General features: G+C 41.4%; 1 protein-coding gene across 1 annotated transcript; it reads left to right on the forward strand.

The window, feature by feature from the left end:
* The first annotated feature begins 11,199 nt into the window (after window positions 1–11,199).
* IL17RD (interleukin 17 receptor D) lies at window positions 11,200–104,896 on the forward strand. Its single transcript, XM_024220997.2, has 13 exons — window positions 11,200–11,337; window positions 69,799–69,856; window positions 74,067–74,192; window positions 77,716–77,834; window positions 78,331–78,451; window positions 80,427–80,471; window positions 80,571–80,722; window positions 87,016–87,081; window positions 89,116–89,170; window positions 90,195–90,305; window positions 91,759–91,943; window positions 96,670–97,606; window positions 101,322–104,896. Exons 1-13 carry the CDS (start codon window positions 11,206–11,208, stop codon window positions 101,435–101,437), a joined length of 2,223 nt encoding a protein of 740 aa, XP_024076765.2. The 5' UTR covers window positions 11,200–11,205; the 3' UTR covers window positions 101,438–104,896.
* The last annotated feature ends 8,057 nt before the right edge of the window (window positions 104,897–112,953 follow it).

Consider the following 112,953-nt stretch of genomic DNA (forward strand, 5'->3'; position numbering starts at 1 on the left):
AATTAATTCTGCTAATACATCTACTAATACAATTCTCCTTTGATAACAAATGTAATGTTGACAGTTCCAATGTTTGTCATACAGGACTCATTGGCGCCAGCCACTTCTTTTATCATTAATAGTTTTATCATATTAATAGCATATACATTACTTTGTGATATTTAAATGTTGCACATTTATCGGCAGATTCTGTCATATATATCAAAATGTCCACTGAGTATAAAATATTTCAAAATGTAAAGCCATGCTCACATTACAGTATCTTTTTTTTTTCAAAGTTCGTTTCCCTATTATAATATTTGCATTTTGTCATTGGCCAAATGTTTGAGTAAGGGACCCATGGCAAAATGCATTTGACTTACTTCAAAGTTGGAACAGTATCTCATTTACAGTTACAGTACAAGGTCACCTGACAACCTAATTGCTAACTGCTTCAGCTCTTTGTAAAAGATAAATAAAAAATGAGCAAGTGGAAACACTCTAATAGGGCATCAGCCTCACCATCAGAATGCAGCTGGCAGTGGCTAGATGCCCTTGTGAAAACATATCCCCGAATGAAGTGGAGTTTTAATAGTGCTCAGGGATTTTCCAGTGATTTTTACTATTATTATCTAACTATTCATTAGTAGTCAATTTCTCTAGGTTTCTAACTTTTTATTTTATTATTATTAACATGCATGAACTTTCAAAGTATTAACAAATTTTATTCATAACTTGTATTTGTTACCTCTGTTTGTGCTTGGTCAACCTCTCATCTTCTGTGAATTTATTTTCTTCAAATTCCAAAAAAATCTATTTATTTTCCTCCCAAATACTATTAACTTAGGGCCTTTCTGAGGAGGGCAGGTTGTGAGTTGTTTGATTGGTTGACAGGGAGGCTGGGTAGAGGAAGAAGTGGGCACGATGGAATGAGAAGTGTTGTTTGGAGCTGGGAAGAGTTTGTGAAATAGCCTAGTTTTCTTTAAGTTTCATAGCTGTGTTCAGGCTACATTTTGGCACTTTGTTTTGCACTTTTAATCAAAGATGAAGAGAGCACACTTAAGTTTAGAAAAAAATTCGTTCTTTTCTTTTTCTTTTTATAAGACGCAGTATTCAAAAATTTTGATGCAAAAATGGCCAAATATTGAAAGACATATAATTGTGAGAACACTGACAGATTTGTGGGGTTATTAGTAACACAACAATTCTGTAACAAAAAGTATTTCCCTCTATGAAATTTATAATTTTCTGTCCATCATAAATCCACTTTTCTCTAAGAAGCCTGAGCCCAGCTACTCACTTACCATTTGCAAACAATGATGAACAATGGCCTGGGCACCTAACTAAACAACAAGGCAGAGCCAGCTCCAAGTGTCCAAAATTGTTTTAGTACAGTTTAAATAGGGAGAAGCAAATGTGCATAAGATTTAGAAGGTGGAATACGCTTTAAGGATTTCCTCATAAATGGTAATAATACTTAATACTTGAGGCAAAAATCTTGTCCTTGTGTAGTGTCATTTATATAAAGTTCCCAAAGTGCTTTACAAACATTAATCACTGTAATTAACCATCACAATATCCTTGTGAGAAAGAGAAGTATTATCTCAGTTTTACAGATGAGAAAACAGAGGCATGAAAAGTAAGGCAAAGGCTTGCAAATGTGGATGCCTTAAGTTATGAGTCCATATTTAGACACCTAAATATAGCTGTCCTGATTTCCAGAGTTGTAGAACACTTGCAACTCCCTTTGACTTCCGTAGAAGCTCTGCTGCTAAATCCTATTTTGAAACTATGGGCATTACTACAATATGTTAGTCAGGCATATAAGTATCATAAATGGTGCTTTGGGGGCATGGTGAAAATTTATATCCACATCTGCTCCTCAAAAATTATCCGTGGATATAAAGCAGATATCCGTGGATTTGCAGGGCTGTATCTGTTTGGCCAATTTGATGGAGGCCTGAGCTTTAAAAAACAAAAGAAATAAGGAAGCGGTGCTCCTATCTCCCTCTTTTCTCTTCGGTTGTTCCTTGCAATCATCTAGCTTAGTTAGTAGGTCTTTTGCAGCCCTACAACATTCCCCTCTCTGCAGCCTGTCACTCATACTACTAATCCAGCATGCAATAGTATCTTCTGTTTATGGGTAGCTCTGTTTGGTTTGTATATGAGTAATTCTGTGGCTCAGATGACTCTTTCTAATGGACAGTACCACTAGGTTCCAGGTCCCAGTAAGTGAGCCGGTTCGTGCTGCACAGTCCCTTCTGCTTTCTTCATGTCACCGTTGTAGCCAGCTGCTGCTGGACGACCCTTTTTTGGTATTCTGCCATCTAGCCAATGTAAGTGTTTATTATAGTCTATTCTTTTATTTCTATCTGAGATCACAACAGAACTTTTCTGACAGCCACTATTCTAGCTGATGTGGTAGGCAATGCATGTTTCCTTTCTCTTCCCACATACAATATCCAGCTTCTCCATGTGCCTCAGATATTTTGTTATAACTCTGAACTGTATAGTGGTTTGATTTCCCAGAGGTCTAAAGCTAGATCAGTTCTCAGGTCACTGGAGAGATGTTCAATAGAATCACTGTTGATCATGAGTGACCATGGGCTGTGGAGTTGTTAGCCTATAAATGAGGTATGAATAAGTCTTCCTTTCACTAGCCCTGCCACTATGTTCCTGAATTCTGTATGTTTTGTAGTGTATTAGACATGAAGTTGTTCTGACTTGATGTAATGGTAGGTAGATGTCTTTCTGTGTTCTTCGGTCACTTCCAAACAATACAATGAGAGGACTAAAACATCTGGCTGGAAGTATAGTGCATATATTGAAGAAAAATATACAAAAACTCACAGTTCTGCGCTGGGATGTAATGGACCCTAGAGAAACACTGTCACATCTTGAGATCAATGAGATTACAGCTAGAGAGAAAAACTTTGTCCTCACTTTCAGGGCCCTGCACAGCTTTGCACCACCCTACTCCCCATCACTGGCCATACATCACTTTCCTGTTGAAACCCTGCATTCTGCTATTTCTCTCTCCCTCTATGTATCTTTAGTTCTATTCTCTCACAAACACCTCTCTGTACCTTCGCCCATACTGCTCCACTTGATATATCTTCTCTGGTACTATATGCCAGACTTGTTCTCCATTTTTAAATCCCTTTTCAAAACTTACTTTCTCCCCACAGTCCTTCAAACATGATGTATCTTGATTTTAGCAACGCTTTTGACACAGTCCCACATGATATGCTCATAAATAAACTGAGGAAATGTGGTCTAAATGAAATTACTGTAAGTGAGGGCACAACTGTTTGAAAAACCTTACTTGTAGAGTTATGAGTAGTTTGCTGTCAAATAGGGAAGACTTATCTTGTGGGGATCTGCAGGGGTCTGTCCTTGTTCAAGTAATATTCAATAGTTTCATTGATGACTTGGATAATGAGGTGGAGAGTATGCTTATAAAATTTGTGGATGACACCAAGCTGGGAGGGGTTGCAAGCACTTTGGAGGATGGGCTTAGAATTCAAAAGGAACTTGATAAAGTGGAGAATTAATATGAAATCAACAAGATGAAATTCAATAAAGACAAGTACACTTCAATAAAGACTGCACTTAGGAAGGAAAAATCAAATGTACACATACAAAATGGGGAATAACTGAATAGGCTGTAGTACTGCAGAAAAGGATCTGGGGGTTATAGTGTACCACAAATTGAATATGAGCATAGGCAGCGGGTATAATAGGCCAGGGAAGGCTCTACCTCTCCCAGCGTGGCCACGACTGCCGGACCCCCGGTTGTGAGGTTTGGCGGCGAAGTTTTTGCTTTATTATGCACCATGCAGGTTCCGGGGTGGCTGAGGAGGCACATAATGCCTCTTCAGATGCCCCGGAACCTGCATGGAGCATATCAAAAGCATCTTCTAACAGATGCTTTTCCCCTGGGCAAGTTGAGTCTGGGGAGGGGAGGCACGGCACAGCACAGCTACAGCTGGCACGGGGCTCTTCCAGGTGCTGGGGAGGGTGCTCGGGGCTTCGGCCAGCCCGGGGCTCCTCTGGGCATGGGGGGAAAGGTCGGGGCTTTGGCCAACCCGGGGCTCCTCTGGCCAAGCAGGTGGGGTGCTCAGGGCTTCGGTCTGCCCGGGGCTCCTGTGCCGAGTGGGGGGTGTGCACTCTGGGGTGGAGGGGCCTTGTGGCACCGGCTGCGAGGGGAGGTCAGTGGGTCTCAGGGCTCCGGGCGTGGGCAGGGCGTGGGCGGAAGGGGCGGAGCCGGAGTCTAGGCTCCCCAAAGGGGGGCTCCACCCGCAGTCCATGAATATGAGCCAACATGAGACAGTAGTGTTATATGTAGTATAGGGGAGGCAACTGTTATACAGTAGGGTTACCATACATCCGTTTTTTCCTGGACATGTCCGGCTTTTTGGTAATCAAACTCCTGTCCGGGGGGAATTTCCAAAAAGCCGAACATGTCCGGGAAAAATACTCCCTGGCTTACCTTAGAGCGGGCACCTGGGGCTGCTGTGCTCCCTGACTCCTGGGCTCTGTAAGAACTGAGCTGCCCGAGCGCTACCGGCTTCGGGCAGCCCCCATGCCTCCGGAGCCTGCGCCGCCAGCCGGGCACTTCCCCTCCCGGGCTCTGGGGGCTCAGGGTCCAGAGGCATGGGGGCTGCCCGAAGCCAGTAGCGCTCGGGCAGCTCGGCGCTTACAGAGCCCAGGAGTTCAGGAAGCACAATAGCCGCCGGAGCCCAGGAGGGGAAGTGCCCGGCCGGGGGCGCAGGGTCCAGAGGCATGGGGGCTGCCCGAAGCCCGAGCGCTACCGGCTTCACGGTTTGCCGGGCAGCCTCCAGACCCTGCGCCACCGGCTGGGTGCTTCTCCTCCCGGGCTCCAGCTGTGCCAGCAGCTTCCTTCCAGGCAGCTTCTTTCCCTGGGTTAGACTGAGTTTGCAAGCTTCTCCCCCTCCTGGCTGGGAGTGTGTTTGAAAACATCACATCCCCCTCCCGGCCGTGTGTGTGTGTGTGTGTGTGTGTGTGTGTGTGTGTGTGTGTGTATGTAAAAACAGCACATCCCCCTGCCAGCCAGAGGGGGGGAGAGTAAAAACAGTGGGTCCCCCTTCCGGCCAGGGGAGGGGGCTGAAAACAGCTCATCCCCCTCCCAGACGGGTTGGGGGTGGTCGGGGGAGAGGGATGAAAGTGGCACAGACCCCAGCACTGCTCCTGCTCTGCTGGTTCTGAATGTCTTGGGCTCTTCACCTACTAGCTGTAAGTGGCTGCCCCGCTGGTGGGCACAGGGGTGGGGACAGGCAGCCAGATGTGCCTACCTTTAAAATACAATACTCTCACAGTACAGTATTGGCCTTTTTATTTTTTTTTGGTCTCTGCTGCTGCCTGATTAGTTATTTATGGTTTCACATGGTGTCTGGTTGACTGGTCAGTCCGTAACTGGTGTTTGTATCTTTGAGTTTCTTCTGTACTATGCTTGGTATTGGTGAAGCCTCAGCTGGAGTATTCAGTCCAGTTTTGGGCTCCACACTTTAAGAAATATAGATAAATTAGACAGAGTCCAGAGGAAAGCAAGGATAAAAGGTTTAGAAAATCTGACCTATGAGGAAAGATTAAAAACGTTGTGTATATTTAGTCTTGAGAGAATAAAGCTGAGTGGGGACCTGCAAACATAGGCGACTGGTAGGAGGGACATAAAGGGGGGCACCAGCTAAAACGGGTATGTGACCCCCCACGTGCCCCTCCCCCAGCCAGGGCCTGCTCTAGGTCTTTTGCCGCCCCAAACAAACAAACAAAAAAACCTCTGAGAGCGCATCTGCCAAAGCAAAAACCTCCCGGAATGGCCCCTGGAATTGTGCCGCCCCAAGCACGTGCTTGGTTTGCTGGTGCCTAGAGCCGATCCTGCTCCCAGCCCAGAACCCCCATGCTTTCCCCGTCCCCTCCTCATCCCACGTTACCTGGGGTGGGCAGGCTCTGTCCTATGGCTGCACTGGCTCCCCCTGGCATGTTTGGCAGCCAGGCCCCAGAGCCACTCCTGGATGCTGCCCAGTGCAGCACAGCAGCTGCCTGGGAGAGTGCCTGGCTGTCCCAGGCAGCTGCTACGCTGCACCGGGCATGGCTGGAAGAGGAGGGGCTCTGGCCCTGCCTTTTCCCTTCTGTCTCTGGCCCCGCCTCTTCCTCTCCCCGCCCAGGCCGGCGGGGGCACTTGACCATGGGGAGGGTCACTTGATCTTTTGTGCCCCCCCATCAGTCGCCTCTGCCTGAAAATATGTGAAGGCAGTGCCATAACTAGGCATTTTAGCACTCAAGGCAAGCAAACAGATTTGCACCCCCACCGATTTTTTTTCTGCCCCATTTTTCCACCTTGCCCTAGTTACAGCCCCTGTTAAGGGCTATTATAAAGAGGATGGTGATCAGTTGTTCTCCATGTCCAGTGACGGTAGGACAAGAAGTAATTGGCTGAATCTGCAGTAGGGGTGATATAGGTTAGATATTAGGAAAAACTTACTAACAACAAGGATAATTAACTACTGGAGTAGGATACCAAGGTAGCTTGTGGAATACCCGTCATTGGAGGTTTTTAAGAACCTGTTAGGGATGGTCAAGGTAAACTTGGTCCTGCATCTTTGTGGAAAGATGGATTAGATGACTTCTTCGGGTTCCTTCCAGCCCTACATTTCTGTGATTTTATGATTCTATAAAACAAGGACCTTCTCATTCCATATTAATAATAATCCCCTCAAATACATGTTCCAGGCTTTCTCCCACTCCTTTGTTTGTATCTCACTGGTTTTTTAAGACTGTAAGCTCTTTGGGGTAGTGACCTATCTTTAAACCTTTGTAAATCATGTAGTTGACTCTTAGATCATATATAAATAAAATAAAAATACAATAATACATTTACGCTGTTGAAAATGCAGGTGTTTGCCATTCACAAAAATTTCAAGACGATAGGTATTCTTGCAGGTTAAATCTCATGGGAGCATTTATTTTTTGCAATATTTTACTGACATAATGTATGTTCCTGATTTATACCCTGCCAGAAAGAGAGGGAGTCTGTACTGTCTCAGTGATTTGATGGCATCATTAAAAGAGGCATCCAAATTTTGTGAAATGGAAAAGGGACACAACACATACTTATATGCTAAAAACTGACAAAGCAAAAGGCAGTGCTAGATTTCCAGTCTGTCTTTCTACAACATTCTAATTTCTGATCTTGTCTTTCCTGCAAATTTACCTTAAAGAGTTGTCCAAAGCTTGCAGAGCATCAAACTTATTGGATGTTGAGCTAGCTAGACCCTTAGTGTAAATCAGGGGTCGGCAACCTTTCAGAAGTGGTGTGCCAAGTCTTCATTTATTCACTCTAATGTAAGGTTTCGCATGCCAGTAATACATTTTAACGTTTTTAGAAGGTCTCTTTCTATAAGTCTATAATATATAACTGAACTATTGTTGTATGTAAAGTAAATAAGGTTTTTAAAATGTTTAAGAAGCTTCATTTAAAATTAATTTAAAATACAGAGCCCCCCGGACTGGTGGCCAGGACCCGGGCAGTGTGAGTGCCATTGAAAATCAGCTTGCGCACTGCCTTCGGCACACGTGCCATAGGTTGCCTACCCCTGGTGTAAATGAACTCCATTAAATACAGTAGAACTATGCAGATTTACACAGGCTGAATCCTCAGCTGGTATAAATCTTCATAGCTCCATTGAAGGCAGTGGATCTATGCCAATTTACACCAGTTAACAGTGTTCATCTATCTGTAGAAATAGTGTGGGGCTAGTCCAGTTATCTATTAAGAGCATAACTTTCTACAATGTTGGGGAACTAAATTTAGCCCCTCACTTATAGAATGATAGCAGTTGAGAGCATTGTAGAGACAGTGCAGAGCCTCTGGAGTAGAAAGCATGCCTCTGCCTCCTTTGGCTGATGGGCTCCAAAGGGAGATGTATCCAACCATATGTGGCCAAAAAGAATGTTGTTATAACAACAGACCTTTACGGTGGACAAAGGTAAGTAAAAAAATGGGTGTATGGGCGGGGGGTGGGGGTGGGGGGTGGAGGTGGGGTCTTGGAAAAAAGGCCAACCTCATCCTGGAGTGGAAAAGAAGAAATGTGAAACAAAGAGGAATACATAATAACAAGAGTGCCCTCATATGGAAAGTACTATAACTGCAAGTCCTTATGGCTTGGAAATGTACTGCTAACAAAGGATGTGTGCTATATACCAGGGGTGGCCAAATTTATTGACGCTCCGAGCCACATATGACAATCTTCAGAAGTTCGAGAGCCAGGGCACACCTGACAGGGCTTCAGCCGTGCAGCAGGCACCTGCCGGGGGTTGGGGCTTCAGCCCCGCTCCTGTTTAAGCACCAAGCCCTGGCAGGCGCACCCTATGGGTCTGAAGTCCCAAGAACCCCTCCCCGCTGGGCAGAAGCTTGGGACAATGGGGGGGGGGCATGTGGGATCATGTACCCACCCCCACCGATTTTTGCCAGGGTTTGCTGGCCCCGCTTAGTCACATGGTGCCACCAGGCTTCCTCCTTGTACGGCAGCTGCTGGAGCCAACAAGCTGGGAGCTGTGGCCTGAGAGGAGAAGCAGTGGGAGCTGCAGGGAGTGCTGCTGTTTTAGCTGCTGCCTCTTCTCCCGGAGCTAAAGCAGCAGCCCCTCCCTGCAGCTCCCATCTGTTTACTACTGCCTCTCCATGTGGAGCTAACACCTGGGAGCTGTGGGAAGGGGTCGCTGAGGGTAAGGGGGGCATGCCTGGGGTATGTGACTCAAGCTGTTGGGGGGGGGTGAACCTTTAAATTGTGCCCCCAACTCTCAGCAGTCACCAGTTGTCTTTGGGAGAAGCCCCGAGCTCCCCGCCCCCCCGCCCCCAGCCTGGTAGGTGGAGAATAGGGGAGTAGGTGGGGGGCTCCGCGAGCCATACTTTAACTGTAAAAGAGCTGCAAGCCACAGTTTGGCCACCTGTCTCATGGAAATTTCTGGGATAAACCAAAATATTGCATAAAGTCTGTGGAATTAAGTCCTCTTACACCAGGTCTGACTTTGTCCCTGTATCTGTGTTAGTCTGCTTAAAGTGATGTCTAGCACTGCAGCATTCAATTAATATTGCATTAAACATAAGAATTCAGACAAGAGTAAGCTGACATGAAATTTTAAAGACATCTGTATTCTCAGCGACAGAATCGATGGCCATGTAGGACTTCACAGGTGTCACTATGCTGTACGCCATGGCTAATTAATTCTACTCCAAAGGCACAGACTCCTATTGCTTGAGCCAAAGAAGAGATTCTGTTTGCTGTTAGCCATATAGGGCCTCTGAAACATACTTGAGCATTTCTGGTTCTGTTGATTAGAGGGCAGTGATACACTTATATTCTAGGCAGCCCATTGTAATATTATTTTATATTGTTGCATATATGTCATGTGGTCATTAAGGGGAGACTCAACTGTAATGCTTCCATGCAAGGTGACAGAGTTAAGTTTGCTATTGGAAGTTGAAGTAGTCCCCTTTTTCTTGGGAGTGTTCAATCACATGCTCTATTCTAGAGAGACATGCTAGATGGAGTTGCACTTTCTTCTACCATGAAGTATTCCATTTACTCCAACCAAATTCCCATAGATAATATGTGGACAAGAATATTTTGAGTATAAAAACTTAAATTAATCGTGTAAGAGGGAAATAAAATAAGAAAGAGGACTGTAAAAAGATTAAGGAAAATGAGAAACTCTCTGCTTGCTAATTATACTTTATTAAAAAAAAACTGTTGTAAATATTACAAGAATATACATCTGCAGAATACTTTCCTTTTGTTTTCAATAACATACCTAAATATAAGTGAGTGGCCTTATCCTATATAATATTAAATGCAGATAAAGCCATATGATAAGGGTAAGTCTATGTTATTTATTTTTGAAATAAGTGATTTCTGTTTCACATATCCTTTCAAACTCATCCAAATCCTGGTCATTTTTGCTGCGACTTGCTCCATTACAGTTTTATTCTGATCAGGTTGAGCCATGTAGTCCTTTATGGATCCTGCTGGTTTCATTCATGCCATCATCAGGATTGTTTTTTTGGGCAGTGTTAACAATAGTAAAATTATCAAAAGTCATTGGAACTAAGTGACTTAGAAGCCTAAGTTCCATTTTATGTTCAATAAAACTTAGGCTCCTATGTCACTTTAGATGCTTTTGAAAATTTTACCCACAGTGCATTTGTCTGTTTTAGGTGAGCTGTTTTAGGAACAACAATCTCCAGTGTGTCCTTAAGGGTGTGTGTTTCTTCTGTTCAAAAAGTTTGTGTTAGTTGTCATGACAAGAATACATCAAAATACAATGCTGTTGTAATTTATATTTATTAGAAACACTATGTTGTTTTTTTTAAATAAATTTAGTTTTGGTCAAAGTTTGCAGTATAGAGGTCAATACAAAAAAAGTAAAATAAACATAAATACAAGTAATTTCTATTGCTTTTTCTACCTTTAAATTTATTGGATAGCATTTACCTTCAGTTTGTCTTTTTTGAAATGTTATGATTTATTATTTCATTGCAAAATTCTCAGTGTTTTGCAAACGATAGCCCCAGTCCTATGTGTAGATGTGAGTAACTTTACTCATGACATCACCGGGACTGCTCCCCTGAGTAAAGTTACACATGTGCGTACATGTTTGCAAGAGTGGGGACAAAATCCGTATATTGAAATATACCCACCTCTGGACAAAGTGTAGCAGATAGGTGAACAACAGATGGGGTGAAGATAGGGAAAAATGGTTAGCCACCGGAGCAAACCTCCTATTCTCAAAAAAATACTATATGATCTTTAATGTCCGTGCAGAGGGGACAGGACACGGACAGTTAAAGGCCCATGGGAAAGACGTGCACACAGACACTTGCATGCAAGTCTTGCTAACTTTCCTTTTTGGAGCTGTGGTGTTCCTGAGTAATCTCGCCTTCCTTAGAGGCAAAGACTTTGAAGAAGCATCTCTTTTCATTGCCAAAAAATAGTACATGACTAGGGGCTGGGGAGGAGGGACAACGATTGCATTCTGCGCCAGACACAGTTATTGTAGTTCTCTTCGCAAGGAACAGCCCCCCTGCCACCAGCGGGGGGGGGGGGGGGGCAGCAGCTGCCCATTCTCTCGCGCATGCACGCAGCTAACCCCCCCTCCTGCTGTTGCTTCTGCTCAGACTCCGGTCTCCGTGCACTGCCGCTGCAGACCATGGCACCTTGGCTCCAGTTCAGCTCCTTTTTCTTCACTCTGATCGCCTGCTTCAAGGGTCACCAGCTGGCTGGGCCTGCGGGAGGACCCAGCAGCAGGCGGGAGCCTGCGGCCGACACGTGTGGATGGAGGGTGAGTGGACTGAAGCTTTGTTTCTCTTTTCTCCGCACAGTCGGGCAGATTCATGCGCTGAGTTGGGTTTTCCAAACTTGCAGGATTTGGCGGAGTGGCGTGGGGAGATGCCAGAGTTTCCCAGCTAAGCCTCGCAAGCGCTGTCCCGTGGGCAGCGGACTCTTTGCAGCCCAGCCCATCTGAGCAATGCAGGTGTGGTGCCTACCTGCCTGGCCGACTTGCTGCTTCTCCCGAACATGCAAGGAGAGCTCGCTGGGCAGTGTGCGGGGGGGAGTGGGGAGCCTCTTCTGCAACTCCTTTGCTGCTGCTCCAAGGCTCTGCAGCTGGTAATTTGCGGCCAGGAGGAAAGGTGGCATTTCCAGAGAAGGGATAGTTACTGGTTTCTCGCCCTGGGGGTGCGAGGCATCGTTTAACCAGCGAGTGTGAAGAAGTCACTCAACAGGTCCTTTATCCGCAGCTCTCTCCTTCCTTAACTCGACCTGCCCTGCCAGCAGGATAAAAAGGCGATCATTTGGGCTTTGTTATTTTAATGATTCGAGGCCGGCTTGGGGTCTTAGCTTCAGGCCTGATCATCAGACAGAGGATGTAGGAAAAGTAAATTGGCGGGGGGCGGGGAGGTGGCGAGCTGGAAGGTGAAACATTCCGTTATTGGTCTTTACCTTTTGTTCCGGCTCCTGGTGCGTTAGCTTCAGACTTTTCTTGCTGCGTTTTCCTGTTTGTTTTTCAAAAATCACCTTTCAGTGTTTTCTCCCCACAAAGGCTAGCGAGAATTCTAGTTAAATTGTGGAGTTCCAAGGACCATAGGAAGGAAAAGACTGACTTTCATTGCCTTTCTTTTTTGTTAGATTCTCACTAATGATTTCATTAGTTTCAGATCATAACATTTGAAAAAGTTCCTGCAAGGCACAAATCAGGGGTATGGAGGGAATAGTGTAATTCACTGGAAGTTAGAAAACACTGGAAACTATGTAAGAGAGAGAAAAAATTCACATATTGCATCTTAAGTCATGGTTTACTAGCAAAATACATTTTACTATAATATTCATGTTTCACAAGATGTAAGCTGTGTGCGCCACATATTTCAAACTACCAGCATACATATTTCTGTCAGGTTCAGCAGCAGCTATTAAATATACTGTCATTACCTATTAGGAGTTATAATGCTTGATTAATTTTGCTTATCTTGACATCTAGAGGAATGTGCAATATATATTTAATTGATTTTTCCTTACATAATGAATTATATTGTATATATTAAACTGATTATATCTGGGTCTGTTTAATGTAAAGGTTTTAAAATGCTCCCCTCTAATAAATCTGCTAAAAACACAACCTTTCAAGTTACTGTGAAGAAAACCTTTATTTTTGTATCACATACAACAAATTTAAGGTTTTAATTTCCTAAACAAACATTCCAATCAGTTAGACTGTGTTACCAATATATTTTTTATTTCCAGTTAGCAAATTTGCCTGACCAGTTTTTTAGATAATGAATTTTATTCTGTAGTACAATTCTTAATTGAGAAAACTCGTATTGACTTAAGTGGGAGTTTTGCCAGAGGAATGACTGCAGGAAGGGACCCATTGTCTTGGTTGTGTGGTATTTATCTTGGACTGCATGTAAGTTTTGAATAGACATGACATACTATTAAATGACTGATGGCCCCTGTAACACATTGTCTGCTCTGGGGCAGGCCTGCCTTTGAAGTGCTACCCTGTAGGAAGTAAAGAGACTATTTGCTCTATTAAAATTCCTTGGTATTTCCTCTGTTTAACCACAGGCCACTTCCCCTCTGCCACTCTAAACACTGCAGGGACACTGACTGATTGAAAAGACATAAGCCCTGAAGTAATTGTACCTTATTCAAAGAGATATTCTTATTGTAGCTTATTTATAAATGGTTTCTAATCTGTAGGTTAAGGGCAGGAACAAATCTAAAAACTTTATAGAGAGAGATGAATAGCAAGCATGTCTAATGTGTTTTGAGTAAAACAATGCTTGTTAAGCTAATTTTCACTAGTATAGTATTGAAAAAAATATTGCTTAACTGTTGATATTTGAGTAATTAAACAAGAGATAGAATGTGACTTATCTATGTGTGTGTTATTTTTCTTACCACTGGTAGAATTGTGTGGATATGTCACACTTTTCTCACAACTGCATTGGGGGGAAACCTGCCCCCCCCAATTTGAGCACTTTTATTTATTTTCCCCAAATTCATGCTCATTTTCCTCATATGTGAAATTTTCATGTCACATTCTGCTTAGGTTTGCTTAATTTATTAGAACAAAAAAATCTGAGCTTGTCTAAGAAATACTATAATCTTTTTGCTTTTAATCTAATGTAAATATTTGAAATTTGTCTTTGTTTTATTGCAGTAAAAACTTCATTTGGTAAAGGAATAGTGTAGATTTGTGTTGGTAAGAATTTATATTTGCAAGTATTTGCTGTTTCAATTCAGAGACCCTCAGCTTATTCTTAAAGATCATTTGAATTTGCAAAATCTAAAGGTTATGGAACAGGTCCTGACAACTTTAGTTGCAAAATATGTAAATTCTTGCAGTGCATTCTTTTGTAGTAGTTTGATCCCAGTCCTGCAAGACCAACATGGCTCTGAACAAGCAAAACAGTTAAGCATATGTGTAACTTACGAGCACATGAGTAGTCTCACTGAGTGAAATCCTCCTGGCCTCACTAATGTCAGTGGCAGAACTTCCTTTGATTTCAGTGGGGTCAGGGTTTCACGCATTTACTTCAATTTTAAGGCTTATCTACATTTGCAAGTTGTACAAGTTTGAGTTAGGATGGAAATTTAAAGCACAATAGCTATTCTGGAATAGCTCCCTGTGTGGACACTTATTCTGAAATAGCTATTTCCGTTAATTTCCCCATGTAGGTATTGTAAGGAATGAAGGACTGAGCTTTAAAATTTAGTGGTACATATTTGGGGCCCAGTCCTGCAAAGAGTTAAGCACATGGGTAGCTTTACTCACATAACTAATTTTGTTGACTCCAATGGGACTACTCATGTGAGTAAAGTTTTCCACATTCTTAACTGTGCAGGATCAGGCCCTTGACTGTGTTCAGACTAAAACATAAGATTAATGAGTCTATTGACTGAGAGAGAATATAGCATTTGGCATATTTTAAAGCAAAAAAACAAAAAGAGTATTGTACGTTGCCCACAAGGGGCTCCTTGCATTCCTCCATTCTCCCCCAGAAGCTTCCTATGTGCCATCCTCCCATCCGCTTCTATTTCAGGGATTTTCTGCAGTCTTCATCATCGCGTCCCTCATGCCATGAGCTCCTGCGTGTCCCCCTGCTCTCCCATGCTAGGGTTCCTGATTCCCTTCCCCATGCCAGGTGCTATGTGTGCAATCCATTCTACCCATGCCTCCCCCCCAAACTTTCTGATCTTCAGAAAGTTTGATTTTCGAGCTGATTTTCAGTGGCACTCACACTGCCCGGGTCCTGGCCACTGGTCCGGGGGGCTCTGCATTTTAATTTAATTTTAAATGAAACTTCTTAAGCATTTTAAAAACCTTATTTACTTTTCATACAACAATAGTTTAGTTATATATTATAGACTTATAGAAAGAGACTTTCTAAAAATGTTAAAATGTATTACTGGCACGCGAAACCTTAAATTAGAGTGAATAAATGAAGACTCGGCACACCACTTCTGAAAGGTTGCCTACCCCTGTTCTACACCAACAGAAGAAGTTTGCGTCCAGACATGGGGGCTGTGGTGGCGTAGCTATGCCAACATAACTATTCTGGGTTAGGATCTGTATTGTAGACATAGCCTAGATCACTTAACTAAATTTCCATAAAAAACATGCTAACTACAGCATGCCTATTGCTTTATGTTTATTTAAAAACCAACAACACAATTTAAGTATATACACTACTCGAACAGGAAGATGTCTCTTCATTACAATTGTTTTATATTGAGTCTGAGCCTTTCTTCCATAAAAAGCATTTAGTCTAAATAGTGCAAGTAATGTATTTTCAGAGTTGGCTTTCAAATGCACAAAACATTCAGAGAAGAAAAAGGATGAAAACTTATTCCAGTTTACTTATAATAAACTTGTTCTGAATATTGACAATAAAAATGCATCTTTAATCTTTTACATGCATTTTATTGTGTAATTGTGTACTTTGACTATTCAGGCCATTCAAAAGGCTCATGACCTAACAAGCATTTCTGTAGTTGAAGGCCCCCCAGCAATATTATGGACTGGATTTGTTTCCTCTTTATAATGCATGCCATGGTTTAGATTTCAACAAACAAAAGTTGCCTCTTAACAACTTGAAACAAATGTATCAGTCAGACTAATTTCAAAATCTAGGTAATTTATTTGAGGGGCAAAACAAATACTTAATTCATTTAATAGATTTAAATATTTTCTTGTCCACTGGTGGAAAAAAGTCAAGCCATCATTAGATGACTCTAGCTTTTCTTTCTCTAGGTAATTACTTGATAATGTTAGTGTAATGTGGATGTTAGTTCATTAAAGCTGCAACATTTTAAATGGGTGTTTAATAAGGACCAGCTGTCTTTTTCAACAGATCCGTCCAAAGATGATGAAACAAAGCTTTGATGTGAATTTGCTCATTTAATTCTGCTCAAAGGCTGAAGTTTGCCAATTAATTTGGCATTTTATTAGGGTACTATAAAAATGACAGGAGTGCAGAGTTTTATTGGTGAACAATAAGACTAAAATTGGTCTTCAATTTTTAAATGTGAAAATAATTTCTCTTGACTTTACTTGTGCTTGTAAAATATGAAGTGTAATGCTCCCAATAATGTTCAATGGTGCTTGAAGGAGGAAGCTCCAAAAGTTTTATTTTTATTTTTCTGAAAGTTAACAATTTACCTTGAAGTTTTATGCTGTATTTATGCTTTGTTTATCTGTTTAACATAAAACTGAACATTATGTGTAAAAACTGATACATAAAGCATAGCACAATTTGAAAAAATACATACAATTTATATCTCAGGTTATATATCTCCATTAATTTTGTGATGTTCCCTTGTTCTTCCCTCCCCATAAAACTATATTAATTTTGACAAACAATTTTGTGAAAGAAGGGCAAGTCATAGGAGCTATTCTAATTAAGCTACTTTTTATTACTTTCAAATGGACATTCAGCTTGATTTATTTTAAATGCATATATTTTTGAAACCCTGTTTCGAGATTAGATATAAACCGTTAAACTGGAAAAAAAGATTTTATCCTATCACATGTTTTTTGCAATTGTAAATTCATCCAGCTATTTACCTTTCCAAGCTTTGACAATTATAGTCACCATTGTTTACACTTGTACTTGTGCCTCTGTATGAGTTTCCACAAGAGTTTAAAATCAGAGAATAATGATTACTTTACAGCATATAGCAGTTTGCTACAGTAATGGATGGTTTCCTGCAGCTGTTCTGATGTGCAATATTTATTTAACAAAAATATATGGTTTTGAACCCCTTTGTCACTTTAGTGACTATCCTAAATCCTGTTAGCTGAGACATATATTTAAACATCTTCTGTATGCTTCCTTTTCCAGCATGTTAGGCCTTATGCTACTTTAACAATATGTTGTGCATTCAATAGCATACTGAAAACATCTCTTCCTGGGTTTCACAATAATTGTCATCAGACTGTAGAATGAGTGACCCCAGAATTCCACAGTGGTGTGAAAAGTGTAATATTGACCCATATAATCTAAGGGGTCTCTTTTTAAAAAAAATGATAAATAGTCTTGGAAGGATTAGTTTTTTATCAGTCAATTCGGTAAAGTCAGTTTCACGATACACACCCAAAAATATCTGAAAAAATATATCCGTGGATAATTGAAATTTACAGATAGACAAAGTAAGAAAAATGCTGCTGGAGCACTTAGACTTTGATTTAGGGATAGTTACTTTGAATATTTTCACATTTGATATTGGCAATTTGTGTTTTAACAGTTGTATAGCTTTAACTTTTTGAATGTCAATGTCTACTGTTATTAAATAATTATTGTCTGACCCCTCCCATAATTTCCCAGAAAAGTGAACATTTAAATGGATAAAAATAGAAAAAATATTAAAAATAAACCAGTACTATCAGTTGAAATTATAAAATAATCTATTTAATGTTGTTTATTTCTGCAATTGAATGCGGCACCTGTATCAAGTGTATATAACGATACAAAATGTACTTCCAAAAGTTAATTCTTGGAAGTATGCCATGAACATGCATGAATGTGGACAGCGGATATTGAGCAATGTAGGGAAGTCAAGTGCATATTGTTTAACATTAGCTATAACAAGTTTCCATGTTACAGATGTTTCTTAGTAAATCTGACTGATCTTTAAACTCCACTGGACCCATTTCTAATAACCAGTTTTCAAATTGTAGGTATTGCTTTGTAAAACGCTTAGAAATAAATGGTCTGACAAACACTCTGATAGAAGGAGTTGATAGTACCACTATAATGGCTTACTATTTAACAGATGATTTTTAAAAAGTTCTCTAAAATCCACATGCTTATTTGGGTTGTCTTGAAAATTGCTCTGCCTGCCGGGACCTAGGGTAAAATTAGTGATCAAAATTTGTGGTTGTTTGAGCAAGGGGTTTCCAAGATGCAGCCCATTCCTCTCCCCCTCAAAATGGAATCAAAATGTTACAGTTCTTGTAACTTTATTTTGCCTATTGTGGCTCTGATCCTCCCCAAATTAATATCATCCACTCAAGATTGATCTGGGCTAGTGTCTGGTACCCACTCCTACTTTGAGAAAGCAAGATTAAAAAAATTATTCAAGGTAAAAATTGGATCTACAATATGGCTTGAACCAAGTTGACATGTCAGAGGAAGAAATTTGCCCATGTGCATCAGGACTAGAGTTTAGTTGCAATCCAGAATGGTTGCAGACAGCCTGACATCAGATTAATTGGAAGGTGGTAAGGTGATAGGGAACAGCCAGCATGGATTTGTAAAGAACAAATCATGTCAAACCAATCTGATAGCTTTCTTCGATAGGATAACGAGTCTTGTGGATAAGGGAGAAGCTGTGGATGTGGTATACCTAGACTTTAGTAAGGCATTTGATACGGTCTCGCATGATATTCTTATCGACAAACTAGGCAAATACAATTTAGATGGGGCTACTATAAGGTGGGTGCATAACTGGCTGGATAACCGTACTCAGAGAGTTGTTATTAATGGTTCCCAATCCTGCTGGAAAGGCATAACGAGTGGGGTTCCGCAGGGGTCTGTTTTGGGACCGGCTCTGTTCAATATCTTCATTAACGACTTAGATATTGGTATAGAAAGTACGATTATTAAGTTTGCGGATGATACCAAACTGGGAGGGATTGCAACTGCTTTGGAGGACAGGGTCATAATTCAAAATGATCTGGACAAATTGGAGAAATGGTCTGAGTTAAACAGGATGAAGTTTAACAAAGACAAATGCAAAGTGCTCCACTTAGGAAGAAAAAATCAGTTTCACACATACAGAATGGGAAGAGACTGTCTAGGAAGGAGTATGGCAGAAAGGGATCTAGGGTTATAGTGGACCACAAGCTAAATATGAGTCAACAGTGTGATGCTGTTGCAAAAAAAGCAAACATGATTCTGGCATGTATTAACAGGTGTGTTGTGAGCAAGACACGAGAAGTCATTCTTCCGCTCTACTCTGCTCTGGTTAGGCCTCAGCTGGAGTATTGTGTCCAGTTCTGGGCACCGCATTTCAAGAAAGATGTGGAGAAATTGGAAAGGGTCCAGAGAAGAGCAACAAGAATGATTAAAGGTCTTGAGAACATGACCTATGAAGCAAGGCTGAAAGAATTGGGTTTGTTTAGTTTGGAAAGGAGAAGACTGAGAGGGGACATGATAGCAGTTTTCAGGTATCTAAAAGGGTGTCATAAGGAGGAGGGAGAAAACTTGTTCACCTTAGCCTCTGAGGATAGAACAAGAAGCAATGGGCTTAAACTGCAGCAAGGGAGGTCTAGGTTGGACATTAGGAAAAAGTTCCTAACTGTCAGGGTGGTTAAACACTGGAATAAATTGCCTAGGGAGGTTGTGGAATCTCCATCTCTGGAGATATTTAAGAGTAGGTTAGATAAATGTCTATCAGGGATGGTCTAGACAGTATTTGGTCCTGCCATGCGGGCAGGGGACTGGACTCGATGACCTCTCGAGGTCCCTTCCAGTCCTAGAATCTATGAATCTATGAATCTATGAATAATTGAGGGCTAAAAGATGACATACTGTGGCTTTTGAACCTGAGCACCACCCATGTACTGTGAATTAGCTCAAGTCCTACCTACACTTGGGAGTTTTCTGAGGCTGTCTTGTGCACATTAGTTGCATTGTGCAGGGTCGTCTTCTGGAAGTTTTGCCTGCAATCGTTATGCATACTCAGATTTTACTTTAGAGGAGTTGTCAAGAATAATAGCATTAATTAAATAGAGGGAAGATTAAAGATTCTAGTAAGCAGCAGCATTAGGATAATGTAACCATGCCACATGCTCCTGACTCATTTTCTGAACAGTGGGTCTGAGTGTGAGGTATGTATAGCAAAGAAAGTAGCTGTGACTCTCATCAATGTCAGTATGATCAAAGTGATTATTAAGTATCAGGAAACTACCCATAGTAGAGAGCTCTGTTCTAAAAACTTATGTGATGTCAACATTGACTAATGCACTGTCAGAATATTGTATAAATCAAATCAGTAACCCATATTTTTCATTAAAAATAAACACATTTAAACTCTCTACAATAATTAATCCATCTACACAAACTAAGGGTTCAGACCTCTTGATTTTCCCCTTCAAAATGTTGAGGTTCCTTAGAAAAATTGTAGTTCTTTTAAAAAAAAAAAGGCAGAACAAACCTCAAATGACATTCTCCCTTCACAAAGGGTTATAAAAAAATCAAGCAATCCACAAATAGCAATAAATATTGTAAATGATAGTCTAACCTAAAAGCCAGAATTTTTGTAGAACCTTTCTCATCCCGTTAAAATGAAAATCTGGTGCAATTTTAACTGTGGTGGCACTGCTGCTCTGCCACATTAGAGCCAGAGGTAGATATAGTGGTGCAAGTGGGATCATTTGCTCAAGGGTTTCTCAGATACAGTCCCCAAATAAGGAGCCGATTTTAATAATCAAAGTGTTCTAAAGTACACACACATAGGGGGATTGTCTTGAAAATAGGTATGCTGTAACAGAGGTTGGGATAGCGTTTGCAGTGCAAATTTGGGGTCATTTGAACAAGGGATTCTCAATATAAGGCCCCTCCCGTACTATGAGCTTCTTTTAATTTTCACTAATATCTGTGTGAACAGTATGATTATCTTGAATATTGCATAGCACAACAGAAACAGGGGTATGCTTCTGCATACAAATTTGAAGTCATTTGGTCAATGCGTTCTTCAGATTCAGCCCCCAATAAAGAGATGATATTAATATTAAAGTTGCTCTAAAACCTACATGCACGGTGAGATTGTCCTGAAAACTGATAGTTCATAACAGGGGATGGGGTAGACTTGGGGAGGTGGTGAGGAGATCACCCATTGAGATGAACAGGCCACTTCAAACCTCAGCAATCCTCCTAGACTTCAGAGTGTTGTGCAGGGCACTTTGCCCCTACATTAGCCCTGAATGGAGTATGGTATCTGAGGCCTGGTCCACACTACCCCCCCACTTCGGACTAAGGTACGCAAATTCAGCTACGTTAATAACGTAGCTGAATTCGAAGTACCTTAGTCCGAACTTACCGCGAGTCCAGACGCAACAGGAAGGCTCCCCCGTCGATGCCGCGTACTCCTCTCACTGAGCTGGAGTACCGGCGTCGACGGCGAGCACTTCCGGGATCGACCCGGGATCGATTTATCGCGTCTAGACAAGACGCGATAAATCGATCCCAGAACATCGATTGCCTGCCGTCGGACCCGGAGGTAAGTGTAGACGTACCCTGAGTCTTTCATCCATGCCTCTTTGCTGCCTCCAGCTGGTAGATGTGCTTCTCACAGCCCATTGGTTTACCACCTACCTTCCTCCTCATTGCCCTTCCACTCATACTGGGGACATGCAGAGTCCAGGAGGAGGCCAGAGATGGTAACAGACTTCCAGTAATGTGTTCCCAGGAAACTTTCTTGTGCCTCTGCATAGGTACTCCCTAGTCATACCCCCATCATTACCACCACTTACTGAAAAAACAAGGGTCATTCACTGCCCAAAAACTTTATTAATACAGAGTTAAGGTTGACTGGCAGTGCCACATACCCTTCAGAATGTCAAGTGCACTTATACTTTAAATCTCTGAAACCAGGAAAAGATGAGTTACGGTGCATACCAGCCCCTCTCTGTAACCTTAACTCTGCCCTCCTTGAATGATGCTCCAACCTGCTCTGACAGACATCATAGCACTCTTTTTCCATATGATATGGGATACTGTGGGGATGCCTATGGTAGGAGAAACTGTCACACTATGTCCTGAGTAAGGCAAAAGTTGCATTTGGGGCACACTTCATGAATACCAGCTGGGTAGGTCTGGCCTATACTTGACTATTTCACCTACTCTGTATAAACCACCTGTGAAGGGGCTCCCTCTTCACCTCCTGGAAACACTGACTAGTGAACACTCTCTGTGAATTAAGCACCAAACACGGTCCAGCAGGGTTCCAAGTGTCTTTATTGTGGTTTATGCTCCAAATATATCACAACATAGCAGCAGTTATCTGGAACCCCCTTCCTGCTCCCTGGCTCATACTACTTGCTTTCTTCTCAGAGCTACCCAGCTGGCAAGCTAATTACCTCATTAGTTCATCAGGCTCCCTACAGGTGCAAATGATCCCTTCTACTCTTCCAAGCCCAAACTACCTCAGCCTCTCCTACTCTAACTACACCCAGTGCTCTGGGTGTTCTAAGTGACCAGGGTGCTGGCTTCCAAAGGCTCAATTTATAGCTGCTAACAGCACCTTGTCACACCAAATGTTAGCACCCCTTGACTCTTGTCCTCAGGATTCCCCTTACAACACCACCTGCATCTCTGCCCTGTAGTACACTGTCATGTTTACCGCCAGACTGTTACAAATCCCTCAACAAGAATATTGTGCTCCTCTATTTGCATAACCCGCATAATTCAGCACAGAAATGAGGGGTCCCAGATCCATTGGGTACAGATGCATCACTCTTTGTATCACAGTGTGAGCTGCAGCTACTTATTGCAATTAATCCCAGCATTAGTCAATATACCTGTCCCTAACACAGTGAAGGACAGTTGGAGGGCATGCAGATAAATGAGAGAATACAATTCTGTGGGTCACACCACACCACATAAAATGGTACACTCCTCATGTCCGTTTATTATAGGGCAGCCCTGGCCAAAACATACTATCCCCAGTTTATCGTATTAGTTCTGGGGGCAGAGTTAAGGTTGTGAGGAGTACTGTTGTGTGTAACAACTGGATTCAAGAGATGTAAGAGTAGGTGCACTCGATGTTCTGGGAGGATACCTGGCACAACTAGTCAGCTTTAATCCATGTGTTAATAAAGTTTTTGGGTAGTGAATATTCTATAAGGGCTTCCAAACTGGCAGTACTCAGCACCAGCTCTTCCAAGGTGTTGAATCCTTTCAACCCGCATGGAGTTCAATGGGTGTAAGCACCTGACAGGCTCAAACTCATAATATTCCAGTCTAGCATATAGTTTTAAATACTTTGCTAAAACCAAGTTCCTTAGGAAGAAGTCATTTGAGTACATTTAATTTATGAATTGCACTGCATTTTAAAAATGTACTCTTTACTGGATATGCATCTTTTTTATGACATTTTTGAAGAACAATTTCTAAAAATTGTCTATATCAATGTTTCTAATTCATTTAATTTATTTGTATCTGATTTTTCCTAAGTGATTTAAACTTATGCTTCATATTTTACTTTCACTGGGATTTTAAATGGCTATGTGAACTAGTCAATTTTGATCATTCTTGGTGAGCAGACTTGGATTTTCATTTCTGAACACCCCCCCCCCCCCACTCCAGTGGGAGGAACTAAATATTTCTGATCTTACTTCTGACCATATTCAAATCCAACCAAGCAATCAGTGACTTCCCTGACTTTTTTTGTATAAGGCTGTGGGAAAATTCCTGGTTGGCTGGCTATGAATTAATGAAAATCCTTAGAATGCTTCACTAATGATAGCTCCTGTGGCTTTAAAAAAATGCTATTCCCTTTTTTAATTTGAAAGAGGTCATGGGGGTTTACACAAACTAAGAAAAGAAAGCGTAACATCTGGTTGTGCTCTGCTGATGACTGCTTTTGTGTAAAGAAAAGTTATGGAGTCTCCTCAGCATCAAACGCATTCAAGGTGATCCTTCATAAGAATTTCTTGCAAGAATACATTTCACTCAATCTGTGTTTTCTAATTGCTTTTACTCTGTATTTTGAAATACTGTTTTTTTCTGTTAACCAGGACACTTTTGAAATCCTAAATTTGTAATATTTTCACCTAAATATATACCTTGATTTTATTTTCTTCTCTATCAAATATTCTTTTGCTTAACTCAGTTATGTTCCTATTACTTTTCCTAAAGGTTTTGAGTCCAACGTTAAAAAAACATTAAAAAAAGATCTTAGGTGACCCTAATGAAATTGATGGAAGTTTTGCTTTTAGAGTTTATATCCATATAGATAGCTATTTTCGACTATTTGATTATAAAGTAGTTTGAGTTTTTGAAATAACTTTTTTATAATTTATATATACATATTAATATATAATATGCATTAATATATATTAATATAGTTAATATATAATAACAATTTTGGATAATACTTTTATCTGGGGGTTCTTTGTTACCTTTCACTTAACCATGTTTGAAATGTTGAAAAGCCTGTCCTGTAAATGTTTTGATCCAAACAGCCAATATTATAAATGATTAGGCTAGAAACTGCTGGCTGTTCATTTACAATTACAAGTGGGTATTCTGTGCATGGTTTATATGGCTATCAGAAAATATAATAGGAAATATGTACAGTTTTTAACAGTAACATACACCTCTACCCCGATATAACGCGACCCGATATAACACGAATTCGGATATAACACGGTAAAGCAGCGCTCCGGGGTGGCGGGGCTGCGCACTTCGGTGGATCAAAGCAAGTTCGATATAACACGGTTTTACCTATAACGCGGTAAGATTTTTTGGCTCCTGAAGACAGCGTTATATTGGGGTAGAGGTGTATTTACAATATCTTATCTGTTTTTGAAAAATATGTTTTGGTTTTATAAAGTGATTCAAATTAACAGTCAGGGCCTGTGCTTATCACTTATAAGTGGCCTGGTCTGCACCTAATACTGGCATAGCTATATTGGTAAGGGGTGTGAAAAAAACATATCCTCTAGCAACATAGCTATGGTCACAAAACTCCAAGTGTAGATGCACTTATGCCAACAGAAGAAGACTTCTGTTGAGCTAATGTTGTTTGGGGAGGTGGGGTTCCTGTACCAGTAGAGAAAGCTTTTCCTTCTGTCGGTGCATGCTGCATCTACAGTAGGAGGCAAAGCTATGCTGGCATAGGCTCTGTAGTGTAGACATAGCCCATGAGTTAGAAGCAAGGGTCAAGATTTTTAAAACGGGGGTCAAAAGCCTGTCTCCCTGAAGTCAGTGGTAAAATTCATTTACTTAATTGAATTTCTCTTTGTGTGCCTAGAGTTTGGCTTCTACGTCCATATGTAGGTTCCTAAATAAGAGGCCTGATTTTCAGAAGTGCCTAGCATGTAGCAGCTCATCTTGGCTTTAGTGGGAGCACTGGTTTCTCAGCATTTTTGGAAATCAGGCCACTTATTTAGGCCTGCATCTAAATAAGGACTTAGTGATGGGATTTTCAAAAGCACCTAAATGACTTCAGAGTACAGGATGGGACTTTCAAAGTGCCTAACAAGTTAGGCATTTAGCTCCCACTAATTTTCAATGGGGCTTGCGCTCATAAGTCACTTAGCTCTTCTGAAAATTCCACCCAAAGAATGTAATTTTAGGCACCTGTTTTTTTACAATCTGGCCAAAAAAGGCAGAGGTAAATTTCCATTTGTGCCTGTGAAAATCTCTCACTAGATTATGAAATGCACCACGTATAAAACAGCACCATTCTAAAAGATTTACAATATTTAATGTTTTGATTGTGCTTTTCATCTGAGGATTTCAAAATGGTGAGTACTTCACAAGCATTAACTAAGATTTACAATCTTGTGAAGAAGACAAAGGATATATAGGAACCATTTCAGCCTCCACTGAAAAGCAACTGCCTCTGTGGTGGAACGCAGCAATTATTTAACAGTGCATTGTAATGCTGTACATTTTCTGACAGGAAATGAAGAATAGTGTATCCAGTTGTAACTCTAAGGGGAATTTAGACAGACAGACACTATAATTTCAAAAATCATACTAAAATTACAAAACAGAACCATAGGGTCTTTTATGACTATAAGTGGTCAAGGATCTCTGTTTCACATCTCATCCTAAAGACAACAACTCCGTCAGCACATAACAAATGTGCTGGAGTGCTGGTACCCTACTGATTTGGATTTAAGGGGCCTTCTGAATTGCTAAGATCTTTGATTTTGTTTACAGCATCAAATCTTTTTCTGAAGCCTCTCTGTGTCATTACACAGGACGTGTATTAACAGCTCCAGACAACATGGGGGGAAGATCCTCAGCTGTGTAAATTAATGTAGCTCCACTGAAGTCAATGAAACTACATTGATTTATGCCAGTTGAGAGTCTGGCCCTTATCCTTGATGTTTTTGTCATGAATTAGTTTTCAGTGTCAGATCTTTTTTTTGTTTAATAATAGAAAAATGTTTAATAAGTGAAATAAATGTTGAAGACTATCAGGATTGTATAAGCCATCATAGTTAAAGCTCTATTATTACAATTCTGTCAGTTAGTATATCCCTAGATTAAAGGCTGAGTTGTTAATATTCTGTAATTAATTTTGTGGTTTATCTTTCTTTTGACTGAAATTAAATGTTAATCAATCTCTCTCTCTCTTTCTGTCTCTCTCACACACACACACACACGTAAGTTAAAATATCAACAAAACTTGACCCTTAACAGGTGTCAAGTTATTATTCTATGCTGTTCCAGAACAGCAATGGAAACAAAACCTGTATCTTTTATTCATAAGTTAGGGATAATACAAGTCGGTATAGCTTAGGTTTTTCCATATAGTTGCATTTGTAAGAGTAATTCACTAATCATGCCATTCACTTTTGGGGTTCTTTTCGAGTAAGGACCGCTAGCCGTGAAATGTCATGCAGAGATTTTAAAATGGGACATTCAGCTCACTAAAGAATGAGCTGCAAAGACAGAATTTTCTTTTTATTACTCTTTTGGCAGTAAATGCAAGAATAGAAGCCACAAAATAAATGAGGCTAAAACCCAGTATAATCCAACAATGCTGATAGGTATGAATAATTATTTTTCAGGTTAGCTGTATTATATTTGATATGAACATTTTGGTTGGTGGTTATTGTGTTCCACTCACATGCAGAACTTCACTTTTGCAAATTCAGTGTGATAGTTTAGTAGTTTGCTTTTCTTTTGGCTTGATGAGTTTTGGTTACAACAGAGAAAATAATTGTTTCAATATTTATGTTTCATATTTATTCCAAGTAGCTTTGTTGTTGTTGTGAGTTATTATTTACAGTGGAAGTGGAAGCTTACAGCAGTTTTAGGACCCACTTCTCAAGTTAGTACAATAACAGGACATTTTCTGTGTAGTAGATGAAGGCTTTAACTGGAAGTGTTTTATATACCATATTTATCTTCCTGTTAAGTGTTCAAAGATTAGCTTTTTAGACATTCATGTTAGCTCTGACAAAAGGAAGCCTGGTAAAGATTGTAAGAACTACTGCCTTGATTTAACTCGCTAATCTTTACAGTTAAATGTTTAAACTCTTAAATCTTATGCTGCAATTCTGACTTCCTGTGTGTTGTTTAACTAAAATGGCTGGCAGGAGAAAACCTGTGCATAGCATTAACTTTTTGTCCAAAGTCTTGTTTGTTAGGAGTAATTGTTTCATATAGTAAAATGCTCAGTGTACTATTTGGGGCTCATATTAAAAAAAAAGTTTGTAAATCTTTTTAACATATTGTCAAAATCAAAAGGCTTTTTTTTTCTTCAAAATTTGATCAAAGTAGCATAACCTGTGCCTCTGTTTTTGTTACACACACTGAAGGTCTGTGGATAACATTACATTTTTTCAGCATGAAACTGAACACTTCAAATCCCTAAAGCAGTCTCAAATTTATGGTTAATAAAAGAATTTATTGTACTCAATGTCATCTGTTATATCACTCTGGGAGCAGAAACTGGCAGTGAGTGGACAGGAAATATTTCCAGTTCAGATCGCTTCAATCGTATGGTCTAGGGCAAAAGTTTCTGATTTCAGCAAAGTCACTGTAAATAGCAACGTAATTAAGCACTTTTAGTTGATTAAATGTGTATTATATCTTTTCAAACAATATTAGTTTCTTTTTTATTATGGTATTTATCATAAATGTATTATTTAAATGATTACATGTCTTATATTTGCTGTATTTCAGTATTGATTATTTAAAACCTTTTTTATTGGCAGAAGGAATAGTAATTGTGTGTTTCCATGTAAATGTCTGTATATGCCAAGAGAACAGCAGTAAGATGAGTTAGTGTACCATGGCCAAGCTACTTCAAAGTTTCAGCCCTTTCTATTTGTAATCAGCTACTTTCTGAATAAAGAAAAAGCTCCTGTCTGGTGATTAGGTCCTTCTAGCTTAATGGATTTCTTACACTTGAAAAAGTTAAACAGTTTATGTTGAAGTGTGATATCTATAGGGTGTGACTTTTATTAATGGAAACTGCCTGCTGTCAGATTTGAGTTTCTATACATATTCACACATTAAATAGTTTTTAAAATGTTTTCAATAGTTTAAAACATAAAGCTGTGCAAATAATAAAACGGAAATGTATATTTTGAGAAAGATGGTGACCAGGGGAAAGGACACTTTTGTTCTCTTACTTTAAAAAGTTAACAAATAAATTATCCTCCTAAAACATCTTTTCATTGTTGCCTGTGAATATGTACGTTGCAAAATGTGGTTGCAAAAATGTAGTGCCTGCTAGTCTGATTAATTTTGTATTTAATTCTTATAACAAAGACAAAAATGCACAACAAGCTTCTTGCAGATTCCATACTGACTTTATTATCATCTTATTGGGAAAAGTAAAATAAAACAAAACAAAACAAAAAAAACCAGAAGTGTTTTGAAGTAAGGGTGACAGTTTAACTCTCTACTTTTCATTGCAGACCAGGTTGCTTCCCATTATATTAAGGAAAATGTAGGGGGAGGCGGGGCAGGGAGAGGGTACAGAAGAAAGGACTCCCATCAGATGGTGTCCATGTGGATAATGTTTGTCACTTCAGACCTCACTTCCTCCTCAGTTGAAGGTGAGAGAGCCTTTTCAGAAAAGGGAATTCATGATAATATACAAAATAAAAGCTAGAAGGGGTTGCTATCCTTTGGAAGAAGTCTGCATGTTAGTGCCCTTTTGTCACACTGCCATATAGAATACAGGGAAATCAGTTATCACTAGCAAAACAGGAGTTTGAAAAAGTAGACGAGTCCTACTTGTGTTGTTAAGAACTGTTTTATGCAGGGTTTTGTGTAGGACACTTAGCAATAAGCACTAAATAAAAACCTAACACAGATAGGTAAGACCTAATTTAATAAGCTAGTTCTAAGGAATACATTCCTAAACAGGGAAATAAAATGTTTTGTTTAAGAACAACCTGCTCCTTTGAAAAAATAATGGCTGTGAAATAATACAGTATACAGATTCCACTATAGGTTTGTTACAAATTACTTGTATTAGAGTATCACCTGAAGACCCCAGCTGAGAGTGTGTCCCATTGTGCTAGGAGCTGTACATGCACAAGATAAGTAGTAGTCCCTGTTTTGAAGAGTTTACAGTCTAATTAGATCTGACAGACAAAGGTTTGGAGAAAGGAAATATTATTATCTGAATTTACAGATGGATAGCTGTGGTACCTAGAGACTAAGTGATTTGCCCAAAGTCACACAGGGACTCTCTGACCAAGTCAGGAAATGAACCCACAAAGCTCTACTTCTCACCCTGAATCTGACTGTTTTCTTTGCAGCACACCCAGTCCTTGTCAGCCCAGGAAATGAGCAAGTGGACCTACGTATGAAATCCTGTCCTCATTTGGGAAGTTTGGTCAGACTTTTGTTGTTCTTTTAAGGGATTATTTCACATTATAGATTAATGGTAAATGATTATTTATATGAAAGCTGTTTTTAATTCAGAATAAAGAAAATCTGAATCTCATTTGTAACTTTTTTTTTTCACCACTTCAGTTTTTAAACTGGCCAATCCAGTTTTAAACAAATGTGGAATATAAGAAAAAGTTACTCCCCAGCTGAGACTTTTATGTACCAAGATTTAGGTCAGAGCAAGTCTTTGTCAAAAAGGGGCTTACAATGGAAATACTGCCAGATCTGAACTGTAGCAGCGCAAATGGCAACACTATAGTAACGTAAGGTCCTGGCAAGTTGTTACAGCCTGTGTGAGATGGTGAATTTGACTGCAAATATCACATTTCATGTCAGGTAATATAACGATACGAAAATAACAATTAGTAACTAACATCTTACTTTATGGATAGAACATGTAACCTTTGCTTTGGCCTGCTTTCAAATGTACTTAACATTACATTTGTAGGAAAAATGGAACTCTTAAACTGTTTCACTTATTCAAGTGTATTATAAAGTGTGATATCCATAGGGTGTAACTTTTATTAGTGGAAACTGAATGCAGTCAGACTAGAGTTTAAATAATATTTAAAACATTAAAATAAATTTTTGTATTTAGATTTCCGTTTGTAATAGTTAAAAAATCACAGGAATTGATAGCATATAACAGCTCTAAAGGAGTAGAAGTCAGCGTTTGGTACTGCAGGCACAGCATGTTGAAGAATCAGAGGGGGCAGTGCAGAACGGGGAAGAAAATTGGCAGCATATGACCTCCAGAAGAAGAAAGAGGAGAACTCATGTACCCCCAATGCAGATAGAGGTAAGAAACTGTTTTCAGGCTCTCTGCACAGGTACTACAGCTGAGAATGGTTTGGAAGAGTCATCTGAGGGAAGGGATCAGAAGGAGACCCCATCGACCGGAAGGCATGGGATGCATTGTCCTAGGGATGGGGGTTCCACGACCACCACTCCCAAGAGGAGACGGGTAGTGGAGGTCGGGGACTCCCTTCTAAGGGGGACGGAGTCATCCATCTGCCGTCCAGACCGGGAGACTCGAGAAGCATGCTGCTTGCCTGGAGCTAGAATTCAGGATGTAACAGAGTGTCTGCCAAGACTGATTGAGCCCTTGGATCACTACCCCTTCCTACTTCTCCATGTGGGCACCAATGATACTGCCAAGAATGACCTTGAGCGGGTCACTGCAGACGACGTGGCTCTGGGAGGAAGGATAAATGAGTTTGAGACGCAAGTTGTGGTCTTGTCCATCCTCCCTGTTGAAGGAAAAGGCCCAGGTAGGGACCATCGAATTGTGGAGGTAAATGCGTGATTACGCAGATGGTGTCGGAGAGAGGGCTTTGGATTCTCTGACCATGGGATGTTGTTCCAGGAAGAATGATTGCTAGGAAGAGATGGGATCCAACTAACTAGGAGAGAGAAGAGCATCTTCGCAGGCAGGCTTGCTAACCTAGTGAGGAGGGCTTTAAACTAGGTTCACCGGGGGATGGTGACCTAAGCCCAGAGGTAAGTGGGGAAGTGGGATACCGGGAGGAAACACAAGGAGGAGGGTGCAACAGGGGAGGCCTCCTGATTCATACTGAAAAAGTAGAGCAATCGGCTAGTTATCTTAAGTGCCTGTACACGAACCCAAGAAGCCTGGGAAACAAGCAGGAAGAATTGGAAGTCCTGGCACAGTCAAGGAACTATGATATGATTGAAATAACAGAGACTTGGTGGGGTAACTCACAAGACTGAAGCAATGTCATGGATGGGTATAAACTGGTCAGGAAGAACAGGCGAGGGAGAAAATGTGGAGGAGTTGCACTGTATGTAAGAGAGCAGTATGATTGCTCAGAGCTTCAGTATGAAACTGGAGAAAAACCTGTTGAGAGTCTTTGGGTTAAGATTAGATGCGAGAGCAACAAGGGTGATGTCATGGTGGGCGTCTGCTATAGACCACCAGACCAGGAGGATGAAGTAAATGAAGCTTTCTTTGGACAACTAACAACAGTTTCCAGATCACAGGCCCTGTTTTTTATGGGGGACTTCAATCACCCTGACATCTCCTGGGAGAGCAGTGTAGCTGTATACAGACAATCCAGGAAGTTTTTGGAGAGTGTTTGGGACAACTTCCTGGTGCAAGTGCTGGAGGAACCAACAAGGGGCCATGCTCCTCTTGACCTGCTGCTCACAAACAGGGAAGAATTGGTAGGGGAAGTAGAAGTGGGTGGCAATCTGGGCAGCAGTGACCATGAGATGGTTGAGTTCAGGATCCCAACAAAAGGAAGAAAGAGCAGCAGAATTCGGCCCCTGGACTTCAGAAAAGCAGACTTTGACTCCCTTAGGGAACTGATGGGCAGAATCCCCTGGGAGGCTAATATGAGGGGGGAAAGGAGTCCAGGAGAGCTGGCTGTATTTTAAAGAAGCCTTATTGACAGGGCTTTGGAGCAGAGCCCGGAGCTGGAGCCCGGACCAGTAGGTTTTTGTCCCGAGCTGGAGCGGAGCCAGAGTGGAGCAATTCAAAAATTTGATTGCTCCAAATCCCTGCTTATTGAGGGCACAGGAACAAACCATCCTGATTTGCAGAAAGAATAGTAAATATGGCAGGTGACCAGCTTGGCTTAACAGAGAAATCTTCTGTGGGCTTAAACACAAAAAAGGAAGCTTACAAGAAGTGGAAACTTGGACAGATGACATGGGAGGAGTATAAAATATTGCTCAAGCATGCAGTGATGTAATTAGGAAGGTCAAAGCACAATTGGAGTTGCAGCTAGCAAGGGATGTGAAGGGTAACAAGAAGGGTTTCTACAGGATTGTTAGCAACAACAAGAAGGTCAGGAAAAGTGTGGGACCCTTACTGAATGGGTGGGCAACCGAGTGACAGACGATGTGGAAAAAGCTGAAGTACTCAATGCTTTTTTTGCCTTGGTCTTCACAGACAAGGTCAGTTCCCAGACTGCTGCACTGGACAACATATTATGGGGAGGAGGTGAACAGCCCTCAGTGGTGAAAGAACAGGTTAAGAACTATTTAGAAAAGCTGGACATGCACAAGTCCATGGGGCTGGATCTAATGCATCTGACAGTGCTCAGGGAGTTGGCTGATGTGATTGCAGAGCCATTGGCCATTATCTTTGAAAACTCGTGGCGCTCGGGGGAGGTCCCGGACGATTGGAAAAAGGCAAATATAGTGCCCATCTTTAAAAAAGGGAAGAAGGAGAAGCCGGGGAACTACAGACTGGTCGGCCTCACCTCAGTCCCTGGAAAAATCATGGAGCAGGTCCTCAAGGAATCCATTTTGAAGCACTTGGAGGAGAGGAAGGTGATCAGGAACAGTCAACATGGATTCACCAAGGGCAAGTCATGCCTGGCCAACCTGATTGCCTTCTATGATGAGATAACTGTCTTTGTGGATATGAGGAAAGTGGTGGACGTGATATTCCTTTACTTTAGCAAAGCTTTTGATACGGTCTCCCACAATATTCTTGCCAGCAAGTTAAAAAAATATGGATTAGATGAATGGACTATAAGGTGCATAGAAAACTGGCTAGATCGTCAGGGCTCAACGGATAGTGATCAACGGCTCAATGTCTAGTTGGCAGCCGGTATCAAGCGGAGTGCCCCAGGTGTTGGTCCTGGGGCTGGTTTTGTTCAACATCTTCATTAATGATCTGGATGATGGGATGGATTGCACCCTCAGCAAGTTTGCGGATGACACTAAAATAGGGGGAGAGGTAGATATGTTGGAGGGTAGGGATAGGGTCCAGAGTGACCTAGACAAATTGGAGGATTGGGCCAAAAGAAATCTGATGAGGTTCAACAAGGACAAGTGCAGAGTCCTGCACTTAGGACAGAAGAATCCCATGCACTGCTACAGGCTGGGGACCGACTGGCTAAGCAGCAGTTCTGCATAAAAGGACCTGGGGATTACAGTGGACGAGAAGCTGGATATGAGTCAACAGTGTGCACTTGTTGCCAAGAAGGCTAATGGCATATTGGGCTGCATTAGTAGGAGCAGATCGAGGGAAGTGATTATTCCCCTCTATTCGGCACTGGTGAGACCACATCTGGAATATTACGTCCAGTTTTGCCCCCCCCCCCCCTACAGAAAGGATGTGGACAAATTGGAGAGAGTCCAGCGGAGGGCAACAAAAATTATTAGGGGGCTGGGGCACATGACTTACAAGGAGAGGCTGAGGGAACTGGGGTTATTTAGTCTGCAGGAGAGAAGAGTGAGGGGGGATTTGATAGCAGCCTTCAACTACCTGAAGGAGGGGTTCCAAAGAGGATGGAGCTAGGCTGTTCTCAGTGGTGGCAGATGACAGAACAAGAAGCAATGGTCTCAAGTTGCAGTGAGGGAGGTCTAGATTGGATATTAGGAAAAACTATTTCACTAGGAGGGTGGTGAAACACTGGAATGGGTTACCTAGGGAGGTGATGGAATCTCCATCCTTGGAGGTTTTTAAGGCCCGGCTTGACAAAGCCCTGGCTGGGATGATTTAGTTGAGATTAGTCCTGCTTTGAGCAGGGGGTTGGACTAGATGACCTCCTGAGGTCTCTTTCAACCCTAATCTTCTGAGTCTATGAGTTTGTCATTACAGATGTATTTAAAAAACACACATTATTTACTTTATTGTTCTAACTCTGATAGGACTTAGCAATATTTTTTTTTAAATTCAATTGTTTGTGAACTAGATGAGTACATAGCAGTATCTGAATACATTGTTCTTATTTCCTCTTCCCACTATAACCTTTGAAGTCATAATGAAAAGCCACACTCTTGAAGGCAGACACAGCTATGAACATCTAAATAGGTGCTTGGATAACATGGTGATAGACTCAAAATAAAGACTTAGTTAGAATGAAAACAAAACTCCTGAGAGAGACACTCAGCTTTGACAATCAATTCTCTTTGTCTACTCCTCTGTGAGGTGAAGTGTGGATGTTTCTTATTCAATACTGGTAGCTGATCTTGTGAATTGTTCTTCTTTGGTTACTAGATGGCTACATTTTGATTGACATCATGTGACGAAGTGGGAATGTTCTTAATACGTTCTTTGAATGCTGAATGGGGAGTGTTGGCTGGGAAAGGTTGCAGGGGAGTTTTGCTGGGACGGTCTGCATTGGGGGATGGGAGACTGGCCTTGAGGGAGGATACTTGAGCATGTAACATGAGAACCCAGGAAGGGGGTTGGAGGCCAGGTGACATCTTTGCCCAGGAAACTGGCCAAAAGGCTGGGGGAGGAGCCGGAGAGAGGCTGAGTGAGACCTGGAGGGAGTTTTCAGTTTGGAGCTGGCTGGGGAAATGGAGGGGAGCCCAGACATGGCTCAGGCTTCCCAACGGGGCTGTGGTGCTCAGCTCGCCGTTCCGTGGGCCGCTCCAACCGTCCCCGCAAACTGCTCAGTTCCGCAGCTCCCCTCCGCTCGCCGTTCCGTGGGCCGCTCCAACCGTCCCACAAACTGCTCCGCTCTGCCAGCCGCTCCGCCAGCCGTCCCCGCAAACTGCTCCGCCAGCCGCTTAGCAATATAGCTTCAGGCTCCCCCACTAGTTAACACAGCACTCAGTGATCTCAGCTCTTAGTAACTTTAGCTCTTTTGTGATTTCAGCTCTTAGTGATTTCAGCTTGTAGTAGGGGAGCCCCAGTGCTGGTGCACCATTGGCCCAAAGTGAATTCAGCTCAGCAGCCTGTAACTAGACTCCTAATGGAATCAAAGTTAGCTCTGTGGTGTCCCTGGGGCCCCAAGATGGACCTAACTAAGGGGGTCCTGTTGTCTGTACCTGCAAGACCTGTCTTGGACTGTGTTCCTGTCATCTAAATAAACCTCTGCTTTACTGGCTGGTTGAGATTCATGGTGAATCGCAGGAAGCCGGGGATGCAGGGCCTTGTCTCCCCCACACTCTGTGACACATCACAATTCCAGATTCTTATTATTATCACTTGGCATAGCTTTGGGTACTTCAAGAGATTGGAAATGGGAGGGCTGCAGAGCACTGGTAGAGAGGGACCAGTTCCTTCAAGCTGTCCTTTTGGGGGTCTGTGGAGTGTGCATTGCTGACCATTGAAACTGGCAGCAGATTTTGTTTGCCTGCTAACATGAAGGCCAGGGTCACTGGGGGAACTGTAGTAGCTTCTACCAGTACTATACTCCCTGACAATTGCAAGTTCCAAAGCTGCAACCAGAGGGTCATCAGTGGGGCTTATGTCTCTTGAAGTTCAAACCTGTCACCAGCAATCAAAATGACCAAAGTGTGGAACACCTGTATTTTGTTGTTGAATGCACCATAATGGATATATGATTATGGTTATTAACTATAGAATATGTTTTAAAGGATTTTTTTATTTGTTAAATAAACTGTTTTTTTAAAAAACTGGAAAAAACAAATTCTATCACATGCAGCCACTTGAGTTATATAAGTGCAACTATTTGCTGAAGCAAGAATCTTGGATTCTATCCCTTGCTGTGGGATGAGACTGTAACATAGTGCCCAGAGATAAGGGAACTAAAGCTTTTACATTAGCGTAGGCAATCTGAAAGGCAGTATGGCTGAAATTGTTCTATCCCTGATGCTGCCTGAAATCATCTTATACAGTGTCTCCATTAACTTGTTTGTAAAATGAGGAAACAGGAAAATATCTGACTGCCTTCTAGGGGAGAGGTGTGAGGAACTGTTATTTGGTATTTTATCCATCTTTCCACAATGCTAAAGATACTGAGTCTATAGTCACAGACTCTTTCTTCCTTCTGATCCACAGCACCTTTGCATTGCCATGTAGAAGATATCTAGATATCAAATCTAGTTTCTCATTCCATGAGCAATTAAACTCTGAATGCTATGAAGGCAGCACATTTAGCCCTTCAGGAAGGGGGGGTACTTAGTGTCAATATGTATAGAAGTCCTTGCTGACTGTAGTGGATTTGAAAGGAAGCGCTGCCTCTTGATGCTACTAAGGATACATCTAAACTGCAAAAAAGACCCTCTTTGCAGTCATCTTCTTCGTCTTTTGTATGGCTGGTGTAGAACAGCAACTAAAATTTCACTTGAAGTTGATTGAGGCAGATGGCTACCTAAGGAGTGGCAGAATTTATTGCAGTCATGTCTCCTTCATATTTATCAATTGGGCGGTAGGTAGTAATATGTTTGATGGTCTGTTGTGGGGAGCCACACTTGCACACCGAGGGGTCTTTGATTTTCCATTTGTGCATTAGATGTCCACATCTATCATGGTTGGTTCGGATTTGGTTCAGAGTTGATCAAGATGCGTGTGGAAGGTCAAACCCAGGAACCTTCTGCATGGGATCCAGCACAAGATGCTTATTTTTTAAGTTTTGTTTAGCCCAATCTGCTTTCCAAGCCTCCTTCTGCTCATAGTTTGCTTGCATGAGATTAAGCGAATATTCCCAGAAAGACTTGTGGGGCTTGAGATGTGTGTGTGGGGGGGTGAGACATTGTCGAGGTCTTGGTAGAAAGGAAAACATCTGTTTTCCTGGATTCGCTGAGCTTCGCAGAGTGTCACAGCTGTTCGGCGTATTGGCAGGGGAGCGATGTTAGAACAAGTAGCTTTGGTGTTGGAGTCAACTTCAGCTGGGTGTCAACAAGTTGCGTGTGGCTGCATCTGCTCCATACCAATGCACAATATTTAGCTACTGAATATACAAGTGCCATTGCAGATGTTCGCAACACTGATGCCATTGCACCTCAGGTTGTACCTGCTAGTTTCTGAATTATGTTGGCTTTCGTTTTAATCTGTGCAGCTGCCTTCTCAAGGTGAACATGGAAGATGAGGGTGAGGTTGAGTTTCACTCCAAGGTATGTTGGGGTGTAATCATGTCGCACATTTTTACCACAGGATGCTACTTTCAGTGTGGTTTTGGCACGCCTATTATCAAGATGAAATGCACTTACTATTGTTTTTCCAGGGTGTGGTGTGAGCCTCCATTTCCGGAAGTATAGTTTGGAGGTCCTCAGTTAATGCTCTCTCAATGTCATGGAGGTTTGGTGCTTGGAGTGTCATGGCAAGATCACCTGCATATCCACATTTTTATGATTCAGCTGGAGGCATGTCACTTATGTAAATATTAAAAAGGGTTGGCGTGAGTTCAGAGCCTTGTGGTAGCCCATTGTTTATGGTACGGGTGAGCTGATCTTATTACCCAGGTACACGTGTAGGCATCTGTTACTCAGCATGGTCCACAGCAGGCAAAGTATTTGGTAGCAAGGTATAATTTTGTAAGTTTCAGCATCAGGCCCTTAATCCGTACAGTGTCATACGCAGATGACAGGTTTCAAATACTGCACCAGTCTTTAGGTTTTTTTCTGATAGCCAGCCTCAGTGTGAGTTGTGAGTGCCAGAACTTGGTTGCAACAACTATGTTTTGACCGGAAGCCTGCTTGAGGGTATTCTTTTAAGGATGATACATTCAAGAAGTTTATAGGTTGCCCATAGTAGAGAAATTGGCCTGTAGCTTCCCAGCTTCATCAGTGGGTTTCCAGGCTTTCGAATGACAATTACCATTGCCTCACGCCATATTTCAGGGGTCCGTACTGTCCTTAAGGTAGCATAGTACAATGTTGCTAGCCAATGAAGTCCTTTGGGGCTGAGATGATGGAGGAATTCTGGCAGAATACCATCGGGGCCTGCAGACTTCCCTTTTTTTCATTGCGGCAAGTCCTTCTTTTACTTCCTCAAAGCTGACAGTGGAAGGTTTTGCTTGGATTGATGCAAGTGTCCGGTAAAGTTGTTGATACACTTCTCTTTTCATGTGTTTATCGAGTGGTCCTTTTGTGTTCTCCAACAGTTTGGAGGCTATTGAGTTTGGCTGAATTTTTGGTGGCTGATACTTTTGGGGATTAGCAGCCCCAAGGCGTCACAGTAGTGTCCAGGCTCGACAGCTTGTATGTGTAAAATCAAGGTTTTGCCTCTGTGCATGGAATGATACTACCTTGTCTAGTAACTTTCAGTCCAGAAATCATATGTGTGGAGAAGAACAGTTGTGTGTTTCTAAATCCTTTCAAAAAGGGTTGGAAATAATTACATAACTTGAAAGAAACAGTCCTCAAGGTTGAGAAGTTCCAAATCTTGTCTACCTTAAAAATTACATATAAAATTTCATATTGTCGTGATCTATACAATCATGTAATCTCTAATCTACCCTCCTCCCACATCCTCAGAAAAGAAGACCGTGACCATACCAAAACAAAGCTTTGTGCACAATAATGAGCTTAAGTGTGTACATAATGCTTTTCCCATCTGTGCCTGTGTGTTTCATGACTGTGAATGGGGAATATATTGAACTTTACAAGAATCCCTCTTTGTCGTGTTCCAACAGCAGAGCTCTTAACAGCCTCCCTCCAAAGAATGTAGCAGACAGGCTGGGGTTGGGGGAAGAGATCACACACACACATACAAACACACACACACACACACACTCTCTCTCTCTCTCTCTCTCTCTCTCTAAATGGACAGAGTATGTCACATTTTTGACATACCAGCCTTTGCATAACGCTAACCCTTTCACAGCTGCAGTGCAAGCAGCTGTTCCTTCCATTTTCAAAATCTATGGCTTGTAAGATAAACTCTCCTCAGAACGATAAACTCCAGTCAGGAGCTCTTTGCACAACTTCTGTTTGGAGAATTTGGTAGTAGCTCCTCTCAGCTTGTACATAGCTGGTTACAATCAATTCAGATTCCAACTTCATAAAGTACATTTCAGGTTTGAAATGGGTCAGGTAGAACATTTTTTAAAAAAGCAGTTAAATCCCAAGTAATGAAAGATTTACTCTAAAAACTGGTAGTTTATGTTTTGTGCATTCTAGCATTAGTCAGACTATAAACTAGAGAGCAATACAATATATAGGGTAATAGCAAAATGCAAGCATCATTATAATTTCTAATAAAACCTATAAAATAAATGAGAAAACATACAGCTTTTAACTGGCAGACATCTGGTTATTGAATGGTTGTATAACATTCTTATACTGTATACCCATAAAGAACATGTTGGCTTCTGTTTATATGCTCAGAGTTGGCGGACTTTTGCCTCTTCATTTTATTTTAAATAAATATTCTTTTAAAATAAAAGCTTTTGATGTTAGCTGATCAGCACGTATCCACGATTCAAGCTATTAACAATGTATACGTCATGTTACAGCATGCAGAAAGCAGTCCACCAAACCGTAACGATTTAAAAATCAGACTCTGATCTTTTCCCTTGTCTGCCAGGCTTAAGCCTGAGCTTTTAAGAGCTCCACAGGTGGTTATTTGGACATAAAGGGTTATTCTCATATTGAAACATGAGGAAGAATGCCTGTAACTCCCCATGCAAGCATAAGAAAAGTATGTTACAATGAAAGGTTTTTCAACCTTTAATCAGTAGTGTTGAATGTACAGTCTTCTTCTTAAAAAAGTTTATGGGGAAGATTGGCAGATTGCTATTCATTGGGGTCTTTTATTTCAGTTTTTTTCCCTTTGCCTTTTTTGAGCTTGGTTAATTAAAATGGCAAAATCAGGAGGATTCAAACTTAGATATTGCAACTGCTTAATAGTGCAGAGTTTTCCCCAAGGTATAATTTATTGAAGCGAGGCATGCATTCATAGAATTTATCTGGGAGCACAGTTATTCTGATAGATAGGGATCCTGTACTCATCTTACATGCATCAGATTCCAAAGATTCAAACATTTCAATATGTTCTGGATTTTAAGATGATAAAACTTCATTTTATTTGCAAAACAGTATAAACAGTCCATCCAGTATAAACAGAATGATGATCATACTCCGTTATAATCTGTTATTAAATCTCAACATTTAATGTATCTTTGAAAAAAATGTCTTCATATTTGGAAAATGATAGTACTTACAGCGAAGGATTTGATTTTATTAACATCACAAATGTTTAGGTACTAGGATCAATATTAAGCCTTTGAGTTGTTGATTTAAACTTAAATATAAAATGTAATGGTAAGTGGCTGACACTTTCTGGTTATAAATGTTAATGATCTGATCGGATTATGGCATTATTGTCCACCAGAGGCTGAGTTTTCAGCTTATTATGTAGTCGTTTCCCTTAAAAAAAAAAAGAAAAATGGGCTCTGTTTAATCATAGTCTTCAAAGTGTGCCTTTTGCTGCAGAATCAGACGTGCCCTTTATTATTATGATTATTCATTAATTGTATTAATAAAGCACCTGGAGTCCCCAACCCAGATTGAGACCCCATTATATTAGGCACTGTATATATACATAGTAATAGACAATGCTTGCCCTAAAGAGACAAAACAAAGGGTGGTAGAAAAGAAGTATTATGCCCATATTAGACATGGGGAACTGAGGCATGTTGAGATTAAGTGACTTCCCCAGCTTCACGTAGGAAGTCTGTTTTATTTATTTGTGTTGCAAGTTACACCTAAGATTCCCGTAATTGATAAAGATCAGTGAAAACATTTCCCTCTGTTTTTTTTAGTTTGCTTACTTTGTGCATTTGTTTACTTTGTATTTGACAGCATTTTGGATATCATCATCCCCACCTTTCCCCCTGTAAAGTCAGTCAGTTTCCTCAGTTGTTCTTGTGGGTTGCACAGTGCAACAGTGGAAAGAATGTCATTTGAAAAAAATGTGATTGTAAAACAACTAAAATTGGCAGGGGACTAAGTGTCAATACTACACCTGCCCCTGCTTTTTAAATTCATTTTAAAAAAAATGACTAGATATTAATGTGATGACTTGAAAGACTGAGTTAAAGAGTTCTATGTGAAAATGATAGCAAAGACATCTGTATGAAGCTATTAGGGGAGTTTGTATGACAGTGTAGCCCCCCTCCTGTTCACTGACCCAGTGTGAGGTTATTCAAGATAGGGGAAGCCTGCCTTGCAACTTTTTACACAACTTTGGGAAACTGGGCCTGAGGCTCCTTTGTGTGCTCTGCGTTGTGTCAGTGTGTGTTCACCTCAGACCAGACCCACTCAGACAAACCACCAGGAAGAAGGCTTTATTCTGTAAAGAACATAGAATAGGATTACAGTCTAGCAGCCTCCTTTCTGCTTGCCTGCTACTTGCTCCCAGCTCAGTCAGTGCTGAAACCTCCTGCTCGGGGGGCAGGGGATATATTCTGGCAGCAGGGCTAGCTCCAGCTTTTTCGCCGCCCCAAGCCGCGAAGCGAAAAAAAAAAGCCGATCGGCGGCACTTCGGCGGCAGCTCATTCGCTCCTTCTCTTCCTTTTTTGCGGCACTTCGGCGGCAGCTCAATGAGGAGGAGAGGGACTGAGGGACCCGTCGCTGAATTGCCGCTGAAGACCCGGATGTGCCGCCCCCCTTTCCATTGGCCGCCCCAAGCACCTGCTTGGTTCGCTGGTGCCTGGAGCCGGCCCTGTCTGACAGGAACCAGGAAGTTCTCCTAACATGCCTCAGTTTGTAGTCCACAATTTGTAGTTCCCACAGATGCTGTTGAAGCACACTGGACCTTGGGCTACAACTGCATAGGCTCAAGTGGCAGCAATATGTAAATGATGCCCAGCTTTTCATTTTGTTAACGTCAAACACTAGCATTGCCATCTCCTGGCCACCCCAGTGTCTGGAAGCCATAAGCACCTGAATGAAGGTATTTGGCTGACATTGAATCTGGACAAGATGTAGGTTATGCCTGGAGGGTGGGGTGAGAAGGAAGTGCTTTAAAACACTCTCCACATCCAAAAAGCGCACTTCACTCACTGCCTCTGTCCTTCAGTTATTAAAACAATCCACAGCATTGGAGTCTTTGTGAATTCCTAGTTGCCATCCTGGAGACCCCAGATAGCTGTGGATGGACAGGAAATAACGGACATTTCTTTTGTCTATGGAGTGCTCCACAGTTATCCATGCTTTGTCAACTTGAGACGAATTTCAGCTGGTGCAGGCTGTGTTTACTTGCTTATTAAGCAGCGTTTATGTAGGGAGCCTATTACACTTGTACTCTGTACTCTGCACAGCCTTGCAGTTGGTCTCCAGTTGAAGTTTAAGGTTGATCCACAAAGGTCCCCACTTCTCCATACCTGGTTCTAGCCTCTGCTGGGACTACACTGCCCTCCCTCTTTTGAGGGTTAAGGAGCTGGGGAAAGGGTGTTGTCTCCTCACTGTACCAGCCATTTGGAGCCCCAGTTCCCCCTTTCCCAGTGTCCTTAGAAGATACCTTGCCCTTAAGTCCATTTCTAATTCTGGTTTTTTAGGTAACGGGACCCGCTGTGGAACAAGTACCTGCACTGGAGACCTGCCATGAGGAGGTACCAGCAATTAGCTTGGCTGCCTCCCTTTATTGGACATGAGAGAGGGCTCCGGCTGGAGGGGCAGGGTTTATATACTGCCTCCTCGGTGCACAGGAGGCATTTTCAGTGAAGGGATGTTGATTCTGGAAATCACGCCCTGCTCTTCTCCCACTGAACTTGTTGACCTTTATGGCTCACTTTTCCAAATATTCTCTGAGGCAACAGGACTTTTATTTGTGGTGGATGCGGAGGTTTGGCTTGTGGTTCCACATAATTTTTGTATTTGCAATGTAGCTGTGTCTGGAATTTAGTAGACATATCAAGATGGATTTGTGTGCATAGATCCATGAAAATCACCAGATCGTCCATGCTTTCCCCATAATCTTAGAAGGTTGTGAGCCCCCTATGCTTTCTTTCCACTACACATTCTGTATTCTGGAAGCTATCCTGCCTCTTAACATGGTAGACGTATTAGCGAAATGAATGACTGAAGCTGTATGATTTTAGAAATGAGCATAGTTCTCCCACAGTTCCAGGGCATCTATTGAAACCACCTGTTGACTAGTTCCCAAATTTCTCCTAAAATCAGTGGTGAGTGGAGACCCTGCTTCTTATGCCTGTGGCTGTCTACATTTGTACTTTAATGGATGGTCAGCAGAAATACTGATATTTATTTAGATCGTGAATAGCATCTTACAGTGACAATAAGTACTACATTTTGTTTGACTTGCTTGAATAACAGGTTGCTGCCCATTTTGTGAAGTATAATTGGTGCAGTAGAGTCAAAACAAGATGCATTAAATACTTCTATCTTGGGAAATCTTAGGAATGAATTCTCTTTATTTGTTTTTTATAGTTTAAGTGCAGAATTTTGGTTTCTGTCCAAGAATCCTTAGACTACAGCACTTAGGCAACATTAGTGGGAGTCTGAACTGTTTGCTCTTGTCTACTTTTTTTTTTTTAGGTGAAGTGCAGTTAAAAATAATACATTTTGCCATGATTATGATTATCCACACAAAACAATTGAAACAATTAAACGGGGCAGGTCAGACTTTAAAGAACTTGCAAATGATTGAAAGAAATAAGAACGGGAATTCTCCTTTTGCCATGCCTGGCTGCATTGAATTCCTGGGCTTGACTGAAGAGATTTAAGATTTTCACAGTAGAAGGCAAACTGTATAGATTAAACTCTCTCCTATTGTTGGTAAATTGTGGCTTTAAGAACTGTCTCTTCCTTAAGGGAAACCAGTTGGAACACATCCTGCGAACAGCTACATAAAAGATATATTGTGTTCTGAAGATGCAAAGTGCAAGTACTTTATTTGTGGTTTGCAATGATTTTTTACCTTCCACTTGTTTCAGTGATATACTGTAAACTGACAGTACATATTGTATTTTTTAAAGAGATTAAAATAATGAGTGGTGAGGCCTACTAAAAGACTATCTTCTGTCATACTTTGCATAATTTTATAGGAGTAGTTAATTTTTATATAATATCTTTCATTCCAAAGGATCATAAAATACCTCAGAAGCTTAACTGGCAAATAATTTTATATCTGTATCTATCTATATCAAGACTACTTTATCCTCCACTAAAATACAGCTATGTTTGGGGTGAAACTCAGCAGTGGTTTAACAAAGCATTACATAATAGGAGCAGCTGAAGAATACCGTATCCAGTTGAAATGGCAGGAGAATTTAGGCAGCTGGAATGTAATTACCCAAGTGGGAAGTCGACCATAACATCAAAGATAACACCCTACTCGTGTGAAAAGTGCTGTGAGATCTTTAATGATCACAAATGGCCAGTACCTCAATTTTAAATTTATGCAAAAGAGCACTGGATAAGAGATTATCTCCCTGAATCTTGGGTTAGGGAAATACATATGAAATGTTCTTACAGAAGACTGTTTTAGGAGGATGGAATATTTACCAGAATCCTCAATAAAGTAGCATTTTCCAGATTATTGTTAGATAGAATGTGAGGCTTCAGGACAATTGTGTCATCTTTTGGGGCTTGTCTACACTTGAGTGTTTCACTTTGAGTTAAATAATTTCCAGTATTTGTAAAGGCTTATGTGGACACACCACAAACGTTCCAGCACATAAACATTTGTTCTTTATCCTAGAGTAACTTAAGGAAAAAGCTCTGGTGTGGCCAGACCCGAGATACTGAGAGAAACACTTAAAATTGTCCATATTTGAGAACCTGAAACAAAGGGAAGTGTATTGTGACCAGACCAGGTCACCAGGCATATTACTCCCTGAAGGTTGTACTGTGATCAGGAAGTCAAAACATTAACTCTGTTAACATGAAAACAAAGGTTCTTCCAGCTCATAGGAAGAGCCTAATTGATGTCCAGACAATCCAGTGCAGTAGCTGAAAGGGACAATTGTGTAAGAGCAATGTGTTAATATTTGACACTGAACGCTGAGTTTTCCCTAGTAACCAGAGAGAACCAAACAGGATAGTACTACATGGGAAACTATCCTACAGATGATGTACCTTGGGAGAGCCAAAAGGCAGAGTGTAGTGAGAGAGAAAAATGACAGAGTAAGAGAAACGGATCATTAGGGGTAATATCAGGGAAGTTGGCAGAGATGGTATGATTCCAGGCATTATTGGTAAAGTCTTTTAATTTGTATGTTTCTGAGATTAGGCATCAGACTTCATCCAAGTCTAGCAAGTGTTTATCTTAAACTCCTGTTTCCTACAAGTGCTTGTCTTAGATATCTTACACACACACACACACACGTACACACACACACAATCTTAGAGAGGTTCTCTTGTTTGATTTATTGATTTCAAATTAAATGCCTGGCTATAAGCTTTCTCCAGGAAAGGGATTGGAGGCGAGGGGGCAAAAAGTGACCCAGCAGCAGTGGGTTGGAGAGCTTAAAGTTACAGGCACTAGTTTTAAAGCCATATCTATGCTTCTGCCTGATAAGAAGAATGTTTGCAAATCCCAGGCTATGGGAGCTGAGGATTCCAGGATGCTGGATTCTTAAGGTAGATTTGAGGAGCTGGTGTCTTCCTGAAAACGGGGAGGCAGAGAGCTAGATTTGACAATGCGAGGCATTGTTGAAAAAGATGTGAAAACATTAGCAGAAAAGAATAAGGGCCAAATTTAGGCCAGATGTAAGTGGTCAAAAGGACACTGACTTCAGTAGAATTTCATCTGTTTAACACAAGGCTGAATTTGGCACTGAATCTTTGAGGTTTTAATAATACTGAATTTTGTAAGCACTTCTTCATGAGGAGTTGCTTGGTAGATTTATTCATGGAGTCCAATTAGTTTTCATAGAAAACTCCCACATGAAAGCATGTGTTTTCACAATGCATAAATATGTAAAATCCACCTTGAAGCAGACACTGCTTTTAATAAATAAATAAATAAATAAATAAAATTAAAAAAAAAGTAAAAGGATATAACCTGCCTTAGCAGAACAGGTTTCTGAGCCATACTACTTTGTATTTAAAGTAAGTACAGTAACTCCTCACTTAACGTCCCCCTGCTTAATGTTGTTTCAAAGTTACATTGCTGCTCAATTAGGGAACATGCTTGTTTAAAGTTGTGCAATGCTCCCTTATAATGTCATTTGGCTGCCTGCTCTGTCCACTGCTTGTAAAATTCTGTGGAAGAGCAGCGACTTTACAAGGGAGTATTGCACAAGTTCCTTTTCTCCACCTCCTCTCCCTCCCTCCCAGCGCTTCCCCCACTGCCAAACAGCTGTTTGGCGGGTCTTAGGACTTTCTGGGAGGGAGGGGGAGGAGCTCCAGAGAGGAGGTGGAGTGGGGGTGGGAAGAGGTGGGCCTGGAGCATCCCCGGCAAAGTCGGCACCTGTGCTTCTCCGGGGAAGCTGCCGTTGCTGCTGAAAAGGTGCTTCCTAGCGTCCTTGCCTGCAGCGGGCTGTGCCTGTGTGGGGTAAGCCAGGGGCACTTCCCAACCACAGTACAGTACAGTACTGTACAGTATATAATGCCTTTTGTCTGCCCTCCAAAAATTTCCTTGGAACCTAACCCCACGCATTTACATTAAATTTTATGGGAAAATTGGATTCGTTTAACATTGTTTCACTTAAAGTTGCATTTTTCAGGAACATAACTACAACGTTAAGTGAGGAGTTACTGTATAGTTCACCAGGCATCTTTCTGTGTGGTCTTTAAAGCTTTTGGTTAATTTTGTTTTGATCCTGACATTTCCTTGCATCCTGTCCTCATTTAGGGATGTAAACTGTTCTTGGGGAGGGACTGTCTTTTATTATACACCCAGGACAATGGGGCCCTGTTCTTTGAGTGGGTCCCCTAGGTTTTACTGTAATACCAATAATAATAATACTCTAGTATCAGAGGGGTAGCCGTGTTAGTCTGGATCTGTAAAAAGCAACAGAGAGTCCTGTGGCACCTTTAAGACTAACAGATGTATTGGAGCATAAGCTTTCGTGGGGTTATACACACATGAAAGCTTATGCTCCAATACATCTGTTAGTCTTAAAGGTGCCACAGGACTCTCTGTTGAATAATACTCTAGTGATTTCTGCTGTAGTGCTATCTATTTCTCCCCCTTTATCTTATTTTTATAGTTTAAACTCTAATACACTTTTTCATTCCATATTTGTTTCACATTTTATTTGTCAATATGTTCATCTTTTCCTTTCTGTTGCTATCATCTCCTCAGTTGGTCTTGTTTCAGTTGCAGGTTCTTCAATTCAGGGTTTCTATTTTGTTTCTATACAATACAAAGCTTACTTTTATGGATCAGTGTAGATATTCAATTCAAAATAATTCAATTCAATAATTCAATTCAAAAGTAATAGTAATAATTTCTTCAGAGTGTCCAAACTGTGGTAACTACTACAGTAGAACCTCAGAATTATGGACACCAGAGTTATGAACTGACAAGTAAACCACACACTTCATTTGGAACCAGAAGTACGCAAACAGGCAGCGGTAGAGACCAAAAAAAAAAAAAAAGTTTGACAAGGTAAGGAAACTGTTTCTGTGCTTCTTTCATTTAAATGAAGATGATTAAAAGCAGCATTTTTCTTCTGCATAGTAAAGTTTCAAAGCTGTATTCAGTTAATGTTCAGTTGCAAACTTTTGAAAGAACAACCATAATGTTTTGTTCAGAGTTACGAACATTTCCAAGACACAAACAACCTCCATTTCTTCTTCGAGTGCTTGCTCATGCCGATTCCATTCTAGGTGTGCACGCGCCCACGTGAGCAGCTGTCGGAGATTTTTGCCTTAGCGGTACCCATACGGCCGGCTGTGCCACCCTCTGGAGTGCCGTGCTCATACCGACGGCCCTATGCCCTCTCTGTTCCTTCCTACCGCCCGCAGTGGTCAGTCGGAGTGCCTTTCTTGCTTAGCAAGAGCTAGCGGGTTTCTACCATTCTGAACTTCATGCCTTAAGGCCATTGTACATAGTTCGCAGTTGATAGTGTTAAGTAGTTGTTAAATGTTAGTTAGTAGTTAGGGTCCCAGCTGGACTTTGCCCCCAGGCAGGGCATGCCCCGGTTTCCTGGGTTTAAGCCCTACTCTGATTGCAGCAGGCCAATGCCTGTGAGTGACCCCCCACGGCAGCTGCCTTAAGTGCTTGGGGAAGTCTCACGTTAAGGAGCAGTATCAGATCTGCAAAAACTTTCGGCCCCCCTACCCAAAAGAAATGGGATACCTGCCTCAGGGCTCTTCTGGTGGAGTCTGCCTTCCTCCCAGCTTCTGAGCTGTCCAGACAGGTTGCACCGAGCGCCTTGGCCTCCGTGCACAGCGCACTGCCAGCACCCGGCTCCTCCTGGCACCGTTTGCCATTGCCTAAGAAGAAGGCCAAGAAGCGTTCGAGCCTTCTGCCAGCACCGAGCAAGAAGGCCCACGGGTCATGTATCAAGGGACCCAGGCCTGCCCGCCAGGCTACTCTGGAGCCATGCAATTGTGCCTCCCCGGTAGGGATGCCCAGCCCCCTTAAAGGTCCACCACCGATTCCTGGGAGCGGTATGGGAGCCACACTCCTGCCTGCACCTTCATCATCCCAGGCTCCCCTGGCGCAGAGAGAGCACAGGTCTCCACATGCTCCGATGACGACCCTGATGCTTCAGGACATGGCTATGGCTTCCCAAGAGGGCAAGCCCACTGTTAAGACCCCGTAAGGCAGTGGTTCTCAATCTTTTTTTCGTGGGCCCCTTGAAAATTGCTGAGGGCCTCGGCGGACCACTCAATGATCTTTCCAAATGTTGTTTGCACCGTTAGCTACAAAGTGTAAAGCACTTTGGATAAAAGCACTATATAAAAAAAACCTTAATAATAATTAACGTTTTTTTGTTCTACAAATAAAGGCACACAACTCCTATTTTAATATCAGTAGTCTTACCTTTCTATTGCAATAGATGTGCCCTCTCTCTCCCCACCACAGCAGCCCCGGAGCTGGGGCTGGGAAGGAGGGGGGGGTCTCTCCCTGCCACAGCAGCCACAGAGCTGAGGCTGGGAAGGAGGGCCGTCTTTCCCCAGCAGCCGCAGAAAGTCGCCTCTTTCTCTGGCTGCCGCAGCCCTGCACATCCCAAATTCCCTCCTCCCCTTTTTCTCATCCCACTGTCCCCTCCCACCTACTCCTTATTCCCCCCAAGACCACCACCTCACCTTACATGTGCGTCTTCTCCAGGGTCCAGGCACCTAATTAGTGGAGCCACACCTGCACGGTTCCACTAATTAGGTGGGTGGCCTTTCATTCTCTCTTGTGCAGCTGCCCAGGTGTGCACCTTAGAGGGAACTATCCACAGACCACAGTTTGAGAACCTCTGCCTTAGGAGACAGGGGAACAACGCCGGTCACTGGACAGAAAATGTCGATCTCCGCTGCATCGGGAATCCCAGGGCAGATCCCAATCACATCTTCGGTTGCCCAGGCGGACTTCAAGATCCCCTTGGCGCTACTCTCGGGCGGTTCCGGACTTTCTCACTCTAGCTGTCGGTCCCAATCACCAGCGCAGTGGGAATGTTCCCCGTCCCAGTACCAATCTCCCCAGCACTGGTACTGCTCTCCACACTACAGTTACTGGGCAGTTACGCCTGGGCAACGGTCACCAGTAGCCACGACCAGTAAAAAAATGCAGGCATCGACAAGTTCCTCCAGGACGGAAGGCCAGTTCAGCCTATCGCCAAGGTCTCATCAGTGTGATTGAGCACCGGAGCCTGCTCCCTCGTCTGCAGCACCACAATGGCAACATGGCCAGTGGTCTCCTTCGCATCACTCTTCGGTGGCCGAGGCGGCGCATCAGGCGGCGGCCTCACCGGACCTGGTACTGGAAGCCTGTTCCGAGGTTGGGGCAGAGGAACCTGTGCCCACCTCAAAGCCTTTTTTTCCGACAATGGTCAAGACCCCAGCAGACACACCGGCAGTCCAGTCTTCCTCGTCATCCCCGATGAGGCGGTCGCGGGACCTTCCAGAGCTAGCCCGCCGGATGACTTTAGGGAACATCAAGCCCTTCTCCGGCGCGTGGCCGAGAACTTGGGGCCCGAGGTACAGGAGGTGGCGGAGCAGGAGGATACCCACTTCAACGTCCTCTCGGCCTCTTCTCCCGCCCGGGTCAACCTGCTTGTACATGAGGGATTCCTCAAGATAGCCACAGCCTTGTGGCAGACCCCCTCTTCCATCCTGCCCACCTCAAAACGGGCCAAGAAAAAGTATTTTGTGCCAGCCAAAGGTACTGAATACCTTTATATCCACCCGCCCCCCGGGCTGGCTGGTTATATCTGTGGCCAACAAAAAAGGCAAGCAGGTCTCCACCTCCTCAACTCCCAAAAAAAGAAAGAGGCTAAGAAACTCAATTTATTTGGGAGAAAAAATTATTCAACTGCCAGCCTGCAATTTCGGGTGGTGAACCATCAGGCCCTGCTGGGACGGTACAATTTTAATCTCTGGGACGGTCTCAAAAAGTTCCAGGAAACCCTCCCTCAGGGTTTGGCCCAGGAGTTTGGCACTCTTGTGAAGCAGGGTACTGCGGTGGCCAGATGTTCCCTGCAGATGGCATGGGACACGGTGGACTCGGTGGCAAGGGTGGTCGCATCGGTGATGGTCATGCGACGCAGCTCCTGGCTCCAGATGGCGGGCCTCTCCCAGGAGATGCAGGCCTCGATCCGGGACCTCCCCTTTGATGGAGTTGGTCTGTTCTCAGATCAAACGGACGTCAGGCTGCACAGGTTGAAGGACACTAGAGTTACCTTTCGTTCGTTGGGCATGCACACGCCGCAATCAGCCAGAAAGCTTTTCTGGCCACCGCCAAGACCCAGGCAGCCTCGTCAGGGACCTACAAGGAGAAGGGATGCTAGTTTTATTTGTTGTCACCCTTCTTCCTCCCACTCGCCAGCCCAGCCTGGGGCTGCTAAATACCCAAGGGACCAGAAACAATCATTTTGAGGGTGGGCCCGAGAGCGACATCCCAGTCAGTCGACTGGATCCTAGCCGCCTTTTCCTCAACTGCCTCTCTCCCTACCGCTTGGCTGGGTTGTGGGTTACTAAAAATAAATTTCGATGAAGTTAAATTTTGGAATAATTTGTTTAACAAAATATAAAACTTACCAGAAAAAGAAAAAAAATCAACCATTCAGGTTTTTAAGTTTAATTCTGTCATTAAATCCCAATTTTTACAGCTTGTACAGATGCTAGTTATATATTCTGGTAGAAGCACTCCAAAAGGAAGCATGTAGAAAATACCTGGTATTTAACCTTTTTGTTAAAATTGGTGATAACTTTAAATATAGAAAATAGTTCAACTTAGTAGAAAATAGTGATAGAGTTTAAAAATGAAAAGAGCAGCTGTCAGATATAAAACTTTAGTTTACTAACTAATGTGTTTGATAAACACTGATTATTCATCTTGATGTTAGAGTTCAGAAACAATTGTCCCTTCAGCTTGCCTTGCGGGAGCATGAAATTAGGAACATATGTGTATTGATTAACAACATGTGAAAGATGAATCATGATTATTGTTTTGGTCTGGTGCAAAAGTCAATGCTTGGGGAAGGGGGATAGCGATTTCCTAACTCCATTACCAGATATCTGTAATTAGTGCAAACAAAGATCTCTGGTTCCCTAGTACTGATGTTAAAGTCGTTGGCTGAGAGGGCTAATTCACACTGTTGTTTTACCTTTATTGAACAAAAGCTGAATATTGACGTACATTTCAGCATTATTTCTATAAGTAAATTTCTAAATGCTTAAAACTCAGTAAATACATCTTTATTTAGCTGACAAAATTGCTGCCAACATAGCTCTATTATATTTAATCATGTGAGTGAGGCAAACGAGATTTGGCTGCATGTTCTTTAATGTGGACTCTCTCTGCTGAGTGGCCATTGGTTCTGCAGTACCAATATATTGCAGTAGAATCACTTGTAAAGATTGGGGGCCTGCCTCTGATCTCAAATAATTAAAAATTTGGAGTAACTTGGATGATCCCAGTCAAATTATACAGTGCTCAGCTAGTACTAGAGAGATCAGAATTGGGTGCTGGGAGTTTAAATGTCTTGGTGACACAGGAAGAAGGGCCCCTTAGCGGAGGGAGTATAAGTCGATTACCATGATTTGCAGAACTGTTCTGACAACACTAATGTAATTTCTGATGCTGGTAGGAAGTATCAAATAAAAGAGAAGTAGATATGTTACTTTCATTTCCACTGAAAACATAGAACACCATATGTGCCCAATGAAAAAGGACACAATTATCAGAAAAAGGACATTTTTCTTTACAGGCTTCTAAAAGGGTGCTGACATCAGTGGAGAATAGCAACAACAAACAATAAATAGTTTTTATGTTCCTTTCTAATTAACACAGTTGGGACCTGCTCTCATCAAAGGTATTGGTAACAGTACCATTGACTTCATTGGGAGCAGGATTGGAGCTGAAGATTTTATTGTTAGCTCTGTCTCTTGAAATTAAATCCAAGCTTTGCAGTGACTTCCACGAATGTTTTGCATAAATAAGTTTTCACCATTGAAACTTCGTAAGTGGAGCTATTGCAAAGTGCAACTATTGGGACAAATTGTATGTTGTAAATCTGTCCCTCTCAACCAAAGCCATATTCTTCGTATTGAAAGATAGACATTTGAATCAACTGAAATGTCCTAGGGCACCATCCTGCAAAAGGTTGAGCATACTCAACTCTCAATGAGCTGAGTTGAGGTCACTCTGCAGAAGACACTTAGAACCCTGAGATTTGAGACTCATAGTTATTCTGATTTAAGGTGTTTCAAAACCATAATCCTAGTAGCCTGTGATTTGAAGTCTGTTGAATTTCTTAAGATTCTACAATGAGGTATATGTGAGTATTCTTTTCAGTGGCTCTTGAAGTTTTGCAATTTGAGGGAGCAATCTGGCAGAGATCTGACAACTGAATCTTTGTGATGAAAGCCCTGTGACCTGCATGTTTCAAGTTGCCGATATGGTCTTTATCAGATTTTCTGCAAAATTCTGCACTTCCTAACCACATAACGTGAGCGCTGTGTTGTCACTAGGAATAAAAAATTACCTTTTATCAAGTATATAATTATTTATTTTCTGTGTTAAAATTTCAATTTTGGTTATCCTAGAATCCATTTAAAGTTCTTTAGGTTGTATTTCTTTTTAAAAGATGTTTTGACCATTACCTTTCGTTATATGTTGTTTCTCAGTCATTGTTCATAGCAGTGTGTAGACCAAAGGAATTTTATAGAAAAAGCTCCAGGGAATGGAGACTTACTTTTTAGCAAAGGTCAGAACAAATTAAAAGCTGCACATAAGTTCAACAAATGTTAGTGGTTAATTAACTAAGAACATATAACCCTGAGGTCATAACATTAGTATTTATAGTTTTAAGTAAAATACTCTAAACAAGTCTTCTTAATTGTAAGCTAATTAAATAGCACAAGTGCTTAGTGGCTTAAATACAAGGGACTGTTTCCTGGTAAAGCATTTTATTGAACTCATGTGTATAAGTGTTTGGAGGACTGGGGCCTAAATTTACTGTGATCAGTTTATGCCTTTTAATTTATAAAATGTATGGCTTTCAAAATTATATTTTTCTTGTTTAACAATTTAAGTGTCTTTTTTACACTTGAGGCCAAATTCTGCTTATCTTACCCATGCAGTTAGTCCCATTCACTGTTCACATATAGGATCAGTTGGATTTGGCCCATGATCATACTTGGTTTTAGTAGCTATTGTTTTAATTAGTGTCTGCAGTATGTTAACTTATGCTCATTATGTATATTTTAGTATGTTTAGAAAATATTCTAAAATTCCCGGCCAATGGGAGTTGCAGGGGTAGCACTTGGCAGGGCTGGCTCTGGCTTTTTGGCCGCCCCAAGCAAAAAAAAACAACAAAAAAACGGGGCGGCCAGAACGGCAAAGCAAAAAAAACCCCCAGTGATCCGTGTGCCGGAGCACGGGTGCAGGGGGACCGGCTAGCGGGGGGGAGGGAGAGGGAGTGGGTGGGAGAGAGAGAGAAGGGGGGTGGCCAGGGCTACAGCGGGGCGCTGCCATGCAGCCCCTCCCGCCGCGCCACCTGCCGGGAGGGCTCCGCTCCGGTCGGCGGGGAGGGAAGAACGAGGACTGCCCTGCCGGGCTTGCTGCAGGGCGCTCCCGTACTCCGCGCCGCCACCCCCTACAGGGCAGCCGGAGCGGAACAAAAAAAAAAAGCGGCCGTGCTGCCCTAGGATTGGGCGGAATGCCGCCTCGTTCAATCTGCTGCCCCAAGCACCAGCTTGCTCAGCTGGTGCCTGGAGTCGGCCCTGGCGCTTCGGGTGGGTGCAGCGTGCAGAACCCCCTGGCTGCCCCAACGCATAGGAGCTGGAGGAGGGATATGCCGCTGCTTCTGGAAGCCGCGCAGAGCCATGGCACACGCAGAGCGGGGCAAGCCCCAGACTCCGCTCCCCAGGAGCTCAAGGACAGGATTAAAACGTCTGACGGGCTGGATGCGGCCTGCAGGCCGTAGTTTGCCCACCCCTGCATTAGAGAAACAGCGAATGAGTCATAATACAAAAATTGTATAAGTTAAGACTACCAAAAAGATAATTTGCCTTCTTCCTATTTGTGAGTCTTGGTATGTTTATAGCTAAACTAAATCAAAGCTAAACAAATAAAAAGCCATCTAGGAAAGGAGATTACAAGCTGTGCTTCTGACAGCACTAAAAAGATCTGCCTTGCTTTGATCCGTCTGTTAAGTAGCACAGTAGAACCTCAGAGTTATGAACACCTCGGGAATGGAGGTTGTTTGTAACTCTGAAATGTTCGTACCGCTGAACAAAACATTATAGTTGTTCTTTCAAAAGTTTACAACTGAACCTTGACTGAATACAGCTTTGAAACTTTGTCATGCAGAAGAAAAATGTATTTTAACCATCTTAATTTGAATGAAACAAGCGCAGAAATAGTTTTCTTACCTTGTCAAATCTTTTTTTAAAATTTCCCTTTATTTTTTTAGTAGTTTACATTTAACACAGTACTGTACTGTATTTGTCTTTTTTTTTGGCAGCAGGGGCTTTGTTACTGCCCGATTGCCTATTTCTGGTTCTAAATGAGGTGTGTGGTGACTGGTCAGTTCATAACTCTGGTGTTCATAACTCTGTGGTTCTACTGTAGTTACATTTCTTTAAAAGTTAGCTTCACGCATTCATAGTTTTTCCTCCCCTGCACCAGTGTTTGACTATTAAGATTTGGTGAGATATGCTGCATGTTTCCACACGTTTTTGACAATCCCTTTAAAATGTTAAATACTGTTCTCTTTTACAGTCTAGCGGTAGATAAGATCATAAGAATGTCCATACTGGGTCAGACCAATGGTCCCTCTAGCCCAGTAGCCTGTCTTCCAACAGTGGCCAATGTCAGATGCTTCAGGGGGAATGAACAGAAGAGGGCAATTATCGAGTGATCCATCCACTGTCATCCAGTCCCACCTTCTGACAGACAGATGTTTACGGACACCCGGAGCATGGGGTTTCATCCCTGACCGTCTTGGCTAATAGCTATTGATGGACCTATCCTTCATGAACTTATCTAATTCTTTTTTTAATTCTGTTATACGTTTGGCCTTCACAGCATCCCTGGCCATGAGTACCTCAGGTTGACTGTGCGTTGCTTGAAGAAGTACTTTTATATACTTTTTTAAAATCTGCAGCCTATTAATTTGATTGAATGACCGCTGGTTCTTAAGTTGTGTGAAGGAGTAAATAGTACTTCCTTATTCACTTTCTCCACACCGTTCATGATTTTATAGATCTTTATAGATACATCCTTTAAAAATTGGAAGTAAACTCCTACTAAGGAAACTAGAAAGGAGCTTAAACTCTAGCAAGTCAAACATAAAAATATAATTAGGCAAGCCAAAAAAATAATTTGAAGAGCAACTAGCAAAAGACATAAAACTCAGAGCAAAAATTTTTTTTTAATACATCAGAAAGAGGAAGCCTGCCAAACAATCAGTGGTGCCACTGGACAGTTGAGGTGCTAAAGGCGATCTCAAGGAAGACAAGACCATTGTGGATAAGCTAAATGAATTCTTGGTATCGACCTTCACTGCACAGAATATTAGGAAGATTCCCACATTCTTTTCAGGTGACAAATCTGAGGAACTGTCCCAGACTGAGGTTTCAGCAGAGGTGGTTTTGGAACACACTGATAAATTAAACAGTAACACATCAACAAGACCAGATGGTGTTCATTTAAAAGTTCTCAAGGAACTCAAATACGAAATTGCAGAAATACTAACTGTGGTATGTTACCTATTGCTGAAATCAGCCTCTGTGCCAGATGATTGAAAGGTAGCTAATGTAAAGCTGATGTAAAGCTAATGTAAAGCTGAGACAATTCTAGCAATTACAGGACAGGAAGCCTAACTTCAGTACCAGGCAAGTTGGTTGAAACTATAGTAAAGAATAGAATTATCAGACACATAGATGAACATGGTATGTTGAGGTAGAGTCAACACGGCTTTTGTAAACGGAAATCATGCCTCACCAATCTATCAGAATTCTCTGAAGGTGTCAACAAGCATGATATAGATATCCAGCTGATATAGAGCATTTGGCCTTTCAGAAAGCCTTTGACAAGGTCCCACACCAAAAGCTCCTAAGCAAACTAAGCAGTCATGGGATAGGAGGAAGTCCTCTCATTCATCAGTAACTGGTTAAAACAAAAGGTAGGAATAAATGGTCAGTTTTCATAATGAAAAGAGGTAAATTGTGGGGTCCCCCAGGGATCTGTACTGGGACCTGTGCTGTTCAACAAATTCATAAATGATCTGGAAAAGATGGTAAACAGTGACGAGGCAATGTTTGCAGATGATACTAAATCACTCATCATAGTTAAATCCAAAGCTAACTACACAGAGGTACAAAGAGATCTCACAAAAAGGAGTGACTAAACCACAAAATGGCAGATGAAATGCAATGTTGATAAATGTAAAGTAATGCACATTGGAAAAACTAATCCCAACTATATATATACAAATTGATGGGTTCTAAATTAGCTGTGACCACTCAAGAAAGATCTTGGAGTCATTGTGGAAAGCTCTCTGAAAACATCTGCTTAATGTGCTATGGCATTCAAAAGAGTGAACAGATCATTAGGAAAGGGATAGAAATAGAAAATAAGACAGAACATATCATAATACCACTGAATAAATCCGCTATGTCCACCTCGTGAATACTGTGTGAAGTTCTGGTCACCTCATCTCAAAAAAGATATATTAGTATTGGAAAAGATATAGAGAAGGGCAACAAAAATGATTAGGGGTATACAACAGCTTCCATATGAAAAGAGATTTAAAAAACTTTAACTATTCAATTTAGAAAAGAGATGACTTGGGGGGAGGGTATGACACCCCTGCATAGTTTAGCTATAAACATACCAAGACTCACAAACAGGAAGAAGGCAGGGTGAAAGTAACTTAAAGGATTTATCGGTATGCCGGAGTCCTGAGCAGGGGGGTGGGGCCTCAACCGGAGGGGGCGGGGCTTTAAATCCCCAGGCTTTTTAAATCAAGATTTAAAGTGCCCGGGGCTCTGGCCGCTGCTGCCGCGGCAGAGCCCCGGGCCCTTTAAATTGCCGTTGGAGCCCCGGGGCTCCAGCAGTGGGGCTCTGGCAGCAATTTAAAGGGCCAGGGGCTCTGCTGTGGTAGCGGCAGCCGGGAGCCCCTGGCCCTTTAAATCACTGCTGGAACCCCGGGCCCCTTAAATCACCGGCCTGGGGAAGCTGCCCCCGGCCGGTACGGTTGGCTGTGTACCGGCTCTTGCCAGTACACCATACCGTACCGTACTGGCTTACTTTCACCTCTGCCTGTGTCACTGGTACCTATGTGTACCACAATCACCGGCTCCTCCCCAGCACTGTACATAAGTCTATCTGATTCCCCACTCTGGCACTTCAGTGCAGAATGTGGGGGCCCACAAGGATTCTAAAAATTAATATTGGCCACTGCAGGCTTGTATTAAACTCCCAAGGTTACAGTTTCTCTCTGACCTTGGATGGGTAGATGCTGCCACCACCCAAAGACAAAAAAAAACTTTGAAACCAGAAAGGCGCACTTGGGAATTCCTTCCTGTGGGGTACCCTCAAGCCCTCCTCCTCCTCCTTCCCCCCTCCCACAGGGAAGAGCTGAGAAAGAAAAACAAAGGAAATCAGCTGTTGCCACCAGCTAAATAAACAACATATGCACAAACCTCTTAGGACACCAAAAATCCAAACCTGTTCTTAAAAAAGGCAAACTATATTAAAAACAAAAAGAAAGAAAATACATCTGGAACTTAGGCTTTTGCTAGATTTAAAAAACCCACTTACAAAATTTCTAGGTATGATCTGATGATTTATGATCATACCTGGCTTAAAGCTTCTCATAGCATAACTCTCCCTGTTCCCCTCTTTCCCGGAGAACACAACAGACCCAAAGGGGAAGTTTTTTTTTTCCCCATTTAAAAAAGTTCTAGCTTTCCCATTGGCTCTTTTGGTCAGGTGCCCACTCCTTTTCCTTTACCTGGGGGATTTTGTTAACCCTTTACAGGTAAAGCAAGCAGAGAACAGCCACCAAGACGGACTTTATAGCTAACTGGCTGGCTGGGTGTCCATAAAAGGGAGCTACCCCGCCCCCCACCCTTCATTTATCACAAGATGTCTCAAGAGATCTGCAACCTTCGCAAATGGCAGACAATTTGCCATGTAGTTCTCGCAGTCATCATAAACCCAATCTATATTTCTAATGATTAAATCTCCCATTACTATTATCTTACTCTTCCTAGTAACTAGGGTCCCTCCCCTACAGGGGTATCCTCAGTGCAAGAGGGTACTGTGACATCATCTGGAAGGCAGGTCCCAACTATGGGATCATTTCCCTGCACTCCAGCTTGATGTTCTCTTTCCCCAAGATTTTCATCCTCCTCAATAGCACAGGGGCTGTCAGTATAGGGGTGGAACCACTCTACTGTGACCCTGAAAGTCTCCTCTAAGTCCTCTTTGTCTCCCTTAGCCCCTCCAGTTCAGTGACTCTGGTCTCAAGAGCCCGGTCTCTGACGGCCGTGAGTTGCTTGCACCAAATGCACACATATGCCACCTGCCTGCAAGGCAAGTAATGATAGATGCTGCATTCAGTGCAATAAACTGGATAGCCCCCACTCTGCTGCTGGACTTCTGCCTGGATTATTTTTACTTTTGCAGGGTTGTGTGTGTTTGTTTGGGTTTTTTGGAGGGTGGGGGGCAGTTATTGGTCTGAGTTTAGACTATGTTTGGTAGGTGTATCTGCCTCTCACGGTCCTTCACAAAACTCCCCTATTTGCTGCTCCTGTTTGCTAGCTCCTCTGTTTGCTTAGGAGCTGGCTTTTTAAACCCCTGTTCTCCTGAGTTAGCCCTGCCTCCTTGTCAAGGAATCCTAAAGGGGCTAGGGATCAAAGATAGCAGGTTAGAGCCTTGGTAATAAGCTCTCAGCCTACCTAACAGGCCACTTGGCTGAGCACACAGGTGAAAACAAAGATAACATTTAATGAAAGCCCATGCTTCTGTAAATGTCCTTGTGCTTTACTAGACAGTGTTAATTAACATCATACTCACAGATACCATGGGATTTCAATACAAGCACTGAAACCAGCGTCAAAGCTTTCATTGATGACTAGGAACAGGTTAGGGTATATAGTCCATGTTCTCATTTAAAAGTTAGTTTAATGCTATGAAAGGCATTGAATTGATATCTCTGGAGCCCAAAATCCTCTTATTCAGGTTTGCTACAGACCTCAAACTCTGCATCTTGCAAATGTGCTTGAACTCCAAACTACAGGGACAACTTTTAGGAGCAAAATAATATTTTCATGTCTCTGCCCTAGCTGGTTCTTGCCCTCTATGAAAACTTCAACAAGGATGCCAGTTAGTGTCTGTTTCAATGGCATCTTTTGTGGTGTGGATACCTGTTCACTTAAAACTGTCTGTGTACCAAATTCACAGCCATGAAAAACGCATCATAGACTGTGAAATCTGGTCTTTTGTGTGCTTTTACCCTATACTATACAGAGTTCATGGGAACAGCATTTCTCAAATTGGGGGTCCTGACCCAAAATGGAGTTGCAAGGTTATTTTAGGGGAGTTACAGTATTGTCACCCTTACTTCTGCACTGCCTTCAGAACTGGGTGGCCGGAGAGCAGCTGCTGTTGGCTGGGTGCCCAGCTCTGAAGGCAGCACCCCACCAGCAGCAGCGCAGAAGTAAGAGTGGCAATACCATACTATGCCACCCTTACTTCTGCGCTGCTGCTGGTGACGGCGCTGCCTTCGGAGCTGGGCAGCTGGAGAGTGGCGGGTGCTGATTGAGGGCCCAGCTCTGCAGGCATCAACGCAGAAGTAAGGATGGCAATACCATACCATGCCATCCTTACTTCTGCGCTGCTGCTGGTGGCTGCTCTGTCTTCAGAGCTGGGCTCCTGGCCAGCAGCTGCCACTCTCCAGCTGCCCAGTTCTGAAGGCAGTGGTATCGCCAGCAACAGTGCAGAAGTAAGGGTAACAGTACTGTTACCCCCCCTACAATAATCTTGTGACCCCCCCCACAACTCCTTTTTGGGTCAGGACTCCTACAATCACAATACTGGGAAATTTCAGATTGAAATAGCTGAAATCATGAAATTTATGATTTTTAAATTCCTATACCATGAAATTGACCAAAATGGACCGTGAATTTGATAGGGCCCTATGTATGGGAACCGCACATTTCACATGAGCCACTGAACAGATTTTGGTCACTGCTATCCTAGGCTAATTGAAATCTATATCTAGACATGAAAAGTTCTCTAAGCCTTTACTAACCCTCTGAGTCACGCAGCCCCATATGTAGTTAGCAGAAAGTATGTTTGCTAAATGAGGGTTCTATCAAAGCAGTAAGAGAACATAAGAACGGCCATACTGGGTCAGACCAAAGGTCCATTTAGCCCCATTCCCAACTCCTGGCAAACAGAGGCTAGTTACACCATCCCTGCTCATCCTGGCTAATAGCTATTGATGGACCTATCCTCCATGATCTCATCTAGAGCTGCCTCTTCTGTAGGATTGAGCACAGTAAGATGCTATTACATTAAGAAAATTCACACTGGTATAACTACATTAGTGTAATCACTCTAGTGCAATCCTCTAATGTTGAAGTTCTGCACCAGTGAAAGAGTGGTAGCATGGTGAAGTAAACTGTCTTGGTATAGGTCCTACTTTGGGCTGATGCAGCATGTCAGCATTAGAAGTTCACACCTGTGTAACTACATTGAAGTAGTTACACCAGTGAGAATTTCCTTAATGTAGACAGAGCCTAAGAGGTATTCACATTTATAGGGCTTGTTGGCATTTCTAATAAAGTGTTGGTGGGGAAGGGAGGGAGGAGAGGGAAGCTGATTTTAACCTTTGCATTTTCAAATTAGAGTACTGGAACATGTTTTTTTTTTTTTTAATTTTTTTTTAAGTATTTATAAAATTGTAATGTAATCCTGGAATTCAAAGTTTTAACATCAGCTCTGGAAAAATAAAATGCAAAAATGTGGAACCGGTCAGTCCTTTGAAGTGGATTTATGCTGGGCTGACCCCGGGTTTCATTTCCCTTGGAGTTACTGCTCTGGAACACTGAAATTACTGGAGCAGATTAGCTCAGCAACCTATCTCTGACATTTGGTGAAGCATCTGGTACTGGCCAAAGGGACAAGACTCTTTAATAGACAATTAGCTACTATGGGGGAAGTTTCTTCCTAATTCCTGCCAGCTAGTGATTGTCTTGCGCCCTGCATCATGAGGATTTATAGCTTTTGTGTTTTGTTAATATCCTATCTAATGTAAATGTGGCAAGTCTTGTTATCCGTATAGTGGTCTAATCTCTTTTTTGAAACTTTGAGTGATATTTTGTGGCAGAGTTCCAGAGGTTGAGTACATGTGGGTGTGAAAAAGTATGCTATTTAATTAAGTTTAAATTTGTTGACTTCAACTTTCCTTGAATATCCTCTTGTTCTTGTATTATGAGAAAGAATAAACAGGAGCGTCTGGGTACCTCCTCTAAACCATCCACTACTTTTTATAACTGTCATATCTCCTCTCTAATCTAAACGGTCTCAGTCTTTTGAATCTCTACTTTAATGGAAGTCTTTCCTTTGCTCTAAACGTTTTTGTACCCCATCTCTGGACATCTTCTGTTTCTGCTAAATCTTTGTAAAGAAAGGGTGACCACCAGGTGAGGTTGTGCCATCTACTTATAATAGGTGTTCAGTTTTGGTCATCCTTTCTTTACAAAGATTTAGCAGAAATTGACTTGCATTATAATATTTTCAGCACATTGTTTGCTTTTTTTGACTGCTGCTGCACACTGAGTGAGCAGAAGTTTCCACGGAGCAGTTCACAGCAGTCCACGAGCCTTTTCCCCAAGTGCTTACAGTTAAGTTAGAACCCAACAATGTGTATGAGTATTTCACTTAATACCTTTCAATATGCTTTACTTTACAGTTGTCAATTTTGTGCTGCAGGATCACCTAGCTTTGCTAGGTTCCTCAGAAGTTCCTCAGTCTTCACTAACCTAGATAATTTTATGTCATCTGGAAATGTTGCCACTTCTCAGGTCACACCCACCCTTTTCCAGATCCTTTGTAACTGAATTAACAATACCAGTCTTAGTACATATCCTTGAGTTGCCCTTCTATTGATCTTTTGCCATGTCGAAACCTGACCATTTATTCCTGTTCTTTGTTTTCTGTTTCGATTTAGCATGTTTCTCATCCCTGACAGTACTTTACCTCTCGCCCTATGAATACTTAGTTTCCTTAATAGCTTCTTATGAAAAAGTTTTGAAAGACTTTTGGAGAGTTCATATAGATCATAACAACCAAGTTCTCCTTTAGTTGCTATTTTGTTGAAATGCACTAAGAATTAATATAGAGTAGAGAAATTGTGCTGGTTTGTCCCTTTCACATCATGGTCAACTAAATGTTTTATAATTCTAATTGTAACTGTTATTTCAGCCAGTTTTACTGGTATTTGAAAGAAGGCATGATGGCTGTAATTCCCAGCACCACCCAGATACTTTTTTCGAAGATAGCTACAATTTTACTACCTTCCAATCCTCTGATATAGGAAGTGATTTTAATGTGAGATTGAATAGTTTTGTTAGCAGCTCTGAAGAAGTGAGGTTTTTTACCCACCAAAGCTTATGCCCAAATAAATCTGTTAGTCTTTAAGGTGCCACCAGACTCCTTGTTGTTTTTGTGGATACAGACTAACACGGCTACCCCTTGATAGCAGCTCTGTTGCTTCATTCTTAAATTCCTTTAGAACTTTTGGATGGATGTCATATTGTTCTGAAGACTTATTGCTCTTTAATTTATCAACTTGTTTTGGCACCACTTGTTTTGATATCTGTTTTTGACAGTGCCTCATCTTTATTGGCTTGGATTTACAGTGATGATTTATTCTTTTTTAATTGGAGGTAGTGATTAGAGTATCTTTTATATTACACTGCAGTTTTCCTTTAAGTATCAAATCACTATTTCCTGCTTGTCTGGTTTTAAAAACTGTATCATAGTTGTACCTTCTGAAGCTTATGTGTTTAAGTAGCTCTCATACCTATATAGTATTGTGTGGAGCCATGGTGTAGCATCTGTTGAATATGAAAATTTCTTTTCACACAACTTTGAGATTTTTTTCCCTATTTGTTTTAGTATCTGTCACTAACTCTGGAATGTTTACTGCTTACATTACAAAAATGTGACTGCAATACCAATGGTTGTATATGAAATTAAGGTCTGTAATGTAAATTTTGATCATTTAATGTATATTCATTCTTTCATGATTTTGTTCATTTGGTGGATGATGGTGCTGGTCTGCCTGGGAAAACCAAGGGGATTTTTTTTAAGATTAGAGTTTTAATAGAAAGGTGGTGTTTCTCTTTCAAATGGAGAATTTTATATTTCATCTGTTCAATTTGAATTGTTAAGTGAAAGTTGCAGAGTTGTGAGTATAAGAGCTATTAGTATGTATATTTTAAAGAACTATTTATTTTTAGAGCCATTAGTTTGTTCAAAATGGTAAGGATATTTAAGAAAGTTGCTTTGTTTGGATACACAATGGGTAAATATTCTGTTCATTCCTGTGAGTTGTGCCAATTGTGGTTTGTTTTTCCATGCATATTTTTTATTTTGTTTTGTTTGTTTCCTGGATTTCATTTGATGTTGCTGGTAAATTTTGAAGTGTTCTATAAAACTCTGATGATAACTTCAAGATAATTGTGTGTTTTTTTGTGCTGCTCATTCTTGTTAAACACAGCAGAGCTGTTGCGTTTAACTGGGGAGCTGCAGTTAAGGTGAATGCGTGCAAAGAGTGAGTGTTTCCTGATCCTTTCTTCTGGTTCAATATTATGATGATGATATCATCATCATCATCATTACAGCAGCAACCAAAGTGAACATTCAGGGATCAGGGCTTCCTTGTACTAGGGATGCAAAATGTAAACCAGTTAACCATTAACCTCTGGGCCGGTTGGCCGACCCCAGCGGCCCTGGGCCGGCTGGAGTGGCCCTAGCCACAACGGCCGTCTGGCCCTTTAATCAGTTAGGGAAGGATAACTCAGTGGTTTGAGCATTGGCCTGCTAAACCCAGGGTTGTAAGCTCAATCCTTGAGGGGGCCACTTAGGGTTCTGGGGCAAAATCAGTACTTGGTCCTGCTAGTGAAGGCAGGGGGCTGGACTCGATGACCTTTCAGCATCCCTTCCAGTTCTATGAGATAGGTATATCTCCATATATTATAACCGTTTAAACAAAACATTTTAAATAGTTTAAACTGTTAACTTTTAAAACGGTATTTACATCCCTACATTGTACTAAGGGTTATACGAACACAATAAAGACAAACCTTGACTCAAAGAGTTCAGAAGGTAGGGTTATGACAAATGCAAAATGTAGATGAAATAGGTAAAAGGAGGAGGTGGAAAGCCACATTAATAGCAAAATGAATATGTTGAGCATAATGTATTCTCAAATTGCTTTTTTTTTAGTTTTACTTTTATTTGTTTAAAAGGAAGACCGTGATATTGCATTGGTAAATTCCCCATAGAAACAAAGAATGGAACAAAAGAATATTAAAGGCACCTCAACTTTTCCTCATTTATGTAGGACAGTCTTATAATATGCATTCAAATATCCTCCAGTCACACAAGCTGAAAATTGTTCCACTTTACTGCAGTCCTGTAACCATATGGGAACCAATCCTGTCTGTGTTCTGTGCACATCCAAACTTCCTGCTGAATGACCCGCCCTGAGAGCGAGTTACCAGTGACCCAGGGCTGGGGCGGCAGGAGGGTGCAGTTGGGGGGGGGAGGGGGAGAGCCCAGGGCTGGGCAAAAAACCTAGAGCCGGCCCTGCTGATAGCTCTGGTTATTAGCTATAAATTACAGGTTGTAAGGGACTGATCACGCTAGAGAAATAGGAACCTAAAATATGGATTTTTTTTTTTAGCAGTTCATTGATGCTTCCTGGTTGAAAACATTCAAGTGGATTGTTCTATATCTCAGAGTTGGATTGGGGCAACCAATTGACTCACAACAAAATGCCCAACAGTGATGGAAAAGAAACATTTTAGCCAAGAAAACTGAGGGAAGGGGCAAATCCTTGCTTCCCCCCCCCCAAATGTATAATAGGGCCTTAAATGGGACCCTGAAAAGATAAGACTTTACTTGTAACGGTCTCATCCACAAGACTGCCACACAGCCAATTGCATGGTAAGAGTTGGTCAGCTGTTGAAGAATCATGCACAGTGTGATTTGATGATGTGTGTCCAAGGAGTCTAGATATTTCAAACATGATGCTTACAGGTCTTAGCCATCTCCTGTTGCTTTAGGCATTGTTAGAGTGCATCTACTGTTATTAGATAATCCTTCTACAATGTCAAAAAATGAGGTAATTTCTGGGAAGTGTGAATGAAAGCAACAGATGTTTCAGGAATAAATTCACACATAATGTAAAGCCACCTGTAACAAACAAGAAACCTGATTTTAATAATTGAGTTACAGGACCGAGTTCAATTGTGGTGTAACCCCTTAGGAGAGAGTGGGTAAATTTTACCAAGAAAATAGAAAACAATACATTGATTTATTTTTCCTCAATTATTAGATCAATATTAGAGCTGTGAGCTTTAGAAAAACCCTCCAGGCAAGTTTTGAAAAAGGCAAATACGAAATAATAAACTGTACTGAATTCATTTTAGTTATTTCCTTGTTCATTCCACAGTATCATCAATGATATTAGCACAGCTCTGAGAAAAGTGTCAGGTAATTAACTGCACCTTTTTTGTGTAGGCCATACCTACTTAGATAACTGTAAATCAACCTTGTTCCACTAGCTCCTTTGAAATACAAAGGTGAGTTTCTTAAATGTTTGTTCAGAATCTGTAAGATCTTTCCCTATCCCTGAACCAGATTATACCATATTCAAATAAGCAGGGCCGGCTCCAGGCACCAGCTTACCAAGCAGGTGCTTGGGGCGGCCACTTCGGAGAGGGGCGGCACGTCCAGCTGTTCGGCGGCAATTCGGCGGACAGTCCCTCACTCCTGCTCGGAGCAAAGGACCTCCCGCTGAATTGCTGCCGCAGATCGCGATCGCGGCTTTTGTTTTTGTTTTTGTTTTTTGTTTGGCTGCTTGGGGCTGCCAAAACCCTGGAGCCGGCCCTGCAAATAAGTCAAATTTTAGTGCTGTTTGACAGTGCTGCTTTAATGTTGCATGCAAGCCAAGTGCTTAAAGACACTGATAACATACTACTGCAGGTGCATGATCATGAATATATGATATATTGTATATATAATTTATAAATACATATGTATACATAGGTGTGTCTATCCATATAGACTCCCTATAGATACCATAGAGCCTGCTTCTCCACTGCTTTGCACTTTTTGCAGTCATTTACCCCTGCACAGAAATAATCATATAATGTGAACAACATCGATGTATTATATTGCAACTCAATTTTGTAATCTTGGATTAAATAGCTCCTGTGACATATATGATAACACATGGGGCTGCTCCCATTGAAATCAGTGGCAAAACTCTTGTTGTCTTTAGCAATAGTAGGATCAGACCTCATCGCTTTGATCCTTCCCTCAGTAGTTGTGGGGGATACTTTAAATGTATATTTGAATGCAGATAGATTTATCCCATAAAATGTAATACAACTCTAAAATATCAAGAGACAAATGTAACAATCATTTGTACTACTTGTGGAAAAAACATTAATATTTGAAAGTAAAAGCTGCTTTTTAGCTGCCATATATAAAGCCAAAGTGCAACATACTAGGCAAAAAGGCAGTGAACTTGAAGGTAAATCTGTACAATTGTTAACTCAATAATTAAAGCAGCAATTTGCTGAAGAAATAGTTCCTGTGTTAGGAGTAGAGATGGCTAACTGCTAACATAGCCTAAAGGCAATTATTAAGTCTTAAAACATTTTTATGAACAATTATAGGTGTCTCAAGCATAAAAGTAAACATGATTTCTGTTGAAATATAACACACTCTGAAACAGAATGAGAAACTATAGATTCTTGCATTTTAAAAATTGGTATCTAATGTACTTTACTGTATATTTACAACTTGTTCCTCTAGTAGAAAAGTTTTAGGATACAAAACCTGTTCCAACTGGAGTTGCTCCAGTTGGCAACCTTGCTAACTGTTTGTTGATTTAGGCAACCAACCAATAAAGAGTGGAGAATTTAAATGAACTTTCTGTGCTGTTTTTCTTGTCTAATAAGAGTGTATGCTCTTCTTGGCGAAGACTGCCTCTTAATATGTGTTTGTACAGAGCATAGCATGATGGACCCTCAATATTGATTGGGGCCTCTAGGTGTTACTGTAATATAAGCAAATAAGATGTTACTGTAATATAAACAGATAATGAAAATGATAAATCACTCTTAAATCCATAAAGCACTTACAAGTATGAAATCTACACAATTCTGATGTCAGGTGCAAAAATGTATGTTAAGGCTAAACATAAAATCACAGAAATGTAGGCTGGAAGAGACCTTGAGAGGTCATCTAGTGAGTCGATCCCCTTGTGCTGAGGCAGGACCAAGTATACCTAGACCATCCCAAGTGTTTATCTTACCTATTATTAGAAACCTCCCAATGACGGAGATTCCACATCCTCACTGGGTAACCTTTTCCAGTGCTTAACTATCCTTATAGCTAGAACGTTTTTCCTAATATGTAACCTAAATCTTCTTTACTGCAGATTAATCTGCTTGCTCCTTGTCCTGCCTTCAGTGGACACAGGGTTGTGCACAACGAGGGGCAAACAAGGGCACGGCCCCCCCAATAATCGTCAGGGGCACAGAACTCCTCCCAGCCCTAGGGTCACGGGGACAAGGGAGTGAGCTACTCCCGAGGCCTCCTGGTATCCTGTTATACCTGTTCTTTGGTTACACTTTGATCTCTGTAGGTATGACTCCAACACCTTTCATGAGCACTGAATAGAGTTAAACATTTTTAAAAGGCAGTCTGATTTATCTGCAGGCAAATTCCGAACATGCTGAAAACTTGGCCATATGTGCCTGATGGTCAAGCAGATGGACAAAATCCATCTCGCCCTTCATGCACCTACTCACCCTCAGTTGATTAGCACAATGGGGAATTTCTCTTTTGTGGTTTTGATGGTTTTTCTCTTTTGTGGTTTTGATTTCTGTCCTGGAAGTTGCTAAGAAAACAGAACTAAGGTGCCATGATCACTCTTCTGTGCAATGCCCTGGTGCTCTTCTGTATTTCCCTTTATATTTAGGAATGACATTTTTTTTCTTCTTAGTTGTTCAGGCTTCCTTGTCATTAGGTCTGAGGAAATGGGCTCAGCCTCAGAAGAGAGTGGCATTTTCTTGCTCATGTACGTTTGTTTGACAGCTTGTAGCTTAGTGGTTTTGAGCCTTATTAGATGCTGCTTTCAGTCACACTTTATTTCCTCTCTAAAGATAAGTTTGAGTCACTTTTTGACTTTCCAATCCCTGGGCTGATGGAGTATATCTGTACAGATCCAATCAGTTCAGAATAATGGATTTGGGGACACCAGTACCTTCCAACACAAAAAAACATAATATTTTTTTATTATTCAGATATACTGATCAGGTCATCCTCCTTAAAACTGCAGATTTTTCCTTGATGTTGAAATTTGTTTCTTTGTGATTTGATGCCTGTGTGTATTTGAAAGCTACTGGCAGGAGAAAATATAGAATTTCAGGAATGCTGCAATCTGTTCTTGCATTGGTTGTATTCACATTGCCTGCCTGACAGGTTGAAGACAATATAACTCACCATGGATTTTCATGTGAGACTTTTCTTTTTGTGTGTGATGCCAAATTGAAACACCTAAAATTAAAATGTTTGTGTAAACTCAAAGCAAAGTCATTTTTATTCACTATATTTTTCTGTTGTTTCTCTGTAGGTGCTGCCACCAGTCAGCAAGAACGGTGGAATGCTTAATATCACCTTTAAATATGACAGTAAGCTAATCACCTACAACAGATAAAAATCTCAACTTCTCTCAAAAACAAAAAGCCCAACTCTTACTCTTATATAGCAACATGACTTTAAAAAAAAATAATTCTCACAATTCTTGTAAGTTTGTGAACTGCAGGTTTATGTAAACAAAGATGATTGAAAAATGCTTTTGGTGAGATATTTTTACTAAATAATCATCTTCCCCACATTTCTACTGTCTGTTATGCATTCTGAGCCCATCCAATGTCTGTCATTCAAAAGTAAACCTCCATACAGGAGGCAGCAGCTGCCAAAAATAGGCAGTCACTTCACACATGCTTACCAAAATTTATGACATGTAAAGCAGGATTCCATTATGCCAAGTTTTACATTGCTTAATTTTTCTTTGGTCTCTTTAAAAGGAAGACATATTTACACTCTAAAATGTTGATTGTAAAAGGAAATTGTCTGTAAGGTTTATATGGTTTTAAAAGGTTTTCCTTACATATACTAGTAATAACAATGTAGATTATTTAATACCAAAAAAGTTTAAAAATCTAGTATAGTTTCTATCCTTTGTGTGTTTCATTTACTTAAGAACATAAGAACAGCCATACTGGGTCAGACCAAAGGTCCATCTAGCCCAGTATCCTGTCTTCCGACAGTGGCCAAAGCCAGGTGCCCCAGAGGGAATGAACAGATCAGGTAATCATCAAGTGATCCATCCCGTCGCCCATTCCCAGCTTCTAAATTCATGAGAAAAAATGTGTTTGTTTTCAGCTTTGTAGAAGCTTGTTTTTCTGAAATCTAAATTTTGAGGGTAAACGGAGTTGTGTTCCTTTAAGTAGAAAATAAATTTAATTTGCTCTCATGTAAAGGGAATATACTAGAAATAGGTTGCTTTCCAATGATTAATGTTAAATATCTGAGTTTTAGTTTGTTCTCTCATGAACTATAATCTGACTTGCATATCTTGGCTCAGGATATGCTAACACATACTCAGATATCTGTTGGGTATACGAGGGCCATATCTGCATTGGGAATTTACCCTGTTTTGGCAATCAGGGGTCTGCCACCAGTATAGCTGCACCAGTGTAAACTTAATGTGTAGACTAGGAAAGCCCCGATTTTGCAGCAGTGGAGTTAAAATAAATTGCATCAGTGCAAATAACAGCTTTCCTTGTCTACATTTGGTGTGTGCACCTTTACAACTACATCACTGACTGGATGCTGGAGTTGGAGTAAAGTCCTTATGTATTAAAACCTAGTATACTTACTGGAAACACTGAAGGAAATCCTTTTGTTTCATTCTGATGTATCTTAGTTTATCCTTGGTCACAATTTCATAGGAGCCTTCTGTTTATATGATAATTTCTGAAATATCAATCCTTTATTGTGAATTCCTGTTCTATGTCTAACCTCACATTAGTATTTAAAGAACGCCAGCATAATTTATGCCTATCAAATCCTACATGGAATAAATGGTCACTAGAAGAGGGTAATAATTTCTTACCTGAATAAAGAAAAGCAGGAAACAGCAATCAGAGCAGTGATACCCACTGGTAGGTTCATACAGTGGAGCCTGTTTAAACCCTAATAACTGTCATGTTTTTTACCATTAATTCTTGCATCAGGAGCTGGGGTTAACCAATGACAAATGTTAATTTAAAATGCTGCTCCAAACTCCCTGCCTAAGGGGGTTATTTAAGTTTGGCAATATTGCAAGGAGGTCCCTTATACCAAGGCTGAAGATTTTACATAATACAGAAACATATACTGATAAAGAAGAGCCAGTAGAAAGAAAAATTTGGCTACCTGGCTCTGATTTAAAAGGCATTTATTTTGCTGCATAGCCTGTCCATGGGTTAAGACACTTCATAGTAGGGGTTAAATAATTTGTTCAAAGTGAGAAAATACATGTTTATCCAGTTTCGTATTTAACTTGGATTTAACAGAAGAAATGCCTCCCTGTAAAGCCTGCAAATTCTTTACTGCTGTGTTCTTTTTAAACATTTTAAATCAGGAACTCACATTCAACCCTGAGACATTTTGTGTGTTGCATTTTGGCAAATTGTTATTTCAACATAGCATTTTAGTAACTAGGATCCAAAATCTTAGGCAAGGCTGTTAATTGGATCCAGACCTTGCAAGAAGCTGTTACTCCAAACTTTCCATTGAAAGAGATATTTCTATTCTCCTAAGAGGAAATTCATGCTGTCACTCGGTTGACTTTTAGCCACAAATTCCACTTACAATAACTGAGGACTAATTGCTCAATTTTCATAAAACTTAATATAGTACAAAATATATTGTTCTGAATTGTGCAACAGTTACCTAAAGGAGCCAAACAGCTCACCCTTGTCATTTATGGTAAAACGCCCATTTCAAAGATTCAGTTTGTGTGATTAATAATTTTTCATTTGTAGTTTTCAAGGGAGTGTATTTGATTTAAATTCTTATTTTCTGCATTGGCTTGATAATATCAGTCAACTTCATTTGCAAGCATAGTACAGCCTAGTACCTAGGATCAGATTTTGAATAACTGATTATTAAAATTTGGCACTATACACTTAGAACATCAATCCAACATTTTTTTTTTGTAAATTTAGTAGATTTTGCAAGTAGAGAATTATAGTACTATGCCACCCACACACAGTGCAGGTATTACCAAATCCAAGCATTCAAAAATCATGATTACACACACACACACACACACACACAAATTTAATGAGATTGGCCTAAAAATCGTGAGAGGTTAAAAAATAAACTTTGGAATAGTTTTATTTGACTTCTGATTTTTGAGTCTTTATGGTTCACATTCTCAGGCTTTTCTCAGTTACTATAACTTTTTTTTTTAAATGAAAACTGAGATCTCACATAATCATATGATTCTAGGAGCTGAGGCTTTAATAACATCAAATATTGTGAAACTCACAATAAAATAATGAGATTTATCGACATTAGAGTTCTCAGTGGGCCCTAGTGGCAGATAGATGGGGTATTGGAGCTGTGTGGTTGTTGAATAGATTGGAGACTAAAGGTCTTCACAACAGAGGTGAGAGGAGATGGATTTAGTGAGTGAATGCTCCAATGGCCAAGTCTGCTTTATGGACTGGAATCAATCTGTATCTTTATTTCAGAAGATGAGCTGCACTATGGTAAGTTAGCAGACAGTGTTATGTATCTGGACTGAGGTCTTGGTAGCTAGTGAGTACAGTGGCTGTTGGGATCTTCAGAAGTTTGTCTTTTGTACTGATATTCCTGTGGTACATGGTGCCATGGTGGTACAACTTGCTGAGCTGTTTGGACAACGTGGACTAGGTCCAAGGATGTTATCACAGACCTGGTGAAAGTAGTTGTAGTTAATGGTGTCTAGAATCCATGATTTGCAGTCTGTTTGCGTGTGATGTTTTAGGAGAATATGTAGAGGGGACACGGAAGAAGATTTGAAAAAAAAATTAAAAAAACAAACCCTTTTCTTGTGCTCTTGCTGTACTGGGGAGTAAAGAATTTTGCTTCCCTTTGGAAACTGCAGCCTCCATTATAGATGTCCTGCCCTCTGGAGCCATCCGGTTCACCTGTACTGTATGTGGTATTATTACCAGATGACCAAAATATTTGGTGTGTTAAGGAATCAGTCAGGTGTGATTTATTTTGTGGTTTAATTACCAGTGTTATTGAATCTCATTTTGTGAAAGTAAGCCGTTTTCTGTGTATCTGTCTATCTCTCTTTGTCTGAGGTGGTGGGAGCAAGCTATCTGTAGGCCTGGTAGCTGGATAACTGAGAAGTAGTGGGATTGATATTAATAATTGCACATAAAGACAATAATGAAAAAAGAAAATGAAACCAGGCTGCTTTATGTAAATTAATAAATTAAAGTTTGATCTCCTGGAATGGTTCAGTAGTACATTCATCCAAACAGGGATTACAGTGCCTGCATTGTTTTTAATTATCCTGGCACTAAAGCCCCATTGTAGACTTAATGTGCAGTAGATATAACAATACAATAATTGAGGTATTTGAAGTACCTATTTTTAAGTTTGATTATTTTTCTAAAAATGTTAAGGAATAAACTAAATCTTGCTCACTTTACTCACATGAATAGCATTATTGGCACTACTAGCATGAACAAGGCTTTCCAGATTTTGTCTTGTGTCAGTTTGTGACTTATTTGGTCCTGCACAAGACAATTTTTATGTTTTATTTAAATGATTTGTTTCTCAATGTTTTAGATTGCACTCCTTATTTGAATTCAGTGGGAAAACACGTGATTGGAGATGTGCAAAATATAACAATCAGCCAGTATGCATGTTCCGAACAAGTTGCAGTGACAATAATTTGGACAGCAAATCTACTTGGTAAGTATTAGAGAACAAAACAGTTTAAATCAGGGGTGGGCAAACTTTTTGGCCCGAGGGCCACATCAGGGTTGCGCAACTGTATGGAAGGCCGGGTAGGGAAGGCTGTGCCTCCCAAAACAGCCTGGCCCCCACCCCCATCCGCCCCCTCCCACTTCCCGCCCCACTGACTGCCTCCCTCAGAACCTCAACCCCTCCAACCCCCCCCCCCACTCCTTGTCCCCTGACTGCCCCCTCCCGGGACCCTCGTCCCTATCCAACCCCCTTGCTCCCTGTCCCCTGACTGCCCCGACCCCTATCCACACCCCAACCTCTTGACAGCCCTCCCGGGACTCCCATCCCCTATCCAACTGCCCTCTGCTCCTCGTCCCCTGACCATCCCCTCCCGGGACCCCCCACCCCTAACTGCACCCCAGGATCTCACCCCCTGCTCCCTGTCCCCTGACTGCCCTCCCGACCCCTATCCACATCCCCGCCCCCTGACAGGCCCCCTGGGACTCCTACTCCCAACCCTCCCTGTTCCCCATTGCCCGACGGCCCCCCCAGAACCTCCGCCCCATCCAACTGCCCCCTCCTCCCTGACTGCCCCCCAGGACCCCCGCTCCCTTACCCAACCTCCCTATTCCCCACCCCCTTACCAGCAGCAGGAGCTCGCAGCTGCGACACCCGGCCAGAGCCAGCTGCGCTCCCCACGCTGCCCAGCGGGAGCGGTGGGCCAGAGTGCAGCCCGCGTGGCTGCGGGGAAGGGGGGACAGCAGGAGAGGGGCCGGGGACTAGGCTCCCCGGCCGGGAGCTCAGGGGCCGGGCAGGACGGTCCCACAGGCCGGATGTTGCCCGCAGGCCGTAGTTTGCCCACGTCTGGTTTAAATCATCTTGTCTTTTGTAACAATCTCTCAATGATCATATTAATTTAAAATAACTTGTCTTTTCCTCTCATACTAATTAAGGCCTGATCAAAGTAACTTCGTTATACACCAAAGCATATATTTTATTGTAATCTATATTCAGGAAACAAAAAGGCTACAGTTTTATTTTTTTAAATATTCTCACACTCCAACACACAAAACATAGCATTAAAAACCGTTCTGTACCTTTTAAACAATTATAGTTTAAAAAATATGAAGGTTGTTATATACACAAAGAAAAATTATCCCTCTGCTCTTCCATCAGAGTCTCAACTTTGAATTTCTTTGCATTTATTAGTTTATACTGCCTCATATGGTCACTGCTAGAAAAAGTTTATTTCTCACAATTTTAAACATTTAGAACTGAAGCTGTTTATCTACTTAAGGACTAGACCCTAAATGCAGATTGGAGTAATAACATAAATAAGTATTTATAGATTTTATACAGAAAAAAATGAACTACAGTTCCTTTTGGTGTAATTTAGTTCTGTAGAGTGAATAGGTATTTGGTATTTTGTCCATATAATGAATTGCTGCAGTGTTAATATAAATATGTATAGGTTTGTTTACACTTGAAATGCCACAGTGGCACAGCTTCACTCCTGCAGGGCTTCAGTGTAGACACCACCTACAGCAATGTGAGGGGTTCTCCCATTACCATAGGTAATCCACCTCCCTGAAAGATGGTAGCTAGGTGGACAGAAAAATTCTTCTGTTGACCTATCACTGTCTACACTGGTCAGCTTAACTATACCACTCAGAGGTGTGGATTTTTCACACCCCCCAGCGACATAGTTAAGCTGACTTCGTTTTCCAGTGTAGATCAGAGCTATTCAAAATGTTAGGACAGTAGTTACTCCACGTTTGCAATGCTACAGTTCAGACATTGATATCTCAGCCACTTAACACTGTTTTCTTTTAAAAGAAATGCACTCTTCATTATGGATAAAGATTTTGCAAACTGAGTACAAAGCATTCAGAACACTTAAACTTCTATTCTTGAACATGTGCAATTTAAAAACAACCAATCTCTTGAAAAGTTGAATATTTGTTTTCTTTATGTAAAGCAGTGGTCCCCAAACTTTTTACCTCACACCCCTGGAGTCCTGGGCGTGGGGCCGGCCCCATGCCTGCCCCCAGCTGTGGCCCCAGCATTCCCCCCTCCCGGAGCCGCGAAAATGTTCCCTGAAAATGTTCTAGAAAGAGAAGAAAAATTTCCTAGAGCTTCTCTGTCACATTTGGTCCATTTGTAAATAATGTTTGCATAATCACATTTGATAACAGCTAAATTTGTAACAGAAAATAGTGATTAAGTTTGTTATTGGATATTAAGAAAGAATGTGGATGATACCTAATGCTTTCAGTAGCATACTGTTAGTGAATTTGGTAATCTACAGCTGCAGATTGGATAAATCAAATCTCCAGGGGATTCAAAACTTGGTATTCTCTCTTGTAATGATCAGAGGTTAATCCTTTTGAAAGTATCAGTACAGAACTGCAGTTGAAGGGTCTCAGGTGACAGGGAGACTGACACTTCTCTTTCATGGTCTGCATGTTAGCACAAACAGTGCTTTTGTTCCACTTATTATTAAGAACACATTGGGCAGGTCATGGCTCTTTCTCTTCTACAAGATTATAAAACATTTTTTAAAACTGGAGAAATAGAAGAGGCTCATGGAAACACACAAATCTAGATAAACATATAATGTTAAGTGGCATTAATCCATTTTGGTTTATGTAATCGTTAGCTTATGTTAACTGCAGTGGTGTCTTTGGTAAACATAATATTCTGACATATGTAGAAAACTTTTAATTAGATAGCTCGGTGGTGATGGTAGTGGGGCTTGAAGAACTGGGCAGCATCTTTGACATCTGATCCACAACATAATCGAAGCACAACTCTAGCATTGTGACATTTGCGTCATCATGACTCAGTGTAATGTCCTGGTGCAATACCATGGTGAGAACATTAGCAAGCAATGTCACAACATTTTGGTGACAGTCTATTGTGTGAGTCTCTTGAGCAAAATGGGTGTAATTTCAGTCTCACTTATACATAACTATAGTTAAGGAATAATTCTACTTAACCTAATTCTTCTGCTGTTCTGCAATATTAGAACTAAACAAAATCATAACTACTGCATCCAGCCACTGTAGTCCAGTGGTCTCATAAATGACAGGAACACAATATGGATGCAGTGTTTCCATTCTTTGTGAACAAAAATGTTACAAAATTGTTTACCGCTAATAGTGGCAAAATTGAACAAATACAGTGTATTACCAAAGCTGCTGCTTATGATTATTTTATTTATTTGTAGTATGGTAAAACCCAAAGGACCAATTGGGGTGAAGCCCCCATTGAGCTAAGCACTGTACAGATAAAGAGTGATGGTCTGAGCAGAGGAACTTAAATTCTAGATAGAATTTAACAAGTCAGAAAAATGTTGAGAGAAAGGAAGAATTATTACTGACACCCAGCTAACAAACATCTTATGCAGGAGGGATAACAATGGCGGTTAGGCATTATTTTTTAACAAGTGTAGTGCTTTAAAACTGCATCACACACAATGAAATGTGTTTTTGAAATATTTGTCTGGATTTTAATTAAATGTCTGCAGGGATTGAATTCCTGAAAGGATTTCGAGTAATACTTGAGGAGTTAAAATCAGAGGGAAGACAGTGTCAGCAAATGGTTTTAAAAGACCCAAAGCAGCTCAACTCTGGTTTTAAAAGAACTGTAAGTGATATGCTTTAGGGAAAAATTCATTATTGGTTTGATCCTGCATGTGGGCTTGAAAGAGACATTTATGTTTTATTAAACTTTTTTTTAAAACATGCTGCTGACTAGCCAGCAATTTGCTTACTAAATAATTAAACATTTTTAGTTATAATATTTTTAATTTAGGGGCAAATCTAGCCCTCACTCCCTGTCTACTGAGGCTCCCTTCTTGGTGGAACCAGCAACTTCACTGCAATGATGGGACGTTATTCTGAGGAACTGTGCAGCAGTTGTGCATCCCTTTAGCAGTGCAGAACCCGTCTCTACGGGGCTCCCTGCATGGCAGTGCACAGGTGGCAAGAGAGGGATGAGGCCATAGGATTCCTAAAGCACTTAATTTTTGTTCATGTCCAGGAGAATTGTGGGCTTCTTTTAAAACAATATACTCTTAAATGGACATGGCAGATGATATAAAAGTATATCAAAATCTCTTTATTTATGTTTATGTTTTTAGGGAATGGAATCTCAGCCTTTTTTGAATCTGAAATTTGAAACTGATTATTTTGTAAAGATTGTTCCTTTTCCTTCCATTAAAAATGAAAGTAATTACCACCCATTTTTCTTCAGAACTCGACGTAAGTATCGTACATATTATCTTCTCCCTCCTTACCTCCCCCTCCTTTTTTTTTCTTTCCTTAGGACTTGTCTACGCTTAAAATGCTGCAGCGGCGGCGCATGCTTCTCCCATTAGTGTAGGTTCTCCACCTCCCCAAGAGGCGGTAGCTAGGTTGACAGAAGAATTCTCCCATTGGCCTAGCGCTGTCTACAGCAGGGGTTAGGTTGGTTTCTCTGCATCTCTCAGGGGTGTGGATTTTTCACACCCCTGAGTGACGTAGTTATACTGACCTAATTTCCTATTGTAGATCTGGCCTCAGTCAGGAAAACAGAAAAGGCAGAGTTTAAGGATAGCTCAGTGGTTTGAGCATTGGCCTACTAAACCCAGGGTTGTGAGTTCAATCCTTGAGGGGGCCACTTGGGGATCTGGGGCAAAATCAGTACTTGGTCCTGCTAGTGAAGGCAGGGGGCTGGACTCGATGACCTTTCAAGGTCCCTTCCAGTTCTAGGAGATGGGATATCTCCATTAATTATAAGGGGATGGGTGGCTGAGGAGAGGAAGCACCTCCTGTGATCTTAGGGATGAGGTTCACATCCACGCAGAGTCCTAAATGAAATTAGTTTATAGACCACAGATTGGTCTGTAGTGGACAAAACTTCAAATTATAAAACCACTACCATAGGTGCTTGAACTAGGGGTGCTGCAGCACCTCCTAGCTTGAAGTGGTTTCCATTATATACAAGATTTACAGCTTGGGTCAATGACTCTCAACACCCCCACTATAAAAATTATTCCAGCACCCCTAACCACTACAGAGAAATTGGCAAAAGTAATAGTCTCTGTGTAGCAGAGGCCTAGGGCTGGCCACCATGGACAGCAGATTACCCCACATCTGCCTACTTTGGAGTTTCTTGCATTTTCCCCTGAACCATTTGGTGTTGGCCACTGTTGGAGGCAGAATACTGGATTAGACAGACTCAGGTCTGATCTAGCCTGACAATCATGTTCCTATGGAGACTGAACTACATCTTCCTTCTTAATGAATAGTGTCAGTGGCAGGACAGTATGGGAAAGCTTACACAGACCATAGAATCATAGGGTTAGAAGGGACCACAAGGGTGATCTAGTCTAACCCCAGCCAAGATACAGGTTTTGTTGTGTCTAAACCATCCAAGACAGATGGCTATCTAGCCTCCTTTTGAAAACCTGCAGTGAAGAAGCTTCCACAACCTTCCAAGGCAGTTTGTCTCAAGGTCAAGATTTTAAAATGGATTCCTAAAGATAGACTCCTAAATCTACAATTATTTATTATTCCAGAATCAAGTCATTTTTATTCTAGAATAGAATGTACACATAGGGACTTATTCCAGAATAGCTATTCTGGAATAGCCATGATGGTCCATTTTCCGTATGAGGATAAGCCCTAGGTGCCTATATATGGGCACAGGCACATAACTTTAGGTACGCTGTTTTTTTTTAATTTTGGCAATCAATCTTCTTTCCCCACCCCCACCCCCACCCCGTCTAAGAACCTCCACTCTTCGGGATTTTCTTCTCTCTAAAATGTTTTAAAAATAGTTTAGAGTAAATAATTTTTCTGAATTGATTTGGTATTTCCAGTCCACTCTGGTGATGCTGACTAAAGTAACATTTTAAATATAGTCACATAAATGTGTTTGTTATAAGTTAGCTTCTGTCATCCTTACTCACATATTGCTTATTTCAATAAGTAACATTATTTCAAACAAACTGAGTAGGCTGTTTTTCGTGTGTAGCGGTGGAGAGTGATATGAGCAATGACAAGGATGCTGAGCTTGCTAAATATGGCAAAATCTGTTCATTCTGTACTATTTGGGGAGGCCCTGGATAAACAAAAATGGTGAAATAGCTTGCATTTTTCTGCCTTCTTTTCCCCCCTCTTTCTCTTTATGGAGTATAGCAATTGGAGAACCTAATCTTTATTATTAATGTTCCTTTTGTGTATGTGTTCGTAGCGTGTGAATTGTTGCTACAGCCAGAAAACCTTGCCTGCAAACCTTGTAAGTAAAATATAGTATTTTCCATTCATTCATGTTACAAAAATATCATTGTTCTTGAAATAGTAATTTTCCAATTCATAAATATCTCTCCTCTGACAGTCTGGAAGCCCAGGAATCTGAATATTACCCAGCAAGGTTTTAACATGCAAGTGTCTTTTGATCACGCACCTCACAACTTTGGCTTTAAATATTACTATCTTCACTACAAACTTAAGGATGAAGGATCCTTTAAACAAAAGACCTGCAGACAAGTACGTTACTGGATTTCGCGACCGTTGTTTTAAAGATTTGTGGTAACCATTAAAAATTCTAGATGACCTTAGCTTTTCACATGTTTAAAAAATATAAAGGTCTTTTATATTATTTCTATTTTGGTAGTAAACAAAGGCCCAAACCAGGATTGGGGCCCCATTGTGCTAGGTGCTGTATAAATACATAGCAAGATATTGTCCTTGCCCCAAAGGGGCTACGCTCTCATTAGTAGTTTTAATTGTATTTTTATTTATAATTATAATTAATATTTTCCTCTTTTCATATGCTCCTTCTGAACAGAATTTCAACTCCTTAAATTTTGTCCATCTGAAATAACTCCCCAAGGTAGTCCTTTCTTTGAGCATTTAGTTAAACTTCCCTTCATGTTTAAAAGAGGGATGAGATGGCAGTGGTGAGTGGGAAAATTATAGCTAGTGGTCTCTGTGGGCCCAGTACAATGCCCATCCAAACCCAGGGGGGTCTTGTCCTAAGCAATTTACCTGAAATGGGAAAAGTTTGGATGTTCAAAAATAATGCAGTGTTTAGTAAATAGCTTCTGATATTGTTAGGGTATGTCTACACTACGAGAGTAGTTCGATTTTAGTTAAATCGAATATGTGCAATCGATATTAGAAAGTCGAACGTGTGTGTCTACACTAAGGACAGTAATTCGACTTTGTCAGTCCACACTACCAGGGAAAGCGTCGACATTGGAAGCAGTGCACTGTGGGCAGCTATCCCACAGTTCCCGCAGTCCCCGCTGCCCATTGGAATTCTGGGTCGAGCCCCCAATGCCTTCTGGGTAAAAAAATGTGGCGAGGGTGCTTTTGGGTAACTGTCGTCATCCGTCAGTCACTACCGCCCTGCCTCCCTCCCTGAAAGCGCCGGCGGGAAATCAGTTCGCGCACTTTTTGATCAGTGACAGCGCGGACGCCACAGCACTGCGATCATGGATCCCGCTGCGACCATCGCTGCAGTTGTGGCCGTTCTCAACGCCTCGCACCTTATCATACACCTTTCCCAGAGGCAGATGCAGAGAAATCAGGCGAGGAGGCTACGGCACCGCCGTGAGGGCCTGAAGTCGGAGAGTAGCACAGAGCTGTCAGAAACCACGAGCCCCAGCGCCCAGGACATCACGGTGGCAATGGGGCATGTGGATTTTGTTGAACGGCGATTCTGGGCCCGGGAAACAAGCACGGACTGGTGGGACCGCATAGTGCTTCAGGTCTGGGATGAATCCCAGTGGCTGCGAAACTTTCGCATGCGGAAGGGGACTTTCCTGGAACTTTGTGACTTGCTGTCCCCTGCCCTGAAGCGCAAGGACACCCGCATGCGAGCAGCCCTGACTGTCCAGAAGCGAGTGGCCATAGCCCTCTGGAAGCTTGCAACGCCGGACAGCTACCGGTCAGTCGCGAACCACTTTGGCGTGGGCAAATCTACCGTGGGGGTTGTTGTCATGCAAGTAGCCAAGGCAATCGTCAAGGTACTGCTGTCAAAGGTAGTGACTCTGGGAAACGCGCAGGCCATCATAGATGGCTTCGCCGCGATGGGATTCCCAAACTGCGGTGGGGCTATAGATGGGACTCACATCCCTATCCTGGGACCGGGCCACCAGGCCAGCCAGTACATCAATAGAAAGGGCTACTTTTCAATGGTGCTGCAAGCACTGGTGGACCATCGGGGACGGTTTACAAACATCTACGTCGGATGGCCGGGCAAGGTTCATGACGCTCGCGTGTTCAGGAACTCTGGTCTGTTTAGACGGCTGCAGGAAGGTATTTACTTCCCGGACCACAAGATAACTGTTGGGGATGTGGAGATGCCTACAGTGATCCTCGGGGACCCAGCCTACCCGCTAATGCCCTGGCTCCTGAAGCCCTATACTGGCGCCCTGGACACAGAAAAAGAACTCTTCAACTACCGGCTGAGCAAGTGCAGAATGGTGGTGGAGTGTGCTTTTGGCCGTCTCAAAGGGAGATGGAGAAGCTTACTCACTCGCTGTGATCTCAGCGAAACCAATATCCCCATCGTTATTGCAGCTTGCTGTGTGCTCCACAATCTGTGTGAGAGCAAGGGGGAGACCTTTATGGCGGGGTGGGAGGTTGAGGCAAATAGCCTGGCTGCTGATTACGCCCAGCCAGACAGCCGGGCGATTAGAAGAGCCCAGCGGGACGCGCTGTGCATCCGGGAGGCTTTGAAAGCCAGTTTCAAGGCTGAGCAGGGTACCCAGTGACTTTTAAGTTTGTGGACACAGAGGCAGAACTTGCCCCCGTTTCTTTACCCAGTTGCCGTCGACTATCCTCTCCACTTACATACCCCCTTCGCCCCCTTCCCAAAAAATAAAATCTGTTCTGTTTTGTTCATGGACACCGTTGTCTTTATTACTGTTTTCGCGGGAATGTTTTAAACCTGGGACGCAGACTGTGGCGGGGGGCGGGTTTAGGGTTGTGATGCAAATGATGCTTCTAAACTCCAGGAATGACAGGCTCCGCGGTGGTGGACTGGTTGTTTCAACGGAGCCTGCCAGCCCTCCTGGCCGGGACTGCGTGTATATGTCGGCTATGTGACTGTCTTGCAGGGGGAGGAGGGTTACAGATCCCCTGCTGCGCGGCTCTGTGATGCAGGGTAAGGACCGCTGCATAAGATCTGTAACTGCCCTCCCCCGCCACCAAGTCAGAGAGCAACACCACCGCCCCCACCACACAAAACATGAAAACCACCTCCCAGACTAACCAGGATAACTAGTCACTGCACTGTATATGTGCCCTGCTGCTGCACCTGCCCCCTGCTAAAGGTGACTGTCCTGTCCAATGACCAAGCCCCTTCCCCCCCCTTCAGACAGACTCCCCTCCAAAAGAAGAGGATGGAAACAGAAATGAACAGAAACGTATTCTTTATTAACAACCGCACATGGAACGGGGGGGTGAAACTTGGACGGGGTCTTGTGTGAGGCGGGTAGGAAAGGACTTTTCAAATTTTGGGGAATGAGAGCCTTCTGGTGGTAGAGCAGTCCGCAGGGGTGGAGTGAAATTTTTCACGGCCCCTTCCACCCCTCCGTGTTTGGACTTTGGGTGAGGGGGGTATGGGACTTGGTGGCGGGGCAGGGCAGTTACAGAGAGACTGCAGCGGGGCTCTCTCCTCCTGCCTCCGGTCCTGCAGAACATCCACAAGGCGGCGGAGCGTGTCCGTTTGCTCCCTCATTAGTCCAAGCAGCGTTTGAGTAGCCTGCCTGTCCTCCTGTCGCCACCTCTCCTCCCGTTCCATGTTTGCCCGGTGCATTTGGGACAAGTTCTCCCTCCACTGTGTCTGCTGGGCTGCCTGTGCTCGGGAGCATTCCATTAGTTCAGCAAACATGTCTTCCCGTGTCCTCTTCTTCCTCCTCCTAATGTGCGCTAGCCTCTGGGCAGATGTGGCTGTGGGAATTGGAAAAAGGGAGTGAATTCCTGAGACAGAGCAATGTATCTGTGAACAGAGAACATAGTCTTGCTCCGTGAACAAGACCATGCAGAGCACCTATCACACGCGCACTGAGGACAAGGTCGAATTTTCGGCCCTCGCCTACAGTGCCTGCGGTCTTGCTGTGGCGAGCTGAGGAGCAGGGCAGGACACCGGACTTTGTCTAGATGGCAAACATGGTAAGCCGTAGACTTGTGGCCGCTTAAAACTTTAAGAGTGGCACTGGCCTCCTTTCACATAGAAAGCAATGCGAGTCTCTGCTGGCAGCAATCCTGCAAGCATGAACTCTGCCCCTGTCCCAGCCCCTCGCGGCTGTAAACCGCGTGGCTGTAAACCGGCGGTTGCAGTTCTGTAAAGGGACGAGCAAGCAGTCCCAATACTAACTTTCCCCTACCTAATTCACAGCAGGGAGTCATGCCTGACATCACCCTCCTGAAGGTCTCCGAGAGCCAGAAGGAGAAGATGCTACGGGACAGCCTGCAGAAACCGGGGCCATTTGCTGCACTGCTGTGCAAGGCCATGATCCCGGAGTACCTGCTGGCGTTGTGGCAGGGAAACGTCTCCTACCACGGGGGGCCTAATAAGCTCTCCCTGCCCAGGAACCTGCTGATGAGGCTGGAAAAACACCTGCAGGAGGTGTATGAGGAGTTCTCCCCGGAGGATCTCGCCTCTATCCCCGGTTACATTGACCAGTTCCTGGCTTAGGTGCCCTTGGAGGGACAAATGACTGCAGGGTTTTGGGCACTATAATCATGAAGCGGACATTGTGCAATTTTTTGAAAATGGTTCGGACTATATATTGAGGCGCCCAAAGAAAGACAAATCATGATACACTTTGCACTGATTCCCCTTTTGTTTGACTTTCCTGTTTACATGTTTTGAAGCACTTTACCCACTGTTCATATTTTCAATCTTCCTGTTTTGTTGCAAATAAATGTTTACATGTTTTAAAGCACTTTAGCTAATGTTAATATTTTAAATACGCCAGTTATGTTGTAAATAAATATTTAGATATTTAAAACACTTACAGCTTGATCCTTCCCCTGAATCTGTGTCTGGGGTAACGGCTGGGGAGGGTTGGTAGGGGATCTCTGTCAGGGTGATGAAGAGCTCCTGGCTGTCGGGCAAATCAGCGTTGTAAGCGCTGTCTACTGCCTCGTCCTCCTCATCTCCTTCCTCCTCTTCCCCGTCCGCTGAGGAACCGGTCGCGGACAATATCCCATCCTCAGAGTCCACGGTCACTGGTGGGGTAGTGGTGGCGGCCGCACCTAGGATGGAATGCAGTGCCTCGTAGAAACGGGATGTGTGGGGCTGGGATCCAGAGCGTCCGTTTGCCTCTTTGGTCTTCTGGTAGCCTTGTCTCAGCTCCTTGATTTTCACGCGGCACTGCGTTGCATCCCGGCTGTAGCCTCTCTCTGCCATGGCTTTAGAGATCTTCTCATAGATCTTTGCATTCCGTCTTTTGGAGCGCAGCTCTGAAAGCACGGACTCATCGCCCCACACTGCGATGAGATCCAAGACTTCCCGATCCGTCCATGCTGGGGCCCTCTTTCTATTGGATTGCACGGCCATCTCTGCTGGAGAGCTCTGCATCGTTGCCACTGCTGCTGAGCTCACCACGGTGTCCAAACAGAAACTGCGCTTCAAACTGCCCAGACAGGAAAAGGAATTCAAATTTTCCCGGGGGAGTGGCTGGTCAGAGCATCCGAGCTCGGACTGCTGTCCAGAGCGTCAACAGAGTGGTGCACTGTGGGATAGCTCCCGGAGCTATTAGCGTCGATTTCCATCCACACCTAGCCTAATTCGACATGGCCATGTCGAATTTAGCGCTACTCCTCTCGTTGGGGAGGATTACAGAAATCGATTTAAAGAGAGCTCTATGTCGAACTAAATGGCTTCCTGGTGTGGACGGGTGCAGGGTTAATTCGATATAACGGCGCTAAATTCGACATAAAAGCCTAGTGTAGACCAGGCCTTAGAAAAAAAGTCTGACTGTGCTGGAAGCTTTCGGGGAAAGGAATGTATGAGGACAAACTTAAAATACTGTGAGCTATGCCCTTTAGAGTTCTGGTGAGAAACCTAAATGCTAAAATCAGAGTTAACCAAAAATAAAATAATAAAGGCCAACGCTTTACGGGAAGTGTGTACCATAGACTGGTGGCAATAATATGGGTTTATTTTGCTGAACACAACAACTCCATACATTTGGGTAATGTTTCATCTTTTCTACTGGTACTGCTAGTAACTATTATTTAGGGCTGGTCTACACTAGGGAGCTTACAGCAGCCCAGCTGTACCGATGCAGCTGCGCCGCTGTAAGATTGCTCATGTAGCCACTGTATGTCAACGGGAGAGCCCTGTTCTGTTGACATAATAAAACCACCTCCACCAGCGGTGGGTAGCTATGTCAGCAGGAGAAGCTCTCCTGCCAACATAGCACTGTCTACGCTGGCGCTTCTGTCGATGTAACTTACGTCACTCAGGGGGTGTTTTTCATTTTCATTTTGTTGAGTTAAATACTCCATGGCAGGTGACAGGTTGTTCAGTCCACCAGAGCTTGAGATTAAGGAGCTTCAGGGTATAGTGTAAAACTTACTTGTTATCTCAAACTTTCATAGGCCTTTGGTGGCCGGAGATTCCAGTCCTTGGATATTTGAGTAGAGAGGTTGTATTTCTTTATCAGTATTGAATTGGATTTTGTTTGATGGAGGGTGCCTGAGTACATGGTGGAAATGTGAAGTTTCAACTCAATAACATTAGCTGTAAATGCATTTGCCGTTTACTTTGTAAAGCATGTGAACTACTTGTACAATAATTTCCTTCCTTTTCTTTGCAGGAACAAAACACGGATATCACAAGTTGTGTTCTTCAGAATATAGCTCCAGGGGATTACATCATTGAGGTAATATTTGTGAAGAGTTAATTAAATGCAGCTAAAGAAGTATGATAAATAAATTAATTGCAAATAAAATACTGTGGGCCACATTCTGCTGTAATTTACAGCCTTGTACACCCTCACTGAATTCAGTGGGGGCAAATTAACATTTTTAGGTCAGATCATACTTGGGCCTTGCATGGCTGTGCAGTAGTGGAAAAAGAGCAAAAAGCCTCCCTGTCTTGCACCTCCCTCATCAGAAGCCAAGCACAATTGCAATCTCTCTGCTTTCCCAAGCACTGCTCACTGCTGCATCCCCTGCTGTGCGCCAAACCAAAATCCTATTCAGAATTTTGGCGCTTGGACCCATCTTAATTATATTGTAAATGTTGCTTATTTATTTAGATTTAAATAATAATACAGTAGTTATGAACTGACCAGTCAACCACACATCTCATTTGGAACCAGAAGTACACTATCAGGCAGCAGCAGAGACACCCCTCCCAACCCACCCCACCCCACCCCCCAAAAAACCCAAATACAGTACAGTACTGTGTTAAATGTAAACTACTAAAAAAAAAAAAGTGAAAGCAGAATTTTTCTTCTGCATAGTAAAATTTCAAAGCTGTATTGTAAACTTTTGAAAGAACAACCATAACGTTTTGTTCAGACTTACGAACATTTCAGAGTTCAGAACAACCTGCATTACCGAGGTGTTCTTAATTCTGAGATTCTACTGTAAAGAAAACTCCTATACAAAGACTCTAGGTGGCTTGACATAACAAACTACCCAGGCAGCATTAAAAAAAACAAACATTCAGACAAGGAAAAATAGTGCAATTCAGCCAGCCCAGCTCACTCAGGCAGGCAGCTTAAAAAAAAGCTCCTTCTTACCCCACCATGCCATCATTCCACTAACAAACCCTCAATCCTCTGCTAAATCCTGTCAGACAGATGGCTTTTGCAGCATGTCTGGAAAGTCCCTAAATTCTGGCTACTTTAGACCAGGGAAGGGAGTGGGTTGCAGAGTCCTGGGCCGCTCACAGGGAATGCCTTGTCCTGCCAGTTTCTCCCTGTCTTTTATAACAAGGGGGATCCAGCTCAAGCATCTCTGCTGACCACAACTTTGTAGTATGTCAGGGGATCTTTTGTGGTTGGCTTCTCAGGCAGGCAGGTCCCAGACCGTTTAGGACTTTAGAGATCATAACCAACATCTTAAACTCTACCCAGGGACCAGTAAGCAGCCAATGCAGATTCTGGAATACCTTGTACAATATGCTACCAGCGAGATCCCCTACTCAGTAAGCAAGCTGCTGCGTTCTGCACCAACTCAGTCTTCAAATGGCTTTAAGGTGTAGCCCCATGTAGAGCGCCTTTTAATATTCTAATCTTAAGGTAACAAAGGCATGGATAAGAGTAGAGAGCTCTGCATCCAAAAGAAAAAGTTGCAGCCTCCTGCTCAGATGCAAATGACAAAAAACTGACTGAGTTACTGCTGTATTATGATTATCCAACAACATAAAATAATGGTGTTGGGGACTTTGGACCCATTGAATAAAAGTCTATTAGGTGCTTTTATTTGAGTTGGGGAAGAAAAGGCAAAAAATGTTCATGAAAATTTTCATTGAAAATGTTTTGTGTATTTTTGCTGATTGTGAAAAAAATTGACCATCTCCACTTTTTATTAATAGAGAGGATTCAAAGAATATAGAGCCTATTCACGAGACTTTTACCTCCTACGTCTCACTCCCATTCCTCCTCCCTCCCTCTTACCCCCCTTTTCCTTTGTCTTGGACATCAGTTAGGTTGGATTGTTTCCTTTTTTTAATAGGCAGGTTTTGTTTGAGGATAGTATTCCAGTTTTACCGCAATATGATTTGTATTCTACTCATCCCTGATCCTATCGAGAAATGACTAATTCTAGGTACTTCTCATCGGTCATTTGTAATGGTAGCTTCCTTCAGTTCTGGTCCTCAGGGTAATTGAAGTGTTTTTCACATTGCAAAAATGATTTTTCTGTATCTTTTTCAGTATTTAAAATGAGAATTTTCTTTTTTAAAGCTGGTTGATGACACTAACACCACAAGGAAAACAATGCACTATGCACTAAAACCAGGTAAGAATTTTCCTTTTAAAGTCAACATGTACTCACTTGTAGTGATAATTTGTGTTGAAGATCATTTGCCAGAATAATAATGACAGGACTAATGGGGTTTGACCATGCTTTTAAATGCAGTCTTGTGATCTTTTTAACAAAAAATAATATTGCTTTTGTTCATCTGTGATTTTTACTTCCATTTTGTGCTTGTAAAGAATTGCAAAGGCAAATTGTGCAAGATAAAATTAAGTATAAAGATGATTTTGACTGTTAGTGGTTTTACGTCAAAATATTGTAGAACTAAGAATCCTTACCGGAAACTAATTTTTGCTATATACACTAATGTGAAAAATCAGTTTAAAAATTGTCGAGACTGCATCTTAGTCACATTCAAGTAGTAGCCTGCAAGCAGAGTGTGGAAATAATGTAATGCAAATATGTAAGCAGCCTAATGTTACACTAATGTAATCACACCCTAAATAAAGTTCTACAGTAGTTACCTTGCAATCGATTATCACAAAGATCCCATGATGGGATGAAGACTGTGAGTGACAACTTGTTCCTCAAGCACTATGGAACTTTTGACCGTAAGGATAGACTTATCTGTGCAGGAGACAGAGCTTTCTCTGGAGGCAGTTTGAGACCGCAGACCAAATTCCCCCAGGCACCAAGGACCATCAGAAACCTCACCAACTTCGTTCCAAGTGCAAGGCGCATTTCTTCAACCTGCCTTCTCTAACATAAACACAGAGCAGTACATTTAAAAAATAAACAGAACCCAACTAAAACAAAACTGCACTACACACATAATTCTTTCCCTGGGGAGAGAATGAGATGAAACAAACCACAGGCAAGAGATGTTAGTCACCTCACTTAATGCATTATTGGAAGGCGCTCAGATCTTAGCTTTATATTTTGTATATTTGAGAATTACTTGATGATATTGTGCTGCAGTGGTTGTCAGTACCAAATATGAAGATGAGATTAGATAATGATACCATAACTTACTTGCACAGTGCTAATTCTGCTTTATTTTTTAAAGTACATTCCCCGTGGGCTGGACCAATAAGGGCCATTGCCATTACCGTTCCCTTAGTTGTCATCTCAGCATTTGCAACGCTTTTCACAGTGATGTGCCGTAAAAAACAACAAGGTATGGTGTTTATTTGGCATGTTGTTTCATTTGAAGGAGAGTTTGCTTGTCAGAGCAAATCTGAAAGGAAAATAGATTTATTCAAAACACAAATTTCTTTATCATAAGAGCTTTCTTTTTCACTCTCCCTACCCCCGAACCCACCCCCAAACCTCTGCATCTGCTGGAACTTGCAGCAAAATCTTAAAATCCAGTGTTTGGTGTTAATTTGTTACCCTGGAAAATATTGTGTCATATGTCCTGCATTATGACTTCACTGCAAAATCCAGCAGAAGGACAAGATGGGTTGTGTGAGGAGAAAACTTATTTTATTTTATTTTATTTTTTTAATGTCTATTAGTGAAAGTAGTAGAGGGGAGATGATAAGACTATGCAGAGAGTGAAGAGATCCTGAAGATGATATATTTCAGACTATTTCCTCTTTCAATACAGAATTATTTAACTGATGAATCATAGTGGAAGGAAAGTAAAACCCTGAAGCGTGCATGTAAGCAGGTGTAATTCCCAGTCTCCATGAATCTGCACCCACTAGAATTAGTCCAAACTTACTCCCCCTTCCTGGTTGGCTTTATTCAGAATTCAGATAACAACAAAATTCCTTAAATCTCAGCCTAATCCTTCTCCTTACATTTGACTATTCATAAAGTTTCCCTGCAGACACTTCCTAACTTAGATTCAAGCAACCACTTATGCCTCCCTTATATCTAGGGTGGAGCTTGCAAGCCATACCTGCCACACTGATTTATCAGGAATTAGTCAATACTACGGTTCCAGGGAGTGATTGGGTTTCCCCCCAATAGAAGATGGCGTTTCAGCCCCCAAGCCTCACAGATCTGTGATATCTCCCTGGATCTTGGGGATGAGGGATTCTACAGCTTGCAGAAGTTATCTGGGCTGAGTCCTTTTCCCTTCTGGCCCTTTATGACATCATAGCATGACTCCAGCAAAAACTCAGGTGAACACTAAAGAATATGGGCATGCCACAGAGAGATTGCACATGTTTCTGAAGGGTACCAGGCCCCCTGGAGTTTCATTCTCTTCCCTACCAGTATCACTGTTTTAAAAGGAGCCCATTGCATTGCTAAGCAGGAAACTCTCACAGAGAAGTATGTTTGAAGTTTCTGATTTCTGAACAAAGAGGTGAGGTTCCTATAACAGTACTGTGGTAATTTCGTAGGGTGGATGGAGGTGAAACTGTCTAATTTCTTCTGTTCACAGAGCAAACCTTTCTAGACATGTCTTTGCACAGGCAGTAACTATCCAATCAGTAACATCTTTCACCTCACAGGCTGATAAAATAGAAGAGGAAGAAGGGAGGGAAAAAGGAATGTCTTGGGATGAAGAGCCTTTTACTATGTACTTGAATAATGAGTCTGTCAAGGTTAAAGAAAATTTTTGATCTTGGATAGAGTGAAGATTTTTGTGTTTTTGTTTTTTTTCCCTTCCAATTTAGAAAATATATATTCCCATTTAGATGAGGAGAGCTCGGAATCTTCTACATATGCTGCAGCACTCCATGTGGAAAGGCTCCGTCCCCGGCCAAAAGTGTTCATCTGCTATTCCAGTAAAGATTGCCAGAAACACATAAATGTCATTCAGTGCTTCGCTTATTTCCTTCAGGACTTCTGTGGCTGTGAGGTAAGATCACCACTTCTTCTTTTAATGTTTGGAATTGCCTTATTCAAAACATTGCCCCCAAAACTCGTGGTAGCCTAGCCCTTGAAAATATTTCACCTAGACAGAGATATTCTAATCTCTCTTTGCTAAAGAGAGTAGCTTCCATTAGTGTTAGTGGAAACTGCCTACATTAATTTTAGAGAAAAAAAGCAAACCAAATAATGCATGACACAGTATTGTAGATAATTTGTGTCAGTCCTAATTCTCTCATTCAGGCATCCTTAGCTCTTTATAGATTAACTACCAGAAGCATATGCACACATTATGCTTGTCAAATTATCAGAATTTATATCTTCTATAGATTACAGACACAAAGAAGCTCTACAATATATCTAATCTAGTTTAGTATTTCTAAGGCACCTCTTATGCCATGGTATTGAAGCAGTGATCTCATGCATGCACATTTGAATCAATCAGAAATCTTGTCCAGAAGAAGGATTTGTGCAACACACACATTATACATAATAAAACCTTGCTAATTTGGATTAATCCCTGAAATTCTTTATCATCCTCGATGGCTTATTCAGTAAATTTTTCATTCTTTTGATGCTATATGAAAACATCAAACAGCATTTTTAATGGCATATAAAAGCATGGCCTAGGCCTGTATCTTTTTTTTTTTTTTACTGTCTTACTTTGATTCAAAATGATATCAGAAAAATATCAAAATGACAATTTGATTGACTAGGTTCAAGTTCTCTGGCTTTTTTTCTAAACCTGAGAGAAAACGTAACCAATAGTTCAATTTTTAAAAGGCAAATCAATTATTAGTTTACAGAAAACATTTATTTCTTTTGTTAAACTTTAATCCACTCAAAGTCCAGTTAGTATTATGTATGAATTCAAATATTAGTATTCAGTCATATAGCAAGTGTGTCCCCTAGTGGTAGAATACATTATTTAAAATCATTGCTTCTTTTCATTATTGTGCTTCTGTTATTTTATTTTTATATTATTAATTTACTCAGAATAAGTCAGAGTAAGATGTCTTATATTTAGCTTGTCTGAATTCCTTTTTTTCAGTTGTGATGATAGCACAGCATCACCACAGCTACGTGGAATGGAGTTAAAGCCAAGTGCTTTTTGCATAACACCTCCAGGGTCATTCAATATTTGGTAAACAAAGAACAAAGAGACCTAGATAAAGATAGAATATGTAGCAGTCGTGTTTAATATAAAAAACAAAGTTCAAAAGATGACAATGAAGGTATCTGTATCTTTGGCCTACGGAATTGGATTATTGTCTTATAAAGCTAAGGGGCAATGAGATTTATAGCTGTTTAAAATGCTAACCTAATTATGCTAAAATTAAAAAGCCTTGTTCATAAGTACACATAGTGAAAACACAATTCCTGGACTCTCACTGACAACTGCCCCCCCACATTTATCAATGCAACATATATCCCAGCTGTAAAATGACACCGGACTCACCACCTATCTTCAAAGTTCTTATGCATCCTTGGGATCATGATTCTGTGCAGTAGCTTCCTGTATATTATATATATATATATAAAATAATTGTTTTTAGACATGCACATTGTTGCTACCATAGTAGAATCATACGGGGAGATATGTGTATTTACAGCAGATTCAACATGTTAATCACACAAGTGTACAATAACTAAGAATTGCATGTAGCACATAGAGTGGAGTGTTCAGAGTGGGTTCATTTCCCTCTTTAACTAGGTAGATAAATGCTCAGTCACTTGGGACCACTCTTGCAAAATTTTCCAGCTTTGTTTCTTCTTCACAAGCACCGACACTGCAGTGTTTTTTACCCCCTGCTTTGGAAGCAGCTACCCAGCAAACACATAATTGTCTGGCCTTGTACTGTTATTTGTAGATTTGGTGCTTTATAAGTAGGGCCCTACCAAATTCAAGGTCCATCATAGTCAATTTCATGGCCATAGGATTTGAAAATTGGTAACTTTCACGTTTTCGGATGTTTAAATCTGAAATTTCATGGTGTTGTAACCATGGGAGTCCTGACCCAAAATGGGAAGGGGGGGGGTCGCAAACCTGTTGTAGGGGGGTCATGGGATTGCCACCCTCACTTATGTGCTGCCTTCAGAGCTGGACTCTGAAAGCAGCAACCGCGGAGCTTCCTGCAGCCACAGGAGGTTCCCAGAAGTGGAGGTGGAAGTCGGTCTGATTGCCCCTGTGCTGCTGGGAGCGCCCCAGCCAGGGGCTCCTAGCTGCTAGTCCTGGCTTGCTCTTCCTCTGCATGGCTGCTCTTGGGTACCTCTCCTGGCTTCAGAAAGCTCCGCAACCCTCCACCCCTACCCCACACACTCACTTTTGGCCCCCATCGCTCCACAGCCGCAAGAGGAGGGGTCACTGTACAGGGTGCGCCCCCTTCAAGATGCAATTATTAGCTTGTTTCAGTAAAATAAAAAAGATCATGTGAACTTGACAGGATTTATTGATTGACACTTTACAGCAGCAAATAACACTCAGGGCTCAACTCCCTGATTGGTAGATATGGGCATCTGAGACAGTTTTGTAGGGTAGCCTACAATTGGTAGCCTCAAACTTGAGAACCAAAGCCTTAAGTTAACAAAAACAAGTGAAAAAAATGTTCTGGTTTCAAATGGCATTAATTAAATGTCAGCATGGAGCATCCAGCAACTGTGTCTTTCTTCATTTCCTGTCTCTGTGCTGAAGACACCTGTCCATGTTTAGAAACTGCTCTCTCTGCATCCATGGAGTTTGTTGGAATTATCAGGCAGCGCCGAGCTAGCCTTGCAAGATAGGGAATTCAGCCTTCCACTGAGTTCCAAAACTGCAGCATGGGCAAACTACTGTCCACTTCTTTTGCAATATTTTTGTAAGCAGGTATCTCCAGCCTACAATTATCAGAGCCAGGAATTGCGTTAAGCAACAGGAACACTGTGGTTAGTTTCCTGTCTGTCCCATCTTTGGCCTTGTCAGTAATGAAATTAAACAGAACATACAGTACATAGTTGTCTTGCTCATCGGTGGACTCATCCTAAATAATTTCAAAAGACTCACATGAGTTAATTTGAGACTTGATCTCCTCAAAATGTGTAGCAAAAACCTTTGGAAGGTAGGCCTGTCGTAGCTTAGTTACACGTAGTAAGCAACCGGCATTTTGTACATTCCGTTGAATGAACTCATGCAGCTTTGGGTGATCAAGTTTTTCCAGTGGTATATTAGCACTTACAAATGCATCCACAAGTTCCATTCTAGCTAAATGACTGGTTTCAGAGCTCGCTGTCATCTTCTGAAAAAGAGAATAAATTGTTTTTTGTTTTTTTAACTTTTTGTTTACCAGCAACGCAGTATCTGCATTCTTCTTTCTGCTTTGATGGATTTCCGAGTCTAAGTGGCACTCAACTGTTGCCTGACATGTGTGATCCAATGAAACATTGCAGTTTGTACAAAATAGCTTGTCACCATTGGCGTGTAGAATTAGGCTTCCAAATTCTTTCACACAATCCACTGCAGTAATCATTTTTGAGATTTTTATTTATTTTGGACACTCATTTTACAGTAACTACACATGTCTTCTGGTAGGCAGTCAATTGAGATCACTACACTACAAAACCTCCCCAATGTCTATATCTACCACATCAGTGAGTTGAGCTCTGAGTGTGATTTGCTGCTGTAAAGTGTCAATCAAAAAATTCTGTCAAGTGCTTCGCCTTTTTATTTTTATTAAAATAAGCTAATAATTGCATGTGGAAGGGGGGGCAGTTCCCTGTACAATGTCCCCTCCCCTGGCAGCTGCAAAGGGAGGGGGACAGGAAGCGAGTTGGGAGGAGGGGGTGTGGAGCTATCTGCAGCTGGGAGCGATAACCAAGAGCAGCTCTGCAGGGAAAGAGCAAGTCCTGTCCTGTCCCGTCCCAGCCATGCCTGGACTAGTAGCTAGGAGCCCCCTGCTGAGGCACTCCCAGCAGCACAGGGAAGATTGGACCCAACTCCTCAAGTCTCCTCCAGCTGCAGGAACCTCGGGGGCAGAGCAACCTGCAGCAGGGGGAGGCACCCGGAGGTGGGTCTGGTCTCTTTCTCCCCTCCCCCTGTCCCAGAGCAGCTGTGCAGGGGGATGGAGCTAGGAGCCCCCTTTACTGGGGCAGTCCTAGGAACAAGGGGAGATCGGATTTCATGGGGAGGGGCTTATTTCACAGTCGCGTTTTTCATGGCCGTGAAATTGATAGGGCCCTATGTACAAGTAATACAGGAATGTAGGTATATTGTTTCTTAAACAATACTTAGGCACCAAAAGCACATTATAACTAACATTTTCAATAGAACAGTTGTGAAAGTTAGCCTTCTTACCCACAGGGCTTGCAGGTTTCTGTAACCCATTGAAAAAACGTAGTTCCCATGCCAAATGTACAACCCTTACTCACTTTGACGAGCACTTACCGACACAAGTAGTTCCATTGACTTCAGTATGACTCTTCATGTCAGTAAGTGCTTACCCAAGTGAGCAAGAGTCACACAGTTTACCTCTTTGTTAACTACTCTTAAAATGTATTACTTATTTCTGTTTGAAAATAGTTTCCATTCACAGCATGGACGGACCTTAGTCTTCCTCATCTTTGATTCAGATCTGCTTAATAAATACAAGCGGGTTCACTGAGCATTTACAACACATCTAGCCTTTGTTCAGTTTGCTAAATCCAGCATTGAATGTTAACCAGGATGCTCTCTTCTTTTCCAGGTTGCACTGGATATATGGGAAGATTTAAAAAATTGTAAGGAAGGGCAGAAAGAGTGGCTTATTCAAAAAATCAACGAGTCCCAATTTATCATCATTGTCTGTTCCAAGGGAATGAAATACTTTGTGGAAAAAAAGAACTGGAAGCACAAGGGAGCAGCCAGAGATGCTGAGAAAGGAGAACTCTTTCTGCTTGCCGTATCTATCATCGCAGAGAAGCTGCGTCAGGCAAAGCAGAATTCAGATGACCTCTGCAAGTTCATTGCAGTCTACTTTGACTACTCCTGTGAGGGTGACATTCCTGGCATTGTGGATCTAAGTACAAAGTACAAGCTCATGGATAACCTCCCTCAGCTTTACTCTCACTTACACTCCAGAGATCTGAGCCTTCAGGATTCAGAGTTGTACCCTGTAAATATTAGCAAAAGAAACTACTTCAGGAGCAAATCTGGCCGGTCCCTTTATGTTGCCATTTGCAATATGCACCAATTCATTGATCAGGAGCCTGACTGGTTTGAGAAACAACTCATTCCTTTTCCTCAACCTCCTTTACATTACCAAGAACCTGTGATGGAAAAATTTGACTCAGGCTTGGTTTTAAATGACTTAGTGAGTAAACAGGTGACTGATGGGGATTTCTACCTGAAAACAGAGGTAAATATTATCCCTGCTGTAAATTCAGACTCTCACTGTATAATTCAGCACTTTAACCTTGGAGAAGATGCAGAGACTCAGGACATTCAAGTTGGTAGCTCTGTTCTTCAGCCATTGTTGCATGTTGTAAAAGCTGCCAATCTTCCAGATATGCCCCGGGATTCAGGAATCTATGATTCTTCTGTTCCTTCATCTGAGTTATCTCTACCTTTAATGGAAGGACTTTTGACAGACCAAACTGAAACCTCTTCCATTACGGAGAGTGTCTCTTCATCTTCGGGTTTAGGTAAGATGCAGTAGTTTTTCTAAATTGCATTAATACAAAATATTCACATGTTGCTGTAATACCTTTAGCAACATAAAACTAAACATTGAGTACATAAGAACCATGGAATAAGGGACCATATAAGAAGCTGGAGAGAAAGCTAGTTAAAATATAGAGCTAGTCAAAAAAGGCAAAAAATTTTTATTTTTTTAGTTGGTGGTAAAAAATATTCATCAAAGTTTTAAATTTTGATCATTCTCTAAGCTTATTGAAATTTTTTTAAAAAGTCATGAAACTTTTTTAAAATGTTTCAATTTGCATGTAGCTCTAATAGAATATAAAATGGTGTCTTCCCCTAGCTGATCGAGAGTCATTACTGTACTGCAGGTAACTAAAAGCTCAAACACACACAAGATATTAGGCTTTTTATAACATATGCTATATAAACATTACCTGCTGCTGTTGTCTTAGTGACCATGATGTATTGAATGTGGTTTAAGAACTGGGGAAAAACAGTATTCAGCATTGTATTTATTGTAATTAAAGTGTGATCTACTGACTTTCAGCTCTTCCCTAAGCAAATTGAACAGTCAAACTTTCTATTTAGAGGGTCATAAGGTTGAATGATTCACTGTTTGCTCAATATATGCTGAGTCTTTTAAGTCTTGTCTTTTAAGAAACTGAATTTACCTTGGTGGGTATTAAAGTTCAGACTCTTAGTCATAGGTACTGTTTGCTACAAGGTGGATGTGGAGATGACAGTAGATATGGAAGAGTTGAGTAGCAGACCTGTTGGAGAAAACATATAAAATCTGAAATGCCAAACGTGGGGAAAATACAGATTTACCAGTTTTATTGAGTAAGCCATGAACACCACCTCACCCAGTCATTCATTCAGAATTCACACATGTAGTTCTCTTTAACTCCCTCAACACTGCTAATCCATCCCTTCCTCACAGGCCTGGAAAAACCTTGCATGCTGCTAGACTTCAGGCTGTTAGACCAAGCTGGGATGTCAGTTTCAGAGTTAAGGAGCCCACTAGGAGAATGCCTGTCCAGCAGTCCCCCTCCTGTTTGAACCACCGGGCTGTCAGCTGAAGCATCTCCGCTGTCCAGGAATTACTAGAGGAGAGAGGCAATCTCTCCAATAATTTAGTTCTGAAGTCACGTAGCTATTACGTTTTAACTAACACATTTTAAAGCTCTAGTATCAATCGGGCAAATTGTATTTTAACATGTGTGAGCTGATAGAGGTGAACCCTACGGAAGAGTTCCAAGGTTATGTTACAAACAATGGGCATACTCACCCAATCAAATGACCCCAAATAACCCTTGCTACTTTTTTCAATTACTTCTCCCAAACCACGTTGGTCATGTATGGCTAGGGTCTCAGCCACCTCTCCTCTTCTAAGCCACAATCTCCAGTAGGCCCCGGGTAAGTTGGAAGAGAGAAATCTAGAGTTGAGCATTATGTGCCTACTAAATACACTGCAACTTGTACTTTCTCCTAATTATCCCACATACCCATGATATTTATACGTGCATTGTAAGCCAACATCATGTACTGAGTATGGGATTTAGGAGCAGTTATAACAACCTCTACATTTTGAATCAATAAACACCTAGGTTCATAGATTCTAAGGTCAGAAGAGACCATTATGATCATCTAGTCTGACCTCCTGTATAACACAGGCCATAGAATTTCCCCAAAATAATACCCGGCGCATATGTTTTAGAAAAAGATCCAATCTTGATTTTAAAATTGTCAGTGATGGAGAATCTGCTATGACCCTTGGTGAACTGTTCCAATGGTTAATTTACTCTCACAGTTAAAAATGTATACATTATTTTGAATCTGAATTTGTCTAGCTTCATGTTCCAGCCATTGGATTGTGTTATACCTTTCTCCGCTAGATTGAAGAGCCAATTATTAAATATTTGTTCACCTCGCAGGTATTTATAGACTGTAATCAAGTCATCCCTTAACGTTGTGTTTGTTAAGCTAAATAGATTGAGCTCCTTAAGTCTGTCATTATAAGGCATATTGTCTAATCCTTTAATCATTCTCATGGCTCTTCTCTGAATTTATCAACATCCTTCTTGAATTATGGGCACCAGAACTGGACACAGCAACAGTCACACCAGTGATAAATAACAGAGGTAAAATAACCTCTTTACTCATACTTGAAATGCATCCCAGGATCTCTTTAGCTCTTTTGGCCACAGCATCACACTGGGAGCTCATGTTCAGCTGATTATCTACCACAACCCCCAAATATTTTTTTAAAGACACTGCTTCCCAGGATAGAGTCCCCCATCCTGTAAGTATGTCCTACATTTTTTATTCCTAGATGTATACATTTACTTTTTGCTGTATTAAGATGCATATTGTTTGCTTACGCCCAGTTTACCAAGAGATCCAGATTGTTGTGTATCAGTGATCTGTCCTCTTCATTATTTACTACTCCACCAATTTTTGTGTCATCTGTAAACTTTATCAGTGATGATTTTATGTTTTCTTCAAGGTCATTGATAAAAATGTTAACTTGGGTAGGACTAAGAACTCATCTCCGCAGGATTCACAGGAAACAGACCTGCTTGATGATTCCTCGTTAACAACCACATTTTGAGACCTGTCAGTTAGCCAGTTCTTAATCCATTTAATATGTTAATTTTATATCATTCTGTTTTTTTTATCACAAATGTTGTGCAGTACCAAGTCAAATGCCTTACAGAAGTCTAAGTATATTACGTCAACACAATTACCTTTATCAATCAAACTTGTAACGTCATCAAAATATATAAAATTAGTTTGATAGGACATATTTTCCATAAACACGTGTTAATTTGCATTAAATAATTACATTATCCTCCTTTAGTTCTTTATTAATCGAGACCCGTAAGAGCCCCTCCATTATATTGTCCAGGATCAATGTCAGGCGGTCAGGCCTGTTATTACCCAGGTTATCCTGTTCACCCTTTTTAAAAATTGGCACAACATTAGCTTTCTTCAAGTCTTCTAGAACTTCATCAGTGCTCCAAGACTTCCTGAAAATCAACATTGATGATCCAGTGAGCTTCTCTTCCAGCTTTTTTAAAACTCTTAGATGCAAGTTATCTGGACCTGCTGATTTTAAAATGTCTAACTTTAGTAGCTTCTGTTTAACATTCTCCAGAGATACTACTAGAATGGAAAGAATGTTATCATCATCATATGAGGAGACTACATAATCTGTATAAGGTTTCTATCCTGGATACTTAGATTTTTAAGTCACATAAGTTGAGACTAATGGTAAATCTTCATGCAGTTATCAAATGTCTGTGCATATTTCAGGACAAACCTTTCCTTTCTCCTTTAAAGTAGTATCCACTTTCATCTCATAGTAGTTTGATCTGATAACACTTTTCATCCTGACAGAATACTGTTCCACAAGAGTAGCCTCTCAAACAGGCCATTGAATTAGGGTGGATGCACTAAGCTTCAAACTCACTTAGCTCTCTAACCTCCTTCATTGGGCCTGACATAATGTTAGCCCATTCATCAGTGAGAACTTCTCTGAGTAGACCACCATGAGGAAAGGTTTGCATTAGTTCTTTATTTCTGATCATAGTGATATGGCCTGAGGATAATGCATTATATCATCTGGTTGTGTTCTTTTCAACATACAGTTGACCGTTGTACAAATAAAATAATCACTGTTCAAAGAATAAAATGCCCTTTTTTTTTTTTTCCCAGGAGAAGAAGAATCCCCTGTGCTCACTGCTACAAAATGCCTAGTCCCTGGAATATGTAAAGCAGAACTTCATTGCCATATCCATACCGATGAACTACAGGCAATTGCACCTTTATAATGTCTTACAAGATTGTTAAGCATTGCCACTTTATCAATAGGCTCTGTTTGTGTGTTAACCATCACATCACCCCAACTGCTAAAACTTCTTGAAGGAACAAATGCTTGCTTGAAGGATATCTGTTATTCCTAAGGGAATTTGTGGCCAGTAGACGATTACCTGTAAATCTCTTTATAGACTCTTTTCTGATCTGAAAATGTAGCATTGAAAAAGATGAAGATACACTTTGAAATTACCATCTTAAATTGCATGTTGAAATTATACTCTTTACAGATATCAAAATCAAAAATCACTTCTGATGTTTTTATTAGAAATATTTTTGACTGAACATACAATAACTAGTCACTTTTGGCTTGGATCGTTAACCATCTCAATGGCACAGCATGTTTTGCAGCAGAAATTCTGGTTTTAAATGCCGAAATATTTGATAGTATGAGTATTTTAGTGATGATCAGTGGGATTTTTGTGACAGGAGTCATGGTCATAAAATGCCAAAGGCCAGACCTAGTAAATCTCCATTAGACAAATATTCCTTTAGCAAACATTTAAGCATTTTTTTCAACCCTGTCCCTCCAAAAAGTTTATCTAGTCCAGTGCATTCCAGTGGAAGGTAAAAGCATGTGTCCTATCCCCCACAGCTCCATCTCTATCCATATTTTAACACCCATGTAAGGGAAACATATTGTGCCATTCTGTCATTTCAACTCCAGGATGGTACAATGCAAGGCTATAGGACACATATGTTTTTTGGATTTCCTGATGTCCATTTCAAGGTTAATAGTTTTTTGTGGAAACCTGTCTTCAGACTTAGTTTCTTTTAAATGGTCTTAGTTCTGTCTGATTTTGTGGAAGATAAAATTCCTGTTCCCTACGTGTTTCCCACATTGAGTTCATTGCAGTATCAGGAACTTGATTTAGGAATACTCTGTTTTAGAATGCTGCAGCCTGTGAGGGGTGAACATTGCAACAGATGCAGTAAGTGAAGCTTCTTGCTAGCTTATCCAGAGCTAGGGTAATTATTTCTATTTTTTTTAAATTCTATTCTTGACAAGCTGGCTACGATGTCTCACAAATAAGGCCATGGTGAACCATATCACTTTTATAATTTAAAAAAATCCTATATACCTCTATAGAATTATGCAGTGGAAAATGAATCTCCTATCATCTTCCTGGATGGGTTGGTGGGAGAAAGGATGTAGAGAGTGATGGAGAAAGGGTCACCAAATCTTGTCTTTGTGTAGGGCACTATTGGGCCTGAGGACAGCCCTAACAGAGTTTGTGCTTGTTGTAGAAAGTATATAAACTCCAAGTTTCCCCATAAAAATGTGCTGCTTCACATCCATTTGGAGTATAGAAAGTTACAGTAGGCAGTGAGTGACTGGCCATCTGCACATCTTTGTATTGGGCAGCCACCAGACAAATGTGTATTGGTTATTTTGAAGTTCCCAGTACTGAAAATCCTAGTGAATGGGATAAATATTCATTTTAACCTCATGTTATATTAAGCATAATTCTAACTACAGACACATTATAATGCATCTGGCCACATTTGTCTGAAGACAAACGGCATGAAGTTCCTTCTCTTGCAATGATGATTTAGGTATATCTTCATGTGAGAGACCCCTACTGCTTCCAGATAGCAATTCCTCATAAGCAAAATAAATTCCTCCAAAGCTTGCCACTGTAAATAATAACAAAGGATGTCCTATTTGGCTATCTGTGCCAAATTTACTAATCTGGAGTCTAAACTGCACCCTGTCCAATCCCACTGATTTGGGGTTGCATTGGGTGTTAATCAGGGTGTAATAATAGTTCTAGCTGTCCATAGCTGTCAAAAACCTTTCTGTAAGTGGAACTTTCTCAGTTCTGTGTTTTTTCATTTTAATCTTAACTGCTGGGTTTTGATATGATTCTCAACAGGTATCTGAGTAGTTTAATCATATTTAAATGTAATCATTGGCAGCAGAATCCAGCACACTTCATAACTGTGGTACAAAACAATAGAATGAGGCAGATACCTACACCAGTATTTATGATGGAGCTTTATTTCTACTAATGTAAAGCTCTTCAGCTATTTTTCACTGTAATTTTTCTGCTAAACTCAAAGTGAATGCCACAAGCTCAAAATGTCACAAGGATCTTAGTTAATTCTAAAAAGTGTGCGAATGATCTGAAAGCATAGAAACAACTACAGAAGATTTGTATATATTGTGCCTTGGATTGTACTGAAAGCAAAATTCTTACAGTTGCCCCATTCTTTGGAAGTTTAAAAACACTTGGGTCAAATTAGATAGCATCATTTAAGAGCAAATCCTGCCCCACCACCTGCAGGTGTGGAGGACCCTGTCTCAGTGGGGTTTGTGCAGTTCCATTGCAGAAAGAAGCACAGCCTGGATGCCTGGACACCAGGCAAGAGGTTTGATTGGATGGCAGGCAGGAGGTTTTCACCTGCTATGTGCAGCAAAGCTGAGCTCTACAGTGAGGTGACTGGACAAGTCACAGCCTATTACTGTGTGCAGGACTAAAGATTTGGGTGAATTCCTGGCTCCATTGAAATCAATGGCAAAATTCCCAATGAATTCAGTGAGGCCAGGATTTCACCCTTGACTCTTAACAAACAGTCATTTTCAAATATGGATTGATGAATCCGTTGCAAACTAACATTAGTGTTTTATTACTTATAAATTTGCTGTACAATCCAGCTAATCTTAACTGAGTCTTGAAGTTATAGATACCACAATCAAATTAATTTTAGTCAAATATATTTCCCCCCACCACGTAGTGGATGGAAGCCTAATTTTGAACGCCTTTGGGGGGAAAAGAACAGAAGTCATTATAGGCTTTGTGTATAGACTGTAGAAAATAGCAGACCACTTTGGATTTTTATTTTTATTAAATGGAATTATAAATTGGAAAGAAATGTTTAATTTACTTTATAGTGATTTTTTGACAAAGTTAGCCACTCTGATTTTTAAATTCAGAAAAATTGCATACATATTTTGGGGGATAGAGGAGGGGAATTACTACTGAGTTTGCAAGAATTCTGTTTTTTTCCCCTTAAGAGGCCACGAGCAAAAGCTCTTGTAAAAATTTTTTTAAAAACCAAATATGTTGATATACATTTTAGAGATTAGTTTTCTACTATTTTCATGTGTTAGTAAAATCTAAACAGAATGTAAATGGTGAAATAATCCCTCTTGTTACTACTAGAGTCTACAAATGTGTTGAAATGTGATCATTTTGATGTGTTTATAAGATATATGTTTCTCTGAGGATGAAAAAATAGTGGAAAGCTAAGGATGCAAGATGTATCAGTATGTTTAATATTTACATTGATAAATATAGTTTCCGTATTTTGTACCTGTATATAAACTGTTGACAGTAGACAGCAGCTGATATTTGCAGAAATTTTTTTATGGTACCATAATTTAGAAGTTAAACATCAAAATAAAAAGTCATAAGGCATGGTCCTGTTACTTTTTAATTTTGTATAATTAGCATGTGTTTTTTTCTTTTTTAGCTATATGTAGTGTAAGCAAACATACCATTTTACTATGCTTCTATTAGCAGGTTAATAGTACTGAATCTGAGATTTCTGCCTAATTATTTTTATTCCTCTTCATATGTCACATTTAGGAGATAAACTGATATGTATTCAGGGACTTTTAATATCAAACAGCTGTAAAAAAAATAGTTGTCTACAAGTTCTGTATAGAAAGATGGCTTCTGTTAATTTTTGAAGTAAGACTCCTTGAGTGCAGTAATTGCAATTATTCTCCTTGTACATTACCAGAAGGTCCCACAACGATACATGATTCTGTATGTCAAGTGAAGTCCAATTACATCATCCAGAAAATGTGTAATAGTTTGGACTGAATGAGTTTAGATCATTTTCACTTCTTCTGAATCAATTTTTATTTAGCCTCTTTTTCATCCAAATGGATTCTAAGCACTTGTCTAATGTATTCTGCAAACTATTCCCCGTAAATAAAGATTACTCAGGTAAGTCAGGATTTTTGGAATGGACTCATACACAGTATGACCCTGTCTATTCTAGAAAATTATGTACGAATATATAAGGGATGTGTTAAGTATTAGTTGTTTAATTAGAGAATTGAATTGCTTGTAACTGTACTGGAATAAGCACAAACAGTTAATTGTCCATGCTAGCCAGGCTGAATGAGTTTAAGTTTTGCATTCACAGTGATCCCATCTTAAATCTTTTCATTTGCAATGTGTCTGGACATCTATCCCAAAATTCCTGGGTTGTCTGCCGTAACAGTGCATTCTGGGAGATTTTTAAAAGCCTCTAGTACAGTGGTTCTCAAACTGTGGGTCGGGACCCCATGTTAATGGGGTCACCAGGGCTGGCTTAGTTTTGCTAGGGCCAAAGCTGAAGCACAAGCACCACCGTCCGGGGACGAAGCCTGAGGGCTTTAGCCCTGGTTATCAGGACTCAGATTACAGGCCCCTGCCTGGGACTGAAGCCCTTGGGCTTCGGCTTTGGCCTCTCCCCATTTGGGGCTTGATCTGGCTCAGGCTTTGGTCCCCCCTCCTGGGGTCATGTAGTAATTTTTATTGTCGATGCAATGAAGTTTGAGAACCCCTGCTCTAGCGCATTGTCATACAGTAATGACAGGACCAGTTGAACCATTTCAGCTTGTCTGCATCGACATTGGCAAAAAACAAGTTCATAAAGTAAGTTCATAAAGAACTGGTTAAACCTTAAACAAGACAAAGCAAGGCTAGCATTCAACAGCATACACATATTTAAAACATGAAGTGGAAGAATCCTGTATCCAGCTGAAACTACACATCTAGAAGATCTCTTTAAAAACACGATTTTATACTTAAAGCATAGGCATGTCCTTACCTGTGTATGCTGGCTCCGTCATGCAGCAGGGTTTAATGATCAGTGTGACATCATAAAATAGTGCATGCTGGGGCTTCAGTTGGAGTGGGGAAAGTCAGTGGTCAGTGTGGTCAGGTATAGCAAGGGACCAAAAATCATGTATTAAACTAATAATGTGCTATTTCACTTAGCCTGGATTTTTGAGTATATTCAGAATCTAGCTACTGAAGTTGCTGGGGTTTTAAAAGAGAGTTTGCAAGTCTCCTTTAAACATTTATTCTTAAATGTATTTTAGTATGAAATCAATTAACTACAAACCTAATTACTCATCAGCTAAAACTAACATAGAAATCTAGGGTGAAATCCTGCCCCCCTTGAAATCAATGAGAATTTTCTCAGTGGGGCCAGGATTTTACCTCTGATTTCTAACTAGTGAGCCAAATTCTACCCCCATGTACATTGGTGCAACTTAATTGATTTCAGTGAAGTTTTCATGTGCATTTGTTACACTCTAGTTGTCTTTAAGACATCTTGTCAATACAGAAATCCTTTAATATTCCATATTCCTCCATTAATATTTAGAGATTTTAGAAGAATTTTAAGAAGGGAACAACTAACTGGTCACAATCATGCAACTTTTCAGTGTTTTCAAATATACTATATTATTGCCACTAGAGAAAACATCCTACCAACTGGGGTTTTGTTTGTTTGCTTGTTTTAAGAATGAAATGACAATGAAATCTTCCCTAGCAATGAGAACTGGCACAAGTTAGAGTTCTTCCACTATATCTTGGTTTTCCTTTCCCTAAAATAAAACAAAAACCAGAAGCCTACCTTTCTTTTTTTTAATCTTAGATTTAAATGATGTGGTGACTTGCTACTGAAATTCCCTCACTGAATTATTTGTCTATGTGAGTTATATATCATATATAAAATATGCACACTACATAAAATTTGGGTATTCTGAATATATAAATGATCAGACATTAATTATTTTGAAACTGTTGGGAGCCAAAGATTAAATCATATGTCAGGCAAAAGGTAATTTTCCTTCAATTTGCCAGAAATTATTTGATTTGACCTACAGTAAGACCTCATTATCACAAGCTATTCATGTTCTCCATACTTGAACAGACAGGATAATAAATGTTTTAGATTGATTCGAACTCTATGCATTTAAAAGGATAAATTCAATTAGAACTCAGTTGATAAAATGTAACTTACATTGAGTATGCCTCTTCTTTGTAGGGGTAACTATGCTATGGGCTTAAATTTTATATCGTTAGCTATCTATGAAATAAAAATGTCATGTCACCTTGCCCTGCTCCAGAGGGGCAGGGAAGATGATGTGCCTGCTCACCAATGTCAAGAATGTCCACTCTTTCCTGGATGAGGAAAAAGCAAACCTCCCAGGTTCCAAAAGCCCCAGTTATCCCCTACTCAGCTGCCAAAACCTCCAGCTTCCCCAGAGCATCTTTAACTTGTTGTTAAAGTGAAAATCTGCAATACTGAAAAGTTGGGGATAATCTAAGTTTAGTTTATTATAAAAATAGATAGCAGAAGGAATAATGCACTGGCTAGCGGTCATTTTCATATTTTATTAACTTAAATGCTCCATTCGGGGGGGGGGAAGGGGTTGTCTCTTGATTTTCAGGATGTTGCAGCATTTAGAACTGGTGTGCCACAGAAACCAAGCTACCTTGCTGCTGGGTAGTGCACAAGGCCTTGCTTGGAAGATTGAATTTGAGGGAATGAGTGCATGGTAAGTGTTCCTGTTGGGTTGCTGCTTTAGCTGGAATTCTAAGTATTTAGTGACTGTTGGCATGCAAATAGATCTATATGGAAAGAGAGAATGTCACGATTACATGAGGCAGGGAAATTTATTGCATAATTATCTGTAGAGTGGGTATTTTTATCCCACAAGGGGAGCACACACCTGTGATACTTGTTGAAAACTTGGTGTTAATAACTGATGTACACTGCCTATGCAATTTCTATCTTAAAACCTTTGGTTATAAATCACAGTCAAATTGCTCACATAAGCTTTTATCATTTTCTATAATAACCCACAAAGTGGATGATGGAGTTTTAGTAGATCAAAACATTTGACCAGTTATATCACAACATAAATTTCTAGTGAGGACAACAGTCCTGATTGAGACGGCATTTGGGATCATGCAAAGGGATAAGGAGACTAATGCTGTATTCAGGGCCGGTGCTTCTGCTAGGCGACCCTAGGTGGTCGCCTAGGGCGGCAGGATTTGGGGGGCGGCATTTTGCCGTCCTCGGCGGAAATTCGGCGGCGGGGGGTCCTTCCGCTCCGGGTCTTCAGCGGAAATTCAGCGGCGGGTCCTTCACTCGCTCCGGGACCCTCCGCCGAAGTGCCCCGAAGACGCGGAGCAGAAGGACACCCGCCGCCGAATGCTCAGAGGAGAAGCGCTGCTGCCTAGGGCGGCAAAAACCCTGGGGCCGCTCCTGCCTGTATTGATCACTAAATTAGAGTAATGCAAGCTGTATGGAAGGGCAAATCCTGCCCCTGCCCAGAGGAGTCCCTGGCAGCAAAATGAGAGATGTGCCAACATACAGCAATGGGGACTGGGATTTGAGCAGCAAGTATGCATATCTTGTGTGGTGTGCAACTCAGCTCTGGTGCAACATCCTGACCTCAGCACACATGGACTTGCAGGGAGTAGGGCCAGGTGTGATTTCTTTGTGTTAAACCAAGCCTGTAAACCTCTGATTTCAAAATGATCCTTTCAAATGTGAAATCAAAGCTGTGATATCTTCCTGGGTTTGTAGACGGATAGCCTCTAAGAATACCTCTCACAGGTGTAAAGTGTCTCCATCTTTTCCAACTGGGAGTTTACTCTGAAGCATAACGAGTATGATCTAAATGCCAACAATGCTAGACATCTCATTGTTGATCATTTGAGCAGAAATATCTAGCTGTTGTCCCTATCTACTGTAGCTGGATGCAGTAGTGCATACAGCAACCAGCACCCTGCTTCTCCCCCCCCCCACCCCCCAACATACATTTGTCACATTTTAATTCAGTTGTAAACAGTAGAACTGTTAATATTTTTTCTCTTTCTCACTCAGCTTGAGCTCACCCTCCAAATGAGTTCCGCATCAGCCGGGAGGAAAGAAACAAACCACAGCTGGGCTTCCCTTCAGGATAGTTCTAAAGGTGTCCAGTACCACTGCTTTTATTGAATGATGCTGAATAGAACAGTATAATATTATTAGTTAACATGTTGTTTACCATCTCCGGGCTATATTTTACACTTTATCTTTGAATTAATGGTGGACCCTGGCAGTCCACAGACTATGTCTAAGATTTCCAAAGGGGTTAGAACCTCCATTTGAAATTTTTTAGGGATCCACAAATGAAAAAAGATTGAAAGCCACTGGCCTAGATCCATAGACCCTAATTGAAAATATAATTCAGTCCTCTCCAGTCTTCAGAGAATGAGTTTGTAATCCATGCTCATTAGGATAAAACCTGTCAAAAGAATAGATGTCCAGTGCACCAAAAGGGAACATTAAACACACTGGGAACAGATTTGTTCCATTAATCTGTACCATGAATACCAAACTATACTGTGCTTCAAGAAAAAAGTGCCCAGTAAGATTATACATCAAAGAGGGTTTTACTCCACCAGTAACATTTGAACTACACAGTTCTAAGAATATTTTTGCTCTGACTGGTTACTGCCTGATTTAATAGTAGCACTGTTATGCCACCCTGGTGAGAGTACTGTATACTATACAAATATAATATCATATCATTGAAGATTTATATAACTGTCATTAAAATTTTCTAAGCTCTTTACAATGGCCACATTCTGATACTCTTACTTGTGTTGAGTATTACCTTACTCCTCAAATAGCCCTACTAACATCAGTGGCATAAGGTGGTAATCAATATGTTTGTAAAACCTTGGAGGTGTATAGCACTTTACAGGATTGGGGCCTTGATCCTCAAATGCACATCCAGGAATATAAATTCTGTAAGTGTTGTTATACCCATTTTACAAATGAAACATAGATAAGGAGCTTGCTTAGGGTCACAGATGGAGTTAGTGTCAGCAGTGTGACCAGAATGCAGGAATTCCTGGCTCCCATGCCTGGGCCTTTACTGATAACGGAGACACTCTCAGCTGTTGGTAACCCATCAGTAAGTATTGTTGATTAGCGACATCAGGCCTGATTAATCAATGCTCAATAGCCCCTTTGGGTATTTTCTACACTTTGAGCTGGAGGTAAAAATTCCAGCTTAAGGAGATATACCTGTGTTAGTTCTGAATAGAGGGTAGCCTTGATGGTGTGAGTAGTGGGAAGGACTAGCCACCCCTGTACAATCCCATCTGGACCATCGATACATAGAGCAGCTAGCCTTTCCCATGGCTATGCTATTTTTAGTATGCTAGCTTGATGAGAGCTAGTGCAGGTGTGTCTCCTTGAGCTGGAATTTACACCTCCAGCTCAAAGCACAGACACACTTTCTATAATAGCTAACAGGGCAAATATAGGCCATAGGACGGGCACAAGCCCTCCTCCCACAGTGAATCACCAGTGAGGAGGCTGGTATACTGTGCGTAGAGGAGGCTCTGTGCGACCTCTACAGCACCCGCTCCAGTGGAGGGGCATTCCAGGACAGGCTGGCATGCACAAGAGGACAGCAGAGACATAAGTACAGAGCAAGGGTGGATTTGGGGCATACTGTATCCTGGTAATTCTGAGTTCCTGATATCCGACAGGAGCCATTGAAGCAGGGATGCAAGTTAGGGCAGCCCACGGAGCTCCGGCCTGTACATGGTGTTGTACCAACTCCTGGTATTCCCAGAATACATTCCCTCTCAACTCGTCAAGCCTGTGCTAGTGCAGGGTTGAATCAAGTCCAGCAGGCCTGATTCTCCTTTCACATCCTTGCAAATCAGGAGTAACTTCATTAACTTCAGTGGAGTTACACCAGGGTAATATGTGTAAGGGAGAGAAGGATTAGCCCATTGTTCTTTAATAATCCGCTCTGATCTTGTGGGTGGTTCCCATAAAAACATGATCTGAGTCAGCAACAGGGAGGTAGCTGGCTGCCCTTTACTATAGCATTTGCAAACATGCCAAGGTTTGGGTTAGGTGTTAGTTTTTTAAAAAGGAAACCACTGTCTCTTCACAGGATAAGTGTTGGGCAATACATAGTTAATGGAAGTGGTGTTGGAATAAAGTTACAGTGAAATCAGAAAGACATAGCATAGCCACATGCTTTGACTGCCTTTAGTACTTAACAAGTGCAGGAATATTTGTTTGGAGAATGCTGACCCATTTATTGAATGGCATATTTTACTTTTAGCAGTATATTAAATAATGCTATATTTTGTCATATTTTAAACTAAAATGGTTTGATCCCTTGTCATTTGACCTCATAATCAGTTTTAAATTAATATAAATAAAATGCAAATATATATATACATATAAGCGCAACATTGAAAATGCACAATTCAAATCACAACAAGGTGGGAAGTGCAAAAATCAAGGTTTCACAAGCTTCACTCGTTGGCTGTGCTACAATTTAGTGTAGACTTGACAGGAGTTCTAGGATTTGTTTGGGGCCATTTTGCTTTTTTCCTCATTATTTTTAGTTAATCTTTTGTTAAGGCACTCACACACCTTTGGCTACGAATACATAGTAAATAAATGCAAGTGTATTACTGATATTTCTGGACCATACACACCTAAGGATTTATACTCTGGTTAGGTTCATGACTTGGATTTGTCCTCAGCCAACCAATTTGCTTTCTCTGTCCCATTTTACAAGCATTTCTCAAAACACAAGTTAGTTATGCAATAATCCCCGGAACAATAATCCTCTGCCTATCGTGATCTATTTTGCCTGAATAGCTCACAACTACCACACCTTTTTGAAAGGCTATGGTGCATGTCTGTAATTTACTCTTACAGTTGTTAGCACAATTCCAGTCTCTAATGAATGGCATTTCTTTCTTCAGGATCAATTCTCCATTGTTAAATGATTTCCAAAAGGGGAATTTTTAGGCATTTTCATTGTTACCTCCAATTAAAACAGCTTTGTACTCCTTTCTGCTTCTTTTTGTTCTACTAGTTTAAACCTCTTGTGTTTTCCCCCTTTTCTGTCCTTTCTCCATGTTCCATGTTGTTTTTAATTATATTTGACATTAATTGAGATTTAAAAGAGACATTAACTTATTCTTGTCTGATTTCACCTCCATATTATAACATCAGATAATGAACAAATAATGATAAACACATAAATGTAAGTCTATTGCAGACTTTAATGCATGGTAGAGTCAATCATCTTTCAATAATCAAAATAATTACAAGTTAGACCAATAAAACATGTTCAATCTACCTGCACAACATCTTTAGTTCAGACCAGCTCCCGTTGCACCTATGTATTTACAGTACTTATATGGTCTGAACATTTGTTTGTTGCCTATATAAAGTAAGTGGGAATTTTGCATACACAAAAAACCCAGAGCACAGCCTAGACCAGAGGTGGGCAAACTACTGGCACGGGCCACATCTGGCCCGCGGGACCATCCTGCTCGGCCCTTGAGCTCCCGGCTGGGAAGGCTAGCCCCCGGCCCCTCCCTCGCTGTCCCCCCTCCCCTGCAGCTACGCCGCTGCG

The sequence above is a fragment of the Terrapene carolina genome, unplaced genomic scaffold (assembly GCF_002925995.2).
Source record: "Terrapene carolina triunguis isolate 2854851 unplaced genomic scaffold, T_m_triunguis-2.0 Scaffold89, whole genome shotgun sequence".
NCBI classification, from domain to species: Eukaryota; Metazoa; Chordata; order Testudines; family Emydidae; genus Terrapene; species Terrapene triunguis.

Excerpts from the sequence above, each read along its gene's own strand:
- IL17RD (XM_024220997.2), top strand. The coding sequence starts at position 11,206 with ATGGCACCTTGGCTCCAGTTCAGCTCCTTTTTCTTCACTCTGATCGCC. Across the intron at positions 11,338-69,798 it reads CCGACACGTGTGGATGGAGG|GTGCTGCCACCAGTCAGCAA; the intron begins GTGAGTGGACTG and ends GTTTCTCTGTAG. Across the intron at positions 78,452-80,426 it reads ATTTTTCTTCAGAACTCGAC|CGTGTGAATTGTTGCTACAG; the intron begins GTAAGTATCGTA and ends ATGTGTTCGTAG.